Source organism: Rhipicephalus microplus, chromosome 8 (assembly GCF_043290135.1).
Source record: "Rhipicephalus microplus isolate Deutch F79 chromosome 8, USDA_Rmic, whole genome shotgun sequence".
Lineage (NCBI taxonomy): Eukaryota > Metazoa > Arthropoda > Arachnida > Ixodida > Ixodidae > Rhipicephalus > Rhipicephalus microplus.
Window position 1 is genome coordinate 116,883,334 of NC_134707.1, and position 144,179 is coordinate 117,027,512.

The following is a 144,179-nucleotide window of genomic DNA, read 5'->3' on the forward strand; positions in this document are numbered from 1 at the left end:
CAGGTTGAGCATGGGCAAGCTTGAAGGCGAGACTAGAACGGTCTTGCGAAGGATCTTGCCACGACAGGAAAGCCTCATCGAATGCCAGTGATCCCGGGCCGATCACGAGCTATGAATGCGCGACCCTTCTTGTATTGGCACCTGCCGCTATGCGCTCTGTAGTGCGGCGACTTACCTCATCCGCACCGGTTGCTGACGGCCAAAACATGGGTCACCGCGCTTTTTTTTTGTCGTCTGCTCGCGCGACACTGAGAGAAAAGCAACAATGTTTACGTGTGCATACACTCTAGACGATTAGAATGAATAAAAGCCTCATTTTGAATAAACTTAAAAGTATAAAGACGATCATTTGCTACCGTCTGCTCGAGCCGAGTTGCGACAGAAACGTGCAGAATGGTGCAGTTTGTACACCAGCGAAACGAGCTTTCTTGGTGCAAATTAACCATCACGACCGTAGTGTGCTGCGTGCCTTTCTGCGAATCAAGGCAAGGGAAGACTACTGATGTGTCTTTTCATGAGTTTCCAGTGACCGAGGTCTGTGAAATATGGATCAAGGTAATTTCTGTTTTGTAAAAGAATATGTGTCTCTAAATAAGTAAGTTGCTGGGCTGATTGGTGGTGCATGACAGACTGAAACGCATATTTGCGCAAAAAAAATAATAAACCGACAACCTCAAGAAAGTAAACGACGACGCGCTATACTTACAACTGTTTATTAGCATAAAAAAGGAAAGATGACAAGAGTGCAGATACGGAAACCATGTCACTACATGTGGTTATGCAACTAGGTTTTGAAACACACCCATTGTGTGAAGAATTAGTGTTGAATAAGTAATATTAAGTGCTATTTTGTTTCAAAACAATTGTGGAGTGTCTTTCATTGATTATTCATGTACATGCTATCTACATTTGTCATTTGAGACGAAGGTATTTATGCGCAAAATTATCTGTATTTGGTTGTTTTCTATGCGCACAGGATGCCACGGACACTGTCAAATGTCATAGTCCTTGCACTTTCTTGCCCAGGCAGTAAATGCAAGCCAGCTGAGTTTACTCCAACGGCTACAAGTCTACCATTGTATAAACATATAGCTGGTATCATGAGTTAAATAAACATTTAGTTGCCAGCGCTTCTTAGAACTGTCTCCATCGTCATTCTTTCTTGTTTTGCACGCTGATACATGTGTTTGCACACGATTTGCGATACTATTTGATAAATAATGCACTAAAACGTCAACTAAAATGCAAAAGAAGATTCTCAAAATCACACAAAATAAACTGATTCAAGATAGCCGCCACATTTACTCAATGCGTGATGAAACTCTTCTCTAACCGGCGGCAACCCATACATTTCCATGCATCAACCGGTGCTCAGGTATATGGATGGATGGATGGATGTGGCTGTACCCTCTCGATCAGGTGGCGGCTAACGCCACCTAGCCGTAATACTTGGTGAACTAACCATTAGTTTTATCTTTTTTCTTTAAATAGTCAAGTTGAGGATTCGTACTTTGCTGTGGAGGGTTTCATTTTCACTCGTGCCTTGACTTTAGCCACTAATCAGATAACCTCCTTTTAGTTAAGTCTACCCGCTTAAAGTCTATTTTGCCCTCCCTGTCCCTAAACCCCAGTGCTTTGAAAAACTCTGCATCATCATCCTGAACTATAAGGTGAAGCCTTTTACAGAACATTATCAAGTGTTCGGCAGTTTCTTCCTCCTCTCCACACGCACTGCATACTGTGTCTACTCCTTCGTATTTGGCCCGATATGTCTTGGTTCGCAATACTCCCGTCCTGGCCTCAAACAGTAGAGAACTACCCCGAGTATTATCATAGATCCTTTTCTTGGCAATTTCCTGCTTAAAAGTTCGATAGATCTCTAGTGCGGACTTCTTAATTATTCCAATTCTCCACATTTCAGTCTCTGTTTCCTTCACTTTCTTCATAACTGACAGTTCTTTTTGGTTTGTCCACCTGCTGTTTTCTAAGTATTTACCAGTGAATTTCCTGGTACGCTTTCTCTATTTTGTATTGACATTCTTCATGTACAAGTAGCTGAAAACCTTCCCAGCCCAACGCTCCTCCCCCATTTCTCTCAATCTCTTATCAAATTTTATATTGCTGCTAGCTTCCCTGCTCTCAAATGATGTCCATCCCATATCACCTTGTACTCCATGATTTGGTGTATTCCCGTGAGCGCCTAAAGCAAGCCTATCTATGCCACGTTGCTTAATTTCTAACTTTGCTGGAACTTCTGATCTCATGCACAAGACCGCATTGCAGAACGTCAGCCTAGAAACCATGATCCCTTTCCATATTCCTCTCAAAACATTATACCTATTGTATTTCCATAGTGCGCTATTTTCATCACTGCTGCATTCCTGTTACCTTTTGTCGTCACGTATATTTTGTGTTCTCTTGGATACTCGGTCCCATTGCTTATACATACGCCCAGATATTTGTATTTATCTGTTATCTCTAGCGTGACTTCCTGTATTCTAAGCTCACTACCTTTGTTATCATTGAAAATCGTGACTGCTGATTTTTCCTTACTGAATCTAAAATCTAACCTATCTCCCTCATTACCGCAGATGTCCATTATTCTCTGCAAATCTTCCTTGTTGTCGGCCATTAGCACTATATCATTTGCGTGCATTATTGCTGGTAGTGCATGATCAATGAGTTTTCCTTGTTTGACTAAAGAGAGGCTGAAGCCCAGTCCACTTCCCTCTAATTTGGCCTCTAATCCTTGTAGGTACATCATGAATAATAAGGGTGACATGGGACACCCCTGCCTAAGCCCCCGTTTTACCTCTGCAGGCTCGGATACCTGTTTTTTCCACTTTATAACTACCTTGTTACCTTTATGGATATCCTTTAAAAGATTATTGACTACATGTTCCACGCCTAGTGTGTCCAGTATTCCCGACAATTTCTTGTAATCACGCTATTGTACGCTTCCTTGATATGCAAAAATGCTAGCCACAGGGGCCTCTGCTTCTTTTCTGATACTTCGATGCACTGCGTCAGTGAGAACAGATTGTCTTCCGACCTTGCAGTTCCCCCAGCACCCCCTCATCTTCTATCCATGCCTGCAGTCTTTCCTTTATAATCTGCATCGCCAGCCTGTTGAGCACTGATGTCACTGTTATAGGACGGTAGTTGTTTATGTCAGCTTTGTCCCCCTTTTCTTTATAGATCATGCTCATCCCGCTATGTTTCCATCCATCGGGAACTTCACCATCGATTATTAGTTTGCTCACTGCCTCTCTCAAAGCCTGCTTAGACTTCGGGCCTAATGTCTTTATCGGCATAGTTGGAATGCCATCTGGGCCTGTTGATTTACTACTAGGAACCCTTTTCTCAGTCCTTTTCCACTCTCGTTGTGAAAATGGAGCCTTGCACTACTTGATTCAACCTTGTCTATTGTGGTCAATAAAGCACTCCTTTGTTGAAGTTTTTCTGTCACCCTTGTTCTCATATATTCAATAGCTTCGTCCCCTTCTAGCCTAGCACATTGAGCTGTAGTTATAAACCACTGTTCTAGGCTAGTCTAAATTCTTAGGGAGTTTAGATGGTTCCGAAATTTCGCAGCTGCCTTTCTATCTTTTTTATGTACTTCTGCCAGCCACTGAGCTCCCTTTCTTCTTATCTTTTCATTGATCAGAAGGGATGCATCCCTTCTGCAGCTTAGAAAGGTTTCCCATTTCTTTTTAAAAAGATCTGTCGGTTCACCCCGCTGCTTATCATGTCTGTGCTCCCTAGAGGCTTCCTGACGTTTAGCTATGGTTCTCTTAACATCCTCATCCCACCAACTTTTGGGTTTGTGTCTTGTTTTCCGGGGTGACTTGTCACGCGTCTTAGCAAGCTCTAGCTCAAACAGTCTAATTAGATTCCCGTATGTCAACACTGTTTTATTATCCTCAGTGATTACTTTCTCAATTTGTTTAGTAGCTATTTCTATTTGCCTTTCTAAATAAGAAATTCCCTGTAGTTGCTAATCTTGTCTCCTACCACTTTTTCTGCTCTTTCAAAACTTAGCTTGATACGTTTGTGATCACTACCCAGACCCGGCAGGCACAGGAAATCTAGGAGGCGTTGGTAGTACTGAAAGCCACGTGCTCCTGTGTTCACTTTCAAAAAGATTACAACTGTATGTACATAGCCGTAGTCATGGTGGCCGGAAGTAGTATCTTCCCCTCATGCTTTGCGGGTAGCCGAAGCTACAGCGGCTGGAATATGATTATAGTACAGTGGCTAGAATAGGGATGATGAGCGGCAAGCAGCGCCTACGGAGCGCACAGAAGCCTCTGAGGAGGAGCCGCGTGGGTGCGCACGCTTTCGTTTATACGTTGTTTGCACGTTTCCGACAGGTTGATCGGGCGCGTTCGTCCTCGTTTTTTTTCATTCCGCGGCAGTCTCACACCAATGCTTCTGTATGCACTCTCATGGCGCAAAATTAAGTCATTGCTTCGTCGCGGGGTGCACTACAGGCTAGAAGTCAGGTTGTTTGGCGTTAGTAAGAACAAAGCTCTGCGCAGTGGCGGACAGCGATCCCGCGCGCTGACAAGCCGCTTCAAGAAAACATGGTTGTGTGCAAGCTGCACTTCGACGAGGGGTATGTACATCTCCCGGCGCTTCGAGCTCACTGTGAACGGCGAAATGGTTTGCATAGAAAGGGGTAGGCCCATAGGCGTGCTTGTCGTTCAGGGGGGGGGGGCGAAGGTTCATTGCAGTGCGCCCCCTCCCTATTAATTCAGTGTATGAGGCAGATTTTGCGCCCCCCCCCCCCTTTTAGATGACTTAAAGAGTGCCCCGCTACCGAGTCAATGTATAGAGCAGATTTAGCGTCCCCCTCACAGGTGACTAGGGTGGGCGCTCACTCCCTTTGCCCCCTTGTGCGGGCACCTATTGGTAGTCTTTTCGGTGAAGCTCTTCGTATTTGTAGACGCCCTTGAAATCCCTTTTTCAAAGTGGTTTTGCTACAACGAGCTTCACATTGACAGCTTGAAAGAGCCTGTTTTCTGATTAAAAAAACAAAACAAAGATGTCACACTGGCCTGCGCACAACATGGTTCGAGCCTCACCGATCAAGTGAACACGTTTTTTTCTGCTCACCCATTTGCGTCTTTACACAAAGGCACTCTACAAGGAGCGAGCATCTTCCCGTGACAAGAAGTACCTGAAGCCCAGACGCGTCATCTGCTCTAAGTCCAAAGGAAACAATGTTCTATGGGGTGCTTGTAAAATATAAAACATTTTTTTCTTGGGGATAAAAAAAAGACGCGCGACCAATGATCAAGTATGCATTGTTGTAAATAGATAATGAGTCACTTCTCGGAAATGCCTGGGATGACCAGTGTGCAGAAAATAAAAGGTTTTCATTAAGATACCACTCGGGATTCTCGTCCATGAAATGATGGTTCGCCGTAGAAGGGGTTGCAAACAGTGGCTCACAACCTAGTCCATTGTTTTACTCTTCCACCATTTCACATCAATAAAATGTTTCAGTGCCATAACGCACTCATTTTCGGCACCCTGTCGACATTTCAGTTCAGTCGCGCACCCACGTAGGCATCCAGTAATTCCAGAAGCTTATTAGCATATTTTCTCGGTCGCAATTTCAAACCATGCACGAGCAACAAAATATATTTTATATGTTTCGCGTTGCCCGCGCGCGTGGTAGATTCCCGTCTCATGCATGCGCAGCGCATCGCCAGCTTGGGTGACGTGCAAACGGTGTGCCTGCGCCGTCTGGAGGTTTCCTCCCAAGGCGTTACGCGCTAGCGGGCACGTTCATCACACTTCCCTATTCTAGCCACTGTAATTCTAGCCAGTGTACCAAAGCTACAGTGAACTAGAAGAAGGCAGTGGGCTTACTCCGCCGCTCCTCTGACGCAGTTGGTGTCGTAGAGGAGAGGTGGCGCCACAAGCATCTTCAATAGAAGCTTCGCCTGCAGAAGCTGCTCGCCGCTGGGCGCTCGTACAAGTTACGATGCGCGCTTCTTAGATATGTATAATAAACTTGCTTGTATTGACTTCCCTTTGACTGTACTGAGAGCGTATGGTGCTCTTGGGTCGCCATTATTTCCTTTTTTTTGCGATAGAATTGCCGAAAGTCAGTTCGATGGCAGCAGATATGTTTGCTCCTTTCTAGTGCGCACAGTTAATGCTTTTTTATTCTTGAGGGCGGGCGAGCTTTAAATCTTTGCACATTTTACAAGCGCTACATTTTTTCAGGCCACGTCGTATTTTCCCCGATATAGCACCTCGCCTAGCCCAAAAGGACAGTGTACAACTTAAAATATACGGTTTCATACAGTGACCAGCCGTGTACTTCGATCTAGGTGCACGTTAAAGAAACCCAGATGGTCGAAATTTCCAGAATTTTCCACTACGCTGTCTCTCATAATCATGTCGTGGTTTTGGGACGTTAAACCCCAATTATTATTATTATTACAGTGACCAGATATACGGTTACATGCTGCGTATACCTAACCTAAAATGCCCTGCCTTCCACCAGATAATTAGAAAACAGTGCACGTTCGCTTTCTAGTCGAGCTTTAACATGCAGGCGTGCTGGCAGAGTTTGTACCTTTGCTATGATGAAATGAAATGGTAGCTGAAGTATCGTTTGTTCTAATTCGATTGTTGCACATGGCACAGTAGTTTTCTCGGGGTGTTAATAACTATATTGTGACGGGGCGAGGTCTAGATAGCGTCCACCGAGAATCGGCAGCCGAACAAGATGTCTGCGTTGCCTCTCGCGCAAGCGCGTAACACACAGGCGTCTTCTTCATCTTCGCAAAGTGCCACGCTTGCTCCTGTCGATGATGCACCGTAACATCATTCCCCTGCGGCGGAAGCGCCGTCACGGCGCATAGTACGGCGGCGACGAACGAGGAGGGTGATACGGTTTGGGTCTGGCAACGTGTACAACGTCTGTTTGGAGTGAGGGGGTCGAAGAGGCATTGTTTAGGGGTGCGATGTCGTAGTTCACGTCACTAAGTTGTCGTAACACTTTGTAGGGGCAATGGTAGTGTGATATTAGCTTTTCTGATAAGCCGACTTGGCGGTTTGGTGTCAAGAGAAATACCAGAGATCCCGGCGAGAAGTGCACGCTTTGGTGGCGACTGTCATAGCGGTCTTTTTGGTGCGCTTGCGACAAGTGCAGCCGATCACGGGCAAGCTGACGGGCTGCATGGGCTCGAGAAACGACATCGCTGGCGTACTCAGTAGACAAGGGGGCAGCCGAAGGAACAAGCGTGTCAAATGGCAATGCTGGATGTCGGCTAAATAGCAAATAAAACGGCGAATACCTAGCTGTGTCGTGCCGTGAAGAATTGTACGCGAACGTGACAAAGAGCAGTGCTTTGTCCCAGTCACGGTGATCTGGCGAAACGTACATTGACAGCATCTGCGTCAGCGTTCGGTTCAGACGCTCGGTCAATCCATTTGTCTGTGGATGGTAAGCGGTGGTAAGCTTGTGCTCAGTGGAGCAGGCGCGGAGAATGTCATCCACAACACGTGAAAGAAAGTACCTTCCTCGATCAGTAAGCAGCTGCCGCGGAGCGCCGTGATGAATAATGACTTCATACAAGAGAAAGTCAGCGACATCAGTAGAACAGCTTGTCGGCAGTGCTTTAGTGATGACAAAGCGTGTGGCGTAGTCTGTGGCGACTGCAACCCATTTATTTCCGGAAGTGGACGTAGGAAACGGGCCCAACAGGTCAAGGCCAACACGGAAGAATGGTTCCATCAGTATGTCAATGGGCTGTAGCAGGCCAGACGGTAGCACAGAGGGGTGCTTGCGGCGTTGGCGGCGGTCGCAAGCAGTGACGTAGCGAACCACAGAGCGATACAGTCCGGGCCAGAAAAAGCGACGTCGCACACGATCGTTTAGGTACGAGAGACGCCTAGGTGACCGGGTGTAGGTACGTCATGTAGTTGTTCGAAAACGCTGTTATGCAGGTGATGGGGAAGCACAAGTAGTAATTCCGGGCCATCAGCGATGAAGCTGCGACGGTACAGAATGTTGTCGTGCAGTTCGAACAGGCGAACGGAAGGGTCTGTTGGAGCAGAGGTCAGACGCTCGATGATGGATAGTAACGATGGGTCACGTCGTTGTTCGGTGGAGATATCAGCCAAAGCGTGGATGGAGAGAACGCAGGGGTCTGAATCAAGGTTTGTCAAGTCGGGCGTTTCAACCGGATAACGTGACAGTCTACGTCTGTGTGCAGGCGTCCCGACTTGTAGTGTACCACGAACGAGTATTCTTGCTGACGGAGCGCCCAGCGACCGAGACGTCCAGATGGGTCCTTTAGCGATGACAGCCAGCAAAGAGCGTGATGTTCCGTAACAACGGAAAAAGTTCGGCCATACAGGTAAGGCCTGCATTTCGCCACGGCCCACACTAAACCTAGACATTCACGCTCAGTGATGGAGTACTTCCGCTTGGCAGGTGAAAGAAGACGACTGGCGTAAGCAATCACGCAGTCCTTCCCGTGCGGTCGTTGGCCAAGGAACGCTTCAATTCCATGGCCACTGGCATCGGTCCGAAGCTCTGTAGGGGATGCAGGGTCAAAATTGGCCAGTATTGGTGGCGTAGTCAGCAGATAAGAGCCGAAAAGGCGTCCGCTTGATCTATGCCCCACGCGAAGGGAACGTCCTTCTTTAAGAGATCAGTAAGCGGTCGCGCGGTGTCGGCGAACTGCGGACAAATCGACGAAAATAGGAAGATAGCCCTACAAAACTTCGGACGTCCTTGGTTGAGCGTGGTTCAGTAAATTGTTGTACTGCTCGCACCTTTTCGGGATCTGGTTGAACACCATCGGCACTGACAAGGTGGCCGAGTATGGTGATTTGGCGACGTCCGAAATGGCATTTTGCAGAATTGAGCTGGAGAGCAGCTCTTCGAAAAACATCCAGAACGGCTGACAGACGTGTTATATGGCTGCCAAAGGTAGGTGAAAAGACGATGACATCGTCCAAGTAACATAAGCAGATGGACCACTTATATCCTCGGAGAAGGTAGTTCATCATGCGCTCGAAAGTTGCCGGCACATTACACAGTCCAAGCGGCATGACTTTGAACTGGTAGAGGCCATCGGGCGTAACGAAAGCGGTTTTTTCACGATTCATGGGGTCGACAGAAATTTGCCAATAGCCGGACCGAAGGTCAATAGACAAAAAGTATATGGCCCCATAGAGTCAATCGAGGGCGTCATCAAACCAAAGGTAGGTGAAAAAACGATGACATCATCCAAGTAACATAAGCAGATGGACCACTTATATCCTCAGAGAAGGTAGTTCATCATGCGCTCGAAAGTTACCGGCACATTACACAGTCCAAACGGCATGACTTTGAACTGTTAAAGGCCGTCGGGCGTAACAAAAGCGGTTTTTTCACGATCTATGGGGTCGACGGAAATTTGTCAATAGCCGGACCGAAGGTCAATAGACAAAAAGTATTGGGCCCCATGGAGGCAATCGAGGGCGTCATCAATCCGAGGCAAAGGGTAGACATCTTTGTGGGTCACTTTGTTCAAATGGCGATAGTCCACACAAAAGCGCCAGCTGCCATCCTTCTTCTCAACGAGCACGACTGGAGAGGCCCAGGGGCTGGATGATGGTTCTATTAATTTGTCCACTTCATTCTGAATTACTTGGCGTTCCTTTTGAGATACGCAATATGGACGCCGCCGTATAGAACTGGCATCACCAGTGTTGATCTGGTGAGTCACTGCAGTTGTTTGGCTGAGAGGGCGGTGGTCAAAGTCGAAAACGTCTCTACATGATGCTAGCAGACTACGGAGGCTGGCAGCTTGCGCTGGAGTGAGGTCGGGAGCAATCATCTCGTTAATGTAATGTGCAAGCAGAGTGTAATTGCGGCCAAGACAGGGGGATGTAGGATCGGTGTCCAAACCATTAACGTTGCAGCTGTCAAGTGGAGATAGGGTGGCCAAAGACATGTCTTGCGGAATAGCTTGGGTCAAGAGACTCACGTTGAGTAGTGGTATAACCACTGTATTATTAGCGACGGCGACAACAGGGTGAGCAAGGGCGACGTCTCGGGCCATCAGTACGTCGACTATAGGAGTGAAAGGTAGTCACCATCGGGCACATGACGTGAGCACGACAAAAAGACATATGTAGCAGCTTGCGGAGGCAAGCGAACGTGGTGACGAGAGCATAAACGGGGAGAATAGTCAGCTGGAAAATCGGCAAACTGTGGCAGTTCCAGCTGAAGAACACCAGTGGCACAATCAATGAGCGCAGAATGACGTGACAGGAAGTCCAAACCAAGTATTAGGTCATGAGGACACATTTCAATGACGGCAAACTGAACTAATGTAGGATGACCAGCAATGGAAACACGGGCCGTGCACATCCCTTGAACGTCAGGGGTCCTCCCATCAGCGACACGAAGTGTGCGGGAAGCGGCAAGCGTGAGCACTTTATGGAGGCGTCGGCGAAGGTTCGCGCTCATTACAGAAATGTGCGCTCCAGTATCTAAAAGGGCAGAAATAGCCACACCGTCAACGTCAACGTCTAACAAACTTTGTCTCGTCGGAAGCGTCAAGAGAGGTTTCGTGGAGGGAGTCGAAAATGCAGCGTCACCTCCGGGCGCTGCACCGTTCAGTTTTCCGGGTAGGCAGGAGCGGGGTTGAATGGGGACGACGGCCTGCGAATCTGCGGTGAGCGAGATGACTGGCGACGTCCTGGAGGCGAACGCGACTGACGACCATGCGGTGACGGGGACCGGCTGTTGAACCTTCTGTAGTTGTTGGGTGGAGAAGGCTGCGCGGCCGATGCGAAGCGGGTGTTGTGCTGTCGGTAGTGAGGTTGAGATGAAGTCCGAGGTGGCGATGACCAGCGGTAATTGCAGTAACGGACGACATGACCGATACAGTGGCAATGAAAATAGATTGGTCGATTGTCGACGGGTTCTCCACGCAGCAGGGTCGCGAGATCGGGCCGTCAACTGCTGCTCGTAATAGGACGAGGGTGGACGCCATGGAGCTCGCTGCGGGCTGGGAAAAGCGCACACCAAGGGAATACCTATGCTGGCGAGTTCTTGGCGGACGATGGCATGAACCATGTTAGCAGTGAGTGGGGTCGTGTCACTTGCAGCGGTGTGAGCCGGAGCAGAGAATGGCTTCAAGTTCACGTCGTACAATTCGGGTCACCTAATCAGATGAATCTAGAGGTGGCGGCTGTGTTCTTGCACGGTCTTCGCAAGACGACGTTGCAGCCGTATTCGGAAGGCGGGTAAACACGCTGTTAATCCGCCGGCTCTTCGCTTGCTCAAAGTGCCGACATTCTTTTATAATGGCGTCCACTGTAGAAAAATTTTTGCAGATGAGGAGGTTGAATGCGTCATCCGCAATCCCCTTAAGAATATGTCCAACCTTGCCAGCCTCCGGCATCTCGGCTTTGGCTTTGCGACACAACGATAACACATCTTCTATATAGGAGACGTAAGACTCGGTCGAGGTCTGCGCCCGAGACGCGAGCATTTTGTTCGCGGCCATTTTTCTTCCAATCGGCTTTCCGAACAGGTCCAACATTTTCTCCCTGCACACTTACCAACTCCCAAGTTCTGTTTCATGGTTCTCATACCACAATTTGGCGGTTCCCCTTAGATAGAATAACAGATTCGTCAGCATAAGAGTCGGGCCCCATCGGTATCGAGTACTCACACGTTCGTACTCTGCCAGCCAATCTTCAAAGTCAACTTCATCTGGGTCGCCGGAACCGCTGAACGTGCCAGGATCCCGCGGGGGTTCGAGCACGAAGGTTGTGGTCGCAGAAGGAGATGTAGCTACCGCATCATCTCCGGCCGCAGGAACACCAGGAGCAGATGCCGACGCCGTACTTTCCGTCATCGTTGTGGAATGACCCTTCAAACGACGGCCGCTGCGAAGTTCCGTTGCGAGGCGGTTACCCAGCACCTCTCCCAAATGTGACGGGGCGAGGTCTAGATAGCGTCCACCAAGAATCGGCAGCCGAACAAGATGTCTGCGTTGCCTCTCGCGCAAGCGCGTAACACACAGGCGTCTTCTTCATCTTCGCAAAGTGCCACGCTTGCTCCTGTTGATGATGCACCGTAACAATATTTACGCAAATATGTTAGGCCTGTGTACAAGCTTCTGTTCCTGATATTGTAACGGATATAACAACCTCACAACCGGGACGTCCTATTTACAAGGTTTAATAAGGGCGAACTTGTGCCCAAAGCCAAAAGAACTACACAGTAGCTGGGAGAAAGCAGCGAACGCTCGTCGTCCTCTTCTTCGCTTCTTTTCCGCTGCTCGGTAGCAGCTCGTGCACAGGCTGGGCCGGCTCGTGCCTTCCGGCGGGCTTCATGAGTCGTAGCGATGCCGTCAGCGTTCCTCTTTTAACAACGTCCGCGTTGTACTGCGCCTTAACAATTCCTCGTGGCATTATCCCCCCTCTCAAGCGGCATCGCCCCGATGCTTGCGATGAGGCTGTTTTTTTTTTGTGTGTGCAAGTTTGTAAAAATGAGGTTGCAGTACGTCAAGGTATTGGGGTGGCTAGGTTTGGAATCGGTCGTAGTACGGTTTTATCCGTACAATGTGTACACGCTCCGTGGGATTGCGTCGCCTCGAATGCAGGTGGCCTGCAGGCTTGACTTCGTAGACGAGGTCATTGTGTCGCTGTACGATCTCGTAGGGGCCAAAATACCGGGAAATGAGTTTTTCGGAGAGGCCTCGTCGTCGTACTGGAGTCCATATCCACACTTTGTCGCCAACGTCATATCGCGTGTCAAGTCTTCCTCGGTTGTAGCGGTCGGCATCGATGCGGTGTTGGTGGCGTATTCGGTATCTTGCTAACTGGCGGGCTTCTTCCGCTCTTTGTAGAAAGTCGTCAAGATCGGGGGGGTAGTCATCTTGGTCTATTGGTAACATAGCATCCAGTGTTGTGGTAACAGCACGACCGTAAACTAGTTCAAATGGGGTGATTTTGGTGGTCTCTTGCACAGCCGTATTGTAGGCGAAAGTGACGTATGGTAAAATTTCGTCCCACTTTTTGTGCTCGACATCTACATACATGGATATCATGTCCGCTAAAGTTCTGTTAAGGCGTTCGGTCAGGCCATTGCATTGAGGATGATATGCAGTGGTTTTCCTATGAACAGTGTGAGTCATGTTGAGCAGGCACTTCAAAAGTTGCGCCGTGAAAGCCGTTCCGCGATCGGTGATTACAACCGTTGGAGCGCCATGTCGCAGGACTATTTTGTGTACGAAGAATTGGGCCACTTCTGCTGCCGTTCCTCGTTCCAAAGAGTCTGTTTCGGCGTATCTAGTTAAATAATCAGTGGCCACAACGATCCATTTCTTGCCGAGTAAAGATGTCGGGAAGGGTCCAAGGAGGTCCATTCCAACTTGGCGGAAAGGCGCTTTCGGTGGATCTATAGGTTGTAGAAGGCCCGCTGGTTTAGAACGTGGTGTTTTTCGTCTTTGGCACTCGCGGCATGTTTTGACGTAGTGTTGCACTGAAGCTAGTAGCTTGGGCCAATAATAATGGAGACTGATCCTTGCAAGCGTTCGCGTCACACCCAAATGTCCAGATGTGGGCTCATCGTGACACGCTCGAAGTATTTCTTGTCGCATAGTTGCTGGAACGACAAGCAGGAACTTTTCGCGGTTGGGCTTGAAGTTTCTCTTGTAGAGAACGTTTCCTCGGAGGCAGAACAATGCGAGGCTTCGAGAAAATATACGGGGTACTTGTACGTCAATTCCTTGCAGGTGTTCGATAAGCGGGAGTAATTCTTTGTCTGTACGTTGGAGTTCGGCTATTTGAGTGGTCTCGACAATTCCTACGAACGGAAAGTCGTCTTCTTCTGATAGTGGTGTGTCTGTAGGAGCCCGTGACAAACAGTCGGCATCGGTATGTTTTTTGCCAGATCGGTATACCACTGTTATATCGTATTCTTGCAGTCTGAGGCTCCACCTTGCTAGTCGTCCAGATGGTTCCTTTATGTTCGCCAGCCAGCAAAGCGCATGGTGATCGCTGACTGCCTTGAATGGTCTACCATATAGGTACGGCCGAAATTTACTGATGGCCCAGACGACGGCAAGGCATTCTTTTTCCGTGGCCGAATAGTTTGTCTCTGCTTTTGTTAGAGTCCGACTGGCATAAGCTATCACTTTTTCTTCACCTTTCTGCCACTGTATTAGAACGCATCCAAGGCCGATGTTACTGGCATCTGTGTGTATTTCCGTGTCGGCTGTCTCATCAAAGTGAGAAAGAATCGGGGGGTTTTCTAACCTCTTTCTCAATTCGTTGAAGGCGCTTTGTTGCTCGTTTTGCCACTGGAAAGGCACATCTTCTCTCGTAAGTCTCGTTAAGGGTTCTGCGATCTTTGAAAAATTTCTCACAAATCGTCTATAGTACGCACATAGACCTAGAAATCTCCGTACTGACTTTTTGTCTGTTGGCACCGGAAACCTTGCGACGGCGGCCGTCTTATCAGGATCAGGGCGAACACCTTGGGCGCTGACGACATGCCCAAGAAAACGAAGCTCTTCGAAAGCTAATCGGCACTTCTCTGGCTTGATTGTCAAATCTGCCGAACGGATTGCCTCTAACACTGACCGAAGGCGCTTGATGTGCTCCTCAAATGTAGCCGCGAAGATGACCACGTCGTCTAGGTACACTAGGCAACACTGCCACTTCAATCCGGAAAGCACAGTGTCCATCATGCGTTGGAACGTTGCCGGCGCACAACAGAGACCAAACGGGAGAGCCTTAAATTCGTAAAGTCCGTCCGGGGTAACAAAAGCAGTCTTTTCGCGATCACGTTCATCAACCTCGATCTGCCAGTATCCACTTTTCAGATCTAGTGATGAGAAGAACTTGGCACACCGAAGTCGATCTAACGTGTCGTCGATGCGTGGAAGGGGATATACATCCCGTTTAGTCACAGCATTCAGTTTCCTGTAGTCGACACAAAACCGTAGCGTGTTATCCTTCTTCTTGACAAGCACCACGGGAGATGACCACGGGCTGTTAGAAGGCTGGATAACATCATCTTCAAGCATTTCTCGTACCTGCTTCTTGATGACTTCCCTTTCCTTAGGGGAAACACGATACGGGTGCTGGCATACCGGCCTGGTTGTCTCGTCCGTTATGATCCTGTGTTTTGTAATGCTCGTGCGCCGTACCTTTGAACTGTTGGAGAAACAGCTGCCAAATTCCCGCACGAGGTCGTATAGCTGTTGACGTTGAATCTCTGAAAGATTAGGATTTACGTATATTGTGTCGCAGGCATCAGATGGAAGTTTCACATTCGGTGACGTCGTTTCAAGACTGCATATTTCTGTCACTTCACAGAACTCATGAAGAAACGCTATTGCCGTCCCTTTTGCGATGTGCTGGAATTCGTTACCGAAATTCGTCAAGAGGATGTCTGTGCACCCGTTTCGCAGCTGGATAATCCCTCGTGCCACACAAACGCCTCTTTTCAAGAAAACATCCACGTTGCTCTCCGCCACACCCTCGTAGTCGCTGAATGCATCATTATGCACGAGAACCATTATACTGCTCCGTGGCGGTACAGTCACATCATCGTCGACGACGCGCAGTGGAGTGGTACATCGTTCATCTGATCGTGCTACCTTTAAAGCTTGCTCCGTCGAAAAGGACACGCTCGACCTCTGTAAATTGATAATCGCACCGTTAGCTTGTAGGAAATCCATTCCCAGTATCACTTCCCTCGAGCACACAGGCAGGACGACAAAGTCACCGACGTAAGTGAAGCCCCGTATCATGACCCTTGCGGTACATCGGCCGGAAGGGGTTATGAGGTGACCACCTGCAGTACGTACTTGAGGTCCACCCCATTCGGTCAGAACTTTCTTGAGTCGCTTCGCTAATTCGTAACTTATCACAGAATAATCCGCACCAGTATCGATCAAAGCATTGAGCTCTAGTCCGTCAATCACCAACGGCAAGTCTGAAGTAATTTTCTCTGTACTGCACTCCTTTACCTGGAAACAGTCGTCGTTATCAGGCTCGTACCGCAGTGGAGGATCTTCATATCCCAAGTCGCCAGCGGCCTCGCCTCCACAGGTCGCCCTCTTCAGTTTCCCGGATTTGGGCTAGGCGAACGCTGCCTAGACGTGCTTGGGAAGGGACGTGGGCTAGACGAGCGGTAGCGCATAGGGGATGGTGAGCGTGGTTGACGACGACGAGGCGGGTCAAATTCCCGACGTGAGCATAGGTATTCTTCAATCTCGGAAGGTCTTTCGCCGTTTCGCGGACACGGTGCATTGATGGCGAATCCCCTAAGACCAGCTTGACGATATCGGCAGAATCGGTACAGGTGGCCAGCCTCTCCACAGTGAAAACACAAGGGCCTACGTGTGGCATCTCGCCACACATCACTCTTCCGTGGCATCATCTCTCTCGCACGAGGTGGAGTGCGTGTTGCCTCTACGATTTCAGGCGGGCTGCGCATTGTCTGCACATAAGTACTTGGTGTCTCGATCGGCGAACAGTGCAGAGTAGGTCGCCTGAGCACCTCGGAGTACGTTACCGCCCGTCGTGTCGCCGGCACATCACTCCGCGGCTCCCGCATGGCCTGTCGAATTTCGTCTCGGACAACTTCAGCAAGAGACAGCTCGGGGGTGACATCAGGTGACTGCAGTTTCCTTAATTCTTCCCTGACAACAGACCGGACGAGCTCGCGCAATGTGTCAAGATTATCCACGACGCCTGCTGAGTAGACTCCTGCGGATGCACCGGCTACGTCGCGGTTGTACTGTCGGGCTCTCTGCTGAAGCGTCGTTTCGATGGTTGTTGCTTCCGACCGAAACTCAGCAACAGTACGGGGCGGATTGCGGATGAGTCCCGCGAACAATTCTTGCTTTACCCCGTGCATGAGGTGGCGCACTTTCTTGTCTTCCGTCATGCCAGGATCAGCTCGCTTGAAAAGGCGGGACATGTCTTCGATGTACATCGCGACAGTTTCGTTCGTTCGTTGAATCCGTGTGCGGAGAGCTGCTTCCGCCTTTTCCCGGCGATCACTGTTGGCGAACGTACTCAGTAGCTGCCGCCGAAACTCTTGCCACGACGTCAGAGATGCCTCGTGGTTTTCGTACCACACTCGTGCAGAGTCTTCCAACGCAATGTAGACGTTACGCAGCTTGCCTTCCTCGTTCCACTGATTTAGATTTCCCACTCTCTCGAAATGCTCTAACCAGTCTTCGGCGTCCTCGTATGGGTCACCATGAAACACCTTTGGGATGACCGGTTGGCTTACGATGAGTTGTGCCGGCGTAACTTGGCTCGTCATGGTGGTGGCGGCGCTTGTCTCCGTCACCGATGCCCTTGATACAGAAGGGAGTGGCCCAAATTCTGGCAACTCTCCTCGGATACGGCGGCTGACTCGTTGGTGCACCGGTGTAAGCTCCACTGGTTGCGGCTGGTCAGTGCTTGGACTTCGCTCTTGCGTGGGGCTCGGAATCATGTACCCAGCACCTCCACCAGAAAATGTAACGGATATAACAACCTCACAACCGGGACGTCCTATTTACAAGGTTTAATAAGGGCGAACTTGTGCCCAAAGCCAAAAGAACTACACAGTAGCTGGGAGAAAGCAGCGAACGCTCGTCGTCCTCTTCTTCGCTTCTTTTCCGCTGCTCGGTAGCAGCTCGTGCACAGGCTGGGCCGGCTCGTGCCTTCCGGCGGGCTTCATGAGTCGTAGCGATGCCGTCAGCGTTCCTCTTTTAACAACGTCCGCGTTGTACTGCGCCTTAACAATTCCTCGTGGCAATATGAAGCTCTTATTTTCGAAACTGAAGCACAACATTCAACCACTGATGTACACACACTTTATTCACTTTGTGCGCAACGGCTCAGCTTCAGCTGCTTGACCCTCTGCCGCTTTCCTCCTTTGTCACTGTTCAGTCTTTTCACATAAAGATAAAGACGTGTAACAACGTAAAAACTAATTACTTTCGCTGTGAGAGTAGCTGCATACACACTTAACCAATTTCGATAGAAAGTCTGTGCTGAAGAACTGCCAGCATGTATATAATGCTGTCAGAGTGCAGCTCGCTCTGGCAGAAACAATCTGTGAAGATATCTTCGAGCTTTTTCACAAAGCAGTACAGCTGACTAGAGGGATGGATAAGGCCTCCTCGGTGACAATAGTTTGTTAGCCAAGCAGGCTGAAAATTTTCACCCCGTGAGGTCACGGTGAGCAGCTTGATGCAATCTTGGCATTTTGTTTTAGCATTGACAACGCATTTCCGTGCAACATAGTCCAAAATATGGTAAATGAGCCTGCAGTCTCTTCTGATCATGTGCTGGTTATGGTCATTTGAAGCCTGTGGGCCAGCATTATGCTGATGTATCATGATTTTTTTTTCTTTTCAGCTGCAGTGGTAGCAGCAGTTTGACTGCCCTCCTCTCTATTAGTTGATAGACAACTGTTTCTGCAAAAACTGCTGTTGTGCAAGAGCTGGTTAGCACTATTAGCTGCCACGTTCACCCAAAGTTCTATTGATGGCGTTGCGAGCGCCGCCACCCGGGTGAAAAGAAAAACACGTACTGGCGACGTTTGTTGAGGGTAGCTGAAGCTACAAAGTTTGGAATAGGATTCTAGCCACTGTACCGAAACTTAGGTACAGCGAACTAAAAAAACTCAGTGCAATGAGCGGAGGGCCCCAGGGGCGCCGCCTTGTTTTGCGTATCACAGTGAATGGAACCCGAAATGGTGGCGCTGTCGTCGACCACTCTTGAAAGCTACCGGTGCGGGCGTGCACGGCTACTGCATTTCGTTCTGGCTTTTCGTTCTGCGTGGTTGCGTTTCTTGCCTGTACTTATGTGAGCGTGGCCACATGCGTCAAAGTGCAAAGCAACTTCTCAATCACCGCTATGCTACAGGCTGCAGCACAGGATACGCGCGAACTAACAGCGCGAAAAAGCTGTCGATACTCAAGGTGCCTGCAGACCCGGAACGGAGATCCACGTGGGAAAGAAACCTACAGAGGGCCTACAAGCCGCAAACCGCAGACTGCGCGGTATGTGAGCTGCATTTTGAGCAGCGCTTCAATGTCAGGGACTACGTACACCGCATAAATGGTGAGAAAGTTCGCATTCCACGTGGGACGCCTGCGCTCACTCCGGACGAACTCCCCACAATTTTGCCGAGTCTGCCAGCTTACCTGAGCAAACAACCCATTCGCAAGAGGAATGGGCGAAAAAGTAAGTGCAATGACGAAGTCCGACAACAAAAAAAGGCACGTGGGGAGGTTGCAGAGGTGACAGGCGCTGACGAACCTACGAACAGCAATGAAGTCTGCGCGGCCGCGACTGTCGCTGCTGTTATGGAACTCAAAACGCCTGGAAAGCGCTGGACGCTACATTAACTTCACGACGCAGACGGAGTATGTTTTACTCCATGTTCCCTCGACACGCGGTGGCAAAATTGATGCGACCGAGAAGTTCTTCACGAGAATGAAGTCACTGATTGCTGTGATGACAGCAAGGTACACAGCCGAGGCTCTCAGACCTGACTCGGCAGGTGAGAAAAACATTAAGGAAGTGCTCAGTTTCCTGGACGCCTGGGAGCGCCATGCATATAAAAAGAAGTTTCTCATCGAGTATAGTGCAGAGAACTTAAGAGTAACTTTAACAAGTACTCTAGAGCTCGTTCGCGTTTTGCGTGAGCAAGTTGGGCTTCGGTACTTGTTGACATCCAGGCTGAGTCAAGATAAAGTAGAAAACTTATCCGGAATGGTGAGACTTTTATCCGGCTGCAACTCTCACCCGACGCCACAACATTCTCCTCACTGTCTCTCTTTTTATAATTTTGCACGCAGTGTTGCAGGCGAGGATGCAGTAGGCGATGTCATCAGTTCTCATCTTGACGTTGGGGACAGGCAAAAAAACCCAAAGCAGCAGCTGATCGACAAAATGAAGCTTTGCACGAAAAAGCAAGTGAGAACTTCATATTTACACGTCATATTATACACTGTAGTAGGCAGCTGCAGCGGTGGCGCTGTGTACTAGAATACTTTCCAGTGGCACGACTGCGCCTTGCCAGCTGACGCGCGTGGTGACAGCTGCAGCGGCGGCCCTGCCATCGTCCACTCTTGAAAGGTCGCCCCGGCTCTCCTCTGTAGTGTACGTAGCACACGAGAACGTGACGCGTGTTCGGTTATGCAATGCCGCTGTTTTAACGTAATCAAGGCTGGGTTCACAAGTATTTTCCGGTTACTTTATAACCGCATTGGTGAGTTTAGGCTGCTCGCATGATTTCGGGCCTCTTAGCAATAAAAGCTAGTAGCAGACGAAAGCCAGTCGATGCACTTCAACTTTTTCTTTTTTTGCCCGTAATGAGCCATTCCACGCAATGTGGCTATTTTGCGAGTACTAAATTTTGCCAAACAGTTGTTATTCGTGAAACCAAATATCCATATGATATTCGTTATTATGAAAAACACGTCGTATGCATTACAAACTATCAAAAATCAGACACGAAAGCAGACAATGCGCAAATGAAAAAAGTTAACTCCAAAGCGCTCTTAATGACCCACACGATTTTATTGCACGTGTTTTTCATTTGCACAAAAATTATTCTTGAAGCTTCAACGCACAAAGCAAGCAGTGTAGAATCACAGCTAAGTTAGTCTGCATAGCTTGAGGTGTTAAGCTGCCTTTCTCTTTGGCCGCACAGACTTCATTGCTGTTCGTAGGTTCGTCAGCGTCTGTCACCTCTGCAACCTCCCCACGTGCGTTTTTGCGTTGCGGGACTTCGTCATTGCACTTACTTTTTCGCTCATTCCTCTTGCGAGTGGGCTGTTTGCTCAGGTAAGCTGGCAGACTCGGCAAAATTGTGGGGAGTTCGTCCGGAGTGAGCGCAGGCGTCCCACGTGGAATGCGAACTTTCTCACCATTTATGCGGTGTACGTAGTCCCTGACATTGAAGCGCTGCTGAAAATGCAGCTCACATACCGCGCAGTGTGCGGTTTGCGGCTTGTAGGCCCTCTGTAGGTTTCTTTTCCACGTGGATCTCCGTTCCGGGTCTGCAGGCACCTTGAATATCGACAGCTTCTTCGCGCTGTTAGTTCGCGCGTATCCTGTGCTGCAGCCTGTAGCATAACAGTGATTGAGACGTTGCTTTGCACTTTGACGAATGTGGCCACGTTCACATAAGCACAGGCACGAAACGCAACCACCCAGAACGAAAAGCCAGAATGAAATGCAGTACCTGTGCACGCCCACACCGGTAGCTTTCAAGAGTGGTCGACGACAGCGCCACCACTTCGGGTTCCATTCACTGTGACACGCGAAGCAAGGCGGCGCCCCCTCCGCTCATTGCACGGAGTTCTTTTAGTTCACTGTACTGTAGCGTAAGCTAGAGTGTGTTAGAAGCTCTGAGTGGGACGAGCAGCTGGCTCTGGGCGTGCATTGCAGCGAAGCGCAGTTATTGACAGTTGGCGTGGCGGCGCTGTGGTCGCAGTGGATTGGTGGTGTTCGCGCGTGTTGCATGTGTTCCAAGCAGCTCCAAGTGTGTTCTCTCGTCGAATTCTGTTATTAGCCGCGTTGGCACGTAATGTGTGCGAAAGCGCTCCTGCTATGTGTCTCTGTGTGCTACTGTGCTGTTGTGGGAGCCTCGCATGTTCAAATCAGTGAGTGCCGACGACTTCGGCATGCCTAAAGCTAGGCTTCACCATTGCTACGCGCCAGGATGCCACACAGGCTATGCCGGCGTCAAAGCAGAAAGGTAGCTGTCGCTTTTTAGCGTTCCAAAGGATGAAAATAGGAGAAATGTCTGGGAAAGAAACCTCCATCGCAGCGACAAAGCTCTCGAGGAAAACTGAGCAGTGTGCGAGCTTCACTTCGAGGACCGCTACACGCTGCGTGACTACGTCCACATCATTGACGGCAAAGAAATGAGGATTGCCCGTGGTGTGCCTGCGCTGACGCTAGACGCAGTGCCTACAATCTTGCCCAAGGCTCCAAAATATTTGAGCTCGAAACTGCCTCTTAAATGTGCCCCTCGTAAACGAAAAGTGCCTACAGTGCCGGGACCCCAGAATGGCAAGAAAGCCTGCACGAACACGCCTGTCGACGAGGACTTTGAAAGTCAGGAAGACGTGCACGACGTGTCGACAGCATTGGTCAATACAGAAAACTTGCGCGAACTGAAGACTCCGTCTAAATATTGGTCGGTACACCAGTTCCCTGGCTATGAAGGCTTAGTTTATACATTGTCGAAGATGGATACGTGCTCGTCCACTGTCACTTCAGAGAGGGCAGTCCCTTTTCTTATGAGCTTGATTGAGCAGGCTTGCTACAAAAAATTTCTAATTGGAAAGGTAGTCGCTGAAGGACTTGCAAAAACTTTACTGCAGGCAGAGGAAGCCCTTCTTCAAACATCAACATTTCTGAAATGTCCAGGTGCACTCAGCACTTCGTCCATTACCAAAGAGGATCTAACGACGAAGCTTCTGGGTCAAACAACTGTGTTAGATGGCTTATTCTACAACAAGAAGTGTGCAGGAATGACGGCTGCTGAAGGTAAACTTGGAATAAAAGTAGCATGCAAAGTGGTCTTTTTTTAAATGCATCAGCTGTTGCAGGCTTCCCAAAATGTGAATGCTTCTTGTATCCTAATAGATATTATTTTTTTCTGTGCAAATAATGATAGAAATGTATTTGTGTTCTCCTATGTGTACAGCCTCGTGACATGCTCAGAAATATGTAAATCAGAGTGATCTCTGCAACACGTACATGCTAACGTAGCTTTTACTGCATACGTATGTAGTCTGATGGCTATCCGTCACCCTAATGAGGCTCATTTGTGAAGGAAGAGCACTATTTAATTAATCGAATGCATCTGGGATACTACATGTCTTGTTGTTATAAAGCTTGCATGCAACTTGCTGCTCAAGTCTAGGTTTGGCTGCATTGCATATGGATTGATGTCCTGCTTTGTAATGACAATAACCTCATACATAAAAATCTGGATGGTCTAGATACGCATAGTGACAAGGGTTTTTTCGCCACTTTTCTAGGGTTGTCCACAAACGAAGTGAGAATAATTTGTAACACGTTGCTTTTATGTTGTTCAGGAGCACCATGCCTACCATGTCGCTACCTACGCAAGTCCCTGCTCACACGAATATCTCGTCTGAGGAATCATCGTCACAAAAGGGCCATCAAGGTAGCGCAAAAGCTCATTTGCGCATTACAGAGGCAAAGACGCTTGTGTCGGATATTGTTAAGCTTAAATGGCCAGATAGAAAGAATGAATGTTCAAAATGCCAAAATAAAAATGGAAATGCTAGAAGAGAAAATAGCCATGCTACCAGAAAAGCAGCCAGAGAGTGTGCGTCACTACATTGCAGCCTCAAAACGCAAGAGTACCAGAGGCATGCAGTTTACGAAACAATGGATGCTTGAATGCATACTAATGAAGATGAAGAGCCCCAAGCTTTATAGGCATATTAGGAAACAAAATATCCTTGTACTTCCCAGCAACAGTACACTGAAGAAGTACACAGCAGCATACAAGACAGGCTTTGGTTTCTGCAAAATAAATGTTGGATACCTTAAAAGTAAAAACAAGCTCAATGGACACCTCAAACGTCATGGTGGACTTCTCATTGACGAGATTAAGTTGTCGGAACACTTGTCTGTTGAAAAAACTGGTAAGCTGCGCGGCTTTGTGGATTTGGGGTCATTCACGCCTGCCAAGAGTGCTAGCCTTCCATGCGACCATGGAATGGTCGTAATGTTTGTACCGTTTGCCAGAAAGTTTGCCCAAATCCTGGGAGTTTTTGCCGCAAATAGAATTGTGAAAGGGGAACTTCTGTGCAAAATTCTTGTTGAGGCGACAATTCTGGCAGTGCAAGCGGGACTCTTTGTACACTTCGTGACATGTGATGGGGCCACATGGAACAGGAAGATGTGGACCCTAATGGTCATTCAAGGATCTGCCAGCAAGATAACATGTAAAGTCAAGCACCGTGTTGATTCAAAGAGGAAACTTCATTTCCCTTCGGATTTTCCACATCTGATCAAGTGCCTTCGTAATTCCCTGCTGAAGGACGGCTTCAACACACATGATGGACGGATAAGGCTCTTTTATCCTTTTGTGAAGTTGACCTTAAGTTTGGGAAGAGGCTCACCATAGCTTTGTTTATAAATGCAGGTCTCTACATACTTGGTCAAAGAAGCCTTCAATCATGACAAAGATAACGTGACGCTAAAGGCAATGCCACGGTTGACCGCTAGTCATTTGGATCCAAATGGATTTGAAAAAATGCGAGTCTCCCTTGCATTTCAGCTCTTTGGAGACCATGTGTTGCGTTGTCTATACCACTACAAAGGCACTATAGAGTCAAGTTATGGGAAAGGAGCCATAGATGCGTTAGAAGCAATCTTCAGGTATTTCTGTTGATTCAGTCACAAATATTACAGCCTACTCAACTGCTAGGCTGCTACTGTTTGCTTTGTTTTCGCTAATCTACATACTGATGATAATCTTATGCTGCTTTATGTGATTTATTTGTTTCAGAATGATGAATGAACTGATTAAGGTCATGACGTCTCGTTTCAAATCCGAAGCACTGTGTCCCAACTCAAAAGGAGCTGCTGCATTGTCAAACTTTTTCAAGTACATCACAAACTGGGAGCAGCACGCTGTCAACGGTGTTGGATTTATCAGCAAATCAACAGCTGTTGGCTTCCGGGTGACGCTGTCTAGCATACTGTCATTACTGCAGTATGTCACGAAGGGGCTTCAGTACCAGTACCTGATGACTGCAAAGCTAAGCCAATATCCGGTGGAAAACTTGTTCGAGATTGTGCGGCAGTCATCAGGCTGCAATGATCATCTGACACCAGAGCAGTTCCTGATTACGGTCAATTGCCTCAGTTTTTATAGTTCGGCAAGACCAGTGTGTGGTAGCAGTGTGGAGCAAGTGGTGTTGACTGCACTTCTGGACACTGGAGATGTACAGCTACAACAAGCAAGCTTGCAAGAAACAATTGAAAAGCAGATGGCACTAGGTGACCTCGGCAGTTTGTACGATGCTGCCTGCCAGGAGCCGACTTTCCCCATTGAGCATCACAGCCTCGTGCAAAGAAACAGCAACTCTCGTCTGGTTTACCACATGGCAGGCTATGTTGCCAAGAAGTGTGTGGAGATGACTGGGTGTGATACGTTCCGCGCCCTCCTGCTTGTTCCTGCGTCAGAAGGCACAGCGGATACACAGTCTGCGTTTACAAGTTTTTTCGACAAAGGTGGATTGCTCTATCCATCAAAAGAGCTGTTTGAATTCGTCAACTACCTAGAGGGCGCTTTCACGGGCTGCTTTAGCATGAACCGCCAGCATGCCGACAGCATTTTGGACGTGCTGTCATTTGTGATGGGCAAGGACAAAATTATTCGCTGCGCTGCACATGAAGCCGAAATGAAAGCAAAGATTGTGCGCTTCTTTATTGTCACTCGTTTGCACTTTCTAATAAAGGGTGTAAACAGGGCAAAAGAAGAAAGACGTAAAATGGCGCAGCTTTTGAAAGCGCGCAGGTGCACGTGACATCACAGGATTAGTCATAGCGTCAATTTGTGAGTAGCATAACATTTCGATGTTGTGAATAAACAGATTGAGCTGCAGTTGCTTGTTCTGTCCACACGATAGGTCGAGAAGCTTGTAGACTTGGCCCAGAGCCAATCTATAGTAAAGTAGGACCTTCTGCTGCAAATCTTGACCCTTACTCATTTTCTCCTATTGATGCAAGTTAAGCGATCTTAGAAACCCTTGTTTTCAGCCTTCAATTCTGTCTTAGCACTTCTCTCAGGTATTCATTCTCGCTCCGCGCTCGTTCCTACCTTGGTAGCCTAACCATAGCATTTATTATAACATTTAAGCTCCACATAATTTTTTTCAAACTCTGGTTAAAAGCAATAAATTCATATAAGTGTTAGCACTGGTAGTTTTTTTCTGTGTAGTGCACTCTCGGCATATCTAAGTAATTTCGCGAGCGGTCGCTGTATGCTCAAAATATTGTAATTGCGATAATGAAAGAGGATACTGAAGCATTAAAGCATATTTGAGGGGTGTACAGAAGTGCAAAAAAGACGTCAACGGCAGCGATCACTCTCGGGCGTTCAGAGTGGCTGATGACGGCCGCTGCAAATTTTTATTGAAAAAGTTGTAGAGCATTGGTACTGTCTTCACTTCTGAACTGCAATGGCCGCCACGGCTCTTCGGTGATCCGTTTCCTAGAGAAATGTGACCCAATCAGTCGGTTGGTATCATTGACGCATCGCTGTCCGTGTTCTAAAGAAAACACAGAAAATACACTGCGCACATTTGTTGGAAAGCCTTGTAAGACACTTCGAATTTATTCTTTCTTGTTTTCTTCTATACTCGGGTCGGTATGTAGATCCTGTAAATAGTAAAACACACGGCAAAATGCGACAACGTGCGACCGATGCGCGTTGGCACGCTTGATCGTGACCAATCCACCTCACCCGCAGCGCCCCCTATTCAATCAACGACCACCGCCTCAGCAAGAACGCTCCGTTCGTCCCACTCAGACCATTCTAGTACACTCTGTGTAAGCTGTGGGAGAACAGGGTTGCTCGGAGGTGAATACCACGTATATTTAGAGACGGCCTGACTAAACTGCACCTACGCGCGTTTCTTTCCTTTCGTAAGAAGCGAGCACACAGGTGCAGTCTAGCCCGGCCATGATTTGAGGGTCAGAGTTGCAAGTTGAGCTGCCCAGTCACAGTACCCCAATCTGTGAGGTAATATAGAGTCATTATATTAACTATATGTCCCAGCTAAGGGACCTATGTACCCGGGAGCATGACTGAGATTTTCACGCACAACGAAACGCCTTCTCTGTTACCTCCGTTAAGGATGGCTGCATTGTCGGAATTAGCGATGTTGTCGAGTAGTTTTCTGTATCGCAGCTACCAAGACAGCCATCGCGGCAGTGTTTTGGTCAACAACACCATCGCTACACGCCACGTTGTCCGTTTGACCAACTCAGCCTGCACTTGCATCTTCGTTTTGGCAGTAGCCGCCGTGCTTTAGTGTCGCGGCTGCACTTCCTGAACCGGTGCTGCGCGCCCGCAGCACCGCTGAAACACTTTTCAGATCTAGTGCAGGCAGTGCAAGCCAAACCCAAGAGACCCATTGTAGCAGTGTCGAGGGTTACCATCCTCGCAAGCACTAGCATGAATATCAGACTACCGCTTCTGGTGTTGCTGATACCCATGCTGCTGTTGGTATCACTATGCAACTGTAAACAATTTAAGTAAAACATCTGCGACAGCTCAACATGTATCTGCGCGTATCTCTAGCGTCATTTCGCAACGTTTCCCTCAATGCATCTTATCTCCGCATGCTTCTCATAAGATAAACGTACGTCCGCGTGTACCTGGGAACATGAGCGTGCGCCCGGGAGTTGGAAGGTCAGGGAGTCTGCCCCGAACATTGACGTAATAGGTATTGAAGGGAATGCTTCTTGCAGTGAGAACAGTAAGCATGGAGGCGATCCGGGTCGCTACTCTGCGAGAGAAAACATGCAAGTTTCTATGACCATATGCAACCTTATTTATTGCAATAACGTATTAAAATATGTTCAGTTGTATATACTTTTGAAGTATCTTTAGTTAGAATTGTGTTACGTGAAAATTTTGCTCAAGAACTGCAGATGGTGTCGAACTGCAATTTCAAATTTCGAGCACTCCGCACACATTTCGAATGCGGTGTTATCTGGTGGCCTGATTTCAAATACGACCGTAGTTCTTCCATTGGGACCATCACGCATACTACTCCATTTAGCACACCATGGCTTCACGCAAGCATTTCACACGCGCAGTTCGAGAATTCGCAGCTTGTGCTTGCCGGTTTCACGCACATGCCGACTTGTCATGTGCGTTCTGGGACCTTTCACCGCAACTCAGCATTAACAACGCTTCAGCTTTTGTAAGCGTTTTGTCATTGTTTCGTGAAGGCAAGCTTGTCTTTCACTTGAAGGCTTAGTTGTGCTGCGCTGCAAAGCTGCTGTGCCATGTGCTTTTTTCCTCGCTGCCGTTGCTACCTTTAACCCAGCAGTTATGCCAGTGGCTCTTTTCTTCTCAACAACCACTGGGTACCATGCTCATGTGAAGCTGAGTCATCGCACCTGTTTAGTGCAGGTTTCGAAGCTCTGCCGTGTACAGCACGGTCGTGTTGCCGGTAAGGCAAGTCGACCTCATGTTTATTCCTAATCGCATTTCTTCGTAGTGCTAGCACCGGTGAAGCCAGTAAACACGGTAACGGGATGGCAGGGCAGGAAGTCTCAGTGGTTAATGTGGCGAAACCACTCCGTCTTTTGCTGTGCTGTTACCTCGGCGGTTTTGTGGCATTGACCTTTCAGTGCCTGTCATAGAAAAACGAAACCTACCAAGGCAATATTCCCATCACCAGGTTTCTTTTTTGATAACTTGTTACAACTTACAACCAAATACGGCAGGGGCGTAGCCAGAAAATTTTTTCGGGGGTTGGGGGCAGAGGCATCAGTTTTTCTTTGTGAAATTAGCATCGACAGTAGTCTGAGGAGACTCTGTACATGTATGTGAGTCGTGAGACTACCCCCTCTCTTCCTCATTTGTATGTGCTTTTGAAAAGAGTATGGAAAAGACCAGTAAACTGCAGTAAATTACCAGTACAGTGGCCGTTTGGAGCAGTCGCCTCCCGTCGCACCACTGAGTGGACTAGTTTTCAAGAACCCATAATTGCGACCAACTGCCTGATCGGCAAAGACATCGTTAATCATTCATCTCTGTTAAGTGTAGATGGCATAGTCCTTGTCAGGGTGAAGAGCGTTTCACAAATCGAGGACGGCTCTGCCTACAACGTGAAATGAGAGTGACTGCATGCCTTATTTTTCAGGCAGACTTTTTAGCAGCCATGGTTGACATTACAGTTGCACTGTGACTTGATATCAATGAAGTACTTCAATCGCAGAGGTTTCATGATGCAATCTGCGGTGGCAAGGCAATCATTTTGAAAAATTTTCACGAGGTCTCAATCTGGAATGCACCTTGGACAAGACTATAGCTACTCACATAAAAACAGCTTGTTCGCTGTGTATATGCGCTAGAAAACTTAAATACGCGCAAAAACGTGTAATGCCCTTTTCTTCTTTTTCGTTTTCGCATCTTTCGTGACTCTGCTTCCTGAAACAATTGCGTTGCACAGGGTGTCTTCCGTTGTTTTCAAGCGTGCAGCCGTCATTTCCCTCTACGTCAAGAGATTTCTAACTGTACAGAATATTCCACTGTGCAGCATTGATATGCCATGCATACACTTTTCTAACAAGTACGTGCATTCATGTTTGCAGAACTTACGGCAGGAACAGGAGCAGCATCGTACCACAAAAAATGTCGTGTGAACCTTTCTCTAGTGATGAAGGAATGGACTCCGGTTTTGGTCAGAGCATAGCACACCTTTATATATTTCTCAGAGCGCGTGAACACTGAGAACTGCCAGCGCATGCAACACGATTTTACTTACGCTATACTAGGCACTATTCCTGCCTGGCGGTTGTTTGTTTCGGACATTCTTATGCGAGTCGCTGGAATTTCGCTGCTTTTATTGACTCCTTCACATTCGTTCACGTTTGTCGAATGGGATCACAATGCAACAGAAACTACCGGCCTTCTATAGGGGCGCAATCACAAATGCAAGACGTTTGCACGCAGATTAAGATACTGGGTGAGCGCGACTTCACTGGCACCTGAAGGGAAGCGGAGGAAATGTATACCCGCGAGTCTTTCCGCCAGGGGAGAAATGAGCCTTAGTGTTTCAGGTGGAACTTCAGTAGCCAACAAGTATCGTCGGTAATGTTCTCGTTCCTTGCATTCATTGTCACTGCTGGAACTTTGGTGAGCTTCTTGCTTTCTAGCAATGCGAAGTCACCCCCTTGAAATACGCTGCCTACACATATTGCAGGGTATTCCTGCTCTGTTTCAATCAGCAGCCCTTTATGAGACTCGATGGCCGCGCTAAAGTGCAGTAAGCTAACGTTTGATAATTATTTCTTAAAAGGCAACGCTGCACACTCGATGACTGACGGAAAAGCTGCAGCAACCGAAGAAGCGGTTCCCAGCTGTAGTTATGTACTGCGTGAATATGACTCATGCGCCGAAAGAATCACTTAAAACCTATCGGATCATGATGAATGATTTGAAACCGCAGTTCCTCACAACGACATAGGTATTTACCTGTTTAACGGGTCAACATGGCTGTAGTTGCAGCATGACGAGACTAGAAAAAGTTTGCTAATGATGACATGCAAACCTTGTGCTGACTATACGTTTTTAACGGTTAGTAAGCGAAAACTGAAGTACCAACCTCCCTGTCAAGAAATGTTTTCCTGGCTGCTGGTGTATTGCAACTATCAGGAGGGATCAAGATGTTTGCTCTTTCGAAAATAAAGTTGAGGTAAGGGGACTCTTGGTGCAAGCTCTGTCTTCTCTCCGTGGACATGTTGCCAGAACGCGCTCGCAAATTTCAGAAGCCACGAGTGTGACGACCACAAGACCACTGCTCTGTACGAAATTTTCTAGAAGCACTCAGAGGAGAGTCAATCGTTAAAAAGTGGAGTCATTAGTTCAAGCACAAAATAGACAGCTACTGAAAATCTGTGTTTTGGAGAATTAAATCTCCTAAAAAAAATATGTTTCAGTTTCCATTAGTTCCCCACATGTCTCCCTATTATTCAGTGTAGAGGAAAGAAAAGAAATGGCTAACAACGTTTTGCAACTGTAACATTATTTTTAATTGTATATGAACACATGGTAAGAATGCAACCACTAGAAACGCTTCTTGCAAGCTCTGAAACACGCTTAGGCAATCACAGGTTATGAGAATTTTAGAGTGATTAAAAAGCATCATTATGTCAATAATGTTTAATCCAGGTCTGCCTGCCAGTCTGCACAACCTGCAAATAAAACTCTGGCTTGAAGTGTATTGGAAGTCCCCTTTTGAAATTTGCGCTGTTCTTGTGAGATCTGACTATTTTTGTGGCATATGTGTTTTTCAATGTTTGTGTTTTTGAGCTGTTTATTTGTGGTAAATTAGAGTATTTTTCAATATGAGTGTTTGTTGTGATCAGTTGTTTACCTACAGTTCTCCCATATTAGTTGTGTTAATGTTATTAGTGTCCTGTATGTTTAAAGTTTAGCATTGGATATTCTTGACACTTCAGTACATCCAGTGATGATGTGTGAACCTGTTTGCATTTTATTCCTTTCGGTGTTCCAAGAAGAGCTGAGTGGTGGCTCCTGTTAAGAGGAGCTTCGTATATATAAAGCTAAGAATGATGTGCTCCCGTGCTTCCTAGATTTGTTCTGGCAGCGTTACTAATATTCTGTGCACTGTAGCTAGCTTTCTACTTGGTGGTATGCTTGTCAATTCACCATGACTCTTCGTAAGGCAGTGGTACAAATGTATGTTACTTTTTCACCGCTTTTAACAACAGCAAATAAAATTGGCTGGAATGGGCACCGTTTCTATCAGTCGTGCAGTTTACCAAGAACTATAATGAGACTATTTCAAGTTATCACTTCGCTGCGAGATGTAGCGCTAACAGCAACTTGGATTTTGCTTTGCTCATGCCTTCATCATTTCTCACTATCTCTTGCAGTGGCCTAAATAAGTGCCTTTAAAAGGTCACTTCAATATGTCTTTATAGTGATCCATTTCACACAATTAATGATGAGGAATCCCGGCTGCGGCGGCTGCATTTTCGATGAAGACAAAATTTCTGTAAGCCCGTGTGCTCAGATTTGTGTGCACGTTAAAAAACCCCAGGTGGCCGAAACTTTTGGAGCCCTCCGCTATGGCGTCTCTCATAATCATATGATGGTTTTGGTACGTTGTATTCCACATATCAATCAAACAAGCAACCATTTATTGATGAGAGCCTAGCGCACCTTTTCAAGTACAGATTTTACCTGCTCTCATTATTCAGTTTCCTCATCAATCCCTTTTGGGACTTGATTTTGATTATGGTGGTATTCCTAATTGGGGAGGTATCACACTTGTACAGTTGGACATGAGCGGCATATTCATTTTTAGTAAAGTGGAAGATTGATTTGCATAAGCAGCATCAATTCTAGTTCGCTTTAGGAGCACCTAAGTACTGTAGTCTGCAAATCGGGTAAGCTAATGTATGCCTGTCGCCTACATGTAGATTCAGCGTAAATGCTCAGTAGCTATTTCTGTAGAAGATGCCAAGTTCTCCAGTGCATTGAAAGAATAAGTAAACAGCACCATTAAAATTATGACTATGTTATTACTGAAATTTTTTCATACCGCCTGTAAACATTGGAACACATATGTACCACTTTTTATGCTATATTTTTAAGATAGTGGTACATAGATGTACCATGCTTTTCTTGGAACCTATTCTGCTGTATTTCTTGAAAATGGTGTGAAGTACTTTCCCAAGTGATCATAAATGCTTTTTTGCAGATACTAAGCAAAAACTCTTATTTCAAAAGTGTCTCACAGAGCTTTAGGAGGTAAAAAATATTTCTAGAATGGTCAATCTTTACAAAGCTATACCGAACGAAGTTGCTTTAATCATCAAAGACAAGCCATCCTTTTTACAGCTTTTAATTAATTGATCAGATATAGATTATGTTTAATTATGAGCGCCTACTCGTGAAAGTGTTAAGTTTATCAAGATGCAGAAACAGTGGGCAGCTTTGGATTTATTTTCACAATGAATGCATTGTACTGCATTTGAATCTACATTCTAGATTAGAATTTTTACGCCTCCTCCCTCCGTGTAAAGGTTGCAGTGGAATTTTTTTGTCCATGAGAGAACATGGAACTCTGAAAAGTCAGTGATGGGAAGGACCATGTCTTGTGTATCAACAAATTACAATCTCACAGTACCGAAAACACCAACCTTAGCACGAAAAGATGCTTAAAAAGCAAGAAAGCGTGCAAAAAGAAAAGGTGGGTGGTGATGGAATATACTTGGAGATACGAAGTTTATATTCGGTGACTGTTTTATATGGCCATCATTCTTTTGCCAGGGACAGAGTGATCACTTATGCTTTAAAAACATCTCCCATAATTGGAACAGCTAATGAAGCATTCATTACAAATTACAAAGCCTGAAGATCAGGAGGTTGCCGTTGAGTTGCACGCCACTTGGCTAAATGCTTTAGTCTTGTTGTTCCAGCAGTTCAGATAGCAGACTTGAATACCTTGCACCATTTTTAAGCAACTGTCAAAACTCTGAAAGTACTGCGCTGCTCTAGGAAGTCGGGTTCCACGTCCCATTGCATAGTGAAGCCCGGAGTGGGTAATAGAAACTGGCCTTTGCATTTGCCATGCCCCAAGTGAAAGGCTTCGCTAAGTTGCAGACTAAAATGGAACTTTGAAACGCTAACGTAAGTAGCAACTTCAGAAATGAGCTCAATCTCAACTCGATAAACCCTGTATTTTCATCATTTTAATTAGGTTCTATTCAAAAGCATACCTTAAGCACAACTTAGGCTAATCCTAATATCTGTTTACGTTTTCTTGTATTTTTGTGTGTGCGTGCCTCTATGTGTGTTGTGATCATTGACACGTCGCCATAGATCTTTGTTAAAGTTTTTTAGTAGACTAAATGCAGTAATTGCTGTGAGGTACCTTGCAAATGACATCTGTATAGCTCCTTCAAAAGGTTTCATTGTCTTTTACATTTTGATCAGTGCATTTGATAAAGTCTAGAGGTGAAGCAGAAAAAGAAGTATAATGGGTGTTATTGAGTCAGTTCTGTTTACAGAAATATATATGCCTGCTTAATGCCGCCATTGATATTTCCAGTTTTTCAGTGGTCTTTGTGCAGGATGTTCTGCCCTGTTGATGGGACCTTGAAAATCACATTATAAATAATGTAGTGCTCTAACTGATTCGCTCCAAATGGGAATTCAGTTTCATGCAATTTAATAAGGAATTGGCTGACTAAATGAAGAACCTCAATCCAAACAAAGTACAAATGAATGAATACAGCATGCTCTAACTTGACATGCTCTTCTAAAGTGCATTTCATGTAGCAGTGCTTTTAAAGCTGATAGTGATTTCTCTTTTAGTTCATTGTTTCTCATACATTGTTATTTTTCCACCATCAGGTGCAAGTTGGCAAACCTAATGGGAATCTGATGCGACTGTTGGATGGAAAAGATTTAGTGCATTTCTTGTTTTCATTGCATCATTCTCTCGGCCTTCTTTCGGTAGTGTCTGCATTTTATGTAGAGCGTGATTTTAATGATCTGTTTTTTTTTGAGCTCACATGTCTGTGCCTTTCATAGAGGTAACTGCTTCGAACTTGCTCTAAAATGGTGCTGAGAAAATGAAGACGAATAACTGTGTGACCAATTTTGAAGTCTGAAAGAAATTGAAAAGCATGTGTTCTAGCATGCTTTTCTAACATTCTAGCTTGTTAATATACTTTACTGACTCTTGACTTATTTATGCAACATGAAGTGGCATATATCTCGCTTTTAGATCATTTAGCTTTCTTCAATTTTACATTCAGGCTATATGGGTCATATGTAAAAGTTACCGAGATTATATACAATATGTAGCTCATACCACACGCTTTCGATAAGCAAACTAATCATTTGTTTCTTGTAATTTATGTTGATTTGAGGGTGTGAAGCATCTCTCCTAATCAATATTAAGATTTATGCAACACGTTGGTGGCTCTTTGAGTTCTAGGAGTTGTATGGCATATTTTGCTGTCTGCTCCTAAAACACCGCTAGCTGCTCGAGACTGGCACGTTTCCTGCTACGAAAACACTCGTGGCTGCTCCGAAGTGGTAATTTTTCTGATTCAAATGTTGCTCCCAAAAGTACAAAAGTGCAATGTCACTTCCATCACTGCAAACGTCTTGAGTACAGAATCTGTCATATAAGCTCCGACAAAGATAAGCAAAAACGGCAGTGTACAGGTACGCGTGAATAATTGTTCTCCTACAGGGTCGGTAAACCTCAGGAATAATATTGATGCACTGTCCCATCTGTTTCATGTGCACTGGAAACGGGAGCAGTAGGTGTTTCGGCTATGGAGTGGGTCACACTGGCATTCCAAGGAGGGCATGTTCACCTTGGTTACGATTGATTAAGGTTCCTGGGTATTGGCTGCGACCTCTCGCGGTAGTCATAGGTGGTCCAACAGTGGTTCCTGCCCTGGAGGCCGGTTGGCCATGATTCCCGGGACAGCACGCCACCGCTTGGGCAAGGCGCAGCACACATACACCTGCTGAAGCTGTGGTTTGCCTGATCTTCTAGTCCCATTACCTTGATGGCAAGCAAGTCACTGGTAACACCTTCTAAAGAACCTACAGGCTTTGACTATTACATTCATGTCTCGAGGAGTCTCATGGTCACTGGTCGAACTTTGAAGCCCCCCGTCATCTAGTGTAGGCTTGTTCTAGCTCGCATGTTTGCTTTTAAATCACGAAGGTTCAAGGCCTGTCTGTGGAGTTTGTCACGCATTTGCCATTCTAAGCAGGTATTTCGTGCACATTTCTTGTTTTGGTTAAGAATGCCATGCATATTAAAAATGGGTTCACCTGGTGTCACATGTGAAGCTATGCACTAATGACTGCACCCACAAAGCTGACCTTCTACGTTTTAAAGTGCATATGGCCCACTCTAAGTTTAAATAAGCGTTTATTTTCTTGCTTCACCACCCTTCCTTCTGGCACTAATTCCTCTTAGCCACTCATTTCTTGGTAAACACATGAACGATGTCAGTGCAAAGTATGAAACATATCAGGATTTTATGTTTTTCGGCTTTCTACTATTAATTATCTCCACTATTTAGTTGAAAATGTACAAAACGATCTGAACTCAGTTGCGCACAAACGGCAAAGCGACTGCATGGTTAAAGCGAGTCAGAGACAACTTACAACCAACATCTCGAATTTCGATCAAATGAAAGCTTATTTCATCATGATGTCACATGAACCGACCTCTGGCATCATGGATTGTGCCGTAGAGACTGGAAAGGCCAAAACAAAACTCAATTGCCCTTTGTATTTTCGGAGGTCGTTTAGGGTCGAATAAAGTGTGAAAAATGCTGATGCAGCCTTAAACTTTGATGCATCTAGCTGGTGCTTCACATACCGTCAAAGTAATACCTTCAGACTATTACCCTCAAAAAGAGATACCTTCGGAGTATTGCACCAGGAACCGCGAACTATCTAAAATACTGACTGAAGATCAGGGGAAGATGGAAGCTTGAAGAGATGAAACTTTTGTGAGTGCAAGGTGAAGCTTGAGGTGATGTTCAACAAGTGGACTTTTAATCTTGCTGCAGCCATGAAAAAGACAAGTCTAATTGTTGAAAGGCTGGCTCCACAAGCACCAATTTTTCACGAATTGGTTCTCTAAAGTATTTACAGTGTATGGAACAGAATTTAGGTAGTGAGTGTTTTTTTACGTGCAGTTTCTCAATGCACTTATTCATTCTGGTTCGGGGATTTTACTGGAAACGACAAAACTAGTGAATTCAAGGGACCCCTGACGCCAAATTTAGAAGTTCAAGAGTCTTCTGTTGTTTGATTGTCCAGCATGCGTGGGCACTTCTGGCCAATTGCGAGGGACAAATTTTTCAAAATGTTTTCATTTGGTTGCAAAGTAAACTGTAGGACCCATCCAAGTTTTCAGCCCGTCGTGACATTGGTACTGGTATTACGGAGACCTTTCACATTCCCGTGGGCGTTCCATGAGTAAAGCGACTATTTTCAGTGTCTGAGAACATTTTCAAACTCGCACAGTACTCTGATGGGCACTTGACGGGTACTATTGTTCATAAACCCTAACATTGTGTGGTCATAGCATGGCACGTTGGTCAAAGCAAGTATGACCGCGAACTTGAACAGAAAGCGTTATAAACTCTCTTGCTCTTTTGTGCCTGGTAGAAAGGTCTGAGGTAAACCCAAAACGCCAAGCTTTTCTTTTTTTTATGAAAGTAAGCTCTTGCTATTGATGAATAAATTACCTTCTGCCCCTCCTCTAATGTTATTTTCAAATAGCAGTGTGAAGGTAATAAAAACCCTTAACTTTTTGTAGGCTCCTAAATGTGCTTAATGTTGGTCAATGCACTTCTGTTCAGCCAGTTTTGAGCAGTTGCGATTTGAATTGTTTTGTGTGAATAATCAAAAGTTTGTTGTTATAATCATGTAATTTGCAGAGTAATCTAACATGGTACAGTTGTAGAACATTTTGACATCAATTATATATTTGAATGTATTAAAAGGAACAAAAACACCTCTTCTACCACATGTAACCACTTGGTTTCATTGAATCTCAGGGCTGCTGCGCCAAGAAACGTCTTTTCCAAGGAAATCCGTACTGCTGCAAAGCCACGCTTCAGCACTTAAGTCATTCTTTTTTTAGCGTCTTGAATTTGATAAGTACTATAAGAAATTTTTATGCCTTATGTATTTTTCCGTGTACAGTTTGCATCGTGGTACTGTAAAAATCCTGCCGCCATTTGAATTCACTTTAAAATTTTTTGACATTAATTGCTATTAACTTTGAACATTTAGAGCCATAATTGATCGAGCCTGCTTTCAAAACAGAGTATTAACGAGGATTCGTCGACAGGATCTGAAGCCAGAAGTTCTGGAATATGAATCTTACTGATGAAACGGCTGCTTTTTCGTCCTCTATATATTCATTTCAATTTTCAATTTAAAAAATTTGGCAGAGATCTATGCTTTCTTCGGCCTAATATTCTATTGGATTATTTTGTAGTGCCTGATGAAGAAACGGGGGCTAAATTCCCCTTCTTTTGTTCTTGTTGTACTGGCACTTTCGATTTTCTTTCTGACATGCCCCACCTAACTTATTGTTTGCTAGAAAACATTAGAGGAATAGCTGTATCAGTGACATCCTGACTTAAGCATTGCCATCAGTAACATTTTTGAGCAGGCAGTAAATTGAAGCGGCTGCAGCTGATCGCATTTTTTATAATCTTCTTGTCCAAACAGTTGAATATGCCTTATGATATATGTTTAGGAAAATATGTTTTTGCTAATGTGTGAGCACAAACCTGGGCTGTCACATCTGAATCGGAAATGTTACATGTGTTCCCAAGAAAACCTTGTCTTGAGCAACTTTTCATAATTGTTTTGGCTGTATTGTAGAAAAGTTGTGTGTGGCCGAAATCCTTTGTTTTCTTAGTGTTCAGAAGCTGAGCACTGTGTCCCCATTTTCAAGAACACAAGCAGCTTCATACGTTAATGCAGGTGCCCTTAGGGGTATCCATTATTGCCATTTCTTCTTTTGCTTTAGCTCTTGATTTTACAATAATTTGAAAATATAGTAATAATTCAGTCTTGAATTTACTGTCTATCTTATGATTGCTATCTTCTTTGAGAGATCGTTGGAAACTTGTTTGATGTTTGTTCATTTAAAATTTTCTTTCAGCGCCCTTGAAAACTTTTTTCAGCATGGCCAGGAAATGCTGCCGATGGTAGTCGTGGCTCTTGCGAACGTATGAGACACGTTACGTGACTAGGTAGGGAATTTACAAATAAACATTGAAGTCACTTAGGAAATGCTCGCTCTTCCTGTGGAATAGGATGCCACATATTAAAAGCCACTGCTTCACATATTCAAAAGACCGGCCGTTGGCTAATTTGAACATCATTGATGGCGTAGTTATGATGGCCTTTTCAGTGTGCTTTATTTACCTCCACCTCGACAAGCTGCAGTGCAGAAAAGTGAGCGATGTGCACTGTTTGTTGAAGGAAAACAAAACAAAAAAGTGATCGATGTGACATACAGTCACAGCCTCTTGCTCTTTTGTCATTCACACCTTGCCCCTTCTTCCATCTACTGTGTAGCTTCAGTGCGCTTGCTCAGACGAAAAGATACAGAAAGGGCTTAGACTGTGCAACTAACTACATTAACTCGTTCAGTACATGACGGATAATAACGATATTTTTCTGCGGTTCAGTTGCGAAGCAATAAACTCCAATAGTGAAGGCATTTGATGATTACTTGCAAAAGCGTTGCACGACAGGCTAAAGTATCCTGCTGTAACATGTGTTGATAATCAGGTAAAAATATACGTGTTTTGATGACCCAAATGTGTAATTTAAAACATGTAATGATGACTCAAAAAGGAAATGAAGATTGTATTCTTAGTAAACGGGAGGATATAATGTTGTTCCTCGACTCACTGACATGTGTGGGTGTGCTTTTTTACCCCGCTACATTTGTAAGCAGGGTTGCCAGGTTTGGCTATTTTTTGAGGCCGGTGGCAGCAGAAGAAATTTTTTGGCAACCTTCAGGCTACCTTTGTGTTGCCTCGATTTAAACGGGACCTTTCAGTATCTTGAAGCGTCACAGCAGCTAGCTTTCATTGATGCAGTAACCACGGCAATCAAGCTGTCTGTTCAGCTCCCAAAACTAAATTCGGGGCTTACACTGTACAGAAAAGAAGACTTTCGAATGCGTGGGTGAGCCTCGGGAGAAAACAGCGACAATGCTGGGTGGGGCCTTGTTTTGCAGACAACTTATTGCTGTATGCAACTTCAAACTTTAATTGTCCACCACGGTGGTGTACCAGCTACAGAGCTATATTAAATTGCACATTAGGTTCCAGCCGGCATAATCGCATGACAATGCGTGTTAAAAAACACCAGATAGTGCAGAAGTTTCAGAGCCCTGTGCTACAGTGTGCCTTTTAAACATATTGTGGCTTAGGAACGTGAAATTTAGGTGTTGTTATAATTTTCAAATTGTAACTGGAAGTAAATGGCACAGTCGAAAGCACTTTGCATTAGGGAATTCTTGTAGTTCTCTACATTTCAGGTAGGATAATCAATGAATTGCCTGTGTTACTTTTTAGAACTAGGCATGGACTCCAGCTCAGAAATATTTCCTACACGAACTGGGTCATCGTGTGAGCAACGTCTGTGAATGGACTACACTTTATGCTACTGTTGTTTAGAGCACACTCGAGCAGTGGTATTTTTTTTGATATCGAGAGATAGGTAGTGAATTCAAAAAAGTTGAGCAGTACGTGCGAAGGGAGTCTAAGTTCTGCAGTAGCAGAAGAAACATTGTCATCAGGCACAAGATAATTATTAAAAGGAAATATTCATGCTTGAATATCACATATTATGATTTCGAAAGAGTTTTTTTGTAGTTGTGTACATATCCATCGTGATGCTGTTCAATTTAGTCATTTAGATAAAAAAAGACGCAGGTGTTTTTTTACGTACACATGGCTGCTTTTGGCTACTATTTAGCTAGTATTTCTAATTTTACGGCTATTTTCTGCCTTTTTAATCTGGCAACCCTCTTTCTAACTCCCCCATTGCTTTCTCCGAGGTGGGATATTGATTATTCATAATATTGTAACATCTTTGCCCCCCTCTGATATATTTCCTTTATATTTGTATCACTTGTTTCCGTTCACCTATTCTGGGTTGGTGAACTATTTTGAGTGTTGTTTAGGCATGTATTTTTCTCTTACATGGCACAACTTTTTATGCGCGAGGTTAATGTGGTAGACTGCATGATAAACATTTCTTAATCAGTTATTTCATCGCGGGAGTGTCGAGTGTTCTTTTGAAGAAAGAATTTATCTGCTTCTTTTTCCCCTCGTACTGTTTCTGTCCTCGCTACTTTGTATTCCTGCTGTTTTTTTTGTATTATCAAGAGTTTGGCGACGTCTTCACATACAAAAGGTTCAACATACAAAAGGTTCAACAGCAAAAAGAAAGTGACTGTCTCATAATGCTGAAAATTTATTAGTTCTATATATCTCACCTAGAGCAGATCTCACACACTTTCTTCCACAGTTGCCCTCTCCCCTTCTTTCATTAATTGCTGGAGATGCTATAAAGCATATACACGGTGGCACTAAATAAATCACTCATACCTTGAGGAAGATGAGTCCACTTGTGAAAATATTGCCCGATGGTCTGCTTGTGTGAGTACCACGAGTGGAAGAGTATGAAAAGACCTGCTTGAGCTGCTACTTGGCTCGTCTACTGAATGAGCCTATCAAAGCAAGGTTGTCGTTAGAAACGTGACAAGATTTGCTCGAACACCAATCTCTTCCTTATGGATTTTTTCGTCACTCCTTTTCTATGGTATTTTGAGATATGGAAGTGCCAACGAAGTTGTATGTGAAGTGAGAAGTTGTATTAAGCTGCCATTTTTACTGCCATTTTCTTTTGACATGCTCAGTTCAGTGAGGAATGCTTTTGAATGCTGGCGCAATATTTTATTTTTGACGACTCTTTGATACTGTTTTTCCTGAAAGAGTTATGTCGTTGCCGGTATATGGAAAATCGTGCAGTAAAGCCAGAATATTCGCCTCGTTTAGATGTTGCAATGTTACTTTTTATTATGGGGTGTGTTACTACTCCTTTTCCGGTTCCGTTACTGCTGGCACCATTAGGACATTTTTTAGTGGGGTTTAAAATATGATCAGTTCTATGTCGAGTTTATAGTTCGCTCTCTTTGGGACTGTGTGCATGTCTTTTCACTTTTATACTATATACTAATTGGTTTGAAGTGTTTTACTTACAGTCTTTTTGCATACATAGAATATCAGTGCTTCTTTACTCCAGTTAAGCAAGTAAAAAATTTGTTTCAAACCAGGTGCAGCATGCCCAGTGCACTAAACAAGACACTAGGTTTTGGGAAAATGCATTGGTAATTCTTTCTTGGTATTGTGATCCGACAAAAGCTCTGGGGTGACTTTTTAATGCTCATTTATGCTGTAATCTTGAGAAGTTTTCATCCGTATATTTGATTTACGCTCTATTCATGGTGATCAGTGAGTTCTTCATATTCTAAATTAGGTCATGTATTGCTTTCCTAGTGTTGCCACTAGGCAGACTTTCCACCGAATTGCCTTTCATAGTAATTGAAGCTGCATAAGCTAGCAGATATGCCACACTGCCAGTGAACAGCTATAGAACGAGTGTGAATGGGGGATTTTCATTGTATAAACGAGGATTTCATTGTCAAAGATGCCTTGTGATAAACTTCACTGTAGATTTTAAAAAATCGTGCTCTAGTGATGCGAGAAAGTTTAAATAAATACATTCACTAACTGGTGCCTTAATGATGTGAGTAATGTTAAATAAATATTTCAACAAACAAAAGTAAATGTGCCTTACCATACGTATGAACCCAAACCTAGCTGTTCATTACCTCATAGTCATTAAAGTGTTATAGGCCCATTAAATTGCCATGAAGTTTTGTTCACCAAACATATAAAATATGAGAACGTACGTGAATATTGCTTCTGTAGCTTAGTGTTGTCGACCAATTTTTGCAGAATATCTAAGCCAAGGTCAAACTTACCCTAACAAATTTTTTTATCACCCTATGTTTTTTTTACACATAGAATTAGCATCGAGTAACAGCAATAACATACAGATAGCGTATACTCTATTACATTCATGCGTATAGGGTGCCTCAGGGATAGACCCACTTATGACCCTGCGACGATGACATCTGATGACGCCATTATTAGCTGTCACATTTGTGACGTCACAATGATGTCATGATGACATGAAAACTTTTGGCAGTATGTCAGGCCACAATGACAACTGGCATCGCTGTTGTATCGTGCTGATTTTCTACAACAGAAAATGATGTTCCATAAAAAAAATTAACCAAAAACCTTGCAAAATGATGTTTGAGACGTAATTATCTTTCATCTTTTGTGCTGGTGACATTTAAATTAGGACAGTTCCAATTCAGTTCTCTCAAGAAACGTAACTTTTGTATATGTCGTGCAATTCTTCAACATTTCTCACTGGTCAGCGACGAGCAATATGTTGAAACATACCTACATCGCCGCCCTAGAACCCTCTACGGGCCGAAACATTCCTAAAATACATAAGTAGGGTAGTTGCCCTACAGTTGGCAACTCTGCCAGAGCATCTCACAGTTGATCGTAGCTGTTTGTTTGTGGTTTGTGGAAGTGATATGCCTTATGTAGGTTCAGTATTGCTTCCAGCAAACTGCTCTTAGTTGTCATGTAATGTTTAATTAGTTGCGCCACACAATGATTTTAATTTACCAAGTTTTATTGTGAATTAGTTGGTTTGAAAATTGTTTGCAAATAGAAGCCCAGTTTATTTGTAAAAGCAGTGCTCGGTCAAGCTTGAAGAAATGAATTCCATAAGTGTCTTGCAAATATATTTGAGGACTGATTGCTGCCGTTGTCTTTTAGTTTATTGTTTTTAATGCATTGTTTTTATCTTTTTAGGTTCCTGTCACAGAATATGGAGAGAATTTGAGAGAACTGTTAGATTGAGCACAATGCATTTCAAATACTGTGTTATTAGCTGTATTTTACAAGCTTTAGATAATTCTTGAACTCCCATTGCGTTTTCATTGTGATCGTGCTATCAAATATACATTTCCTGGGGATCGTAGGTTTGTTTCAGTAGGTGGTGGTGGTGGTGGTGTTAGTGTTGCAGCAGGCGGGGTTAGCCTGGCCTGCATGGCCGGCAATTGTTCAGCCTGAGCATCTCCTGAATTTGGAAATTGTCACCACGTGTCAGACAGCCCAGTGTCTCGCAGAAAGACCAACAAAATTCGTTGCACATTCCCCCTAGTTGCCGTGGGTCCTTCAGGAAAAATGACGTCATCAACACTCCGGTGCCTATGACAGCCTTTCCGCAAGGTGCGGATCATCGCTGCTCTTTGCACATAAAACTGTGGGCAAAGCCAAATGAAATGTTCAATATCCCCGATGTCACCACAAAAGGCACAGAAGGAGGAAGTGTATCTCCCAGTCTTGAAGCCGGTTCTTATGCGCTACAACAGCGTCGCCTGTTCACGAGAAAGTCCATGAATTACACATGCTTGGAGTGGAAACTTGTAAATCACCTTGAAATGATTGAGTATCACATCTTTGTTGTTCTGGTAAGTCTTGAGAGTTCTTACTTTTCGAACAGATGTACGTGCTTCGCATGCAAGGGCATCAGCCTTGTCATTGTCTTCAATGCCAACGTGGCATGGGATCCACTGGAACATTATATTAAAACTCTTGCCATTTAGGTGTTTAACTATTGCCAGAAATTGTCTGGTGAACTTTTCTTGAGGTAGGCCACGATGCAGTCTTTGTAGCGCCGATTTGGAGTCCGTCAGCACGACAACATCTCGTGCAGAAAAGGATCGCAATTTTCGCAAAGCCGCCGTGATTGCAGCGCTTTCTACCGTTGTGAACGAAACCACGCGATCCAGGCGGCCCGACAATGACACGCCAAGGCAGGGTATACAGAAAGCCGCGGCGCAGCTATCTGTTTGTGGGCACACTAATCCGTCGGTGTACACTTGTAAGTGGCTGCGGTACATGGTGCTCAAGTGGTCAAGCGCAAGAAATTTTGCTTCCGTGGCTGGAATGGTGCGCTTTGCTGGTAGATTGAGTACGCTGAAGTTACACGCAACATCCACAAAAGACCATGACGGGTCTATAGGGCACCGTTTAGGCAGTTTCAAGCCGAAATATTGAAATGTGTTTAGTGCCGCGTTGAAATGTGAGCCCGTTTTCGCTCTTAGCCGCCGGGGAAGCGCCGTGCCTGCGAAGGACTCGCCCAGTCTTGACAGCTGCGTCAATAAGGCCTGATACGCCAAAAGACGGAGCGGAAGAGACTCAGAGACTCGGCTTCATTGGTGAATTTCGTGTTAGAAGCCGCCTCAAGGACTCTCATCGCCAAACGAAGACCCTTTCTGTGCATGCCTCTAGGCATTCGAACTGGCTCGGTTATGGTGATATCGGGGGCAGCTGATAAAAAATGCGGCGTGTTATAAGCGCATCATTCAATTTAAGGATGGACATAGGATCGTTGCCCCAACGAACCCCTGCCATGCGACGAAGAGCGTTGATTCTTTGCACTGATGCAGTGACTGTACCGTCAACCGCACGACGCCATAATAGCTTGTCGTGAATGGTAATTCCCAGGAAACGGACACTTGTTGCACAACAAATTGAGTGGTCTCGAATATTCAGCGACAGATGTCTTGACTTCCGTCGCGTTCCCGGGAAGAGCATGAAGGTCGATTTTTCCGCTGATAAAGATAGACCAAGTGTCAACAACTCACGTTCAATGATTGAAATAGCACTCTGTGCTTTACGGGCCAAATGTTTGTGCAGGTACCCTAAGATCCGAATGCAAATGTCATGGGCTAGATAGATATTTTAACTGCTTTCAGAGCTAAGTGCAGAATGTCAGGAAGGCTGGCCATGGCAGCGTTAAAGAGCAAGGGAGATGGAACACTTCCTTGTGGGACGCCAAGGGAAACGCGTCTCTCTTCGCTCGTTATATTTCCAAGCTTAACACGGACACAACGGTCTCTGAGAAATTCGTGTACGAACCGAAGAGCATTTCCCGACACACTCATGGATTGGAGTCCGTTCATGATGCCTGCCTGAAGCACACAATCATATGCCTTGGCAACGTCCATGAATACAGCGAGTGTCGAGAGTCCGCTGACGTGATGGTGCTCGATGTGGCTTAATAGGTCCAAAACATTGTCCTAGGCACTCAGTCGTGGGCGAAATCCGGGTATACACGATAGCTATCGTCTTCCTTGTCCAAGGTACCAAGTTAGTCTTGTACATATTAATCTTTCCATCAACTTAGATACGCATTATGTAAGAGATACTGGTCGATATGATGCGAAGCTCGCAGGATCCTTTCCGGACTTTGAAGTTTGAAGTTTGAAGTTTATTCATCATCATCATAGTTTAAAACATACATCACTTATCCAGTGGTTGAATGGAAAGTGGTGGTGAAAAGGCAACTGAATGCCTGACAATGCACCGATCCCCGCCCAGACCACAATAATGCACAACACTCAGCATGCGTGTCTAGAGCATAAATACATAGATTCAATACAGTGAAATATACAAAGTGTAGACGTAGTGCATGGAAAAGATAAGAAATAATTACACATCTATAAATGCACTCTTTACACATAAAAGCCCTTTAAAATCCTATAAAAACAAAAACGTAGTTGTGAACAGTTGTGAGGAAGTGAAAAATTTACAGTGCGTTTCAGCAAAGCTACCCGAGTTGCACTTCATTAACACACAAAAAAGACATATCACGTTTGAAGCATGAGTAGATAAGCGTGTATCTTCTTTTTGAAAATTGCTGGGGATTGACTTTCATTCACTATGGTGGTGGCCATGGTATTTGAGTTTAAAAACGAAGGAATAATGTGCGCTAGCTTTTGTCTACCGTAGTTGGTCCGAGTCCTCTCACTGTAATAGGTGGTTCTTCTAAAGTTATACATTGGTAGTTTCCGGGAGTAAGCATCATGAAATTTAACTGCGTTTGATTTGATTTGATCGTAAACGACTGTCGCTACCTTTTAATGAAAGATATTTTCAAACGTTAGGATGCCATGCTTAAGGAAAAGAGGAGCAGAAGGCGTTCGACGCGGAACATTCTCGATTATACGTAGCATTCTTTTTTGCAGTCGGTGAATCCCAATTTTATTTGTTTTTGTTGTCGAGCCCCAGATTAACAGGCAGTATTGTATGCGGGAATAAACTAAAGCGTAGTAAAGTTGCTTTGTCATCCAAAGGGGTACAAAGCACCTAATTTTTCCAATCACACCAATGGACCGTGATACCTGGTTACGTAGTTTATCTATGTGACTAGACCAGTTCAACGTTTCGTGAAAAATGACGCCTAAGAACTTTTGAGTCTGAACTCGCTCAATCGAAACTCCTCTGAATGACAGCTGCGTATTACGGAGAATGGAATGGTTTCGAGGGTGAAAAATATTGTGCTTTGTTTTCTTGATATTTAGTTCTGATTTATTTTCAACCATAGAGACAAATTGTTAAGCCAAAGGTTAGCTTGTTTTTCTATACTAGAGATATCCTGACCGGAAAAAATACATTAGTGTCGTCTGCGTATAATATAATATCTGCTGTTAGAGGTACGTTTACGATATCGTTTATATATATTAGAAATAGAAGTGGCCCAAGTATGGAGCCCTGTGGGACGCCATAATTTATCTTGCCAGTTTCAGACTTTGAGTGTTTCATATCAGTATATTGGAACCGGTTACTAAGGTAACTTCTTATTAAATTAAGAGACGAGCCCCTTATTCCGTATTCGGTAATCTTTTGTAGAAGAATTTCATGCTTAATAGAATCAAACGCTTTCTTAAAGTCAAGAAATATTCCAATTGTGAGGCGTTTTTGTTCAAAATTATCGATTATTTTATCTTTAATAGATAGTAGGGCTTTTTCAGTAAACTTATTCTTCTGAAATCCATACTGATGTTCTGTAATTACTTTTCTTGAGCTACAGAAATTTGCAAATCGTACATATATCACACGTTCTATGATTTTGGAAAATATGGGCAAAACACAAATGGGCCTGTAATTACCCATGTCATTTTCATCACCACCTTTGTGGATAACAGACACTTTAGCTACTTTTAGTTTGTCAGGGAACGTTCCAGTGTTCAAGATAAGATTGCAGATATGGGAAAAAGGTGCGCTAATATTCTCTGAAACTGCTTTCAAGGGTTCAGCCTTTAAACCGTCAAAGCCAGCAGCAGAATTGTTGTTTAAATTCTTTATCAGCAAGGCTACTTCCGATTCATCTGTGGGGGTTAGGAAAATGTATTCCGGGATGCATGCTGTAATATACGATTTATAAGGCTGGACGGCACCAACTGAAGTATCGCAAGCTCCTGATCTCAAGAAATGGTCGTTGAACATATGGGCAAGTTGAGTACCGGAATAAGATCTGCCCTCTATTTGAACCTCAGAAATGGTCTTCGTATTCTTGTGTTGCAAAAGATCGTTGATAGTGTTCCAAATAGCTTTTTGATCATTGAGTATATTCGCAAACTTATTTTCGTAGTAGTTTATTCGGGCCTTTTTAATATCAGACGCTAATTTATTTCTGACCTGCTTAAACTCCATCAAGTACTTTAGGAGTTTAGATTTTATGAATTCAGTGAATAACTTATCTCTTGCTTTCATCCTTTTTAGAAGTGCAGCATCAATCCATGGTTTTCTTGCCTTCTTGGGTTTTTTGTATGCCACGAAAGGAAAGGCTAGATCGTAAAGCTCTGTTATCTTTGTTATAAATATGTCGTAGGCGCTCACAGGGTCAGCGTTATTGTAAACATTATTCCAGCTCTCTCGTGCGATAACGTTTTGGAAAACCTTGATATTTTCTTGGTTAATTTTTCGATAATGCGGGGGATTTACTGGACTTCGTTGTTTTATTGCCCAGGTAAAAAATGCAAAAATTGGAAGGTGATCACTGACTCCGGCTGTCAAAACCCCTGCGCATACCTCATTTGTACAGTTCGTGAAGCATAAATCTAATGCAGTTTCAGTTTTTTTATTTATTTTTTTTTTATTTATTATATCCTCAAAGGTTCCGTATGGAACTTTACATGAGGGGTGGGCGATGAAAGGCGGTATCAAAAGTAAAGGTTAAGATGCAGTTGAGTCTGCTGCTTGTATGGCATTCCTGAAGCGCGCAGAATCCCGGATGACAGCCGCCTCTTCCGGAAGGTCATTCCAGTCTCGGGCGGTGCGCAAAAAGAATGACTGTTGAAATGATGTGGTGTGAGCACGTGGCGGAATTACAGCGTTTGGATGACTTCTGCGATGGCCTCGATGGACTGGTTGGATGAGCTGGTTGTCACGTGTGGCTGAATGAAAGAATTTGTGAAAAAGGCACAAACGTGCAATATGACGACGAAAAGCGAGGGTAGGAAGCTTTAACTGGTTTTTTAGGTTGGAGATGCTGGAGTAACGGGAGTAATCTGAAGCAATGAATCTGGCTGCTCGGTTCTGGACAGATTCCAGAATTTTAATATGATTTGTTTGGTGGGGGTCAAAGACGGCAGATGCATATTCAAGTTTAGGTCTGACAATGGTGATATAAGCGAGTAGTTTAACGGAAGGTGGTGCCATGAAAATGTTGCGGCGTACGTAACCAAGGGCACGGTTAGCGGAGTAAGCTATGTGATCTATGTGGTCACCCCATGATAGGTCGCTCGTAAGATGGACACCTAGATATTTGATTGAGTTAGTAGCAGCTATAGGACAGTTGTTGATGGTGTAAGTAGCCGGCGCGTAGTTTCTGCGACGATGGAAAGAAATGAGCAATGTTTTATTCGTATTCAGAGACATCAGCCAAGTGTTACACCACTGTTGAATGCGTAAGAGGTCATGCTGTAGGGAAGAAACATCGGTAGAGTTATGTATTGGACGGTAAAGGACACAATCGTCGGCAAAAAGACGAATATTAGATTGAACAGAAAGTGGAATGTCGTTAATATATATCAAGAATAGGAGAGGCCCGAGGACGGTACCTTGGGGCACGCCAGACAGAACTGGGGAGAGGTTGGAAGAAAGGTTATTAACATGCACAAATTGTTTGCGGTTTGTTAAGAATGCTTTGATCCAGTTGAAAACATGCTGGTGAAGGCTTAGACGCGAGACTTTTAGTAGGAGACGAGAGTGAGGCACCTTGTCAAATGCTTTTTCGAAATCAAGAAACAGTGTATCAACTGGGATGTTATGATCTATGTGGAGATGGATGTCATGCAGGAATAATGTTAGTTGGGTCTCACAGGAGTGACCTTTACGAAAGCCATGCTGGTTTGGGTGAAAAAAACTTGCAGATGATAAAAAGCTGGCAACATGAGAGAAGATGACATGCTCCATGATCTTAGAACAAACACTAGTGAGCGAGATGGGGCGGTAGTTACCTGCAGATAAACGATCGCCCTTCTTGAAGACCGGAATGACCTTCCCAATTCTCCAGTCCAATGGGACTTCACCTGTATCGAGCGACTGTTGGAAAATGATTGATAGTATGGAACCAGAGATATGCTTAGTATTTTTAAGAATTTTGGCATTGATGCCATCTATACCACATGATGAAGAATTTTTTAATTGATTGATTACATTAACGATTCCCTCTGAGCTGAACTCAATCTTCGGCATTTGCGGAAAAGCAAAATGCGGATATTCAGGAAGTTCTCCGCTAGCTTCGTTAGTAAAAACGGAACAAAATGCAGAGTTCAAGACAGATGGAACGTCACAATCGGCAATAGGGGATCCAGAATTGTCACAAAGAGAAAGTGTAGTTTTATCATCCGGTTTCATTATTTTCCAAAAGCGGCGTGGGTTGTCCCGAAGCATGTTGGGTAGTGTGGTTGAAAAAAAGTTTCTCTTTGCCAATGCCAATAATGCCATGTATTCTTTGGCTGTACTTTTATACTTGTCCCAGGCTAGTTGAGAGTTCGATTGCCTGGCAGAACGAAACTGTCGTTTCTTCTTATTTTTCATACGTTTTATATTGACATTAAACCAGGGAGAACGAGATCTTTCACATATAGTGATTGTTGGAATGTAAAGTTTGATCAAGTCCTGCATCTTGGATTTAAATAAAGCCCAATTAGATTCAGTGGATTGTTGATCGTAAGTTGAGGAAAATTCACTATAAAAGGCTGCTAAGTCGTTGTTCATAGCGACATAGTCGGCTTTGTCGTAAAGAGTCAGTAATTTCTTCGATTTGACGCTTTTTTTTATCATGTTACCGGGAAACGTAGTGTGGATCGCGGTGTGGTCACTGAGACCGCTAATATAAGAAAGAGAAGAAAAGTTATCAGGATGTGACGTAAGCAGAAGGTCAAGAACGTTGCTTGAATGATCGGTTGTGCGCGTAGGAGAAGTGACAAGCTGTGATAGACCAAACGTTAAGCACGTGTGTAAGAATTCATTGGAGACATTATCTGTGTTTTGGCAGGTGGATAGCTTGGACCAGTCAATGAAAGGAAAATTGAAATCGCCAAAAAGCAAGATGGGAGTACTAGGATTAGTAAGCGTTATCTCATGTAATACGTCATGAAAATCAGATGCAAACGAACTTTCAGAATTGGGTGAACGGTAACAGACGCCAATGAGCATATGCGGCGTGGTTGCGTGGCTGCGGACCCACAACATTTCTAAAGGCGTTTGCACGCTTACAAGGGAACATTGCAATTGACGATTAGTGGCTATTAGTACACCGCCACCGCGAGAGCTGTCCCTATCCTTGCGGAAGATATCGAACTCAGGCAGGTTGGGAAAGAGCTCAGGACTTGAGACCAGAGAATTGAGCCAAGTTTCGGTGATTAGTACGACGTTACTAGAAGAGGATGAAATGAGGCTGCTTATGGCGTCACGTTTCGGTATGAGGCTACGAATATTACTGTAAAGAATTGATACATCATGTTTAGAAGGCTTATCTGGGTTGCCGACTTTCTTTGCTAGTTGCTAACGTTTGTACTCGACAACAGTCTGAGTAGGATGATCAAATACGTATGTTTTGTTACCACAGATAAGTTTATCGTAGCGCAGTTTGATGGGCATGTTTTGAGCCTTGCCGAATTCAACCAAGCGTCTACGGGCCAAGCGCGTATGCGGAGGAAAATCTTCACTTATACCGTAGACAGTGCCTTTCAGCTTGCCGCCCCTAGAAAGAATGTGGTCTTTGTCCTTGAAATGGGCAAACTTGACAATTATTGGTCGATTCTTTCTGTCTTTAAAAGCGCCAAGCCTGTGAGCCCTTTCAATGTTGCGTGCTTGAATTGTTATATCAAGATTTTTTTCGCAATGCTGGATGATTAATTCCTCTGAATCGCGCCACGTCTCCGTTTGTTTGTCTGCGAGGCCATAGAACACTAGGTTGCATCGGCGAGATCTACATTCCATATCTTCAACGCGAGCAGTCAGCTGAGATACCTGAACACCGCAGTTGTTCGTGACTGTTTCTATATTTTCAAGCTTGAGATTGATGCTTTGAATTGACTTAAGGTCGGATTCAATCTTGTAGAGTCTGTTATTGATGTCATTAAACTTTTTTTCGTTTTCGGACAGCGTCTCCTTAATGGAAGTTAATTGTTCGATCATAGCTGACTGCCCATTTTGTAACACTTTGAGCATTTCAAGTAAGTCGCCCGACGCTTTGGTAGCGGGGCCGGGATTAGTTTCGACATCACCTGCTAACAAAAGTACTCTCATCAGCATGCATGTACAGTCATATATTATCACGAGTGTTCGCCGTGGGCCCGGCAGCACAAACAATGCACGAGAGCTAGTACGCTTAGCATAGAGGCAATGCTGATTCGTTACCTGCGTTACGAAGAAACGAAGCCAGTTAGGGCGATGCATCCTTAACGTGCCGCCGGGCCCACTAGTCGCGGCGATGGTTTCACCAGGCTTTATAGACTTTTCCAAGGGGGAGGGTAATATGCTGGTTGCAGATAGCACGTAGTAAGTCCGATCCATGCGCGGGCCGTACCACCAAAGATGAGCCTGCCGCGCAGATGATTCTGCGCAGACTGTTTGTGCAGGCATGCAGCCATCACGGCCATCCTCGTGGAAACTGTAGTCACTGTTGAGCGTATCTGCAGGTCCGGGGTGCGGAACGCCGGCATCCTGTAGAACACCGACGGGCTGCCTCTCGATCCGAACCGGGAAAGGCTGCCAGGAAAGCACGACGAGCTGCGTTACGAAGAAACGAAGCCAGTTAGGGCGATGCATCCTTAACGTGCCGCCGGGCCCACTAGTCGCGGCGATGGTTTCACCAGGCTTTATAGACTTTTCCAAGGGGGAGGGTAATATGCTGGTTGCAGATAGCACGTAGTAAGTCCGATCCATGCGCGGGCCGTACCACCAAAGATGAGCCTGCCGCGCAGATGATTCTGCGCAGACTGTTTGTGCAGGCATGCAGCCATCACGGCCATCCTCGTGGAAACTGTAGTCACTGTTGAGCGTATCTGCAGGTCCGGGGTGCGGAACGCCGGCATCCTGTAGAACACCGACGGGCTGCCTCTCGATCCGAACCGGGAAAGGCTGCCAGGAAAGCACGACGAGCTGCGTTACGAAGAAACGAAGCCAGTTAGGGCGATGCATCCTTAACGTGCCGCCGGGCCCACAGTTAATTGTGTAATCCTGGTGGCTACATAAATTGTATTTTCATAACCAAAAGAAAGCATTTGGTCAAGAAAAATTTGCTTGTTGCAACTTGAGGACAGCATATCTATGTTAAAATCTCCGGTAATAATTGCCCGTGCGCCACTTTTTTCACAGTACTCAAGCATTTCATATATGAAATCTAGGAAATTAGTCATAGCGCCTGAAGGGGGCCTATATAAAGCAGCTACTAAAAGGCTTTGACATTTTACCATGACAGATTCAAAATGCGTCGATATTACAGTGTATTCTTCGACAATATTGTATTTCACGCTCTCGTGAACATAAATCGACACACCACCCCCGCGTTTATTTTCCCTACAGATTGATGCACAACTGTAGTTCGTAAACTGTATGTTATCACGGTTATCAATAGACCACGTTTCGGTAAAAGCTAAGAAGTCAAACCGGTGATTCAAGTTGTTCTAAAGGAGGTCAACATTTATTTTATTCTTTTTATTTTAAAGGCTTTGTGCATTAAGATGAATAAGTGATAACTGTTTTTTGTGCAGTGAAGCAACTTTTTGGAAGGCCTCGGCGTCATAGTAGTTGGTTGCCATGTTTGCGAAAAAAAGCAGTCATCTCTTGTAGTCAGCTATCTTTCACTTCATCGTATTTTTTCAAGGTCTTGCGCAGTTGCGATTCTAATCAACCTATCATTCGGGCTTCGGCGTACGAAAAGTTTGCCGTTCTTGTGCCATGCAAAATTGTAACTGTTTTCAAGTGCTTTAGTTTTCATTTGCCAGAAGAGGTTCTTGTTGTATGCCGTTAGGTTTTCACTGAAGAATATAGCTGACTTTGCTTTCTTCAGTTCCCCTTTCTTTTCAAGCCATTTTTCTTTCGTTTTGCGAGATGCAAATCGAAGTATCACAGTATTGGGCTTGTCTCGAGTTCTTTCGTTTCTTGACGGTACTCTGTGGGCGGCTTCGATGTCAGACTCAGAAAGTTGTGGAAGCTTTAGATCAGTTGCCAGTTGGTTGAGCTTCGCCAATAGGTTTTCGTTTTCGTGATAAGTTAACCCATTCACTTCGAGGTTGAGACGCCTGCTGTACTGGTCTAACTCGTTCAACTCCTGCTGAAGTTTTTCCACATCTTTTTGTTTATCTTGTGCTTCAAGCCTCATAACCCGCTTTCTGAGATCTGACATTTCTGCCGATCGTTTTGCCATCTGTGCAAGAACTTCATCGTACTTACTGGACATAACTTCCATCGATTCTTCAATTTTATCGACACTTATTTTTATTTCCAACAAGGCGTCGACCTTTACTTTGATGCCCAGTAGTTCAGTAAGCTTGTGATGAATTTCCGCCAGCTCTGAGGCAAACTTCTTTTCCACTGCTCCGTTCTGCACTTCCGCGGTCTGTGCAACACGCGTCGGCGCTTTGCATCATGTCCAAGATTTTTTGGCAGCCGCAGATTTCTTTTTGTAGGCGTTGTCAGTAACCGCCGAACATGAGCCAATATGATAACTACATTTGCATTCTGAACACAGAAGCCATGACTCAGATTCATGAATCTTGCCTTCGCACGAAGGACATATGCCACTCATTATACCTAGCACACATACACTTCAAAGTTCGCTCACAAAGTGCACCCAGCAGCAGCAGGAAGTGGAACAGAACAGAAAAGGCCTTCAAGAGGCCATGAGAACAGACTAACCTGCAATGTTCGAAAAACGTGTTTAGCCGCTCAGTCGCCGATCTGACAGCTCCGCTGCTGCTGATGAGGGCGTGTGCGGCAGTCCAAAGGGGGCGATGTCCTTTTGTAGGCCGTCACGATGGGTGTACCACACGTGATGATCCACGTGGTCTCCGCTTGATCTAATAGCTCCCTTGTCCGTTCCAACGTTCGTCGTGGCAAGCGCTGGTTTAAGGCCACGGTTCCTGCAATGTTCGAAAAACGTGTTTAGCCGCTCAGTCGCCGATCTGACAGCTCCGCTGCTGCTGCTGAGTGCGTGTGCCTCAGCAGCAGGCTGAGTGCGTGTGCCTCAGCAGCAGACTTTAGGACTGGCACACCCCATGCTGTCTTCCAAACAAATGGGATCTCTGCCGTGCTCCAGACATGATTAAATATGTCCAAAAGGGCCTTTTTTCGCTTATATGGCAGATTTGTCAGCATCTGATTGCTGATCGAATCAGGACCCACGGAACAGCGTCTTCTTAATTTTGCCAAGTGCCATATCTAGATCTCGAATGGTGAATGGCGTATCCATCGTGTGAAAAGACTGGGGTGAAAGAGGAATCGCCGCTCGTTCTGATCTGCCAGTGGTGTACACGTCTGCAAAATCCTCTGCAAGGGTTTGCAAATCTATCTCTTTTGTCAAAGCGAGTGCTTCGAATGGCCTGTGTGAGTGGATCTTCCCAGAAAGACTATTTATTACTGCCCATATCCTTGTCAAGGGCGTGAACGTTGGTAGACTCTCACAGAAAGTGGCCCATTAATTTCGTCTAGTTTTTTGTATGACGACGAATCGCAGTGTTTATCCTGTTATATGTGGTTTTCGCAGACGGATTTCCTTTTGTTCTCATTAGTTTCCGCTCCGCTCGTCTACGTGCTGCGCAGAGGTTCTTCAATTTCAAATCAGGAGCCGGGAAATGGTTGGGCAGTTTCAGCAACGAAGTTTCCGCTCGCTCGCTTTGCAACATATCTGCGAACAGCCCACCAGTGTATTTGTCCAACGCTTCTCTGTAGGTGTCCCATCATGTTACATTGCTGAATTGTCGACCAGCAGTTCGAAATCCCAAGATAATGGTGAAGATGGGGAAATGGTCGTTGCCTATCCTGTCGATGTACCAGAAGGTCTGAGGAGTGAAGTACAAGGCCTATTGCACTCCATGAATGTGATGGCCTGAAAAATGTAGGTTTGCCATTGTTCGCCACACATAAGTCGGCAGCATCCGCAGCTGCTAGAAGTTCCTTGCCTCGGAAATATACAATCTTATCTCCCCAAAGTGGATGGTGCGCGTTAAAATCACCACAGATTATTTGAGGAGCGGGAAATCGAGTGTAAAGGTCCTTTAGGAAAGTCTCCGAGGAGACCTTTTTGTCGTGGGCTTATGTACACCGATACCACACTAATATTTCGGTTTTCCAGGCACACTTGCACAGCAGCGACTTTCAGTGAGTTGGAACAGAGGTCTTGCACTGGTAAGGCGACGTGAGGTATTTCCCGCTTTATGCATATCAATGCGCTTCCATTTGCGAACGACGTTATGCTGTTGTTGCCGTATCGGGTGTACCCTGGGAGCATCCTTGCATCCGGTAGACCGGCTTCGGAGAGGGCTAGAATTGGTATTGGGATATCGCGCAGGAAAAGGTTGAGTTCGCTCAGACGTTTTAAAAGACTGGCGCAGTTCATTGCATTATTAAGGGCCCTTTTGAAGGACGAAATAGACCAGAAGGGCGAGACATTGCCATTACTCTACTGTGTGTATGTGGAAGCGGAGCAAAGTAACACTGACTCTACAGCCAGGACTGCTTCCAACATGTCCTTTGTTGAACTCGTAGTCATCTTAGCGACGTGTGAACGCATTGCGGTGAACAGAGCGCGAATAACGTGCTCGAGGTTTTCTTGCTGTTTGCTTCCAGATGGTATTTGAGGTGGCTCAGTGCATCAGCGTAGGTGCGCTTGGCGGACTCTTTCGTGATGCATTTCTCACCAGCGTTGAGCACTCGCGTTGACTCAGTACCAGCTCTTGTCGGATTTAGGTGTGGAAAATTTCCTGCGTGCTCGTTTTCCTAACCGCCATGTTGTGGGCCGCCGGGCGTCTTCTTTGTGAGCGATGGTTCTTTCACAGTTTTCGGGCCGAAGGCAAACGTCTTATTTCTTCGCTGCGCAGCTGTTCGTGCTGGACATCGGCCGTACCTAGCTGGGTGGTCGCCGCCACAGTTTGCACACACAAGTTTTTCTTTACTTGTACATGTCTTGAAGTCATGAGGCCCCCCGCAGCGCTTACATCTTTGTTGCCCACGACAGTGCTTAGAAACATGTCCAAAACGCTGATATTTAAAACAGCGTGGTGGCGTTTCCACGTAGTCTACAAGCTCGTGTCTGGTGAAGCCAAGGTTGATCTTCTCTGGACATCCCGAAATGGGAGCGAATGTGAGAACCACGGAGTCAGTGCGCCGTGATTCGCACTCAGAGAATGAGGTTTGGACCCGTCGTATGATTCTTCTTGCGTGGTATACACCCTGAGGTCTCAGGTAGGTTGACAGCTCTTCGTCCGAGTACCATCTTGGGACTCCTTTTATAATGCATGTATTTTTCATGTAGCTGTGCGGTACACGGGCAGATATGGCAAGGCCGCAGATAGTGTTGGTCTCTAGAAGCATATTAGCTTGGTGTTCTGTCTCTATATCCAAGAGCAGGGCTCCCTGTGCTGTGAAATGGCTCTTAACTGGGGCTCCACCGAGAATCGTTTCAATTTCCGAGTATAGGTCAATAGGATTCACTTGCCTCAAGTTAGCTCCTTCGGATGTTGGATCAATTAACACAGGAATGCCCACCGCCCTGTCTTTGCGATGTCGCACAAGGCGGAAACCATCCTCGTCCATGTCTAGATCTGGGAGGTTCGCCCCGTTGTGGTCCCCGACGACAGTTGATTCGTCCTCTGATTCAACGCTGTGTGTTCGCTTGCAGTCAGGTATGCTTGCGCAAACAAGCTGGTGCTTCTGGCCTGATGTAACACCTTGGGAGGTCATGGCGGCGTTCTCACTGATGCTTGTTTCGTTTCTTCTAGCACCTTACGGCGTGGCGGGCTGCGCAGCACCAGTCAGTTGTCGATACGGCAGGTACCTTTTCCAGTCGTCCGACGTCTTGAGCAGTTCTCAGTCGTAAGATAAACAAAAATAATTGATAATTGCAGACAGAGCTACTTAGCCAAGCAGCAAAAGCTTCGTTGTCTTTCACCTTCTCTTGTTTCAGTAGTCTCTGCATTATATATATAGTGTCATGTGATCATTTTTTTTCGATTAAGCTCGCATGGTGGTACTTTTCGTAGGATCTACTATTTTCACCTGGATGTTCAAGCTAGTTTGGTGTGTTTTTTTTTTGTCGTAGGCACGCTTAGTGTGGTGTAAATACTGACACTTGCATGTTCTAAAGTATTAATATATCAGCTGATTAAAAAAGACAAATTTAAGCTACAGTGTTTCTTTATGGTTCTGTGCCTTTACTTTTTAATTTTGCCTTTAGTTTGCTTACTTTCTTATTGATTGGTGCCTTTATTTCATGGAGCCTCTGTTCTTTTCAGCCTCATTGCTTGATTACATTTATACGGTACATTAAGTGGTTAATGCTATTTTTGTAGATAGAACATGCATTTGGGTACTATGTTACATTTATTTGAGCATGCTTAGGTGAGTAAATATCTCATACATGAAGACATTCTAGTATACAAATCAAGCAGAGACGTGACATAGAGTACATATATAGTAAATATAGCTAATAGTATAATGTAACTTGAAATTTTGAGAGAATATGTGCCGAGATATGAAATTAGTTTAGTTACTGATTTGATTTGGCTCCTGAGATCATAGGTTAAGTATGCTAAGATGGTATTACTGAAAATCACCCTACAACACTTATTTTGGCATGGTCAGTAAACACTGCCAATCAGTAGCTCTACCTCTTGAGAACATGAGATTCAGAGATTATAGTGCGACATGTGAGATGGAATTTACAATTCATAAAGTCTTCACTCTGACGTTAATTTTTATTTAACTTGAGGGTCCCTGTAACCCTCACACCGCTTTATGACCCTGCCTTCCATTTCACATTTCTTGCTGTGCTATGTTGTCTATGGTTATGCTGTGTATTCCCCTCTCACACCTTTCTCTCCGTCTAACCCTCATATCACTTCCTAACCCTGACTTCCATTTCACATTTCTTGCTGTGGTACACTGTCAAGGGTTGTGCTGTAGATTACCCTCTCACCCGTTTTGTACCCTTGCAGCACTCCGCCTCCCCTTCAGTTTCCTTTCCGATTTCAGTGCTGTAATACTATACTACGATTGACTATGCTATGCTCGAAGGTGCTTAGCACATACCCTCTTTCTGTTGAGCTGGTCGCACAAACTGGCATAATGAAAAGCTTAAATAGCTTTGCTGTTTAAATTGGTGCTAAGTTCACCGGTCTCATTTTCTTTGTGCAGGACTGGGGTTGTCCACTCATCTAGCAAGCAAAAGAGGTCTGAAGTCACATTATCGACACTGCCACCGCTGTGACTTTTGTGACTATGAGACTGATATCTTGTCTCATATGCATAGGCACACGAGTGTTCACACAGGCGAGCGGTCATTTCGGTGTCACTTGTGTCCGCAGAGGTTTTTACAGAAAAGCGATTCGGTACGTCACCTGTGCATCCACAAAGGCGAGAGGCCACAGAAGTGCCACCTCTGCCCTCAGAGCTTCTCAGACAAATCTCATTTGGTACGTCACTTCCGCATTCACAAAGGCTAGCGACCACACAAGTGCCAACTGTGTGCCAGGAACTTCTCTCGAAAGTACACAATGAAAGAGCATCTGTACACTCGCACAAGCGATCGACCGTCTAAGGGACCGTTATGTTCCTACACGTTCGTGTCGAAAAGCAACCTCAACAGGCATTTGCGCAGGCGTCATTACAAGTGAACGCTTATGTGGAATTCTCGGTGACTCCTCTATTCGGCTACATCTGACTGGGTGCTTTAGAGCACTTTGACAGGGATAAATATTTTATAAAAACCGTAGCCATAACACTATATGACATCACAGGACTAAATCCTGACAATGGCAGCCGTATTTCGAGGGGGGAGGGGCCTCAATGGAGTATCGTCAGTGTACTTAAATCATGCCATATATAAAACTCTAGGCGGCAAAGTGTAATCCGAGTTCTTCATTAAGGTTTTCTTGCTTACATGAAGTTTTTGTCAAATAGCTCATAAAGGCATTTGTTCACCTGACACATTGCTTCTATCATTGAAGAAAAGTACATATGTTCCAATCAGTTGAGCACTACACTATTTTATTGAGGAAGAAACTCTCTTGAGAGGTAAATAAATTAGGAATGCTTGCTTCATGCTTCAGGTTTTTTGTATCACTTGCAGCTGTTCACATTTGGCCTAGTTTTGTTAACGTACATTTGTATTGTCTTGCGTCGCACTTAGTGACACTTTTTTGCCCGCATGAGGTGGAGGTTTGTAACGGCTGGCTCCCGTGAAATGTAGGACTTGCGTTTAAGAATCTTATCTTTGCAGTGTTGGCTGATCTATAGCTTGAGATTTTATTAGTTCAGTTGAGTCTCCTTGCAAGCTGCCCATGTCAGCAACACAGTTTTTGTATCTACAGATGTCCGTAAGTTTTTTACAGTTACGAAACATTTTATTTGGCAGCCTTTGACGAATGTACAAGTAAAGACCAGTTAAAGAAGCGTGTAGGAGATTTCAAAAGCTGTTGGGACTTGAAGGCTGCGAGCTTCCTCTTCGTTCCCGTCTTGAACATTCAGCAAGATAATTACTGCGGAATCCCAATGGCACTCATTGTATTCATTTGTCAGCATTAACGTAATGCATTTTTCAAGCCAAGTCTCGTACAAGTCATCAAAAGTCCATGAATACACGTGAATTGAATTTTTTTGACTGCTTGTGATCGTAGTGTTCTTTTTCTGATGTGCCTTTCTTACTTCTCGTGCACCAATTTCAGCGAGAACTCTGTTATTGCTGTTCGGTACACGTCAAAAGAGCCCTCTAACATTTCTCCGACCGCTGTGCTCTGTTTGAGGACTACGTCGATATAAATACAGAACAGGTAAGTACATATAAGAATAGCAACAATAGGACTACATAGTTGCATGTTATTGAGCAACATAAACTTAGCGTACAAGAGCACAAAAGACTGTCCTGTATTCTCTCGCCCACTAAAATTTATGGCACTTTTGATGACAGAGCTAGAATTATCTGATCTAATTACTTTTGTGGCATATGCATTTTTGAATGTTTTTATCTTCAAGCTGTTGAATCATGCCAAATTGCAGTATTTTTTAATATGAGTGTTTGTTCATTTATCAGTTGCCCTAGTAAAAATTATTTGTGTACATGCTATTAGTGTCCTGTATGTTGAAGGTTTTGCATCGGTAATTCTTGATACTTCAATGCTTCCAGTGATCATGTGTGAACCCATTTGCATTTTATTGCGTTCAGTACGCTAAGACAAGCTGCGTGGTGGCGCTTGTGCCCTCATTTATTGAGACAATTGAATAAAACAGTTATGAGAACCGTCAAATATATATATATAAATAAATATATATACATATATATATATATATATATATATATATATATATATATATATATATATATATATATATATATATATATATATATATATATATATATATATATATATATATATATATATATTGTGAGCAATATTTATGCGTTCTATCTCTTTATTTGTATATACTCATCTTCACCACTTCAGTTTAGGTTGTGGGGCACATACTCGAGACAATAAAGAAGAGTTTTGAGGGTTCTGAACGCCACTTAAAATCAGGCAAAATTTATCTGACCCTGCACTGACGGCTTCTCCAGAGTACAAACACTTGTTATTTCCCTGGCGCAGTGAACTGACTAAATCAAGGATGATGGAAGTTGTCATCACGAAATTTCGTTGCCGCGTTACCTCCCTCAATTTTTACTTGCATAGATCAGGCATATTGAATTCCCCTTTGTGCATTTACTGTAATCAAGAGGAAACGATCAGTCATTTTTTATTACATTGTCGCCGTTTCGATTTATTCAGGCAAAGCATACTAGCACCACCTCTTCAAAGACTGGGCTTGCAACTATCACAGCCTGATCTTCTTTCATTTGGAGCCTCTACACTGGGTTTCAGCCACAGGGATGTTTTATTCGCCGTTCAAGAATACATCACTGCGACTAAACGATTTTCTTGCTAAATTGCTGTCTCAAAATTTTTCTTATTTTTTTTCTGCAAACTTGATATTGGTATTTCAAATCAAAATTAAGTTACAAAAAAAATTGTAGGAATGACACAATGCTGAAAGTTTAGGGCAAATTCACCTTAAAATCGGCCAATCCCCTTCTTTGGGTACGAGCCATTTCTACAGGGAAACAACAACAACAACGACATCTTACAAGTGGTGGAGAGTGCTGCCCGGTTCCTGCGTCCCCTAGCGCTCTCAGACACCCCCAGCGTCTGCTTGAACACATCCCTGGAGCTCCGTTCAGGCCGCCACTTAAACGACCTGGGTTCGGTAATGTCGCAAGCCGACCAACTCAGTGCGCCAGCTTCGCCACCACTGCCACTGCCAAGAAACCCTTCTCACCTGGTCACCAGCCCTCAAAAGATCCTCCGCTGTTCGCAGGGCTTCCGGGTGAAGACATGGAAGACTGGCTTGAGTAGTGCCATCAACAACTAGGATAAGCCTGGAAAACTCACCCACATTGCATTCTACTTGAAAAATGTCCCAAAAACGTGGTTTTTCAACCACACTGCAGATTTTCCGACATAGCCCGCCTTTACACATCAGCTCCGCCAGATTTTTGCCTAACCGTCGGATATCGTCAAGAAGAGGCTTGGTGCACGTGTTCAACACCCCGGCAAGTCTTCTACTTCTTACATTGAAGATATTCTCACCCTCTGCCGCCGCATCGACAACTATATGGCGGAAAAGGACCGTGTGCGCCACCTGCTAAAAAGCATTGTGACTGTCGCTTTTAATGCGTCTGTGGTGCAGAATCCCCAGACCGTAGCCGATGTTGTCACTACCTGTCAGCGCCTTGAGGAGCTTCAGACCACTCTGGTGCAACCTGATATGTCTGATCTGAGCTCGAGTGATGACACTCTATCCGCACTATAATCGGCGAGGAAATTCATGCACAGGCTTCACCTCGCCATCTTGATATTCGAACGACGCCACCTGCTACTAGACTACGCGACGTCGTGAGAGAGGAACTGGCCTCGATGACTCACACACCAGTTCCCAGCTCACATCCCAGGCCTATACGAAGTTAGAATCACGTTGCTGCAACAACACCTGCGCTTGTAAGACGGCGTCCAGGACTCTCAAGACTCTTCTTTATTGTCTCGAGTATGTGCCCCACAACCTAAACTGGAGTGGTGAGGATGAGTATGTACAGATCAAAAGATGGGACCCATAAATAATGCTCACAATATATATATTGTGAAGAAGATGTGTGCCTGCAGCGAGCAGCATCGCCAACGCTCGGCTCGCTCGGCTCGTGCTTCGGTCCGTTGCTGTGCCGATCGCTGGACGCTTCTTCACGCTGTCTCGTCGCTGCCTTAACGGCCAATAAACCTCTTCACATTTGGTGGAAGGTGCTATTAATCCCCGTTACTACACCCTGGAGCTGCGAAGCCGCACGCTACCACCTGTCATGACTGCCAACGCCACTACATTGACGCCTTCGCTCCAGTTCAACAGCCCTGGCCATCCTACGCTACGGCAGCCGAAGGTCTTCAGCGGTGCGGATGGGACCGACGTCGAAGACTGGCTCGAGCACTACGAACTGGTGAGCGCCAACAATAAGTGGGATGAAGCCGACAAGCTGGGCCACGTGATATTTTATCTCACTGGCGTCGCCTAATTGTGGTTTAATAACCACAAACACAACATCCCCACATGGAACGTCTTCAAGACGGCGTGTGCAGAAGTGTTCGGTCGGCCGGCTGTCCGCAAGCAGAGGGCAGAACAGCGCTTGCGCATCCGCTCTCAGCAGACTGGCGAGACCTTTACCAGTTATATTGAGGACGTCGTCGACCATTGTCGACGTGTGAATGACACCATGCCCGAATTTGACAAGGTCAAAAACATCCTGAAGGGCATCGACGACGGTGCATTTCAAATGCTCTTGGCAAGGAATCCAAGCACAGTTTCTGAAGTCGTCAGCTTGTGTCAGAGCTACGACGAGTTGAAAAAGCAACGCACTCTGACTAGGCAGCTTCAGCCTGGTGGTGAGTCACTGTCCAGTTTCGACTCCATGACCGACAATTCACCATTGCTTCAGCAAGTCCGAGCCTTCGTCCGCGAGGAAGTCGCCCGCCAACTTTCCCTAGTGCCCTTTACTCACGAGACCACCACCCGTCTACCTGCCCCGCTTCGCACTGTTATATCGGAAGGGGTTGCACAAGCTGTTCCTCTTGCGCACTACGAGCCACCTCTATCTAGCCGTGGTCACTGCCCGGGTGTTGCACAGCCGGTAGGCGCTCCTGTCACCTATCCGCCAGCCGTTCAGCCTGTTGCCGCGCCCCTAACCTATGCAACGCAGCCTCTGGCTCCTCCTGTCGCCTTTTCGCAAGAGATGCAGCCCGTAGCCGCGCCGCTCACATATGCAGACGCTGTACGTAGGCTCCCGCAACCACCCTACACCATGCGCTCACAGCCCGCACACCCGGCTGCTTATACTGCACCTTGGGCGGCAGCACCAGTCGCCAATCCCTGGAGGACGCCCGATAACCGACCGATTTGCTACGCTTGCTTCACTCCCGGACACGTTGCTCGCTACTGCCGCCGTCGCCCTCAGACGTTCGGCAACTATGCCCGCTCGTCGCATCCCGGCAGCCAACCCTTCGTCCAATACGGGCCGGTCTCGCCACCTCGCTATTCGCCTACTGACCACCTTGACTTCCAGCCGCAACGCGCACCCTCTCCTCGTCGGCGATCGCCCTCCCCCATGCGTCGCCGGCCCGGACCCTCCGACCAGGAAAACTAAGCAACGCAGTTCAAGAGGCAAGAACTGCGCCGTTTTCGAACTCTTAAGCCCTCGCTCCTCTCCTGCTAACGTGGTCGCAGTAACTGTTGAAGGTTATTGTACTTTCGCCCTTGTGGACACTGGCGCCGCTGTTTCTGTTATTGCCGCTAATCTCTGCCGTTTATTACGCAAAGTAACGACACCGCTTTCGGGACTGTCGCTTCACACCGCAAGCGCACAGCAAGTAACGCCTCTCGCAGCCTACACTGCAAGAGTCTCCATCGAAGGTATTCTTTACATCGTGGAGTTTATTGTTCTTCCTGTCTGTTCGCATGACGTCATCCTCGGGTGGGACTTCCTATCCCGCCATAATGCCGTCATAGACTGCGCACGCGCCGAAGTTGAGTTTTCACCCTTGTGTGATGTCCCAGCACTGGACGCTCCTCATCAGCCGCCGAAGTTGCTCGTTCATGAAGATACCGATATTCCGCCTGGAAATTGCGCCCTTGTTCCCGTTTCATGCAACGCCTACACTGACGCTACAGTTTTTTTTATGCCTTCCGATATCTTCAAATGTCGTCGAGCTTTGCCGCTGCCTTTCGCAACAATTGACCTTGCCGCCGGAAGAAGCAACATGTTCGTAAGCAATCCGCTTTCCACACCTGTCACATTGCTTGCGGGGGAATGTCTCGGCCGCGTGCAGGATCTCGACCCTTCGTTTTTGTTTGATGTCCCGGACGACTACTGCGACCACCCAAAATCACTGTCGGCCCTCGAGGAGTCGTTCAAAGATACGTTTTCCAGCGCCATCGCCGACACCCTCACTCCCACCGAACATGCCGACCTGCTGGATCTTCTGCATGAGTTCAGGAGTTCGTTCGATGTGTCGCAACCTCAACTGGGCCGCACATCACAAGTCAAACATCACGTTGACACCGGACTACACCAGCCACTGCGTCAAAGACCATACCGTGTCTCCACTGAAGAGCGCCGCGTCATCAACGATCAAGTCGAAGATATGCTTCGTAGAGACGTCATTCGACCATCTCACAGTCCCTGGGCGTCTCCCGTCGTCCTGGTGCGTAAGAAAGACGGATCTATCCGATTTTGCGTGGACTATCGTCGTTTGATTAAGATAACCCGCAAGGACGTCTATCCTTTGCCGCGCATTGATGACGCCATTGACACCCTTCACGGAGCGGAATTTTTCTCGTCGTTAGATTTGCGGTCTGGCTACTGGCAGGTCCCAATGGCAGAAGCCGATCGCCAAAAAACTGCATTTATTACACCTGACGGACTATATGAATTTAACGTCATGCCCTTTGGGCTTTGTAACGCGCCTGCCACGTTTGAACGTCTTATGGATAATACGCTACGTGGCCTCAAATGGAATATGTGCCTCTGTTACTTCGACGATGTCGTGGTTTTCTCCCACGACTTTCCTACGCACCTCCTTCGCCTCAGGCACGTTTTGAGTTGTCTGACCAACGCTGGTCTGCAGCTTAACCTGAAAAAATGCCGCTTCGCTGCACGCGAGCTCATCATTTTAGGCCACATCGTGTCCTTACACAGCGTATTACCAGACCCAGCAAAACTTCGAGCAGTCGCAGAATTTCCCAAGCCGACGACCATGAAAGAACTTCGCAGTTTTGTAGGCCTATGCTCCTATTTCCGGCGCTTTGTTCGCAATTTTGCATCTATCATATCACCGTTAACCCAGCTTCTTCGCGGTGACGTGAACCTCACCTCCTGGTCCCCTGCGTGTGACGTTGCCTTCACTACTCTGCGCTGTCTGCTCACTTCCCCACCTATTCTTCGCCACTTCGACCCGACGGCTCCTACCGAAGTGCACACCGACGCCAGCGGCGTCGGGCTAGGCGCGGTCCTCGCTCAACGAAAGCCCGGCTATTCAGAATACTTTGTAGCCTACGCTAGCCGCACTCTGACGAAAGCCGAAACTAATTACAGCGGGACAGAAAAAGAGTGTTTGGCTCTGGTGTGGGCGCTTGGAAAGTTCCGGCCGTACTTATACGGCCGCCCGTTCGATCTAGTAACTGATCACCACGCGCTTTGCTGGCTCTCCGCGTTGAAAGACCCTTCTGGCCGCCTTGCGCGATGGGCACTTCGCATCCAGGAGTACGACATTCGCGTCGTATACCGCTGCGGACGCAAACACTCTGACGCTGGTGCCCTGTCCCGCTCACCTTTACCACCAGATCAGACGTGCGGAAACACTTGCCTCCAGACCTTGTCATCGTTAAATCTCGACTCGATCGCCACCGAACAACGTCGTGACCCGTGGATCACCTCTCTTATCGAATATTTATCTGGCACGCCCCACCTTCCAGTATCTCGATCCCTCCGACGTCAAGCTTTCCATTTCGCCATCCGCGATCAACTTCTTCATCGACGCAACTACGCTCCCGATGGCCGCCGGTGGTTGCTGGTCATTCCACGCACTTTACGATCGCAAGTATGCGCCTCCCTTCATGACGATCCGCAATGTGGCCACGCCGGAGTGTTCAAAACATATGAACGCCTTCGCCATCGCTATTACTGGCGCGGCATGTACAATTTTGCACGTAAATTTGTGCAGTGCTGTCCTGACTGCCAGCGACGTAAATCAACACTTCCACGTGCGACTGGCGCATTGCAGCCGCTTCCATGCCCTGTTAAGCCATTTGATCGCGTTGGCGTTGACCTCTACGGTCCCCTTCCATTGACACCAGATGGTAATCGGTGGATTATAGTGGCAGTTGACCACCTGACACGCTACGCCGAAACAGCCGCTTTGCCGAGCGCTACAGCTCAGGATGTCGCCTCTTTCATTTTGCAACGCTTTATCCTTCGACATGGTGCACCTCGAGAGCTCCTTAGTGACAGAGGCCGCGCTTTCCTTTCCGAGGTCGTCGAAACTCTGCTTTCGGAATGCCACGTCATTCATCGGAAAACGACAGCATACCACCCGCAGACTAACGGACTAACGGAACGGTTCAACCGCACGCTAGGTGATATGCTCTCAATGTACGTGGCATCTGATCATAGCAACTGGGACCGTGTTCTCCCATACGTCACGTTCGCATATAACACCGCAATACAAACCACCACGGGATTCTCACCTTTCTTTCTTCTTTACGGACGTGAGCCTTCCCATACAATTGATACCCTACTTCCTTACCGTCCTGATGCTTCCAGGTGTCCACCTATCTCCGATGCTGCTAGACAAGCCGAAGAGTGCCGCCAGCTCGCCCGTGCGTTCACCTCGGAAGAGCAACAACGCCAGAAAGAAACCCGTAGCACCTCTCTTCCGGATCCCAGCTATCCCCCAGGGTCTCTTGTGTGGCTTGCCATCCCATACCAAACACCGAGACTCTCCTCGAAACTTGTCCCCCGGTACGAGGGGCCTTACACCGTTTTGGAGAAAACCTCTCCGGTTAATTTCCTAATTGAACCAGTTTCCCGATCGGACGACATGCGCCGGCGTGCACGTGACATCGTCCATGTTTCCCGACTGAAACCGTACCATGAGCCTTTGCCTGAAACTTCTTAAGTCGCCAGGATGGCTCCTTTTGCAGCGGGGGCTATTGTGAAGAAGAAGATGTGCCTGCAGCGAGCAGCATCGCCAACGCCCGGCTCGCTCGGCTCGTGCTTCGGTCCGTTGCTGTGCCGATCGCTGGACGCTTCTTCACGCTGTCTCGTCGCTGTCTTAACAGCTAATAAACCTCCTCACAATATATATATATATATATATATATATATATATATATATATATATATATATATATATATATATATATATTGTGATGACGAACCGAAACTGGCACTCTGGCACAGACGCGCATGCTAGATGAGTGAGGAAGAAGAGGCAGAATAAGAACAGCTTGAGGCAAGCCGTTTGGAGCAACGCAGGCAGCTTTGGGGCACCCTCCTGCAGCTATCAGACCAGCTCGACGGCGTTGCCTCAGTGATATCAGCATTCTCACAAGCCGCCCCACCATCGCCGTCTACCTACGAACTGCCGGAGCTCGACGGGTTCCGGAACGACGCCGACAGCTGAGTGGCAACCGTCAACGTGCTAGCAATGCGCGCGGCCTGGACAGAGAATCAGAAATGGTATGCGGCCATAGACCGTCTTCGGGAAAGTGCAGCAGCGTGGCACCGGTATGAAGGTTGGAGGCAGCAGTCATGGGCGGAGTGGAGCTTGAAGCTCATAGCTGCTTTCAGTCTGATTCCCTGTGCCCCCTGCCCATGCAACTTGACCTTCTTCAGGACGGAACTGGGGAAAAGCCTGACCTAAGGGATGCGATTCGAGCCCCTAACATCCTGTCATCTCTTGGTGACCAAGATGCAGGGAACAATCGCGATCGTGTAACTTTGCCTTGCACAGGCATTTCTGCTGTCGTATTTATAGCTCCTGGGTAGCACCGGCCAGACGGTGCAGCTGTGTCCAGCAGGATCCTGATGGCAAGCTTTGCACAACGCTCCGCAAGAGGCCCCAACACAGGTCGTCCGGTCGACTTAGAGGCACCGGCCCCCATCCCACTGGACATTCTACCACCTAATGACACAGGTCTTTTTGCTGAGTATAATAACATCCCATCTGACAAGACGGAAGAGGATATGCGTGCGACGCATGCACTGCCTGAATCGGTAGAGTCTTCGATTTTCGGAACGGCTTCCGTCGAGGATCTCCCGCCAGTACGCAGCATGGCTTCAAGAAAAGCTGACTTTATAGCGTCCGGGAGCTCCATACCGGCGATGCTGCGCAAGTCACGGACTACGCAAGTCACGGTGCAGCAGCCACACCACAGATCAGGACGAGCAATTCACCCCAAGTTAGTGCGGATGTTTAATCACACCGAAAAACATCCCTCCATCCGTCGAAAATTGCGCAGCCGGCTGCGTTAGATGCTACTTGTTTCGCTGCCGGAACCACCATTTCCTTCCTGTTTTCTAAAATGTGGTGGGACGAAGGAAAGCGTTCTGTGATCAACCTGTGACAATGTCGATCCAGTCGGGGCCGCCCGTCAGAACCATCTCCAAGAAAAGCACACCTGCGCGGGAAACTTCTACCACGAGAATGCCTGCTCCGTCCACCAAAAGAAAATCGAAGTTGAACTGCTTTCTCTGAAAAGTCGCAGCGTGGTCGAGGCTGTAGACTGCACGCGACAGTCTATGTCGTCCCGCGGAGTCATCATCAACAAAGGGACCAACCAGGACCCAGTTCCCACCAAGACATAGCAAACGACCCAGATGGCATAGCCAGTGTCAGCCACCGGAGCCAATTTCGACAAACTTCCAGCTTAGTCGGGGCTGACCAAGACGACGCAGCCGACCCCGCCAACCCGAAGCAATGTCAACTGTTGCAGCTAGCCTCGCCCATATGAACATTGTCGTGTGGCCCATCGACAATGCTTGCAGCCATGACCAAGTATAATGACGAAGACCGAAACTGGCGCTCTGGCAGGGACGCGCGTGTTAGGTGAGCGAGGAAAAAGAGGCAGAAAAGAATGGCTGGCCCAGGATTGGGTGTTGTCTCTTTTCTCTTCATTATAATATATATATATATATATATATATATATATATATATATATATATATATATATGAAATAGATGATCAGAGTTTCTTCCGGCTACCGTAATAAAAGTCATAAACTTCGAGAAAAGTGCAGTATAGGAAACAAAACAATAAAATATTTATTTATACCTTACAGATTCGGCTGGTGGACCAGCCTTCTTCGAAGGATGTAAGAGAAATTGTACAGAGGGTGACCCTCTGCTACGGGAGCTTGTACCATTTCACTTACATCAACCGAAGAAGGCTGGTCCACTTGCCGAAACTGTTAAGATTAAATAAATATTTTATTGTTTTGTTTCCTATACTGCACTATTCTCGAAGTTTAAAACTAATATATATATATTGTTATGGCGTTTATTAGCCGGCACACAGCGAGTCTACACAATGGCGACAGTAACGGCCAAAACACGGGGTCTCCGCGCGAGCGGCGTTCTCTTTGGGCAGACCCACTAGAAAGCACATTAGAGTTCGACCCACTTCAGTGTTCGGCGGCTTCTGTACAATTACCCCGGGGTCGAAGAGGGAGCCGCCTGGCGACCTAACAGCTTGTCACTACGAGCGGGTCATAGTAAGCCTTCAGACGCTCCACGTTGACTATGTCGCGCCCGCGGCGGCGCATGTCCGAAGATTGTTCAATTGGCTCGATAAGATAGTTGACCGGAGATGTGCGCTCGATCACACGGTAGGGACCTTCATATTTCGGGAGTAGTTTGGAAGAATGGCCAGCTACAGAGGTCGGGATTGAGAGCCATACAAGGGAACCAGGGAAGAAGGTGGGCTCAGAAGTGGCGGAGCCATCACGAATACTCTTCTGCCGCTCTTGCTCATGCGTCGTAAAAGTCTTGGCAAGCTCGCGACACTCTTCAGCAAGCCTGGCGGTCTCGGAAATAGGTGTACACTCAGATGGGTCCGGCGTGTACGGGAGTATCGTGTCGATGGTGTGTGACGGGTGCCTTCCGTACAGCAAAAAGAAAGGTGAAAAACCAGTCGTGCTCTGAGGGGCGGTGTTGTAGGCGTAAGTGACGAAGGGCAGTATGGTATCCCAATTCGTGTGGTTGGCGGCGACGTACATCGACAGCATGTCGCCGAGGGTGCGGTTAAAGCGTTCGGTCAGACCATTCGTCTGCGGGTGGTAAGCAGTAGTTTTGCGGTGGACAGAATGGCACTCAGTGAGACTGGCATCGACGACTTCTGACAAGAAGACACGGCCTCGATCGCTGAGAAGCTCCTGGGGTGGACCGTGGCGCAATATAAATCGATGTAGTAGGAAGGACGCAACATCACGCGCAGTAGCCGCAGGGAGAGCGGCGGTTTCGGCGTATCGCGTTAAATGATCTACGGCGACGATGGCCCAGCGGTTGCCAGTGGATGTCAGAGGAAGTGGTCCGTACAAATCGATACCTATGCGCCCAAACGGACGGTCAGGGCAAGGTAGCGGTTGCAGACCGGCTGGTGACATGTGTGCGGACGGTTTGCGGCGTTGGCAAGCGAGACAGGAGCGAACGAACTGCTGGATGTAGCGGTACATCCCGCGCCAGAAGTAGCGTTGTCTAATGCGATGGTAGGTTTTGAATACCCCAGAGTGCGCGCACTGTAGATCAGAATGGAAGGATTCACATATCTCCGACCGCAGACTGTGGGGTATCACGAGTAGCCACTGCCGGCCATCGGCGTCGTAATTGCGTCGGTGTAGGATGCCGTCACGAATGGCGAAATGGTGAGCTCGACGACGCAAGGCACGCGTGGATGGCGTTGCGGACGGATCAGAGAGCAAGTCGATCAGTTGGGCGATCCAATTATCCTTTCGCTGTTCGGTAGCGATGATGTCAACATCAATGGCAGAAACAACAACCGAGGATACTGAGCAGAGCACGTTAGCTTCAGGCAGAGGGGAGCGCGAGAGGGCGTCGGAGTCAGCATGCTGGCGTCCGTTGCGGTAGAGGACGCGGATGTCGTAGTCTTGTAAGCGAAGAGCCCAACGGGCGAGGCGGCCTCAGGGATCCTTCAATGATGACAGCCAGCATAGTGCATGATGGTCAGTGACGACATCGAATGGGCGACCATACAAATAAGGTCGAAACTTTGTAAGAGCCCAGACGATCGCCAGGCACTCTTTTTCCGTGACGTTGTAGTTTGTCTCGGCTCTTGTGAGCGTACGGCTTGCATATGCCACAACATAATCAGGGAACCCGGGTTTGCGCTGCGCCAGGACAGCGCCGAGGCCCACACCACTGGCGTCCGTGTGCACTTCTGTTGGGGCCGTAGGGTCATAGTGGCGGAGAATGGGAGGAGACGTCAACAAGTGGCGGAGCTTCAGGAACGCGTTGTCGCACTCTGACGACCACGAATTGAGGGGCCCGTTACTTCCGAGGAGCTTCGTCAGCGGTGATATAATCGTGGCGAAGTTTCGTATAAAGTGTCGGAAGTATGAGCACAGGCCCACGAAACTACGCAGTTCTTTGACGGACGCAGGTTTTGGGAATTCGGCCACGGCCCGAAGCTTGGCTGGGTCAGGAAGAATGCCATCCTTGGACACGACGTACCCTAGGATGGTGAGTTGGCGTGCTGCAAAGCGGCACTTCTTCAGATTTAGTTGCAAGCCGGCATTGCTCACACGTGCGAAAACTTCTTTTAGACGTTGGAGATGGGTGGAGAAATCTGGAGCGAAGACAACAACGTCATCGAGGTAACACAAGCACGTGTGCCATTTCAAGTTGCGCAGTACGGTGTCCATCATGCGCTCAAATGTCGCAGGTGCATTACACAGACCAAACGGCATGACGTTGAATTCGTACAAGCCGTCGGGTGTGATGAAGGCAGTCTTCGGTCGAGCGTCATCAGCCAGGGGTACTTGCCAGTACCCCGAGCGCAGATCGAGAGAAGAAAAAAATTGGGCTCCGTGAAGGCTGTCAATTGCGTCGTCGATGCGCGGCAGTGGGTAGACATCCTTGCGAGTGATCTTATTGAGCCGTCTGTAGTCCACACAGAACCGCACAGAACCAACTTTCTTCGCAACAAGAACAACAGGAGACGCCCATGGACTGTCCGAGGGCCGAATGACGTCGCGTCGGAGCATATCGTCAACCTGCTCGTTAATTTGCCGGCGTTCAGCAGGCGACACGCGGTATGGACGTTGCTTTAATGGTGGATGGGCACCAGTGTCAATACGATGCGTAACAGTGGACGCGCGACCGAGAGAACTTCGCCCGACATCGAAAGAAGAACGGTATTCTTGCAACAGGTCTAGAAGCTGGGAACGCTGCACTGACGTAAGGTTGTCATCAATGAATGGGCCAAATACATCAGGAGATGATGGGTCAGAAGTAGAAACAGCACTGATGGTACGTGAATCGGGACAACGCGAGTCTTCGGGTACGTCCAGGACTTGTGCGTCGTCGACTGCTTCCACTCTGCCGAGACATTCCCCTTAAACCAAGGTAACAGTGTACGGGGATGGGTTGGTCACAAAAATAGCGGCGTTGCCTTGGGTGACTTGCACGGTCGCGAAAGGTACTAGCAACCCTTTCCTCCTGGAAGCACGATAGGATGGCGAAACAAGTGCAATTGTGTCGGAGAGACCGGTGCAGTAGACCGATACGCCCATCGTCGAGCTTGGAGGCGCTATAGTATCGTCTTTCACAAGAATCTTGTTCAGTGTCGAGGGACCGTCTTCTGGCGTCAAATGCGAGAAGGGCGAGAGTTCAATTTCGGCGGCGGCACAATGAATGACGGCCTGGTTGCGGGAGAGAAAATCCCATCCCAAGATGACGTCATGAGAGCATGCAGGAATGATGATGAATTGGGCGACATGCAGAACGTCCTGAACGACAACGCGAGCTGTGCAGCCTGCTGTAGGATTAATACGATGTGAGCTAGCGGTACGAAGGGACAGTCCAGAAATCGGCGTCGTCACTTTTCGAAGCAAGCGGCAAAGGTTTTCGCTCATAACTGATACCGCAGCTCCAGTGTCAATAAGAGCAGATGCATAAACACCGTCCACAAGCACGTCAATGATATTAGATGGGCGGCTCTTAGGGCTTTCACAATGCGATAGCGTCGCAGTCCTTGCCTCTGGGACTGCGACGACTAGTTTTCCCGCTCATGAGCAGAAGAACTTGGCCGCATGGGGGACAGAGACCGACGCCGTGGAGACGGCGACCTTCGAGCAGACGGACCTGGGCGAGACGACAGTGGCACAGACGGCAGTTCCTCGTTATACGAACGGCTAAGGTGGCCAGCAACTGGAGAAGTGGGAGCCGGCTGTAGTCGAGAGCAATAACGGGCTACGTGACCAGCGTAACCGCAAGCAAAGCAGATGGGCCGGTTGTCGGGTGTGCGCCATCGGTTTGCCGGGGTGGGTCTCGCCCGGAACGTTGTCTGGAAAGGCTGCATGGTGGGCTGAAAATGAGGCTGAGGGGTTGCGCCAACATATGCAGCCGGCATACCCACTGCAAAGGACGGAGGTCGTGCGGCAGCTTCGGCGTAAGTCACTGGTGCAGGCGCTTGAACGACTGGAGGCGGCCTTGCGACCACTTGGGCGTAACTTGGGGGTGCAGGGGCCGGAAGTTGTTGTGGGTGGTACGCAGGCATGACCTCCGCTATTTCCTGCTCAATCGCTCGGCGGATGGGTGGAAGAATGGTAGTGGCCGATTGTTGAGCAGCCGGTGGGTGGGCAAAGGGCAGGAGAGAGAACTGCCGCGCGATTTCCTCACGTATGAAGGACTTGAGATCTGCCAGCAGTGCCACCTGACCACAGCTCGCTTCCAAGCCTGCAAGCCCTGCATCTCGTGGTGTGGAGCGACGGGTCACGAACGCTGCCGGCGGAGCTCCTCGTAGCTCTGGCACAGCGTGATGACCTCAGCTACTGTGCCTGAATTTTTGGCAAGCAGCATCGTGAAGGCATCATCGTCAATGCCCTTCATGACGTTCCGGATCTTGTCTGATTCGGACATGCTGTCGTTCGATTTCTTGCACAAGTCCAGGACATCTTCAATGTAACTGGTGAATGACTCACCGGCCTGCTGAGCGCGTTCGCGTAAGCGCTGCTCCGCTTGCAGCTTGCGAACGGCAGGGCGGCCAAAAACGTTGGTGATAGCAGTCTTGAAACCGGACCAGGTTGCAAACTCAGACGCGTGGTTGGTGTACCACAAACTTGCAACGCCCGCAAGGTAGAACACCAAGTTTGTCAACTTGCCGTCCTCGTCCCATTTGTTGGGGACGCTCACGCGCTCGTAAATGGCGAGCCAGTCCTCCACGTCAGTGCCATCGGCGCCCGTGAAGATGGGTGGATCGCGGATCCTGGGGACACCGGGACATGGGGGTGGCATGGGAGGAGGCGTTTGCTGAGAGGCGTCGTGGGACATGGTAGATTGCAGCGTACGTGAGCGTAGTTCCAAGGGCATCGAAGGGGATCGTAGCACTCTCCACCAATTTGTTATGGCGTTTATTAGCCGGCACACAGCGAGTCTACACAATGGCGACAGTAACGGCCAAAACACGGGGTCTCCGCGCGAGCGGCGTTCTCTTTGGGCAGACCCACTAGAAAGCACATAAGAGTTCGACCCACTTCAGTGTTCGGCGGCTTCTGTACAATATATATATATATATAAATACATATATATATATATATATATATATATATATATATATATATATATATATATATATATATATATATATATATATATATATATATATATATTCTTTGCCTTAATCTTTGCCCTAATCTTTCGTAGGACAGTGGTACGAATGTGTGTTACTTTTTCATTGTGTATAACACCCGTAAATAAACATAGCCGGAATGGGTACCACTTCTATTAGTCGTGCAGTTTACCGTGAAATAGTATCAGACTATTTCAAGTTATCGCTTCACTGCGAAATGTAGCACTAACAGCAAATTGGATTTCGCTCATGTCTTCATCACTGCTCACTATCTGCTGTATTGGCCTAAATGAGCACCTTGAAAACATCACGGAAATATCTCTTTAAAGAGAATCAATTTACCCACATATTGATGAAAGCCTTGAAAACCACTTGCAGCACAGATTTTTCTGCTCTCAGTATTGAGTTTCCTTTGTCAATCCCTTTTTGTACTCTATCTTAGTTATGGTGTTATTCCTGATTGGCTGACTACCATATTTGTAGACTTCGACATGGGCAACATTTACAATTTTATTGCAGTGGAAGGTTTATTTGCATAAGCAGCATCAATAATAGTTTGCTTTAGGAGCAGCGAAGTACTGTAGTCAGAAATCGCATTAGCTGATGTATATGTCTGTCGCTTTCATGTGTGTTCGGCCTAAATGCTTAGTAGCTACTTCTGTAAAAGATGCCAAGTTTTCCAGTGCATTGAATGCTTAAGTAAACAGTCCCATTAAAGTTATAAACATTGTTCTTTTTAAAGTTCTTTTTTTCTTTTTACACCACCTAAAAACGTCGGAGCACATATGTACCACTTTCATGCCACATGATAAAAAGAGTGGTGTACAGGTGTACCATTGTTTTCTTGGTGCCTATTGTGCCGGTTTTCTTAAAAGTAGTGTTAAGTATTTTTTCAGTTATCAGAAATGCTTTTTTACATATACTAAGCGAAAACTTTCATTTCAAAAGTGGTGTCTCGCAGAGGGTTAAAGGGTAATATTTGTCGAATGATCAATACGGACAAACTTTTACCAAAAAAACTGGCTTGCATCAGAAAACACAAATGAGCTTTTTTTGTGCCTTTTCTTTAATTGATGAAATATAAAATGTAATTATGAGAGCTCGTTCTTAAAAGTGATGAGTTTATCATGATGCAGAAACTGTGGGCAGCTTTGGATTCATTTGTTCAATGAAGCCCTTTACTACACTCGAATCTACATTCTAGATAAGAATTTTTACTCCTCATGCCTCTGTGAAAAGGTTGCTGTCGAACTTTTGGTTCCATAAGAGAACATATAACCCTTAATGGTTTGTGAAGGGAAAGACCATTTCTTTCGTATCAGCAAATTACAATCTCGCCATACCGAAAACACCAACCTGGCCACGAAAAGATGCTTGATAAGCAAGACAGAGTGCAAAATGAAAATGTGGGTGGTGATGGAATCCACTGCGAGATGCGCAGTTTATAAACATTGAGAACAATCGACAATGTCCTCTGAGTCCACCAGATACTTGTCATACGAAGTAGAAAGAAATTTTATTGCTCAATGTTGCCAACAAATTTTGTGTTTCTTGAATACACCAGATTTGAATGGGTCTGAACTCCTTTTGTAGATTGTTTATTTGATAAGGGATCGCTTACCATGCTTTAAATACTGACACTTACACATACTTTGATTACAGGAATGAGGTATTGTTAACAGTATTGAATGAAGTGGTTTACCGAATGAAGTTCTTTTACACTTCGAAGCATTTACTTTTTAAATTTTATGTTATGTTATCTTGTTGATGTTTCTTTTTTCTGGTTTTATCAAATGGATCCTCTGTTTCAGTGAGCATTGCTTACATGGCACTGGTGGATTGAAGAAATTTTTTATTGTGCTTTTACTTTTAAACATTACCACGCTTTTGGATTTCCTAGTATTTTCAGTTGAGCTTGTTTATGTAAAGAAATGTGGCCCATAATAAACGGACAGTGAACTGAAACAATACATTCTGGCTTGGTGAATACACACTAAAAATTGCAATATTCTTAATTTCACTGCTCTAAGTTCTTTATAGATAAGGAAATCTATTTAAAAATTCCACATTTACATATGTCGCTGAAAACTCCTAAGGTAATGTCATGGATTTCAAGATATTCTTTCACATTTTGTCCACATCAGCACTAAAATTTTATGACATTTGACAATTCAAGTGTCTGGCTCACTCATAAAACAGTCTGCTTCACGTTTACACAAGTATAAAGAAAGTAACAGTGAGTGCCCCAATGGTCTAATAGTTACGTCACTCCACTTCTGACTGAAGGTCGGTGGGTGGAATCCCAGCCAACGCGCCCGCATTTTCAATGGGGATGAAGATATTGTGGCCCGTGCAGTTTGATTTAGGCTTGCAGTGGAGAACTTCAGGTGGTTGAAATTTCCAGAGCTCTATTGTACCTCACAATCGTGTGGCTTGGGGACGTTAAACTCCAGACATTCAGGAACTGCATAGGCCTTTCTAGACAGTGCCAAAATCTGTGATGTCACGGCAGCTGGTGAGGGAGTTTTTTTAAGGTGGTTGTCCACCTGCGTTCTCTTTTTGCGTGTTATGTTGCTTGCTGTCATCATGCAGCCAGAATGGTGGTTTTGGTATCGATTTTCACTGCACTGTCTCATCAAGATTGTTTAGTGAGAAACCAGGCAAATCACGGCACGAAATATATATTTTATAATTTTGTGCAACTGTCAATTATAGCACACAGAGTTGTAGGAATCTGCAGTCTTGATAGGAAATTTGCTAGATTCCATGCGGCTGTTTAGGCCATAGTTGAGATATGATGCTACTGATAATAAGCAGACAGTGTCTAGTTATGGCCGCTTATACTTGAAGATGACTTTATTGTGTTGAAACCATCGTGGGTAACGCCTGATTTCTCTTCACCACCTGAGGCCCTTGCAACGCAAACACACCTAAACACTACAGGACCATTAAAAAATAGCTCTCTCTCTCTCGCACACACACACACATACACACAAACAAAAAAAAGACTAGAAGAACGTGAAGACTCAGCGCTACAGTCGCAATACAAAGTTTATTGGAAGGGGACCTGAACTCACAAACGTAATATTGTCAATGTCAAGTGAGGCCAGCTTCAGAAAAGAATGTTGGGATAGGCATTAAGGCATGAAACTTGCATTCACTAATGCTAAGGTTCTGTAAATTAAATTTAACGCGAATAAAATTGGTAGAAAAAATTGTGGTGCATGCACAGAGATTAGTTGTTATTGCGGTGTAAATTAATACCCAACTATTGAACTCATATTTACGAACGATTGAATGACCCAAACAAATTTCCTGCAGTAGTGATTTTTTCGTGTTGAATATTCCCCAAAATGTACAGAAGATTGAAAACTCTTGCTGAAGCACACTACGTCCACCGTCTCATGAAACACTGAAGTGGCTTCCCAAAAGGACTTCACAAAAATATTTCCTGAAGCAGGGAAGGGACAATAGGCAACAAACATGCTTATTTCACCATTGGCTCAGCATATGCGCTCCTTTCCTTGCCAGTTGTGCACAGCAATAGCAATTCACATCTCAAGATGATGTACCCACTTTGGAAGGTGTTTAATAGAAGCATTAATGTTTTGACAGGCAAAGCGTGAGCAGTGACTAGCATGACACACTACGACTATCATGAGTGTCCTAGTGCTATTCTTAAACATTGCTACTGAAAGTGTTTTTTTTTCCCGCTGGCTTATTGCCTCGACCAAACAGAGGTGTTCTTTCTCTGTGATGCACACTTTCACTGTTTCATACGGCCATCACTATTTTGCCCGAAAAAGAGTGATAACTTCTACTTTGAAAACATCTCTAATATTTGGAACAAATAATAAAGCATGCCTTACAAATTACAGAGCCTGAAGCCCAGGAGGTTGCTGCTGAGTTGCACGCAACTTAGCTAAATGCTTTCGTTTTGTTGTTTATGCAGTTTCAAAAACCGACGTGAACTTCTTGCACCAATTCTTGGCAACTGCCGAAAATTTTAAAGTACTGCTGTGCTCTAGGTCGGGTTGCACGTCCCATTGCATATTGAAGCCAGGAGTGGGTAATGAAAACTGGCCTTTGCATTTGCCATGCCCCCCAAAAAAGCCTTCGGTATCTTGCAGACTAAAATGCAGCAATAAAGCACTATTGTAGGTGGCGATTTAAGAAATAAGCTTAATCTTAATTCGATAAACCTCATGTTTTAATCATTTTATTTATATTCTATACCAAACCATACCCTGCAGACTTATCATACGCAGCTAAGCTGAATCTCTGTTTACGTTCTTTTCTAGTATTTTTGTGTGTGTGTGCCTGTGTGTGTGTTGTGATCATCGACACAATGTCATAAATTTTTGTTCAAATTTTTGAGTAGACTAAATGCATTTATTGCTGTGATGTACCTTGCAAAATGTACTTTAGTTAGCTCCTTTCAAAACGTGGCATTGTCTTTTACATTTTGATCAGTACATTTGATAAAGTCTAGAGGTGAAGTGAAAAAAGAAGTATAATGGGTTGTATTTAGTCAGTTCTGTTGAATTTTCCAGTTTCTTAGTGGTTTTTTCACAGGACGTTCTGTCATGTTCATGTGACCTTCCTGAAAATCACTGTGTAACAATCTGCTTCATGTAATGGTCTTTCTAGTTTGCTGCAAGTGGGAATTTCGTTTTACACAATTTTATAAGTAATTGGCTTATGAAATGATGAACCTCTATCAAAAGGTAATTTAGATGCAAGTATACAGCATGCTCTAACTTGACATGCACATCTAGAGTGCATTTCACGTAGCAGTGCTCTTAAAGCTGATAGTCATTTCTCTTTTAGTTCATCGTTTCTCACACATTGTTATTTTTCCTCCTTCAGGTGCAAGTTGGCAAGCCTAATGGGAATGTGATGCCACTGTTGGATGGAAATTTCATTTCATTACATTTTATTACCTTAAAGGTCCCCAGGGGGACATTACATAAGGGGTGGGGTTACAAAAAACGTACAAAAAAAAGCCATGAATTAGTTTGAAAAATGGCTTGTGACGCTATGCATAAATGTTGACTGACAGGTGATTGCTGCAATATGGTGGGGGAGGTCATTCCAGTCTTTTGCTGCACGAAGAAAAAATGAGGCAGCAAAAGTAACGGTGCGGGAACGTTGACGGGCAACTTGAAAGACATGGCCAATGCGATATGACCTGCGAAATGGGGGGGGGGGGAAATGTAAGGTTCGATTGCAAGTGGACTGTGAAAAAGTTTATGAAACAAGCAAAGGGTGGCAATGCGGCGGCGGGAAGATAGAGGGGACAGGCCAATTTCTTCTTTTAAAGATGACACGCTAATGTGATAGGCATATGAGGAATGAATGAATCTGGTAGCATGGGTTTGAAGTGATTCCAGTGCAGCAATGAGATACGCGTGTTGTGGGCTCCAAATCGACGATGCATATTCAAGCTTGCTTCTTACGAGGGACTGATATGCTAATAATTTTACATGGCGGGGTGTGTTGCGCAGATGACGTTTTAGGAAGCCGAGAGTACGATTAGCAGTTGCGATGATAGTCCGGATGTGCTCAGCCCAAGTTAGGTCACTGCACAAAGTTAGGCCAAGGTATTTGTAGGATTGCACAAGTTGAACAGGAGTGTTAAAGATTACTTAGGAAGTGGTGAGCGGGTTATGGCGACGCTGAAACGACACAAGTTTACATTTGTTAGGATTAAGTTCCATTTGCCACCGTTCACACCAACGCTGCACTTGGTTAATGTCACTTTGGAGGCTAATTTGATCAGATACATTCGTTACTGTGTGGTACAAAACGCAGTCATCAGCAAACATGCGTATGCTACAAGTTAAGTTCGTTAGTAGGTCATTAATATATATAAGAAATAACAAGGGGCCAAGGACGGAACCCTGAGGGACACCTGATGTAACTGGAATAAAGTTGGAGAGCTGATCATTTACAAGGACAGATTGGGAACGGTTATGTAAGAATTCTTGGATCCAGATTAAGGCAGCGGGATGTAAGTTTAAGTGGCAGAGTTTCAGTAACAGGCGTTTGTGAGGTACCTTATCAAATGCTTTGGTGAAATCTAGAAATATGGCGTCGGTTTGAAGGTTATTATCGAGATTGGAATGAAGGTCATGAACAAAAAGTGCTAGTTGAGTTTCGCATGAAACCCCTTTCCGGAAGCCATGTTGTGCAGGATGAAAAAAATTAACCTTGTCAAGAAAACTGATAATGTGAGTGAATATGACGTGTTCCATGATTTTGCAAGGCACTGAATTTAATGAGATGGGACGATAATTTAGAGGCGAATTTTCGTTACCAGCTTTGAAGACTGGAATGACCTTCCCTTTTTTCCAATCGTCGGGCAGTTGGCCTGTGACAAGTGACTGCGAAAACAATAAACATAAATATTCGGCACAGACATCTACAGTGTTTTTGAGGAACTTGGAGTTAATATTGTTTACACCCGCGGAGGACGACAGCTTCAGGTTGTTAATTATAGATATTATACCAGACACGAAAAATGTGATGGGTGGCATCAAGAGTTCGATAGTGGAAGTAGGCATGTAAAATGAAATGTCTGTTTCTTTTGTGAACACTGATCCAAATGCGCTATTAAAGATGTTTGCACAATCAACGTCACTTACAGGTCTGCCGGCATCGTTGGTGAAGTTAGTAGACTGCGTGGGGTGAGGGTTGATTATTTCAAAAAACTTGCGTGGATCACTTTTTAGAATGGTCGGCAAGTTATAGTTATAGAAAGAGTGTTTTGCTTCGCATATCTTTCCTTGGTAGTCATGTTCGGCTACATAGTATTTTTCCCATGCGCATTGGCTTCCCTTCTGTTTGGCTGAACGAAAGAGGCGTTTCTTTTTGTTTTCTAGGCGTTTTAATGTTTTGGTGAACCAAGGCTTTTGAGTGTCGGTCTGGAAATTGAATGTGGGTATATGTTTTTTCACAAGATTATCCACTTTTTCCGCAAATACTTTCCAGCTATCTTGCACTGATCTATTTTGGAAAAATGATTCGAAAGATGGAAAGAAAGAGCGGAGTTCATCAATGATAGCTGTGTAATTTCCTTTGTCATAAAGACGTATAGTTTTTTTTACTTTTCTGACGAGACACCGGTTTGAACGTAAACTCAGCATGAATTACCTTGTGATCGCTGATTTCTGGAAGATATGTAATGGACGAATAGCTGTCAGGGTGATTTGTTAGTATTAGGTCAAGGGTATTGGCGCACGTTTGAGTTACGCGAGTTGGTTCAGTTACAAGTTGGTTTAAGTTAAAGTTGAGGCACACATCAAGAAAGTCATGCGCTTCGGGTTCTCCTGACGTCAAAGTAACTTGGTTTACCCAGTCAATGAGAGGATGATTGAAATCCCCAAAAAGAAGAATGCGGGCGTTAGGGTATGCAGTAGTTAAATCATTTAACGTGTCGTTAAGCTTACTAGCAAAATCGGGAGTGCTGTGGGGAGGTCTATAACAGGCACCAATTAAAACAGTTTCAGGAGTGGCATGGCAAAGAAGCCATATAATTTCAAGGTCAGTCTGAATGTTAAGCGCATTACAAGAAATATTTTTGCTGATTGCAATAGCCACGCCCCCGCCTCGCCTGTCTATACGGTCCTTGCGAGACACTGTAAAATTTGGAAGGTCTGTAAGAACTTCATGGTCGCTAATGTCACTGTATAGCCATGTTTCTGATAAAACTAGTATGTTGCTGCTCGACGAGGAAACAAGATTAGAAATGACGTCTCGCTTTGGAAGAAAACTGCGTATATTAGTAAAAATAACTGATAGCGAAAGTAGTGGGCGGGGGGTGGATCTGGGGCCATGACGCGCGTTTGGATTGCGAGGAACTAGCTATAGTAATTCTTTAACGGTTTGTGACGATTCCTCAAATATGTAGCGTTTCTTGCCCATGCGTAGTGTTTTGAAGGTCAACATAATTGGACATGACTGGGACCTAGCGAAAGCGATAAGATGCCTGCGAGCAGTTCGAACTGTTGCGGAAAAGTCTTCGCCAAGTTTTATTATTTAGTTTGAACTGGATTTTTTGTTTTTGTTGCATCATTCTCTCTACCTTCTTTCATTGGTGTCTGCATTTTACATAAAGTGTGATTTCATTCATCTGTTTATTGAGCTCACATCTTTGTGCGTTATATAGAATGTATTATACTCACATGGATGTTCAAGCTAGTTTTTTGAATATTCATGTGCCTTGTATTAAGTTAAGTAATCATATTTCTTTTATTTGAAATAACGAATATTACGTAGTAAGGTTTCTTGATAGTTGTGTTTTAATTTACTTTTGTAATTTTGTGATCTGTTCATTGCTTCATTTTGTATTTTTGTTGTCATCATACAAATCTCAAGGTTCATTAAGCATCATGGCTTATATAGAAATTATGCATTCAAGCCATTTTTATACTTTTCTTACCAATCAATGAAAAATTACATGAAATTGTGTTTTTTGTATATATATGAATATGACTATGCCTATAAATGTCACATGCATTAGGATATTGAAGCTTACAAGAGAGAAAAAGATGTCATGCAGTATTGTGGAAATCTACAATCGGGATATAAAATAGGCTCAACTTTATTTGGTTACTGAGGTAACACCGTAGTTGAACTTTCGCTGGTAATATTGAGAAGTGGGCTCACTGACTATTCTTAACAATCTGTTTTATGGTCAAACCACACTTAATATCTTCTCGGCTTCTCTGTCTGTTGGTTGTCATTTATTATCTTGCCTAACAAAAAACAAGACATTTCTAGTTCATGCACGTAGATAAAAGTTGTGCGTCACTGCAACGGAGCGGTGACATACAAGCAGCATGTCACCTGCACTACGTAGCATCATAACTCATGATACAACTGTTTCCCCTTTCTGTGTGGTTAAAAAATGATGGCCAGTGTGAAGGAATTCGAATAGTGTTTCACCTGAAAAACATGATTTTTTAAAGTTTTCAAAGTGGCTATATCACAGGCAAGAACCCCGCCAGCAGTGCAAGTGCGCAAATTGCTGGAGCAACCATAATTTGGAGGTCCGCATACATTTCGGGTTCCGTAAGTGGTCCTATATTATATTCTTTATATTCTCAGATAAAATGGGTAAGGCATGATGCGCTGACATTGTTAGAAACATGCGACATTCTTTGTTGCAGTTTAGCACTGTTTTTTTATCACCTAGCGTGCATTTCAGCTGATCACGAGACCACTTTTTCTTTTCTTTATTATTAAAGAAAGCATTCTGAGAAAGCATATTGTCACGTGATCACAGAAGACAACAACGCCTGTTCACAGGAGCAGCACTGGACGTCGAGCTGAACCGAACGTTAGAGCACGAGCACACACCAACCGTTCTCTTCTTCTTTCACACCAAGGCACATACTCGCATTGGCATGGCTAAACCTCGTTCCATGCCTGTGGCATTACCCCCCCTTCGAAAAAAAGAACAACCGCGATTACCAATGCCGATTAAAAGTTAAAGTAGTCGCGTACACGCACAAAGACGCGTGAAGAAGCAGTGTCAGGTGGCTCGGGGGTAGTGTGGCTTCATCCGTGACACATGAACAATGTCGGGCTGCTGGGAACATCGAGATCGCTGAGCTGTGTCTTCAAGCAGAATTTCGTAGTTGACATCTGTGAGGCGCCGTAGTACTCTATAGGGACCGAAGTAGCGGTGAAGTAACTTTTCCGAGTGGCCCCTTTTGCGAACGGGGATCCACAGCCAGACCAGATCACCGGGTTGGTAAATGACATGGCGATGACGGGAGTTGTACCTCTGCGAGTCGATTCGTTGTTGTTTTCGGATCCACTTGAGTGCAAGCTGGCGGGCCGCGTCGGCGAGCCGGAGAAAGTCGTTCGCATCAGTAGTAATATCGGTCGTGTCAGGCAACAGCATGGCATCAAGCATCGTAATAGCTTCTCGGCCGTGAAGCAACCGGAATGAAGTGAAACCCGTAGTCTCTTGAACCGCAGTGTTGTAAGCGAACGTTACGTATGGCAAAATTGCATCCCAGTTCTTGTGATTGCGGTCGACGTACATAGATAGCATGTCAGCGAGCGTCTTGTTTAATCTCTCCGCCAGACCGTTGGTTTGTGGATGGTATGCGGTTGTTTTGCGATGAGCTGTTCCACTAAGTCTCGTGACGTCTTGCATCAATTGGGCTGTAAAGGCTGTTCCACGGTCAGTGATAAGAACTGTTGGCGCTCCATGGCGGAGGGCGATGTTGTTGATAAAAAAATACGCAACCTCATTGGCGGTGCCTCGTTGTAGGGTTTCGTTTCGCAGTACCTCGTTAAATAGTCAGTAGCGACTACGATCCAGCGGTTGCCATCATGTGACTTCGGGAAGGGCCCAAGCAAGTCCATGCCGATTCGTTGAAACGGTTGTGACGGGGGTGCAACAGGCTCTAATAAACCAGCAGGGCGCACAGGTGGGGCTTTACGGCGCTGGCAATGATTGCATGTTTTAACGTAATGCTTGACATCCTGGGTGAGCTTTGGCCAGTAGTAGCGAGTCCGAATCCGGGCAAGGGTACGTGCAAATCCTAGGTGGCCGGAGGAAGGCTCGTCGTGGCCGGCAGATAAAATGTCAGCACGTAGCCCTGGTGGAACGACGAGGAGGTACTCAGTCGCATAAGGTTCGAAGTTCTTTTTGTAGACGATGTCGTTGCGGAGACAAAATGACTCTGAACGTGCAAATGCTGATGGTGGACTCGAGCTGCGACCTTGAAGGTATTTGATAAGTTGTTGGATCTCTGAATCATTCCACTGTTGTTGGGCCAAGTCGGATTCACTGACTGCACAAAGAAAATGGCCATCGGTATCATCGTCCCTCGATGTCGTCGTGAGGGGTGCGTGCGAAAGGCAATCAGCATCAGTGTGCCTGCGGCCCGACTTGTAGACGACTGTAACCTCAAATTCTTGAAGGCGTAAGCTCCACCTCGCGAGGCGCCCTGAAGGGTCCTTGAGATTGGCTAGCCAACAGAGGGCATGATGGTCCGTAACTACTCTGAATGGAGGGCCATACAGATGGGTCGGACGAATGGACGGCCATACAGATACGGTCGGAACTTTGTGTCGCCCAAATAACAGCAAGACATTCCTTCTCCGTGGTCGAGTAGTTAGTTTCCGCAGATGACAAAATGCGGCTAGCGTAAGCGATGGGACGTTCAGCGCCGTCTTGCCACTGGACGAGTACTGCACCAAGACCGATGTTGCTTGCGTCAGTGTGAAGTTCGGTGGTGGCATCTTCATCAAAGTGCCCTAGTAAGGGTTCACTCTGAAGGCACTGCTGAAGCTGGGAAAAAGCGGCTCTTTGCTCTGGACCCCACACAAAAGGAGTATCCTCCTTCGTTAAACGGGTAAGGGGTTCAGCGATGTTGGCAAAGCTCTGGACAAAGCGCATGTAAAAGGCGCAGAGACCCAAAAACCGGCGCAAATCCCGTTTGCTCAAAGGTGGAGGAAATGCAGCAACAGCCATGGTCTTTTCTGGGTCTGGTCTAATGCCATCGTGACTGATAAGGTGGCCGAGGAACTTTAGTTCTTCGTAGCCGAAATGACATTTCTCCGGTTTTAGAGATAGGCCTGCGGATCGAATAGCGATGAAGACGGACTGAAGTCGTTGTAAATGTTGCTCAAATGTTTTGGAAAAAACAACGACGTCGTCTAAATACACAAGGCAGGATTCCCACTTCAGACCGGACAGGACGGTGTCCATCATCCTTTGGAACGTTGCCGGTGCAGAGCACAATCCAAATGGTAACACTTTGAATTCGTAGAGGCCATCGGGAGTTATGAATTCTGTTTTTTCCCTGTCACGTTCATCGACCTCGATCTGCCAGTAGCCGCTGCGTAAATCCATTGAGGAAAAATATCGGGCATGTCGAAGTCGATCCAGTGAATCATCTATGCGTGGGAGAGGGTAGACGTCTCTCTTCGTCACTTTGTTGAGCTTCCGGTAATCGACGCAAAATCAAAGAGTGCCGTCTTTCTTTTTAACAAGTACGACGGGTGACGCCCATGGACTGTTCGAGGGTTGGATGACGTCGTCGTCGAGCATCTGTTTCACTTGAAAACGTATTGCCTCTTGTTCTTTTTGCGACACGCGGTAGGCGTGCTGTCGTACAGGCCGTTCGGTAGGGTCCGTTATAATGCGGTGCTTCACGATTGGGGTCTGCTTGATTTTGGAGGTGGACGCAAAGCAATCACTATACGTACGGAAAGTCATGCGTATCTGCTGTTGCTGCGCACAGGATAGCTGGCAATTCACGTCAACCGTACTGGCTATATCAGTGTTACCTTCGGCAGCAGTGGCAATCGGAGCGATAGTGGAACATTCTGCGTCATCGATTGCTTCAAAGTTCGCGATTGCTGTTCGCTTTGCTAAGTGTTGGTACTGGCCGCCGAAATTCGTGATCAGAAGCTGAGTCCTCCGATGTTTCAGTTTGACGATAGCACGCGCGACACAAATCTGCCGAGCCAAGAGCACCGAGAGGTTAGTTTCCGCGATGCCACTACTCTTGTTGTCACAGTCGCTCTCCACCGTTACCAACATACTGGCTCGCGGCGGCAGTGCGATGGTGTCGTCAGCAATTCGCAGTGTTGTGGTCGGCACAACTGCATCCTTTCGTAGGGCTGTATGGTCGTTAGATAACGTTATGAGCAGGTCGCGAAGGTTAATAATGGCTCCATGCTCGCGGAGAAAATCCATTCTGAGATTCAGGTTTTGGGAGCATTCGCGCAATACAACGAAGGAAACAATGTACGTCGACTCACGAATTCGGAGGCGGGCAGTGCACATTCCTAGCGGTGTCAATAGGTGACCTCTCGCAGTCCGGAGGTTGGTTCCATGTCCCCAAGGTGTCGTTACCTTTCTTAGCTGTGCAGCGAGGTCAGCGCTTATAACAGAATAATCGGCACCCGTATCTACCAGAGCGCTCAGCGGGTGGTTGTCGAGAAGAACAGAGATACGAGCAGAGACCTGTTTGTCGTCGATGGCACACGTCGGTGAAAGAATGTCGTCGGATGTCGGCAGGCAAATCGGGGGAGGGTCTTGTAACGGTCGATCAACAGCGGCCTCACCCCCAGAGGTCGCTGTTCTTAGTTTCCCCGGCGCGGGCTTGTGGATCTAGGTGATCTTCCTGCAAGGACGTCCGCAAAGGTTGATCGTTGGCCAGGTGACGTGGACGCCGTGGAGATGGTGAGCGGGATTGGCGACGCGGAAGGTTTGAGGATCGTTGGCTTGCCAAGTATTCGGCGATAGCACGGGGCCGCTCACCATCTCTGGGTCGACGAGCATCCGGACGAAAGCCGGGAAGACCCATGTGCCTGTAGGCGCACTCACGGTAGATGTGACCTGGTTCACCACAGTGATAACATAGAGGCCGGTTGTCGCGAGCACGCCATACACTGGATTTCCGTGTAAGGGGTGGGTTGCCGTACTGCGGTGGTCCCGAGTAGAACGACGGTGCCGTCTGCAGGGTGGACGGAAGGGACGGATAGCCAACAGCCGGTGCAGGAGTACGCAGTGCTTCCGCGTACGTTAATAGCGGAGCTTCGGCTGGACGCGGGGCCATCATGGGTTGGACTTCGGCTGCACGCAGAGTCGTCATGGGGTGCACCAGCTGCCGGACCTCTTCGCGAACGACATCCGTTAAAGCAGCAACATGGGGTGGAGAAGACACCACGTGCAGCTTTTGCAGCTCCTCGCGCACAATACTGCGCACGAGCTCCGTCAGGTCTTTTACAGTCGTGACGTCAGGTGTTTGTAGGGCCGACGACACTGACGAAAGACTGCCAGGACGTTCATACTGGTACGAACGCTGCCTTAGCATTCTCTCCATTGTCGTGGCTTCGCGAAGGAAATCCTCTACAGTGCCGGGAGGGTTCCGCACTAGTCCCGCGAACAGCTGCTCCTTCACTCCCCGCATTAGGAGGCGCACCTTCTTTTCTTCCGTCATTGAGGAGTCGGCTCGCCTGAACAGCCGCGTCATGTCCTCAACGAACATGGCAACACTCTCGTTCGGACGCTGGTTTGGGGAACTGAGGAGCCGTTCCGCTTGCTCCTTTCGGTCAGAGCTTCGGAAAGTATTTCGCAACTGGTTGCAAAACTCTGGCCAAGTTGTCATAGTGGCTTCATGGTTTTCGAACCAAGTGCGCGCAGAGTCCTCGAGATAAAAGTAGACGTACCGAAGCTTTCGCTGCTCGTTCCACTCGTTGACGCTGCCGCAACGGTTGTAGTCGTCGAGCCAGTCGTCGACGTCCTCGTAAGGGTCACCGTGGAATGGCTTCGGAGTACGCGGGACGTTGAAGAACCATGGAGGAGGCAGCATTGATGTTTCTTGGGTTTGCGTTCCCGCACTAGCCATAGTACTGCCGAGTTGAGGAAATGGTCCGAATTCAGGAGGTAGGCCTAGTTGTGCCTGCTACGCCATAGGTCAGCTGGTTCTTCCATGTCGCGGCTAGTGTCGGGACCTTGCTGCTGATTGCAGTGCATACAACACTACCCAGCACCTCCACCAGAAAATGTCACGTGATCACAGAAGACAACAACGCCTGTTCACAGGAGCAGCACTGGACGTCAAGCTGAACCGAACGTTAGAGCACGAGCACATACCAATCGTTCTCTTCTTCTTTCACACCATGACACATACTCGCATTGGCATGGCTAAACCTCGTTCCATGCCTGTGGCAATATCCTCTGGCATACAGACGATGAACTGTATAAATTTCCACTTTGTAATCAGGCATTTTCGTAGAAAATTGATCTCAGAAGGCACATGTGCGACCATTAACCCTTTCACCGCTCATTTTTTTTCGAAAATTTTTGGTCTAAAGTGTCAATTTTTTGTTGCTGATTTCGAATCTGATAGTTTTAAACAGTAGCTTGTCGATGTTAGAAAGATATTTGCACCACATACTTGGTCAAATTCACGAAATAAAGTTTATTTATGAAATATTCTTAGGAACCGGCTATGTGATGCTACAAAATTAAAAACCCTGTAAACAAAACAGTCCCAGACTCCATATTTTTCATTCATTTCTGTAGAATTAACACCAATGGAGAAGTTCACTCCGGAAGCTTCGAGACTGTGTGCAAAATTTTGGAACATGAAATAATGCAACGTGGCTTGCTACAGGCTATGTAGCAGAAGCGAGTTTCCTTCCTCAGCTTCTTCCCGTTTTTTCCTCTTTTTCGTCAGCAAATGAAACATTTTCCTGTTAGCGCTGCTTTGACTTCGTTTGACGGGATGTAATAAGGAAAGTGCCGTTCCTTGAGACGTGAGAATGCGATTTCAGTGTTTGACAAACCTTTGTAACTCTGCTCGTACTGAACGGTTTCTTAAAATCTTTGCCACGTTGATTTTGTGAGGCAACACGCTTTTTCCGTGATTTAATTTCATGGTTACTCATAAAAGTGTTTAAGGGCCTCTTTAACGTGAGTCGGAGACACCGAAGTTCTAGAAGAGCTTGTTGCACATAATGTTCCGATCTGCGTGTGCCATTTTAAATTCGCTGTGAGTATTACCCCAATGTAGAGAGAAGGAGAGATATAATACGTTTCGGTGAAAGACAGAGAGGATAAGCAAAATATTTTTGATTTGATACTCTGCGCTGGGTAAGAAGAAATTCACGTGAATAGATCAGGTGGAAAAAAGGAGGGTATTGCCACAGTCGTTCGCGAGTGCGGTTGACCGCAGAAACTTCAGCGGCGCCTTTATCGCTTTCTTGGTGGAAAAGCGTGTTGCAGTTTTGGAAGAGCTTGTTGCCGATTGTTTCTATGTGCGTGTGTCATCTTAAATTTGCTGTGAAAGTAACCATTGTACTTGAAACTACTTTAGATTTACACCGTTATAAGTACATGTAAAATAATTAAAAGGCTGCGTCCTAATCTAAAAGGTCGTGACTAGACTTTTTGATGTTTGCCATGTTTCACTCCTGTTACAAAACGAGAAAGAAAAAAAAATTCCCTTGAGCACTTCCTGATCTTTATTATAAGATAACGCAGTCGTCTGCATACATTCTAAGTTGAACTTGAGTATCAATCAACAATAATTTCTTCTCCGTCCTTTATATAAACAATAACCAAGAACCAGACCAACCACCGAGTGTTATTGAGGCCCCTTCTTGATGTTATGTGCACACCGGATGACTCCACGTGACTAAGCGTGACAAATTTTGAGTTCAACAGAAAGTAATCTGCTATTTATCTAAGCAACTTGTTGACACAAAAAATTATGAAAAGCTGAAAGTTTGGCACAGCGAATGATGTCAAAGAACTTCGAATAGTCCATAAATATGTCATCAACCTGTTTTTGGTCGTTGAGGGAAGCAGCGATGTCGTGCGTAAATTGAAGCAAATGTGTAGCAGTGGAATTGCCAGCACGGGAACCGCGCTGTGGTCATGAAAGTATATTGTGTGCATTTAGGCATTCTGCAATGTATGTGTTGATTGATATGTGGGGTTTAACGTCCCAAAACCACTATATGATTATGAGTGACGCCGTAGTGGAGGGCTCCGGAAACTTCGACCACCTGGGGTTCTTTAACGTGCACCCAAATCTGAGTACACGGGCCTACAACATTTCCGCCTCCATCGGAAACGCAGCCGCCGCAGCCGGGATACGAACCCGCGACCTGCGGGTCAGCAGCCGAGTACTCTAAAGCCACTAGACCAGTGTAGTGGGGCGATGGAGGCATAGACGATGAAGGATTATTATTTCTCTAGAACCTAGATAGTTTACTTTTAGGGGCGAAGCTCTTTAAGGCGTGGGCTGTGCGTTTTCGGTTTGTAACCACCCCTTGTTTAGTTTTCGAAGTCTTCACTAGATGGCGGTACCGTCCCCTATCAGTAGGCACTTTTTGTTTAGTTTTTGCAGTTTTCACTAGATGGCTGTACACGTATTTGATGATGAAAACATGCAAGATGTTATAAACCAAACGGCGGTACTGGTAGTAGGATGAAAGATGCGAGATGTTATAAAATAGGAAGGAGGTAACATACGGTGCGAGTCATTGGTGGAAAGCAAGTGTTCACTAGATGGCGGTACCGTCCCCTGTATGTAGCCACCTTTCATTTAATTTTCGCAGTGTTCACTAGATGGCTGTACTTGTAGTTGACAATGAAAAGATGCAAGATGTTATGAACTAGACGGCGGTTCTTGTAGTTGATGATGAAAGATACGAGATGTTATAAAATAGGAATGATGTCACATATGGCGCGTCTCATTGGTGGAAGGTAATCGTTCTATTTAGTGCGGTGACGTACGCTAGGGGGGCGTTGTAATTAAACCGAGCGGACAAAATGTACGGAGGATTCATAGTTTACCAGGTTTACCTCCGGAGCTTCGCCTACTCATCATCATTCACTTCGTGAATATGGCGGCACTTTTTTTATTAGTGTAGCGAAGGCGCTGTTAAAGTAGTAGTTTTTAGCCTCTTTCAAACTTAGTTTTTAGTACATTAGGTCGACAAGCATGGATTATGTATTACATTTTTCTCATGTATAGCATTTTTGAGGCACATACTTTGATAGACATTCCCAGACAATGTTACAAAACTTAAGAAAGATGGCAAAATTTGCTACAGCACTCAAATTGTTCAAACGATGAGGTGTAATTGTCGAGTACGGAAGAGTAATAAGGTTTGAGAAAGTCAATTGTTTAGATCTGAGGTGTTTGCGGATCACACGCTAAGTTTAAACCTCTTTATTGTCACATATCCCTTCGACAACAGAACTTACGAACTTGCACTTGAAAACACCGTTGCATGGGACAGATGAGGTGGTGGTAAAGTGCACGTGCATGAGACTGAAATTTCTAAGTGGTTGGTTCACCTACAGCTTTGATCAATGAAATTAAATGTATCAGGATCATTTAATTATTCACTAGACCAAACTTACAAGCCACCTGTGCTTTGATGCAAGTGTACTGAGCCAGGTCAATTTAGCGAGAAAAACAAAAACGTGTGCCTCTCTTTTAAGCTCACAGAGTACCGAGCATGTATTAATATGAATAAACTAACGTTGGGTACCCTGCTTTATTGTGCTTTTCGCAGACGTGTCGGCCAAAGCATTGAAACTGGCTGTACTTACTGTGCTTTGTGCTTTTTTTTATTTTCGTGATTCTTTGCGTGTACCCGCGAATAACGTTCGGCAAAGAATAAAATTTCACTGCTTTCGTGTTTTCTTGCTCGTCACCCTTCCATTTTGTGCAATGGCTGCACACATATACGGCACAATCAAACGTGATAACACATGGTGGGTGCAAAAAACGGCTCAACTTCAGTATCACGCAGACGCACACACGTGTACAGTCACAGCCTTTTTGACAATGAACATGGCAGCGCGTGGCTGGCTGGATGGATGTATATGGCTGAACCCTTTAGATCCGGCGGTGGCTTGTGCCACCAAGCCGTAATACTTAATGAACCAAAAACTAGATTTATTTTTTCCCTTAAATAGGGAGGCTGAGGATTCGTACTTTGCAGTAAATGGTTTATTTTCACTCGTGCCTTGACTTTAGCCACAAATCAGATAACCTCCTTCTAGTTAATTCTACACGCATAAGGTCTATTTTGCCCTTACTGTCCCTAAACCCGAGTGCTTTGAAGAACTCTGCGCCATCATTCTGAACTATAGGCTGAAGCCCTTTACAGAACATTTATCAAGTGTTCGGCCGTTTCTTCCTCCACTCCACATGGGGTGCATACCGTGTCTACCCAATCGTATTTGGCCCGATATGTCTTGGTTCGCAATACTCCCGTCCTGGCCTCAAACAGTAGAAAACTACCCCGAGTATTATCAGAGATCCTTTGCTTGGCAATTTCCTGCTTAAAAGTTCGATCGATCTCTAGTGCGGACTTGTTAATCCTGCCAATTCTACACATGTCGGTCTCAGCTTCCTTCACCTTCTTTTACCAGATAGTTCATTTTGGTTTGGCCACCTGCTGTTTTCTAAGTATTTAACAGTCAATTTTCTGGTTCGCTTCCCCAATTTTGTATCGAAATCTTCATGTACAAGTAGATGAATACCTTCCTAGCCCAATGCTTCTCCCCAATTTCTCTCAATCCCTTCTCAAATTTTATCTTGATGCTAGCTTCCCTGCCCTCAAATGATGTCCATCCCATACCACCTCGTACTCCCTGATTTGGTGTATTCCCGTGAGCTCCTAAGGCAAGCCTACCTATTCCACGTTGCTTAATTTCTAATCTTGCTTGAACTTCTGATCTCATGCACAAGACCGCATTGCCGAACGTCAAACCAGGAACTATGACCCCTTTCCATATTCCTCTCACAACATCATACCTATTGTAATTCCACAGTGCCCTGTTTTTCATTACCGCTGCATTCCTGTTACGTTTAGACGACACGTATATTTCGTGTTGCCTTAGGTTCTCGGCCCCGTTGCTTATCCATACGCCCAAATATTTGTAATTATCTTTTATCTCCAGCGTGACCTCCTGTATTCTAAGCTCACTACGTTCATTGTCATTAAAAATCATGACTGCTGATTTTTCCTTACTGAATCCTAAATCTAAGCTATCATCCTCATTACCGCAGATGACCACCAATCTCTGCAAATCTTCCTTGTTGTCGGCCTGCTGGTAGTGCCTGTTCAATGGTTTTTCCTTGTTTAACGAAAGAGAGGTTGAAGCCCAGCCCACTTCCCTCTAATTTCGCCTCTAATTCTTCTAGGTACAACATGAATAATAAAGGTCACAGGGGACACCCCTGCCTTAGCCCCCGTTTTACCTCTGCAGGCTTGGATACCTGTTTTTCCCACTTTTTATTTACCTTAACATTTTTAGATATCCTTTAGAGATTAGTGACTACAACTTCCACGCCTTGTGTGTCCAGTATTCCCCGCAGTTTGATATCCGAAAATGCTAGCTACAGGGGCCTGTGTTCCTTTTCTGCTATTTGGATGCACTGCGTCAGTAAGAAAAGATTGTTTTCCAGCCTCCTGTGATTCCGAAACCCATTCTGCAGTTCCCCCAGCACCTCTTAATCCTCTATTTATGCCTGCAGTCTTTCCTTTATAATCTGCATCGCCAGCCTGTAGACCACTGATGTCACTGTTATAAGACGGTAGTTGATTATGTCAGCTTTGTCCCCTTTCCTTTATAGATCATGCTCATCCTGCTAAGTTTGCATCCATCGGGGATTTCATCATCGATTATTATTTTGCTCACTGCCTCTCTCAAAGTCTGCTTAGCTTTCGGACCCAATGTCTTTATCAACATATTTGGAATGCCATCTGGGCCTGTTGATGTACTACTATAGGAACGCTCTTTTCAGCACTTTCCCACTCTCGTTGTGAAAATGAAGCCACTGCACCACTTGATTCAACCTTGTCTATTGTGGTGCATAAAGCACTTCTTTGTTGTAATTTTTCTGTCACCATTGTTCTCATGTATTCAATAGCTTGTCCCCTCCTAGCCTAGCACCTTGAGCTGTAGGTATAAACCTCTGCTCTAGGCTCATCTCATACCTTAGGTAGTTTATATGGCTCCAAAATTTCGCAGCTGACCTTTTATCTTTTTTATGTACTTCTGCCAGCCACTGGGCACCCTTTCTTTTAATCTTTTCATTCATCATAAGGGATGCATCCCTTCTACAGCTTAGAAAGATTTCCCATTTTCTTTCAACATCATCTGTCGGTTCACCCCGATGCTTAGCATGTCTGTGTTCCCTAGAGGCTTCCTGACATTTTGCTATGGCTCTCTTAATTTCCTCATCGCACCAACTTTTGGGTTTGTGTCTTCTTTTCTGGGGTGACTTGTCACGTGACTTAGCATGCTCTAGCTCAAACAGTCTTATTAAATTCGTGTATGTCCACACTGTTTTATTATCCTGAGTTATTACTTTCTCAGTTTGTTTAGTGGCTATTTCTATTTGCTTATATGAATAAAAATTTTCCTGTATTTGCTAATCTTGTCTCCTTCCCACTTTCCCTGCTCTTCAAAAACTTAGCTTGATAGGTTTGTGATTACTACCCAAACTTCTGGAGCCACCTTCATTTATGTGCATTCCCCTGAGCTTATCATACAACCTATAGGACATCAGCGCGTAATCTATCGTCGACTGCAGCCTTCCTACCTCCCATGTTATTTGCCTTTCACACTTCTTGGTACTGTTGCAAATGATCAAATCAAGCCTTTCACACATATCCATGATCATTTTGCCTGTCGGATTGGTATACCCAACTATATCTTCTTTATGTGCATTCATATCTCCTAGTATAATAATCTCGCACTTTCCTCTTAACTCCTGATTGTCCTTTGATATACACTCGACTATTGCCTGGTTTTCCTCTCTAGCCTTTGCTCCCGTCCACAAGTATACACGAAACCAAGGAGTATCATTTGCCCTGCCACTTTCCCTTTTAGCCATAAATGTCCCTTGCACTCCTGCTTGACCCTTTTGCCAGTGTGTACTTTTATTAATGAATGCCCCAATACCACCACCCCTTCTGCTGCCTTCTGTTCGATTACAATATTCCCACGCATAGTCCGCATAGTTAGTAGGTTGTTCCATGTCCCTGAGATGTGTTTCTACGAAACCGTATACCATCGGCCTCTCCTCCCTTAGCTGTTCTTCTATCTCTTCCCACTTAAGCCTGTTCCTACCACCCTAGCTGTTAATATACCCTACGTCTGAATTGGCTCAGTGCTCGTGGCTACGTATATTTCTGGCCCGGACTCTACCTATCTTAGATACTGGTGCCCCTTTGGAATCGTATGTGTCCATACCACCTGTCAAAGAGTCTCCCTGTTTTTTTCTTCGTTACTAGCTATCCTGCACCCCGAAGGACACTCTTGCCCTACAAAAAAGCTACTGCGCGTCCTGAAAGTCGCCAACCCACCTCATGACTTAGCCGCCCATTGAAGTGAATTCTGTCTCGTCGAAAACCACCCACCTATGCACCTCTGATGCTTTCGTAGGGAGCCTACTTGAACGGCCGTTTTTAGGGTGATGTCAGCCTTTGACCCACTACATGCCGCCAACGCACCGCCGCCCGCCAAAACACAATGTTGCCAGACAGCAACGCCGCGCTGTCGCCCCATCTTGGTGCCCGCACTGCGTCTACGCCCGGTTGCGTTTAGTTCTCAATAATACGGCGTCGAACGTTGCGGTAGCGTGTTAAACGCTGCCGGTGAAGCCTTAGAATGCCTGGATGCTGCGTACCGCTCTGCACTAACCACAACAGAAAGGGGGTGCGAATGTTCCGCTTCCCAGAGAGCCCTGGCCGACGACAACTACGGCTGGCTCAAGTGAAGCGAGACGGCTGAGGGCCCACCAGTGCGTCTCGTATTTGCTCTGTGAGTACTGCGTATTTCGTTCACTGTTTTTTCCTGCGGCACACGTATATGTGTTTCGCAGTGTTCGCGAATGAGTAGATAACCGAAGTTGTCGTTGCTGCGTCCACGCATTGCGAGTAGGAAGCCCACAAACGGGACGCGTCCGCGCATTCGTACGGAGACGCGCTCGCTAGTCTGAGCTGTTGCCACGCTTGCGTTCGTGTCAGCGTAACCTCAGTATTATGTCGCAAGTGTTTGTGTGTGGGCTGCGAATTTCTTCGTGCGCTCACTTTGAGAACTGGGTCGCTTACACGACCCTGAGAACAGCCGTTGTCAAAAGCCCAGGTGTTGTGTGTTGTTACAAGGGCTGGGCACCAACGCCGTCCGTAGGTATACATGCTCGGTCGCCTCCCTACATTAATGCTGAATAGTCCAGCTGAATTAAATTCTAGCACAAATTTAGGAGCTCTCTGACTTCATGATGACGTCACAAGGTCGGCTCCTTTTCGTGTCGCCGTACTTCGCGTAGCTGGAGGGAGCGGCGGCTGGCTTCAAAATGGCGGCGCACAGAAAACTATGCTGAATTTGGTGGAAGCTGGCAACAGCGTGCCCCGTTTCCCGCTGGTTTTGGCTGAGTTTCTTGAAGGCACTGACTAAGATGTCTCCACCCTAAAAACGGCCGTTCATGTAGGCTGCCTATGCTTTCGGACCTCCCAGCGCCGTTAAGCGGCGGCAGCGAGAAGTATCGCTCATGCGCAGGGCGGTCGGGGGGCAAAATTCTGCCGTCGCGCGTAGAGTTACTAAATATGCTACCTTTTAGCATATACAGTAACTTTCGTCGCGCGCATTGCGTCAGGATACCTAGCTCGTGTCGTCTGCTGCACGCGCACAGCAGTAGAAAAGCCGTGTGCCTCAAAGTGGCAACAATGTATAGCTTCCAATTACGTTCCACTCGATATGCAAGTAAACTTTAAAATGTGGTATTTTTGCCAGCGTCTTTTGGGTCATTGTTGATATAAAATGCGAGGCATTTCTTAGCGAACGTCGGTGATTATGAGCGTAATTATTTATCTTTCTCACCGCTTATGTTTTGGAGGCTCTCCTGGTCACCTCATTTATTTGGCATCAACAAAAAATAGCATGAGAGGGTAAGATGGTTTGACGAATACGACTTGCTTGTCAAGACATGAATGATGCCACAATCCCGTCGTGTACGTTGTCAAACACTTCCCGCCAGACAGTGGCACATACCCATGGGCCGGTATGTGCCGCTGGTATGCGGGTATGTGACACAGGTGATTGACACTTGGTATCTTCTCAGGAACGGCGAGAACACACATGGGCAATATTCAGGCGTGAGTGTTAAGAATTACTCGACGTCAGTAGCGTCGACCCGACGAGTCCCAGCTGGAGTCAAACCCAAGCATTCTGGGTGCCGATGAAGCATTTTATCGCAGAGTTATGCCACGTCTCAGAACCACTTTTCAAATAGACACTAAACTTCGTGAAACGTTAAAAGTGGTTTCAGTGCAGCCTACCCAAATTTATAAACTTTAAATATGTACTATTTTGATAAAGCCGTCACGTGGGGTAAACGTCACAGATGTGGTAAGTTAATTGCCATACACTGAAGTTGATTTATGTAGCAGTGTCCAGGGCGAGCATCTTCGCAAACATCAGCGCTTCATATTGCCACAGAGATTGCTTCTACTAATTATTTTACAAAGAGGACCAATGGGACGCCATGTGAGCGTCTACAGTGTCTCGCAACTAACGAGACGCTATGTGAGCGTCTACAGTGCCTCGCAACCAACGAGACACTATGTGGGCGCCTGCAGTGCCTCGCAACCAACGCGATGCTATGTGGGCTTGTAATGTGCCTCGCGCCTGCCCACGCATCTTGGGCAGAGGAGCACATGCCTCTGGTGTAAGAGCACGAGCCGGGAAGACTGATGGAGTAGTTGTTCAGAAAGGGACACGTAGGCGGAACGCTATTAGCAGACTCTTCTTTGTGACATAGCTACTTTTCTGGGCACAAGTTCGCCCTCAATAAATCATTGTGTGTTCCCCCTATTGTATTGCGTGACATTCTGGTGGAGGTGCGGGGTATGATTGGAAGTCCCCTTGGCGCAAGAGAAAGAAGCCCTGACCCACAGCGATTGGAGCCTGGCGAACTTACTCCAGTACACCAGCGTTCAAGTCGCCGCCTCGGAGGTAAGTCACCTGAATTCGGACCACTCCTCACTACGCAAGCAACACGGGCAGTGGTAACCGCCAATCTCAGAGAAATAGCCAATTCAGCTTCAACATCTGAACTCATCGTGTCTCGCTCGTGCTCACCTGAACTCTTCCACGGTGACACGCACGAAGATGTGGAAGACTGGCTCGAGCATTTCGAGCGGGTCGCAAGGACCGATGCCTTGGATGAGGCGAGGAAATTGGGCCGCTTGTACTTTGCGTTGGAGGATGGAGCGAGAATATGGTTTGAGAACCACGAAGGGGCAATAGCGACGTGGGAAGACTTTCGGCAGCAGTTGTTTGCTGCGTATACCAGCACGGATCGCCGAGAAAGGGCAGAAAATTTCCTTCAATCAAGAAACCAACGCACGAACGAGAGTGTCAGCATGTATATCGAGAACATGTCTCGCCTCTTCAAACGAGCCGATCCAAACATGACCGAAGAAAAAAAAAGTGCGCCATTTGATGCGTGGAGTCAAACAGGACCTATTTGCAGGCCTGGTTCGCAATCCTCCTCGTACCGTTGCTGAATTCCGCACAGAAGCCACGACCGTAGAAAGAGCACTGCAGCAGCGTGCCCGTCACTACAATCGGGATGCCGGTAGTGAGCCCGTGGGCGTCTTTTTGGCAAAGCGAGACAGCAGCAACGAGACGCTGAGGGAGCTGCTGCGTACCATCGTCACAGAGTAGCTTCGTAAGCTTCTCCAACCGCAAGTCATGCTGACAGTTTCATCCCTCACATCCGTCATCCGTGATGAAGTTCGGCAAGCCATTCTTCAGCCGGAACCAGAAGTGCAACCTCTTCGACTTCAACAACCACTGCAGGAGCGCCATGTATCCACGTACGCAGGCTCTTTACGCAAACCTGCCGTCCACAATGCCTCGTTCGCGACTCCTGGTGCCCGCCAGTCAGCTTCGACCAGCCCACCTTTTCTTGGAGAGCAGATACCACGGAAAAGTGATGTGTGGCGCACACCTGACAGGACACCACTCTGTTTTCACTGCGGAGAAGCTTGACATCTTTACCGACACTGTCCATACCGAAGAGTCGGTCTGCGTGGGTTTTCTGTGTATGCTCCATGCCGCGTAATGGTGAAAGGGCTATAGAAGTAGAGGAGTACCTTTCAAAGCACGGATCTCCAGCCGCTAGCTTCCAGCACCAGCCAAGGTCACCAGCACGAAATCGTTATCGACCGCCAAGACCGCGACGTTCAAACTCACCACCAAATTCACGAAACCATCGGTCAACGAGCCCGCGTCATGAAAACTGAAGCCAGCGACCTGGGGAGGAGAGGCTGCTGATGTCCGACAGAGCAAAGATCCATCGTCAAGGCCCCATCGAAGCAGTGACAAGCAGAAAATGACGACGAATATAAGTAAAGAAAAAATTTCTTCAGACTTGCGTGTTACTATGAACGAGCGGGAATTGAACGTATTGGTTGATACTGGTGCCGATTATTTAGTCGTAAGCTATGAAATCGCAAATGATTTGAAGAAAGTTTTGACGCCTTGCAGTGGACCAAAAAATGGCAGCATATCCACGGAGTCACTGATGGAGAGTGGGGCGAAGAATTCGTCCGTCCATTCGTTCTTGCTTCCGTCCATCCATGTGTCCGTCAGTGTGACCGTCCATGCGTCCATCAGCCCGTCCGTGCGTGCGTCTGTTCGTGCGTCCGTCCCTGCGTTCGTCCATGCAGCCGCCCCTGCGTCCGTTCATGCGTCCATCCATGCATCTGTCTATGTGTCCATTCGTTCATCTATTCAACACTCCAAGCACCACCGTCTCGCATCTTTTCATCATATATTCCCCATATAGAAGCACCGCTATCTAGCGGACATTCCAAGGACTAAGCGAGAGGTGGCACACGCACACTTTCTTACGGCTTGCGCTTTGGGTCCACTTCCCACCTTTAACCACCTCGAGTTCACGGTATATACTAGTTCACTGTATTCATGGTACTGCGGCCGATTACTCGCTAAACCTTTCGAAAACCAAGGAGGTTACGCCCAGCGAGTATGACCTAGCAAACTTTTTCAGTCAGATAGTGCTCAATGTACATGCCAATGGCTGCTAATGGGAAATGAGAGGCGGAGAATTCGGCTTTTACTTTCTTATGGCTTGCGCTTCGTATCTACTTCCCATTTTAACCACCTCGAGTTCATTCATGGTATATACAAGTTTATTGTATTCATGGCACTGCGGCTCAACGCTCGCTAAACCTTTCTAAATCTAAGGAGGTTACACCCAGCGAGTATAACGTAGCAACCCTTTCTTGTCAGATAGTGCTCAATGTACATGCCAATGGCTGCTAATGGTGATCGCAGCCTGCGCGTTAACTAAAAGCCGAATGCTCCTGTCTCTCATTCCCCATTAGCAGCCATTGACATGTACATTGAGCACTATTTTTATTGTTCAACAACGCACAGAAGAAGTCTCTCACCGGCACCACCTTGGAGGTAAAAATGTTATACTTGTTACAGACTACGAAGGACGAACGGGTGCCGCTATAAGGTGCTTCGCCCCTAAAATACGCAAGGCTGAGAGCCATCTGATAACACCGCTGGGAAGATGCACCACCAGGATCGGCATTCAGGGTGCCACTTATGTCGCTGATTTCCTAGTTCTGCCAGAATGCTCGAGAGACGTAATAATCAGAATGAATTTTCTGCTAGATAACGGCGCCATAATAAACCTGCAGAATTCTAGTATTTCTTTTTCGACAAAGCTAGCCATAGACGAGGAGACGGGAAGCTCTGCGTTGCGTGTTGTCATCGGCGACGTAACCGTGCCACCACAATGCAGCGTCCTCGTTGGCGTAAGGATCGACGCATTCGTCGACTCTGAAGGAATAGCGGATGGCAATAACGAGCTGCTGCTAAAGAAAGGTATTTGCATAGCTCGAGGTATTATTCGTTGACGGGGTGGGCTTGCCAACGTACTGCTCACTAATTTCGGAAATGAAATTCAACATGTCGCAAAAGACACTGCCATCGCTTTTCTACACAGCTTTACTGAAGTTACCGACTTATGTGCCATTGTCTCAGAGCCGCCTACTTCGAAAACTACGCATGACCTTGGAACATCAGTTTCAATCAGCCGAAGTCTATCGCCAGCCGAGAAGAAAATCTTGGAAGACCTGATAGATGAATTTGCAGAATGTTTTTCCACCTCATCAAAAGTACGTCGCACGCAGATCGTGAAGCACAGGATTATAACAGAGGAAACAACCAGGCCAGTGTATCAACACCCTTACAGAGTTTCGCCGAAAGAACGAGAGGTTTTAAAGAGCCAGGTGCAGGAGATGTTGCAGGATGATGTCATTCAGCCATCTAGCAGTCCGTGGGCATCGCCGGTAGTTCTCGTGAGAAAGAAAGACAACACGTTGAGATTCTGTGTAGACTACCGGAAACTAAACAGCGTAACCAAGCGGCATGTATATCCCTTACCGCGTATTGATGACACAATGAATCGGCTACGGCACGCCAGATATTTCTCTTCGCTCGACTTAAAAAGCGGATATTGGCAAATCGAAGTGCATGAAAGAGACCGTGAAAAGACCGCTTTCGTAACCCCGGATGGCTTGTACGAGTTTAAAGCACTGCCTTTCGGCCTCTGTTGTGCGCCAGCGACATTCCAGCGCACGATGGACAGTATCTTCACGGGGCTGAAGTGGCAGTCATGCCTTGTCTATTCGGACGATGCTGTGGTATTTTCTGCGACGTTTGACCAACACGTATAGAGACTGCGGTCAGTGCTTGAAGATATCCAGTCAGCCGGCTTGACAATCAAACCAGAAAAGTGCCAGTTTGGCTCCGACAAGCCTCGTTTTATGGGACAGGTAATCAGCGCGGAAAGTGTTCGCCTTGATCTTGACAAGACTGTGGCGGTCGCAGGATTCCGAAAGCCCAGAGACAAGAAAAAGGTGCGTCGATTTTCGGGCTTATGCACTTACTACAGACGATTTGTGGAACATTTCTCGAAAATCGCCGAACCTCTAAACAAACTCACAAAAGACAAATAATCATTCGCTTGGGGTGCAGAACAAGAAACAGCTTTCAACGAATTAGCGCAACGTTTGCAAAGCCAACCGATCCTTGCCCGTTTCGACGAGACACTGACACGGAACTTCATACATACGCAAGCAATATTGGTCTCGGCGCAGTACTCGTACAATGGCAAAAAGGACAAGAAAAAGTGATATCTTACCCCTGCCGAACCCTCTCAAAAGCCGAAAAAGCTATTCCGCGACAGAAAAAGAGTGTTTGGCAGTGGTATGGGCAATCAGAAAGTTCAGACCATACCTCTACGGAAGGCCGTCTTGTGCCGTCAGCGACCACCACTCACTTTACTGGCTGGCGAACTTAAAAGACCCGTCGGGACGTCTTGCCGGATGGAGCCTCCGACTGCAAAAATACGACATTACTGTTGCATACCGGTCTGGGCGAAAACACAATGATGCCGATATCTTATCACGCTCGCCACTTGACTCTACTCCTTCAGAAGAAGACGACTCGACACTTCCCTGTGTGATGGAAGCCTCAGATATTGCGGAGCATCAACGAGCTGACGCAGAACTGCTCCCATTGATCGAACACCTCGAAGGGCGGGCCGGCCAGGTCCCACGTGTATTTAAGAGAACACTATCTTCATTCTGTCTCCGTGAAAATGTGCTATACAAAAGGAACTTCAGGCATAACAGAGAAGTTCTTACTCGTCATTTAGTTAGCAATCAAACCCAAAATCCTAGAAGCTTGTCATGATGAACCATTGTCTGGTCACTTGGGCGACAGCCGGACAATTGCCAGAATTCATCAGAAGTAGTGCTGGCCCAAGCTACTGGCGTCCTTGCAGCAATATGTGAAGACATGTCGCAAATGTCGAAAGTGCAGAAGACCACCACTGAAGACGGCCGGCCTGCTCCAGCCCATAGAACCACCTGCTACACCATTTGAACAAGTTGGAATGGATCTTCTTGGACCCTTCCTAATGTCATCATCGGGCAAGAGGTGGATCGTAGTCGCCACCGACTACTTAATGCGGTATGCTGAAACCGGCTGCCTTGAACGAGGAACGGCAGCTGAAGTAGCCAAGTTTTTCGTGCACAGCAAAGTTCTTCGACATGGCGCCCCAAAGATAGTAATCACCATCGAAGGAGCAGCCTTCACGTCAGAGTTGATGCAATGTTTGATAATAATGACGAATACCAGCCATAGGAAAAGCACTACGTACCATCCCCAAACAAATAGGTTAACGGAACGCCTAAATCGCACGATCGCTGACATGCTGTCAATGTACGTGGACTTGGACCATAAAACGTGGGATGAAATCTTGCCTTACACAACGTTCGCCTATAATACGGCCCTCCAAGAGACCACCCGCGTCACCCCATTTCAGCTTGTCTATGGTCGCATAATCAATTCAACTCTCGACGCCATGCTCCCAGTCGACAATGACCACTACGAGCCATCTGACATTTACGAATTTCTGCAAAAAGCTGAAGAAGCACGCCAGTTGGCAAGGCACGAATACGTAAACAACAGTTCAAGGATGCGGACTACTACAACCTGCGCCGCAGGGGAGTCAAGTACCAGCCAGGTGATCAAGTATGAGTGTGGACACCAATACGACGCCGCGGCCTGTCAGAAAAGCTCCTTCGATGGTACTTCTGTCCATACAAGGTTCTTCGCCGGCCAAGTGAACTAACTTATAAAGTAATCCCTGACAGACAAGAGCGCTCGAAACGGCAAAACCATGCGGAGGTCGTACACGTTGTCCGCATGAAGCCATACCACGAAAGAGAATGAAACATCTACCCCCTCGAATTCACGAATCGAGACGATGCGCATTTCGGATGGGGAGTGATGCCACATAGATTGCTCCTACTAATTATTTTACAAAGAGGACCAACGGGACGCTATGTGAGCGTCTATAGTACCTCGCAACTAACGAGACGCTATGTGAGCGTCTACAGTGCCTCGCAACCAACAAGACGCTATGTTAGCGTCTGCAGTGCCTCGTAACCAACGAGACGCAATGTGGGCGTCTACTGTGCCCCGCGCCTGCTCACGCATCTTGGGCAGAGCAGCACATGCCTCTGGTGTACGAGCATGAGCCGGGAAGACTGACGGAGTAGTTGTTCAGGAAGGGACACGTAGGCGGAACACTTTTAGCAGACTCTTCTTTGTGACATAGCTACTTTTCTGGGCACAGTTCGCCCTGAAAAAATCATTGTGTGTGTTCCCCCTCTTGTATTAAGTGACATTCTGGTGGAGGTGCGGGGTATGATTGGAAGTCACCTTGGCGCAAGAGAAAGAAGCCCTGACCCCCAGCGATTGGAGCCTGGCGAACTTACTTCAGTACACCAGCGTTCAAGTCGGCGCCTCCAAGGTGAGTCACCTGAATTCGGATCACTCCTCACTACTCCAGCAACACGGGCAGCGGTAACCGCCAATCTCAGAGAAATAGCCAATTCAGCTTCAACATCTGAACTCATCGTGTCTCGCTCGTGCTCACCTGAACTCTTCCACGGTGACACGCACGAAGATGTGGAAGACTGGCTGGAGCATTTCGAGCGGGTCGCAAGGACCGATGCCTTGGATGAGGCGAGGAAATTGGGCCGCTTGTACTTTGCGTTGGAGGATGGAGCGAGAATATGGTTTGAGAACCACGAAGGGGCAATAGCGACGTGGGAAGACTTTCGGCAGCAGTTTTTTGCTGCGTATGCCAGCACGGATCGCCGAGAAAGGGCAGAAAATTTCCTTCAATCAAGAAACCAACGCACGAACGAGAGTGTCAGCATGTATATCGAGAACATGTCTCGCCTCTTCAAACGAGCCGATCCAAACATGACCGAAGAAAAAAAAAGTGCGCCATTTGATGCGTGGAGTCAAACAGGACCTATTTGCAGGCCTGGTTCGCAATCCTCCTCGTACCGTTGCTGAATTCCGCACATAAGCCACGACCGTAGAAAGAGCACTGCAGCAGCGTGCCCGTCACTACAATCGGGATGCCGGTAGTGAGCCTGTGGGCGTCTTTTTGGCAAAGCGAGACAGCAGCAACGAGACGCTGAGGGAGCTGCTGCGTACCATCGTCACAGAGTAGCTTCGTAAGCTTCTCCAACCGCAAGTAATGCCGACAGTTTCATCCCTCACATCCGTCATCCGTGATGAAGTTCGGCAAGCCATTCTTCAGCCGGAACCAGAAGTGCAACCTCTTCGACTTCAACAACCACTGCAGGAGCGCCATGTATCCACGTACGCAGGCTCTTTACGCAAACCTGCCGTCCACAATGCCTCGTTCGTGACTCCTGGTGCCCGCCAGTCATCTTCGACCAGCCCACCTTTTCTTGGAGAGCAGATACCACGGAAAAGCCATGTGTGGCGCACACCTGACAAGACACCACTCTGTTTTCACTGCGGAGAAGCTTGACATCTTTACCGACACTTTCCATACCGAAGAGTCGGTCTGCGTGGGTTTTCTGTGTATGCTCCATGCCCGCGTAATGGTGAAAGGCCTATAGAAGTAGAGGAGTACCTTTCAAAGCACGGATCTCCAGCCGCTAGCTTCCAGCACCAGCCAAGGTCACCAGCACCAAATCGTTATCGACCGCCAAGTCCGCGACGTTCAAATTCACCACCAAATTCACGAAACCATCGGTCAACGAGCCCACGACAGGAAAACTGAAGCCAGCGACCTGGGGAGGAGAACCTGCTGATGTCCGACAGAGCAAAGATCCATCGTCAAGGCCCCAGCGAAGCAGTGACGAGCAGAAAATGACGACGAATATAAGTAAAGAAAAAATTTCTTCAGACTTGCGTGTTACTACGAACGAGCGAGAATTGAACGTATTGGTTGATACTTGTGCCGATTATTTAGTCGTAAGCTATGAAATCGCAAATGATTTGAAGAAAGTTTTGACGCCTTGCAGTGGACCAAAAAAATGGCAGCATATCCACGGAGTCAATGATGGAGAGTGGGGCGAAGAATTCGTCCGTCCATTCGTTCTTGCTTCCGTCCATTCATGTGTCCGTCAGTGTGACCGTCCATGCGTCCATCAGCCCGTCCGTGCGTGCGTCTGTTCGTGCGTCCGTCCCTGCGTTCGTCCATGCAGCCGCCCCTGCGTCCGTTCATGTGTCCATCCATGCATCTGTCTATGTGTCCATTCGTTCATCTATTCAACACTCCAAGTACCACCGCCTCGAATCTTTTCATCATATATTCCCCATATAGAACCACCGCTATCTAGCGGACATTCCAAGGACTAAGCGAGAGGTGGCACACGCACACTTTCTTACGGCTTGCGCTTTGGGTCCACTTCCCACCTTTAACCACCTCGAGTTCACGGTATACACTAGTTCACTGTATTCATGGTACTGCGGCCGATTACTCGCTAAACCTTTCGAAAACCAAGGAGGTTACGCCCAGCGAGTATGACCTAGCAAACTTTTTCAGTCAAATAGTGCTCAATGTACATGCCAATGGCTGCTAATGGGAAATGAGAGGCGGAGAATTCGGCTTTTACTTTCTTACGGCTTGCGCTTCGTATCTACTTCCCATTTTAACCACCTCGAGTTCATTCATGGTATATACAAGTTCATTGTATTCATGGCACTGCGGCTCAACGCTCGCTAAACCTTTCTAATTCTAAGGAGGTTACACCCAGCGAGTATAACGTAGCAACCCTTTCTTGTCAGATAGTGCTCAATGTATATGCCAATGGCTGCTAATGGTGATCGCAGCCTGCGCGTTAACTAAAAGCCGAATGCTCCTGTCTCTCATTCCCCATTAGCAGCCATTGACATGTACATTGAGCACTATTTTTTATTGTTCAACAACGCACAGAAGAAGTCTCTCACCGGCACCACCTTGGAGGTAAAAATGTTATACTTGTTACAGACTACGAAGGACGAACGGGTGCCGCTATAAGGAGCTTCGCCCCTAAAATACGCAAGGCTGAGAGCCATCTGATAACACCGCTGGGAAGATGCACCACCAGGATCGGCATTCAAGGTGCCACTTATGTCGCTGATTTCCTAGTTCTGCCAGAATGCTCGAGAGACGTAATAATCAGAATGAATTTTCTGCTAGATAACGGCGCCATAATAAACCTGCAGAATTCTAGTATTTCTTTTTCGACAAAGCTGGCCATAGACGAGGAGACGGGAAGCTCTGCGTTGCGTGTTGTCAACGGCGACGTAACCGTGCCACCACAATGCAGCGTTCGTTGGCGTAAGGATTGACGCATTCGTCGACTCTGAAGGAATAGCGGATGGCAATAACGAGCTGCTGCTAAAGAAAGGTATTTGCATAGCTCGAGGTATTATTCGCTGACGGGGTGGGCTTGCCAACGTACTGCTCACTAATTTCGGAAATGAAATTCAACATGTCGCAAAAGACACTGCCATCGCTTTTCTACACAGCTTTACTGAAGTTACCGACTTATGTGCCATTGTCTCAGAGCCGCCTACTTCGGAAACTACGCATGACCTTGGAACATCAGTTTCAATCAGCCGAAGTCTATCGCCAGCCGAGAGGAAAATCTTGGAAGACCTGATAGATGAATTTGCAGAATGTTTTTCCACCTCATCAAACGTACGTCGCACGCAGATCGTGAAGCACAGGATTATAACAGAGGAAACAACCAGGCCAGTGTATCAACACCCTTACAGAGTTTCGCCGAAAGAACGAGAGGTTTTAAAGAGCCAGGTGCAGGAGATGTTGCAGGATGATGTCATTCAGCCATCTAGCAGTCCGTGGGCATCGCCGGTAGTTCTCGTGAGAAAGACAACACGTTGAGATTCTGTGTAGACTACCGGAAACTAAACAGCGTAACCAAGCGGCATGTATATCCCTTACCGCGTATTGATGACACAATGGATCGGCTACGGCACGCCAGATATTTCTCTTCGCTCGACTTAAAAAGCGGATATTGGCAAATCGAACTGCATGAAAGAGACCGTGAAAAGACCGCTTTCGTAACCCCGGATGGCTTGTACGAGTTTAAAACACTGCCTTTCGGCCTCTGTTGTGCGCCAGCGACATTCCAGCGCACGATGGACAGTATCTTCACGGGGCTGAAGTGGCAGTCATGCCTTGTCTATTTGGACGATGCTGTGGTATTTTCTGCGACGTTTGACCAACACGTATAGAGACTGCGGTCAGTGCTTGAAGATATCCAGTCAGCCGGCTTGACAATCAAACCAGAAAAGTGCCAGTTTGGCTCCGACAAGCCTCGTTTTATGGGACACGTAATCAGCGTGGAAAGTGTTGGCCCTGATCTTGACAAGACTGTGGCGGTCGCAGGATTCCGAAAGCCCAGAGACAAGAAAAAGGTGCGTCGATTTTCGGGCTTATGCACTTAATACAGACGATTTGTGGAACATTTCTCGAAAATCGCCGAACCTCTAAACAAACTCACAAAAGACAAAGAATCATTCGCTTGGGGTGCAGAACAAGAAACAGCTTTCAACGAATTAGCGCAACGTTTGCAAAGCCTGCCGATCCTTGCCCGTTTCGACGAGACACTGACACGGAACTTCATACATACGCAAGCAATATTGGTCTCGGCGCAGTACTCGTACAATGGCAAAAAGGACAAGAAAAAGTGATAGCTTACCCCTGCCGAACCCTCTCAAAAGCCGAAAAAACTATTCCGCGACAGAAAAAGAGTGTTTGGCAGTGGTATGGGCAATCAGAAAGTTCAGACCATGCCTCTACGGAAGGCCGTCTTGTGCCGTCAGCGACCACCACTCACTTTACTGGCTGGCGAACTTAAAAGACCCGTCGGGACGTCTTGCCGGATGGAGCCTCCGACTGCAAGAATACGACATTACTGTTGCATACCGGTCTGGGCGAAAACACAATGATGCCGATATCTTATCACGCTCGCCACTTGACTCTACTCCTTCCGAAGAAGACGACTCGACACTTCCCTGTGTGATGGAAGCCTCAGAAATTGCGGAGCATCAACGAGCTGACGCAGAACTGCTCCCATTGATCGAACACCTCGAAGGGCGGGCCGGCCAGGTCCCACGTGTATTTAAGAGAACATTATCTTCATTCTGTCTCCGTGAAAATGTGCTATACAAAAGGAACTTATGCATAACAAAGAGAAGTTCTTACTCGTCATTTAGTTAGCAATCAAACCCAAAATCCTAGAAGCTTGTCATGATGAACCATCGTCTGGTCACTTGGGCGACAGCCGGACAATTGCCAGAATTCATCAGAAGTAGTACTGGCCCAAGCTACTGGCGTCCTTGCAGCAATATGTGAAGACATGTCGCAAATGTCGAAAGCGAAAAAGACCACCACTGAAGACGGCCGGCCTGCTCCAGCCCATCGAACCACCTGCTACACCATTTGAACAAGTTGGAATGGATCTTCTTGGACCCTTCCTAATGTCATCATCGGGCAAGAGGTGGATCGTAGTCGCCACCGACTACTTAATGCGGTATGCTGAAACCGGCTGCCTTGAACGAGGAACGGCAGCTGAAGTAGCCAAGTTTTTCGTGCACAGCAAAGTTCTTCGACATGGCGCCCCAAAGATAGTAATCACCGTCGAAGGAGCAGCCTTCACGTCAGAGTTGATGCAATGTTTGATAATAATGACGAATACCAGCCATAGGAGAAGCACTGCGTACCATCCCCAAACAAATAGGTTAACGGAACGCCTAAATCGCACGATCGCTGACATGCTGTCAATGTACGTGGACTTGGACCATAAAACGTGGGATGAAATCTTGCCTTACACAACGTTCGCCTATAATACGGCCCTCCAAGAGACCACCCACGTCACCCCATTTCAGCTTGTCTATGGTCGCATAATCAATTCAACTCTCGACGCCATGCTCCCAGTCGACAATGACCACTACGAGCCATCTGACATTGACAAATTTCTGCAGAAAGCTGAAGAAGCACGCCAGTTGGCAAGGCACGAATACGTAAACAACAGTTCAAGGATGCGGACTACTACAACCTGCGCCGCAGGGGAGTCAAGTACCAGCCAGGTGATCAAGTATGAATGTGGACACCAATACGACGCCGCGGCCTGTCAGAAAAGCTTCTTCGATGGTACTTTGGTCCATACAAGGTTCTTCGCCGGCCAAGTGAACTAACTTATAAAGTAATCCCTGACAGACAAGAGCGCTCGAAACGGCAAAACCATGCGGAGGTCGTCCACGTTGTCCGCATGAAGCCATACCACGAAAGAGAATGAAACATCTACCCCCTCGAATTCACGAATCGAGACGATGCGCATTTCGGATGGGGAGTGATGCCACAGAGATTGCTCCTACTAATTATTTTACAAAGAGGACCAACGGGACGCTATGTGAGCGTCTATAGTACCTCTCAACTAACGAGACGCTATGTGAGCGTCTACAGTGCCTCGCAACCAACCAGACGCTATGTTAGCGTCTGCAGTGCCTCGTAACCAACGAGACGCAATGTGGGCGTCTACTGTGCCCCGCGCCTGCTCACGCATCTTGGGCAGAGCAGCACATGCCTCTGGTGTACGAGCATGAGCCGGGAAGACTGACGGAGTAGTTGTTCAGAAAGGGACACGAAGGCGGAACGCTTTTAGCAGACTCTTTTTTGGGACATAGCTACTTTTCTGGGCACAAATTCGCCCTCAATATTTCATTGTGTGTGTTCCCCCTCTTGTAGTACGTGACAATATCAGCTTCTGGTGTCGCTAATACGTATGCTCCAGTTCGCATCGTTGCGCAAGTGCAAACAACTGGTTATATAAACATCTGCAACTCTTCAACTTATGTCTGTGTGTGCGACATTTGTACACTAATTTAGCGCGATTTCACGACGTGTCGCTCAATAAAAATAATTCCAAACACGGTCACCTTTCTTCTGCATGCTTCGCATAACGTTATTTCGCAATGCAGGTTCAGCGTTATTTTGCAATGCAGGTTCAGCTGGCATTCCTCGTGCCCTTCTTATCAAGTGCATCCTTGGGCGTGATATGCGCTCCTTCATTACCCTCGACGCTGGAACATCTAGGCGTCGGCGCGTCTGACGTGGTGATCTTTTCGCCTCGTGATTTCGCGCCCATGCCTACCCTGCCTATTCTTGATGAACTCGTCTTCAAGCAACCCCCCGGATCGACAGCAGCATCAACTTCAACCAAGTGTTTAAGAAGCCAGCGCAGCCCAAACCAATTCAGTGGACACGGGATCGGTGCTTCTGTACAAGCACTGAATCGCTTCCCTTTTGCAATGCAGGTGTGTGCAAACGTTTCTTTATATGCAAAGAAAAATAACAACCTCTGCTTAATACTGGTCCCGTGTCCACGGGTGTTGTGTGAAGTGTTTTGTGAATGTTTTTTCATACCTTTTTTGCTGCTACGCGCTGGCGATGTTGAGAGCAACCCCGGGCCCCCTACCAAGCATTCGGACACGCTCGGTGACATAGCATCCTTACCCGCAGATCCCGCGGAACAGATGAGGGTCATTTTCCAAATGCTCAAAGATGTTCACACCCGCTCACTGGAAAGTTCGAAGGTACAGACCGAATCAGCAGCTGATGTTAAAGCAATTAAATCTGGACAGAAATCCATCGAAACCAAGATCACTGCTATTCAGAACCGGCTTGAAGTACTGGAGGAAAATTATAAAAAACTAGAAGAACTTACCCAGGAAGTTAGTAGCATCCATACTCAGACAGATCAGCTTTCCGCTCAGGTATGCTCATTGCAAACACGCGTGCAGGATCACGATGACAGACTGCGACGCAACAACCTCATTTTCTACGGCATCCCAGATTCTGAAGAAACCTGGGCAATGACAGAGGAAAAAGTTATTTCCACTCTCAATTGCCACCTTTCTTCTCCCCTTTCCTCTGATGCCATTGAACGCGCGCATCGCTTGGGTACCTTCAGCCAGGGCAAATGTCGCCCAATCATAGTTAAATGCCTATCCTATAAAACAAAAGATGCGTTACTTGCGACACATATACACCTAAAGAAACATAACATCACTGTAGCAGAGGATTTTTCACCCGCTACACGTGCAGCTCGGAAAAAACTACTTGATTTTGCCAAGAGTCAACCAGGCCCCGTCAAGCATAAACTCAGCTACAACAAGCTGCTTCTGAACCAAAAATGCTACATGTACGACCCAAATAGTGATGCAATCATCAACATTCCAAATCGTAGTACACGAACCATTGCCCCGCCTGCAACTTCCAAGCCCTAGGAAAGCGCGAGGGGCAGTGGTCATGTGACTGTAGCTTCCATATCGGTCCTGTTTACTAATATCAGAAGTGTTCTTAACAAGTATAACTCTCTATCATCAGCGATCGACACATGCTCCGCTAAAATTATCGCGTTAACTGAAACTTGGCTCTGCGGGCAAGTGTGCGACTCCGAGATATTTTTAAACGCTCATCGGTTCTCGCTTTTTCGTCGCGACCGTGGCACACAGAGAGGCGGTGGCGTACTTCTGGCTATTTCCAGCGATATCCCATCATCATCTGTACACGTTCATACTAATCTAGAAATGATATGGGCTGTGGTAACGCTTAGTCACCAGAATGTAGTCATCGGGGTATGCTACCGCCCACCCTCACCCTCGCCTACATTCAGTAGCGAACTTCAAGATGCCATAAACGTTGTTAGTACGCGTTTCCCTACATCGCCGTTGCTCTTGCTGGGTGATTTCAATTTTCCCAACATAACCTGGAATTCCCATTCCCCTTTAATATTTCCGCTTTCGTGCCAAGCTCGCGAATTTTTAGACGTTTGCTCGGTATTTTCCTTACAGCAAATGTGTACACAAGCAACCAGAATAGTAGCTCACGCTGCAAACACATTAGACTTAATTCTAACAAACAGTTCCGATATAATATCGCCCATAACGTACCTTCCGGGTCTTAGCGATCATTTGCTTCTACATTTTTCCATTAACTTAGCCCACCCGAAAACAAAGAAAAAGAAGAAAATCATTCGTGACTATAACAGAGGTGACTTTGAGGCAATCAACAATAACCTTTCTACCTTCACTGATCTTTTTCTTGACGGTTTTGACGATCGCAGTGTACAAACTAATTGGAATATGTTTTCAGATAAAATAATTCAACTCACTGAACAGTACATCCCACACCGCAGTGTAACCAACAACTCAAATGCACCCTGGTACAACAGCCATATCCGGCGTTTGTCAAACAGGAAAAAGCGTTTCTTTCGCGCCGCAAAACTTTCGCCTTCTAATGAACGTTGGGCTTTATATGCAACAGCGTCTACGTTGTACATTCAAGCCCTTCGAGATGCAAAAAAACATTTTCATTCCCATGTACTACCTTCCATGTTAACCACAAATGTTAAGAAATTCTGGCGAACTTTTAATCCCTCAACCGATGACGCTATCACACTGACCGATTCCTCTGGCGACCCCATTTCATCTGATATTTGTGCCTCAGTTTTTAACCGTACATTTGCTGAGAACTTTTCTGCCCATTCTGCTGTTAATAACCCCACAACAAACAGCCATACCTTTGAAAGTATGCCACCTATACTAATCAGTACACTTGGTGTTCTTGAGCTCATTGGTGGACTTAGCCTTCATTCAGCTCCCGGCTGTGATAATATTAGTAACAAGTTCTTGAAAAACACTTCGGCCTACGCTGCGTTAATCTTAACAAAACTTTTTCAACAGTCTCTTGATCAGTCCATTCTTCCAAATGAGTGGAAAATTGGGAAGGTCATTCCAATTCACAAGTCTGGAAGCAAGACATCTCCACTTAACTATCGCCCCATTTCCTTAACCAGCACATGTTGTAAAATGTTTGAGCATATTATTTTCACTAACCTTGTCGGTTTTCTAGAATCCAACTCTTTTTTCTGTTCAGCACAACACGGTTTTAGAAAACATTACTCATGTGAAACTCAGCTAATAACCTTTACTCATGCGCTACATCAAGTACTAGATCGATCATCGATCATTGACTGCATATTTTTAGATTTTTCTAAGGCATTCGACAAGGTTTGTCATAAATTGCTACTGCTTAAACTAAACACGCTTAATATTGGTATTAATTTACTGAAATGGATTGAGTGCTTCCTTTTAAACCGCTCACAATTTGTTTCTTTTAATGGCTTTAACTCAGAGTTTACAGATGTCTATTCGGGAGTTCCTCAAGGTTCAGTCCTTGGGCCTTTATTATTCCTAATTTATATTAATGATCTTCCTTCCGTTGTTAACTCTAATATTCTCCTATTCGCGGATGACTGTGTTGTTTTTAGAGAGATAACGAACTCTAATGATGTTGCCTCACTTCAGTCTGATCTTGGCGCAATCGCAGACTGGTGCAGTGAATGGCTAATGCAACTAAATATTAATAAATGTAAAGTCATGCGTGTTTCCAGAAAATCTTCCCGTCCACCACCATACCACATTGATAACATTCATTTAGAATCAGTAACTTCATATAAATACCTCGGTGTTTACATTACTGCAAACCTAAACTGGTCTGCTCATATCGAGCACTTAATTAACAAAGCTAACCGCATGTTAGGCTATCTTCGTCGAAATTTTTATCACGTTCCTTCCTCCTTGAAACTCCTGCTCTATAAAACACTAATCCGATCGAAATTAGAGTATGCCACATCGGTGTGGGATCCCACCCATATCAACTTAATTACTGCTCTAGAGATGGTCCAGAACAACTCTGTACGTTTCATTCGCGCTAATTACAGTCGCACCGCCAGCATAACTTCTATGAAATCAGACCTTTCCCTCCCATCATTATCACTGCGCAGAAAAGTGTCACGCATTGCCTTGTTTCATAAAATGTATCATCATCCTGATCTGCGCGATCGACTCATCCCTCAACCATCTTATGTATCCCATCGCACTGATCATCGTCACAAAGTTGGATTCGCTTCATGTAATACTGAGTACTTTCATCAATCATTTCTACCACGAACCTCTCGCGATTGGAATGGCCTTCCCGCTGACATTGTAAACATTAACAACTGTAAACATTTTCGCAATTCTGTAGCTAATATTGTATACTCAGGCTCTTTCTAACTTATAGTGCGTCTCTATTGTACTTGCATATTTTGTTCCTTTTATTTTGTTACCTTTTTGTGCTTTTACCACTCCCCCTCTGTAATGCCTCTGGCCCTGAGGGGTATAATAAAATGAAATGAAATGAAATTTCCCAGGTATATGGCATATGTCGTTTTTTTTTTTTAGTGGGCGCTTTTTCCAATGCACATCTCATGTTCTAGCATGCCTGGCGCTGGTGCACATTGAAAAAGTATTGAACGAGCGTATGGCAAATCGCTAGATCTCGATACTCTTCTAGCAAGCATGAGAATTTGTGAAAATATGCGGGAATATACATGAAATCACCTATGTGTGAAACATTGTTTTTGTGGCGACTGCGGTCAACAAAAGGTTCACCAAGAGGGGAAAAAATCCTAACTTTGGGTCAGTATTTTTTATACCTTCCAGAATGGCACCAGTGCTTTTTGTTTTCAAAGGGGGACACGGCAAATTACAAGTGTAACATTAGGTGAAACTATATATTCCAGAATACTGACAGAACTTAAATAAACGCATCACGATTTCGTCAAACAAACACCAACTAACAGTTAGGGTGTTTGCGTTCCTTCACTTACTTGTTGTACTGCAAAAACGATGGAAAAAGAAAAAAAGCTGACGAAAACCAAGTGACACAGCCGGCACAAAAGACAAGGCATTTGAACTGAAAGTCCCCAAATTTTTGTTGCGATCATAATAGGAACAGCAGGAAGGCCGAAAATCAGCTAGCAGACGACAAGCGAACGCTGCAATGACGTGTTGCGCACGTATTGAATTTACCCCGCTTGCGCATGCGCTCAGATACTGTGACGTGTGTTCTAACAGCGCTAGTAGTACTGAAAACGACGCGCTCTTGTGTTCACACTCAAAAATATTGCGACTGTATGAACATGGCCGTAGTCATAGCGGCGTGAAGTAGTGCCTTTCCTTCATGCTGTGCGGATAGTCGAAGCGTACGCTGTGGGAGCACGGGGTTGCTCGGAGGTGAATACCCCCTATATTCAAACACGGCCGGGCTATACTGCACCTGCGTGCGCTTATTTCCTTTCGTAAGAAGCGGGCACGCAGGTGCTGTCTAGACCAGCCGTGATTTGAGGTTCATAGTTTCAAATCAAGCGGCGCAGCCCGCCATGGCTTCACCAGCGCCTCCTCTGGCTTCACTGCACCCCAATCCATAGAGTTATTAACTCTATGCCCCCATCTAAGGGACCTATGTAGCCGGGAACATGACTGAGATTTTCACGCACAACGAAACGCCTTCTCTGATACCTCCGTTAAGGATCGCTGCGTTGTCGGAATCAGCGATGCTGTCGAGTAGTTTTTTTGTACGGCAGCTATCAAGACAGCCATCGCGACAATGTTTTGGTAAACAACACCATCGATACACGCCACGTTGTCTGTTTGACCGTCTCGGCCTGCGCTTGCATCTTAGTTTTGGCAGCAGCCGCCGCACTTTAGTGTCGCGGCTGCACTTTCTGAGCCGGTGCTGTGCGCCCACAGCACCGCTGAAACACTTTTCAGATCAAGTGCAGGCAGTGCAAGCCAAATCAAAGATACGCATTGTAGCAGTGTCGAGGGGTACCATCCTCGCAAGCACTAGCATGAATAACAGACTACCGCTTCTGGTGTTGCTGATACACATGCTGCTGTTGGCATCACTATGCAGCTGTAAACAAATTAGGTAAAACAACTGCGACCGCTCCACATGTATCTGCGCGTATCTAGCGTCATTTCGTAACGTTTCGCTCAATGTATCTTATCTCCGCATGCTTATCATAAGATAAACGTACGTGCACGTGTACCTGGGAACATTGGTGTGCGCCCGGGGGTGGGCAGGGCAGGGGGGTCACAAAATGAGCCCCAAAAATTGACGTTATAGGGGTCGAAGGGAATGCTTCTTGCATCAGAACAGTAAGAATGGAGGCGATCTGGGTCGCGATTCTGCGACAGAAAACATGCAAGCTTATATGACCCTATGCAACCTAGTTTATTGCAATAACGTAATAAAATATGTTCAGTTGTACATAATGTTGAAGTATTTCTAGTTACAATTGTGTTACGCAAACATTTTGCTCAAGAACTGCAGATAGAGTCAAACTGCAATTTAAAATTTCGCGCATGCGCACACTTTTCGGTTGTGGCGCTGTCTGGTGGAATGATTGCAAAAGCGGCCACGGTTTTTTCATTGGGACCATTACACACATCACTCCATCAACGCCTCCTAGATTTCTTGTGCCTGCCGGATGAGCGTGAAACACCAGTCATCTTTGACAGCGCTGCCTACGTAGGAATAAGAGTCTTTGTACTCGGCCTTTGATATCGGCAATTTTAACGTTTCGTACTATATTCAGAGGATGCTTTGTAATAAAAAAGTCTTGCTGAATGACAGCGTCAAATATGTAGGGTAATTTTAATTACGTTTACGCCTTTTAAAAACTTTATACGTTATTTTCGTTGCATATAAGCTCCGAAAACGTAAAAACTTATTTGAAGACACCCCTACTTGAGTGTCGCCACCACCGTAGTTCCGACGACCGCCGCTTCCCAAGTGACCACCGATAATCCAGCAGGCATAGGAAATGTAGGAGGTGCTGACTCCATTTATTACATTTATTACACCTCAGCTTCAGGCACGCATTTCACGCGCGCTCTTCAAGAGTTCGCAGCCTGTGCTTGCCCGTTTTACGCGCGTGCCGAGTTGTCATGTGCGTTCTGGGACCTTTCACCGCAACTCAGGATTAACTACGCTTCAGCTTTTGTAAGTGTTTTGTCGTTGTTTCGTGAATCCAAGCTTTCCTTCCATCCGAAGGCTTAGTTGTGCTGCGCTGCGAAGCTGCTGTGCCACGTGTGTTTTTCGTTGCTGCGTTTAACCGAGCGTAGCGATTTGTTTCACGTGTATACAAGTCGAGCGCGTCGCGTAGACTTATCGTTGTGTATGTGTGGTGCCGAGAGTCGTAGGGGTCCATCAGTTCATTCTTATGCTATGCAGTGAGTGATGCAAATATGTCACTTTTTTCGCGCGAAGTTTCTTGCCTTTCGCCGCTCTATTAGAAATATTTTTCTCTTCACGTTTTCACCCGCTATTCGACGTTATTAAACTAGCCGTATACGTAATTACCAGTACGCATACCTGACTCTTGACTGAGAACCACCACTATAGCTATTTACCAAAGTTTTCATTACTACTCCAAAACGCCAACGAAATAGGATACGGCCTTAATGGCAGCGCGAGTTTATTCTTTAGCAGCTAGAAACTTGAGTGAGTGAACAAACTTTGTTTAACCAGCGGATTGAGGCATGGGCCCTAAGCCGCGCCAGTGGCGGTTGAGAGACCCTGTCTCTCAGCCGCCTCCCGTGCTCGCTGGATGGCCCATATTTGATCTGCCCGATCTGAGCTGATCAGCGTGGCTCTCCACCGCGCTCCAAGCTGTTCTGGGGAGACTGCATTGGCGTCCTGTATCGGTGTGCATTCCCATAAAATATGCTCTAGGGTGGCGTGACTCAATCTACATAGCTTACACGAGTCATCTGGGTATAGTTCGAGGGTGATGCGATTTAGGTGCTCCGGGTTGGGAAATGTTCTAGCTTGAAGTCGCCTCCAGTCAACCTCCTGAGACCTGTCTAATGTGGAGCTAGGTGATGAAAATCTGCGCCTTGACATTTGGTAAAATTGGAGAAACTTTTCGTGTTTACTTTTCATGCACTCCAACCGCCCGCGACGTAATTGCTCAACTTTACAATCACGTAGAAGTAGCCGAATTACATAGAAGTAGCCGCAAAACAGGCGCGCGCCACTTGTCAGTTCACAGAAAACGTCAAAGTAGTAGTGCGACTGCTCGAAATCGGCAAACCTCCGGCACTTTGAATCTGACGATGTCGAAATTGAGCGAGGCAGGAAGAAGTTGGGTGAGGATAAACGCGTGATAAGGAGGGCACTGAGCCGGACTAAGCTCGCAAAATTAGAAGTTCGAAACCATGCCGTCTTTTATTTTATAAAAGAAATTTGGACTTTGAAACAGTTAAATGGCCAGGCGAGCTACGAGTCATGTGAAATTGAGAGCTGCTAGTTTTTCAGGTGGTACTGTGCAGTGCCAAGAAAATGCAACAGAACCGTCTACTTAAAAATAGCCCAGCAGCCTAGCTTGCAAATGACAAAATTTGGTTTGAATGAAGATACCGGACAATTCCTAATTGTATGTTTACATAAAACGCGTTATAAAGGAATCGTTATAGAGAAGGGGTCTGGGGTGCGGCCTCATTGGCGACCACCCGCCGGTAATGCACTTCCTCACTAGAGCAAGATTGGCCACCTTTGAGAAGTGGCTCGTTTCTGAAAGTACCAATCAACCCTTCGCCCTCAGTCTCCAGCGAATGCGGAGCAACTGTCCAAGACGGCAGTCAGGCCTGCTATGTCGCAGAGGGTGCTAAGAACTTCTGGGTCTGGACAGGCCGCCATTCGAATTCGAACTTGGCTATGTTCAACGCTAGAACGCTCTCTAAGGAGGCTAGTCTAGCTGTGCTACAGGGTGTTCTCACTTGTAGTCGTCCTCAAGGACCGCCACCGTTGTTTCTGTATGCCGCCATCTTGGGTGTCTCGGCGTTTCGATGCACGTATACAATAGCTCGAACACACGGTGGAGCTATGTGTTTTTCTCTCTTTTTTGTGCAACTGGTGCCTGCGAAGGATTTATTGTGGGTTAGATAAAACTTTGTAATTGCGCTACCTGGAGAACGTGCGTCTGTGTGGCGGTGAAGACCCACTCGAATGTTAAAAAGCTGAACTGTGGCGTAATCTTGAATTGCTGTCGCAGGTCGAATTTACCATCATAATGGACTACCTTCTTGACGCGACAATTTTTGTGTCACGCGAGAAACTAAAAGCTTACAAATGCATGCAGTATCAGAAGTAATTTTATGAGTGGATGGGTGCAGCAGTTGGGCATGAATGTTCTCCTGGACAGCACGACAGTGGTAGCCTGAAATGTAAACAGACTTACTTTGTCCACTTGTAATCACGTCTATGGTGACGTGTGGGCACTGTGTCAATACTGTAAACATGGTAATGGGATTACATGGCAGGAAAGGGATCACAGCCGTTGCTGCAGTGGCGCTTTTCCTTTCAATAACCACTGGGTACCATGCTCATGTGTAGCTGAGTCATCGCACCTGATTAGGGCAGGTGTCGAAGCTCTGCCGTATACAGCACAGTCGCTGTTGTCGGTAAAGAAAGTCGACTTCCTGTTTATTGCTCACTGCATTTTTTCTGTAGTGCTAACACCGGCGAAACCAGTAAAGACGGTAATGGGATGGCAGGGCAGGAATTCTCGATGGTTAATGCGGCGAAACCACTCCGTCTTTTGCTGTGCTGTTACCTCTGCGGTTTTGTGGCATTGACCTTTCAGCACCAATCATAGAAAAAATAAAATTACGAAAGCAATCGTCTGATAACAAGACTAATTTTTTGAGAACTTGTTACAACTTATATTCAAATACGGCAGGGGCGTAGCCAGAAATTTTTTTCGTTTTCGGGAGTAGGGGGGTTCTCACCGCCCCGTCGAGGGGGGGGGGTCAAAGGCATCAGCTTTTTTAAGTGGCGTGAGCATCGGCAGTAGTTTGAGCAGACTCTGTACATGTATGTCAAAGTCATGAGACTCCCCCCTTCTCTCCTCATGCGTATGTGCTTGTGAAAAGGATATGGAAAAGAGCAGAAAACTACAGCAAATGACCTGTACAGTGGCCATTTGGAGCAATGGGCTTCTGTTGCACCACTGATTGGACTAGTTTTCGAGGAATGCATCATTGAGACGTACATCCTGATTGGAGAAGACATTGTTAATCATTAATCTCTGTTAAGCGTAGATGGCGTAGTCCTTGTCAGGGGGAAGCGTGTTTCACAAATCGAGGACGGCTCTGCTTACAACATGCATTGAGAGTGACTGCAAGCATACGGGAAGGATTTTTATGTATAGCTCCATACGTGAAGCAGCCCTGATGCAGTGGTAGGTTTTAGTCAGCATGTTTCTTAGTTTACTGATGGCATCCACGCATGCTTGCGATATGCAACAAGCAATATTTTTGTAAGTTATGCTGCACATTGGCAACACCAATTCAAATGCCTTATTTTTCAGGCAGACTTTCTAGCAGCCATGGTTGACATTACAGTTGCACAGTGACTTGATATCAATGAAGTACCTTAATCTCAGAGGTTTTATGATGCACTCTGCGAGAGCAAGGCAATCATTCCTGAGAAATGTTTACGAGGTCTCACTCTAAAATACACCTGGGACAAGACAATATCTACTCGCATAGAAACAAATTGTTCGCTGCGTATATGCGCTAGAAAACCTAAATATGCGCAAAAACTTGTAATGTCCTTATCTTCTTTTTCGTTTTCGCAGCTTTTGTGGCTCTGCTTTCTGAAACAACAGCAATGTGACAGGGCGGGCGTCTTCCGTTGTTTGCTAGTGTGCAGCCATCATTTCGCTTTACGTCAACAGATTCATAACTGTACAGAATAATTCACTGTGCAGAATTGATATGCCATGCATACACTTATCAAAATAGTACATGCATTCATGTTTGCAGCACTCACGCCAGGGCGAACACGAGCAGCCTTGTACCACACAAAATCTCAAGTGATTCGTTCTCTAGTGATGAAGGAATCGACTTAGGTCGTGTTCAGAGCATAGCACATCATAATCAATTTCTCAGAACGCGTGAACTCTGAGAACTGCCAGCCTTGCAACATGGCTTCGCTTACGCTATACTAAGCACCATTCATGCCTGGCGGTTTTCTGTTTTGGGCACTCTCTTGTGAGTCACTGGAATTTCACAGCTGTCATCAACTCCTTCACATTTGTCCACGTTTGTCGAATGGGATCACAACGCAATTGAAACTACTAGCCTTCTATAAGGGCGCAATCATAAATACAAAACGTTTGCACGGAGATTAAGATACTGGGCAAGCGCGACTTCACTGGCACCTGAAGAGAATCAGAGGAAATGTATACCCGCGAGTCCTTGCACTAGGCGAGAAATGAACCTTAGTGTTTAAGGTGTAACTTCACTAGCCAACATGTATCGTCGGTAATGTTCTCGTTTCTCGCAATCAGTGTCACTGCCCGACCATTGGTGAGCGTGTTGCTTCCTAGCAATGCGAAGACACCCCGTTGAAATACGCTGCCTACACTTATTGCTGGGTATTCATGTTCTGTGTCAATCAGCACCCCTCTATGAGACTCGATGGCCGCGCCAAAACGTGGTAAGCTAAAGTAGAATAATTATTTCTCGAAAGGCGACGCTGCACTCTCACCTATTCACGGAAAAGCTACAGCAGCCGAAGAAATGGTTCCCAGCGGTCGGTATTTACTGCCTGAAAACGGCTCTTGTGCCGAAAGAAAAACCCATCGAATCATGATGCGTGCACTGAAACCACGACTCCTCACAACGACATTGGTCTTTACCTGTTTAACGGGTCAAGACGCCAGGAGTTGCAGCACGACGAGACTAGACCGCGTTTGCTGGTGACGGCATGCAAATTAGTGCTAACTATACCTTTTTCTCTGTTATTAAGCGCAAACCGAAGTTCCAACCTCACTGTTAAGAAATCTTTTCCTGGCTGCTGGTGTATTACAATTATCAGAAGGGATGAAGACGTGTGCTCTTTGGAAAATAAAGTTGAGGTGAGGGGACTCATGGTGGAAGCTCAGTCTTCTTTCCGTAGACACATTGCAAGAACGCGTTAGCAAATTTCGGAAGCCATGAATGCGACGACCACAAAACCGCTGGTTTGTACGAAATTTTCTAGAAGAACTCAAAGGTGAGTCAATCATTACAAAAGTGGAGTCGTCAGTGCAAGCACAAAATGAAATAAACAGAAAAAAGGACGGCATATGGACGGAGTGATGATGATTGGTGGGGCGAAGCGTTTGTCGGTTCGTCCGTGCTTTTGTCCGCCCACTTGTTCTTGCTTCCGTTCATCCGTGCGTCCGTCCGTGTGTCCGACCATCTGTGTGACCCTTGGTGCATCCATCTGTCCGTGCGTCCCTCCATGCATTAGTCCGTACGTCCGTTCTTCCGTCTGCCTGTCCGTCGTCTCTTTGTACGTCTCCGTGCGTCTGTTTGGCAGCCATCCCTCTATCTGTCTGTCCGTCCATGCGTCCACCCCCTGTCTGTGCATCCTTCAGTCTGTCCGTCTATCTGCATGTCCGTCCGTCTATCTAGTGAACAGTCCAAGTACAGCCATCTCACATCTTTTCATCATGTAATCTTCATATACAAGTGCCGCCATCCAGCGGACATTCTAAAGACTGGTCTTTCGGGTATGTGCCACCAGTGGCTACATACACCATCGGAGGAAAGACAGACCCACACATTAAGGAGCTTCGCCCTTGAAAATCTGATCTCTATCATAGACACTGTGTTCTTCTGTGGGTGACAAGGTGATTATGAAAGACAATATTGAGAACCACAATATGATTATGAGAGACGCCGTGGTGTGGTGCTCCGAAACTTTCACCACTTTGTGTCACCTAAATCAAAGTGCACGGTCCCGAGGATTTTCACCTATATGAAAAATTCGACAAGAGTTCGATCCCGTGACCTGCGCGTCAGCAATGGACCACGATAATCACTAGACCACCGTGGCGGGTAGTAAAAAAAGACGGCTCGGTAAAATAACTATGCGCTACTTTTGGTGCAGCTGTAAAGATGCAAGTTCAACTGATTGAAATATATTGCTGAAAATCACTTTCACATTGTGGCAGAGCGATTCCGTTTTCTCCCGTTGCCTACTCCTTGCTTTTCGGTGGAACCTTTCAGTTGCAGACTTGGTTCACGGATACAAAAGGTGTGAACGGCAATGCAAGAACCCGAATTTGCATGTAACAATTCTTGTAAATGTTGGTTAACATACGTGGCTTAGAATATGACATGAAATGTGCAGGATAATCTTCGTGTCAATAGAAAAAGATAATCAACAGTAATCCTGTGTGTCATGTGTTTTCTGCGTGGAACATTGCTTGCACAGAACGTATTTTATTTCTTCTAAAAATTATGGTTACTATGTATAATATTCTCAAGTTTACATGAATACATGTCCACTCATGTTTCTTCACTCTGTGCATTTCTTGTTGTGGGTTTTGTCGCTAGCTACAGAAATCGCTTGGTGTGCCCTCCTAGTCATTTCAATGTAAAGGGATTAATAGATGAAGGGAACCAACACAAATATTTTTAATTCATCAGATATTTTTTCAGCCTAATCTTCCTTAGTCTTACACTTTTTGCCACGCTGCTAAACAATAAAACTTGTGGTCACTACAACTGCTCACACTACATTTCTCAATATGCTGCTTTTCAATTATCACCATCTTTTTATGTATCAGCTTAATTACATGATCAGTATTTTAGTGGGCCTTTCTAAGGTTGTGACTTGTGTGCACGTTTGTCTGTGTTGCACCTTCTCACTAGACAATACTTCGGGGTGCCTTTAGCAGTTGGGGCTGAGTACAGATATGTATTGATATAATGCGCACTCTCATACAAGGGAAGCTTCCTGGATGAGTCTTAGCCTTGCCGCAGTGGTCTAGTGATTAACGTACTCGGCTGCTGACCCGCAGGTTGCGGTATCGCATCCCGGCTGAAATTTCGATGGAGACGAAAATGCTGTAGGCCTGTGTGCTCAGGTGCATGTTAAAGAACCCCAGGTGATCTAAATTTCCGAAGCCCTCTAGTATGGCGTCTCTCATAATCATATGGACGTTAAATCGCACATATAACTCAATCAATGTACTTTTCAGAGTGGCAAAAACTATCTTTTTGAGACATATAAAAAATAGTCACTTTCACGCTGTAACGAAAGAGTTAAAGGGGAAAATTTAAGAAGTTTATACCGATGCACTATGTTAAGCGGCACAAATGATGATGTACTGGTTGAAATAAAATCCGGACAGCTGCTGACTTGCAACTGTGTGTTTAAACAATATGATTGGAGAATGTATACAGTGGCACATAAAACATAGAAAAAAAGCGGAGAATTTGGTGCACACTACTAACGGTCATTTTTTCTCCCATAATCCCAATACACCATCAGTATATGCTGATTCCCCATCAGAGAGCGTAACCAGAGGCTGGCTGATGTATATCTTGTTTTGTACAATCTGTGCTGCCTCAACAACTGTGTTTGTGTTTACACAGTGCAGTGATAGAAGTGCTGCTCTAAATTTCTAAAAAAAGAGTGCTGCTGCGAATTGTGGTTTTTCTGATTAACTGCTGCAACTGTGGGACCAACTTTCACGCCCTAAAGAAACTGAAAAGCATGTGTCTACTGTGATTGTAGCCTGAAAATATACTTTGCTGGTTCTCATCTCAATAAAGCAAGATGAACTGGCATATCGCGCTTTTAGATCATTAAACTATCTTCAATTTTACATGCAGGCTGTTTAGGTGATATGTAAAAAACGCCCGAAAACGTATATTCAATATATAGCTCGTACTACAGGCATTTGATAAGCAACCTAATTATTTGGTACTGGTTATTTATCTGGATTTGAGGTTACGATATATCTTTCATAAAAAATAATATTATTTATGGAACACATTGGCGACGCTTTGAGTTCTAGGAACTGTCTTGCATATTTTGCTATCTGCTCCTAAAACACCTCAGACTGCTCCAGACTAGCACTTTTCCTGCTACAAGATTACTCGTGGCTGTTCCAATGTCGCCCTTTTTCTCGTCCAAAGGCTGCTCCGAACAGTGAAAATTTTCTTCCATCACTGCACTCGTCTTGTGTACAAACTTTGTGTCATATAAGCTCTGGCCAACATTTGAAATGACGACAGTGTACAGGTACACGTGAATAATTTTTCTTTTGTAGAGTTGGTGAACCTCGGGGCTAATATTATTTCACTATCCCATCTGTCTCATGTGCACTGGATACGGGAGCAGTAGGTGTTTCGGCCATGGAGTGTGTGACACTGGCATTCCAAGAAGGGCCTGTTGACTTTGGCGACAATTGATCAAGGTTTTGGGAATTGGCTGCGACTTCTCGTGGTAGTCCTCAGTAGTCCAACAATGGTTCTTCCTCTGGGGGCTGGTTGGCCACGTTTCCCGGGACAGCACGCCGCCGCTTGGGAAGGCGCAGAACACATACACCTGCTGAAGCTGTGGTTCGGCCTGACCTTCTAGTTCAATTGCCTGGACGATAAGCAAGTCACGTGCAACATCTTCAAAAGAACCTAGAGACCCTGACTATGACATGGTTGCTTACAGGTGCCTCATGGTCACTGGCCCTGGGCACAAGCCGACCCACTTCGAACTTTGAGGCCCCTGTCAAGTAATGTGAGCATGTTCCAGCTGGCACATCTGTTTTTCAATCACAAAGACTCAAGGCCTCTCTGGAGTGTACCTCACACGTGTGTAATTCCAAGGAGGCATTTTGTGCTCCTTTCTAGTGTTTGTTAAGATGCCGCTTTATTTTTATTGACTAGTCGTCACTGCATAATAAACATGGATGCGCGAAACTATGCACTATGGACGGCACCCACAAAGCTGACCTTCTACATCTTAAAGTGCATCTGAACCACTCCAAGTTTGAAGAAGTGTTCTTTTTTCTTACTTCGCTACGTTTCTTAATGGCACTACATTCTTCTAGCCACTGGTTTCTTTATAAACAACTGAACGTTTTGAGTGCCAAGTGTGGATTATATTAGGATTTCAAGTTTTCTTTGCTTTATACTGTTAATCTGCTCCACCTTGTTAGCCGAAAATACACAAAACGAACTGAACTCAGTTGAAGAATGGTGAAGTGACTGCATGGTAGAAATGGGGTCAGAGACAACTCACTAGCAACATCTCGTATATGGATCAAGCGAAAGTTTATTTCATTATGATGTCACAGGAACACACTTCTGGCATCACGAATTCTGCCGGAGAGACTGGAAATGCCAGAACAGAACAACACTCTTTGTGTTTTTGAAGTCACTTGAGGTCAATTGAAGTGGGGAAATGCTGACGCAACCATAAACTTGGATGCATCTAGCTGGTGATCTACAGTGGTGTGTGCAAGATACCTTTAGAGTACTACACCGGGAATGGGGAACTCACTGCGCCGCCGCAGTGGTCTAGTGGCTACGGTACTCGGCTGCTGACCCGCAGGTCGCGGGTTCGTATCCCGGGGTCGGCGGCTGCATTTCCGATGGAGGCGGAAACGTTGTAGGCCCGTCTGCTCAGATTTAGGTGCACCTTAAAGAACCCCACGTGGTCAAAATTTCCGGAGCCCTCTACCACGGCGTCTATCATAATCATATGGTGGTTTCGGGACATTAAACCCCTCATATCAATCAATCAATGGTGAACTCTCTAAAGTACTGGCTGAAGTTCAGGGGAAGATAGAAGCTCGGCGAGATGACAAATTTGTGATTGTGAGGTGCGGCTAGAGGCGACAGTTCAACAAGTGTGCTTTTAGTCTTGCTGCAGCATTAAAAAAGACAAGTCTGATTGTTGAAACGCTGGCTCCAGAAGTGTTCATGAATTTCTCATCTAAAGTACAGACTGTGTGTGAAACAGAATTTAGGATGAAAATTCTTTTATTTTTTACATGCAGTTTCTAATTGCACTTATTCATTCTGGCTGGGCAATCGGACTGGAGAGGACAAAATTACCACCTTTAAGGGACCCCTGGCACGAAATTCTAAAACTCAAGATGCTTGTGTCGTTTGGTAGTCCGGAATCTGTGCCAACTTCTGGCCAATTGTGAGGGACGATCATGGCCTTTACAATGTCCTAATTGAGTTTTAAAGTAAGCTTTAGTGCTCGTCCGAGTTTTCAGCACCTCGTGACATTGGCACTAGTATGGTGGAGACCTTTCACATTTTTGTGTGATGGGCCATGAGTGAAACGAGTATTGTCGACATTTGAGAAGATTTGCAGACTAGCACAGTACTCTGACCGGCACTTGGCGAATACCATTGTTCACAAACCTTCTCACTGTGTTGTCAAAGCATGGCACGTTGGTCAAAGCAAGCATGACCCCGAGCTTGAACAGGAGGTGTTATAATCTCTGTTACTCTTTGTTGCCCTGAAGAAACGTTCGAGGTGCACGGACAACGCCGAGTTTTTTTTTTCAATGAAAGGAAGCTTTTACTGTTCATGGCTACATTAGTTGAGGCCCCTTTTCTAATTTCAGTTTTCCAATACCAGTGTGAGGGCAATAAAAACACTTAAAGTTTTGTAGGCTCCTAATTGTGCTTAAAATTGGTTTATGCACCCCTGTTCAGCTAGTTATGAGCATTTGCCATTTGAATTGTTCTGTGTGAATGATCAAGAATTTGTTGCAATCATGTTATTCGTAGAGTAATCAAACATGGTACAGTTCTAAAATTTGTTTCAACATCAATTTTAAATTTGAATGTGTAAAAAGGAACAAATAGACCTCTTTTACCACATGTAACCTGCCTTCACCTTGGTTTCATTGGATCTCAGTGCTGCTGTGGCATGAAACGACTACTCAAAGGAAATCCGTACTGCTGCAAAGTAAGGCCTCTGCACTTAAGTTATTCTTCTTTCTTTTTTAGTGTCTTGAATTTATAAGTGCTTTAAGAAAATTCTATACCTAATGTAGTTTTCTTTTGCAGTTTGCATCTTAGTACTGTACAAGTCCTGCCGGCATTTGAATTCACTTTAAAATTTTTTGACAATAAGTGCCATTGACTTTGAACCTATAGGGCCATAGTTGCACCAGCCTGCTTTCGAAAGAGATTATTGATTGATTTGTGGGGTTTAACGTCCCAAAACCACCTTATGAATATGAGAGACGCCGTAGTGGAAGCCTCCGCAAATTTAGACCACCTGCGGTTCTTTAACGTGCACCCAAATCTGAGTACACAGGCCAACAACATTTCCGCCTCTCTCGGACATGCAGCTGCCACAGCCGGGATTCGATCCTGTGACCTGCGGGTCAGCAGCAGAGTACCTTAACCACTAGACCACCGTGGCGAGGCAAAAACAGAGTATTAACAAGGATTTTAGTTTGTGGTAGTTGGAGGGGTGGCGGGTCAGAGTGCGTGGTTTCTTTGTAATAGTGTGTGTGCATGCATGCAGTGCACAGCTGCAGTAATACTATTTTGTGAGGAGCGTAGCAATGGGTGAAAAATCACCCTCTTCATCAAAAGGATCTGAAGCCACAAGTTTTGGAATATGACTCTTAATAATGGCGAGGCTGCTTTTTTGTCCGCTATTATTCACTTCAATTTTCAATTCACTTCAATGTCGATAAATAAAAATTGAGGAAATCGATGATTTATTAGACCTAATTGTCTGCTTGATTAATTTGTAGGGCCTGATGAAAAATAGGGGCTAAATTCCCCTTTTTACGTTCTTTTTGTAATGGCACTTCCGACTTTTTTTGTGGCTTGCCGCTGCTAAACTATTGTTTGCTAGAAAAGATAAGAGGAGTAGGTGTATCAGTGACATCTTGACTTAAGCATTACCACCAGTACAACATTTTTCAGCAGGAAGTAAAACGAAGGGGCTGCATTTGATCACATTCCATTATAATCTTTTTGTTCAAACAGTTGAATATGCCTTTGGTATATGTTTAAGAAAATGTGTTTGCGCTGATGTGTGAGCACAAATCTGAGCAGCCGCATTCGAATTGAAAATGTCACATGTGTGCACAAGAAAATCTTGTCATGTGCAACTTTGCATAAGCGTTTTGTGGTCTATTATACAAACGTTGTGTTTGGCTAAATTCGTTTAGTGTTCAGAAGCTGAGTTATTCATTATGCCATTTTTTCTTTTGCTTTGCCCATTGATTTTACAACTTTGAAATATGCTATAAGTTCACTCTTCTTTTCTAGTCTGTTTTATAATGCTATTGCCTATAAGAACTCTTTAGAAACTTGCGTATGTTTGTTCATTTATAATTTTCTCACAGCGTCCTTGGAACATTTTTTGAGCGTGGTCAGGAAATGCTGCCGATGGTAGTCGAGGCTCTTGCAAACGTGTCAGACATGTGACGTGACTAGGTAGGGAATTTACAAATAAACTTTATTGTCACCTAGGAATCACTCGCTTTTCTCTTGACAAAAGAAGCCACGTATTGAAAGGCATAGCTTTACATACCCAAATGACACGGTCGTTGGCCTATTTGAACATCCTGGTGTGCGTAGATGTAATGGTCTTTGGAATATGTCATAATCTACCTAAACCTCGACATTGTGTCGTTCAGGAAAGTGGGTGACGTGCAGTGTTCGTTGAAGGAAAACAAAGCAAAAAAAGTCACAGCTTTGCCGGAAAGGCGAAGCAGTGAACGCGATAGCAAAAGGTTGAGAGGGCGTGCGCAGAACGAAAAGGAGATTGAAACAAATGACTGTCAAACCTCAATAAATCGAACACAGATATATCGAATTATTGCCTATATCGAACGGTTCCTATATCACGCAGGAAATTGCATGCATTATTGATGTTTTATTTCGAACAAAGTTTGACATATCGTGGATATATCGAACTCAGCCACCCCAAACCGCCCGCGCTCCATTTACAGGCGGCGAGCTTTCCCGCAACTCTCGAAAGTAGCGGTAGAGCGGTGGGCGTTTACGAATGCTACACACATCGATGGCGCCGAGACCGCCACTTTAACGTAGCGGCGTAGGCGCGCCGCAGCCTTGCGGTAGAGGTTCTTGAATGAGGAAAGTGAAGAGAAAAGCGTGGAGCTGTTATTTTCTTTCAATACGAAGGCACCGACCCGGCTTCGCGCGGGGGAACAGAGAGTGGGAGGTAAAAATTGAGGAGGAAAGTATAGGAGGGAAAGGACGCAGACGACTGCCTCGGACGCGGCCCGCACTGCTGCCGGGAAAGAGAAAGCAGTCAGGCCAGCCGGCATGGGCGCGCCATGTGCGCGCTTTACACCCGGACTCACGCCGCAGCCTTGCAGCTTGCAGTCGTTGCAGTCTCTATGGTGTCAACGGCACACTGCGCACTTGTTGCAAGTTCCTCCCCCGTAGCATCGGCAGGCATCGGTCGTTGTGCTCGCAGTGTTCGTGCGTTCGGAGTTGGGCCTGCGACAGGCCATACTCCGAACGGCGGAGCTCACGGCGGAGCTCACGGATGTGGAGATTGTCGCCGAAGCTACTGCTGAGCAGCCAAATAAAAACTCTGACGAGGTGGATTTCGCAAGCGCTGATGGTGCCCCGCTCCCGACATCAGCTGAGGTCGTAGCTGCCTTATGCGCCGCCGCTGCAGCGAAATTGAAGGCACCGGCCTATCATTTATGGATCGCCTGGTCTATATTGAGGACGCAGTCATCAAACACGCCATGGCCAACAAAAAGCAGGCTACTCTTTTTCAATATTTTAAACCAACACAATAAATACTATGTTTCAATTTTCAAGTGAGTATTTACTGCACCACGCTTGAACGGTTCGTTGGTCGTTTTCGGATTTTTTTGTGATTTTTTTATATTGAATTCTAGATATTCCATTTCTTTGTACGCTGCAGGTTAGTCCCTATTCTTATGGCAAATGTTACCGTAGCGATGACCACTTTTTTTTTCTGCTGCCGTGCCCACTGTGTGTTCTCAATTTACATTTCGATGTGTGCACTTTTGCTAAGAACTTGTTGATTTGCGGAGACGTTGAATCAAACCCTGGCCCCGGCGAGAAGGAAATGTTGGCTAAACTTCTTTCTGGTCAAACTGCTACGACAGCATCTATCAATGAAATTATGAGTAAGCAAACGAAACTTGAGGCAGATATCACGTCAGTTACAGAGCGTTTAAATGGTCTTGAAGTTCAGCTGTCTGCAATAAATGCTTTGAAAACAGATATGTGTGCACTAAAGGATACTGTAGTGAGACTAGAAAAAAACGTGTCGTATCTTTTGGGAAAGGTTGACGATTTAGAAAATAGGAGTAGAAAAAATAACTTGGTTCTGTACGGTATCGATGAAGACCCGTCTGAAACACCCGAAAAACTTGTCGAGAAGAAAAAAACGAATGTTTTCGAAGAGAAGCTTAAACTCTCGGTGAGCAGTATCGAAAGGTGCCACAGACTTGGCAAAAAGAACGAGAAAGCTCGCCCGGTTATAATTAAGCTCCTAGATTATCGTGACAAGGTAGAGATTTTGAAGTCGTGTCCAAAATTAAAAGGAACACCGTTTTCGGTCTCGGAAGATTTTTCTAAGTGCGGGAAATTCGAAAAAAGCTCTGGTAGAGTTCTGCAGAAGAAAGAGAAGCTGGTAGTAAGGTTAAAATGATTTTTGATAAGCTAAGCATTGACAAGAAAATATACAGATTGGATGAAAAAAAAGGCAAGCGTTACAAAGTTTCCGGAAAGTCCGAATGACTTCATAACAAAACGAAATCGCCTTTCATTATCTTAAACGTAAATTGCCGCAGCATTGTCAACAAATCAGTCCAGCTTGAGGGTCTCATACTGTCGCACGATGCCGATGTAGCCGTACTTACTGAAACGTGGTTAAGCAGTGAAATTTTTGATAGCGAATTTGTCCCAAAAGGCTATAACATGTTCCGCAAGGACCGCGACCGAAGAGGAGGAGGAGTTGCGATACTTTTCAAGAACTCATTACATCCGCAACAATTGCCTGATATATTAGAAGTTGAGGGCATATTTTGCAAAGTCTATATAGGCAAAGTTATTTATGTTAGAGGTGCGGTTTATCGTCCCCCGAACTCTTCTGATAGTGTTCTGCATAAGCTTAGAACCTACTTGCGGCAAAATATAAAGTCACATGACAAACTCATCTTGTCAGGAGATTTTAACTTGCCTAATATTGACTGGGAAAATTTTTCTTCTCATTCTACTAGCAATGCTAATCACGAAATGCTAGATATTGTTTTTTCGTTCTATTTACTGCAGGTTGTTAAAGAATGCACTAGAGAACTAAATGGTTCAAAATCTATCTTGGACTTATTCTTTTTGAGTGGCTCAATCCAAAACACGGCAATATGTGAAGTCATCAGTGGTATTTTGGATCACAGGGCAGTTTTGCTAACTTTTTTAGATGTGTGTGTTGATCGCTGCTGTACAAAAATTTCCTTTCCGAATTTTTCCCGAGCTGACGATGAATACATTCTGGATATCTTTGATTTTCATTACGATGATTTTAAACACGCGGGTAGCAGTGTGAATGATCTGTGGCTTACTTTTGAAGATATTGTCTTTGAATGCGTGGAGCGTTTCATACCGAAGATTGTTAAAAAAACTGAATGCCGGAACCCCTGGATTACAAGAGAAACGCTACATTTACAGCGAAATTTTAAACGAATAAAAAACAAAAGAGCGAAATCTCATGATTAAGCTGCTTATACACCGCTGATATCTAACCTGTCGGGCGAACTAAAACTGCAAATTGCGCGCGACAAGAAAAGATACCACGAAACATCGCTTCGAAATTTTAACAAAACATCACCCGAGAAATTTTGGAGGCTGATCACGCCAACATCTCGCTCGATTGACTCATTCACGATAAGCGGCCAAAGAACATGCAATGAAGAAATAGTTTGTTCCGCCTTCAACAACCACTTCAAGTCTGTTTTTACTTGTGATAACGGCATCCTTCCTGATTTTTTAATATCGCTCCCACCTATTCCAGACTTAGTCATTTCCGAGAATGGCATTTTAAACTTACTGCTGAATCTGGGGCCGGATTCACAAAACTCACTTACGAAAACATTTTTGCGCAAGAGAAATTTTGTTGCGTAAGTCGATTCACGAAACGAAAAAACGTCGTAAGAGGCCATCGTTGTCACATCGGCCGCTGCAAATAAAGCGCGCTGTGACTGCCCGGGAACATGTCAGCGATGGTGACGCAGTTGCTATATTTGCTTACGTCATCGAAAAGTGCTCGTAAGTGGATTCACGAAGCGAAATTGTGCGTAAAAACAGCATGGCTGAGAGAAAATCCTAAGAGTGGTCCGGACCACTCTTAGAAACAATGTGGCTACTTAGAACCTGCTGCCGCGGTGGTATACTTTGGTGCCCTGGCTGGTTTTGAGTTAATTCACGCTCATTAAGGGCTGCCCGATGACTGCTGGTGCGTTTTGATTTCTTTCGGCGCTTTGAGCTTCGCGTGTTGTTTTCATTGTACGCAGTGGATGGTGTTGACAACCACCATCGTCCAATAAGCTCGAAGTCGCAGTAATTGAAGAATTCTATTGGGTGTCAATGGCATAAAACTACGCATGTAAAGATTTGTGGTTGGATGAAAACCAATGTGATACGTGAATGGTCGGTGCATTCGAACGCCGCATGGCATAGGATCAACCTTATTTGTTATGTTGTTGTGTTGCGCCCCATCTCATCCAATTAAAAGTGCGACTCGAGATCCTTGCCTCATAGGTGGAAATTACCACCAAAGAGGTTAATGGGCGCACATTCTTTGCACGCTATTGGAAATAAAAATGAGAGGAAGTTTTCAGTGAGTGGTTCATAAAGTTTGTGCTTTAGTGTATATTCATTGGCTCTAACTGTCCAATGGTTGCGATCTCTGAAATACAGCTGTCGATACACTTTGGGACGATCTGGAACAAAGCGTACTTTGTACACCAAAGCGTATTAGGGGTGCGCGTGATTACGCATGGAACTACAAACAAATCATGCATCTTCAGCTTCACTGTTCAGACACTGATATGGACCATGATATTATGGCAAGCAATTGGAATGAAATGACCCTAGTAACTTTGTATGACACCGAAAATATGCAAACCCTCACGATTCTGGAGCACCCCTTGGCTGAATTCATCCCTGCGTCAATTACCAGCCATTTAACTTGGCGCACGAACATCATTCAAAGGTAGAGCGAGCCACTGACATGTATTTTGTGCGACGCAGCGACCACTTGACCTGAGAATAATAGCGTTGCGAAGGCGAATCCCCTGTCGCATGCTCTGATCGAAGCAGACGACAAACGCGAGCAGACGACGGCTTGACCGACAGGCACAGCTTGTGATTGGTTGTGAAGCAATACCCTCTACATCAGCTCACTCCGTGACGTTACCAAAACAATTCTTTCATCTGGCACGCCTGTCCTGTTCGTCATATCACCCCCCTCGCACATAAGAGAAATTTTTTTCACGCCGTGAAAATAGTGCAAGTACTTTCTAAGAGCTCTCTTATGTGCTGCGCAGTTGTCGAAAACAACATGGCGTCGTAAACAGCATATCGGTCGGTGCGACTTTCAGCAAACGCTTCTCGCACGAGTTACTTCAGCGTTTGGCCGGATGTGTTGTGATTACAGCAGCTCTTTCGGTGCGTGCAAGCAGTGCGGAAAGCTGTGGCAGTGCAATGGTGTACGGTGAAGCGCAGCGAGGCCTGTGCGTTGGTGTGGTTATCAAGTGGGGATCGGCGTCGATGTATCGACGGCAACTAGCGCTCGAAAAGCCTGCAATGTGTGTTTGTGTGCCGGTAACAGTTCGTTCGCTTGACTTTCCAGTCTCTCAGTTGGGTGCTGTGCGACATTTCGGATTGACAGCGTTTTGACACGTTACTTGAGTGACCCCAAGTACGTACGGAAACGTATGAACTACGCGCTCGGTTCTTGCTTCGCCACTAGTTAGCCCGTACGCTTCTATTTACTTGAGAGCAATGTACTGTTCGGGAGTGAAACGATGTTCGTTGTGAACAGTGGTGCTGTGTTGACGTTCCAAGACTTGTGAACAAGCTGTGCTCGTGTGACCGAAAATTGAAAGACAGCGTTGATAACTGTTTTGCCCTGCGAAGTTGTGGTGGGGCAGCTTGGCGCTTTTGTTTGTTAAGTCGTCACTTCTCCTTTTTGTGATAACCATAGTCCTAGCGCTTTGATGTGATCAACCAAAACTGCGAGATGCTACATTCTGTTGTGGATCGTGTTACTTTGGAAGCGCGCCTAGACTGTTCCTCGGTAACGACTTGAGAGTTCTATGTGGCAGCGAGAGCCCGTGAACGTCAAGCTTCCCTCCGGCCCCCAGACCTAGCGCTTTTATGTGATCAACCAAAGCTGCGAGATGCTACATTCTGTTGTGGATCGTGTTACCTTGGAAGCGCGCCTAGACTGTTCTTCAGTAACAACTTGAGAGTTCTATGTGGCAGCGAGAGCCCGTGAACGTCAAGCTTCCCTCCGGCCCCCAGAAAAAGCAAAGATTTCACCGGTGCCTTGCTTTGGATGAAGTTGTAGGCCAATATCGCCTAACTACAGGTTTCCGAGTTCGTCTGGCCATCGTTTTGCACGGCACTAGAGCCTTGACAACAGCCGGTCATGGCCAGTTCTTACACTTTATCAATGGACGTGCACGCCTGGCCAGCCCTTCATTGCTGTCAATGGCAGCTTCTAGTCTGCAGATGCCCTTTGCCTGTTCGCCGTACTTGGTTCCTCATGACACTGACGGCTACTAAATGCTGCCATCGGTGAGTTCACCTTGCAGAACTAAATTTCACCGGTAATATAATTCACGCAGTTCTATAACGTGTGCAAGTTTTTAAGCCCATCAGATGTAATGTTTTTCTATGGTAAGTTGAAGCATGAAAAATTTACTACTACTGTTATTTACATACATATATTATGGAGCAAATACATAAAAAGTTTTTTGTGATTTGATACAAGTGAGCTCTTGTTTGAATATGAGGTTGGGCCTGTCGATTGACCACGATTGATAGTTGGAAAGTTAATGTGAATTTATTTTTCAGGAGCCAGGTTGCACTTAAAAATTTATGTTATTTTGTAAAATTAGTTCTATAGACGATTACCACTGTGGTAGTGCTATACTTCAGTAGGACAAATATATTGCGGTACGTAACTTTTACATGAGGCTTCAGTTTATTTCAAAGTGATTATAGCAGATTTTGGTCACTTTAACGAATTGATAGCTTCCTCAAATAAGTATTAGAAGTGAGTGCTTTTAATGATTGTTTTTAAATATCTCGTTTTTGGCTCTTCACAGATCGCAGAGATTGGTTTGTTAAGGTCCTGTGATGCATCTGTTGCACATTCTGGCACATCAATCCTCATCATTACTTGGAGCACCTGTACAAAAATAGGAAGGACACGTTCTCTTTAACTATGCAAGCCTATGTCACTGCTGGGACTGTTATCCTTCAGCGGATGTGGCGTGGAAGCATGCATGGCATCCTCATCTGGAAGGACTGCGATCTGCTTGGGAGCTTCGAGGGCACAAAACTGCCTAACGGCTGGCTGCAAGGTTAGTTTTTCTTTAATGCATACGATTACGTGAACACCACTTACTGCGGACAAATTGAAAACCCAAGCATGGTTGCTTTCAGTGGATACCTGTAATATTCTTACACATAATTCTTATTCAACATTTATAGAACTAAATTGCAAGATAATTGAGAATGTTGAAAGCTGAAAGCCTGCAGCTTATGAATGAAACTCCAATAATCTGAGACTCAAAAGCTTGTGCTTTGAAACGAGCACAAATACTTTGATTCCTTATTGAGCTCTCGAGCTTGTGACTCCCTCAGTGGATCAAGTTCTCTGGAAGGAAATAGCAAGTGGGTGAAAGTTGCCTGGCTGTTCACAACTTGCAAGGAGAAAGACCTATTGAAGAAGCCTCAGATGACATAGGGCCAGTAACTGCATCTTTTACCTAATGTAGCCTTTTCTCTCTCAGTGCTGTTGCTTGTGTTTCAGCCGAACATGTTCACCACGATTGCATAGTGATATATATTTTTCTACAAATTGTACCTGGCCTAAGTATGCATTGTTGATCTCTAAAGGTGACGTTCAGTGTGTTTCAAAGCCATGGCTTCTCATTTCTCTGTCTGTGGCTAGCCTATTTCAGCAGCAGAGCGATGGAGCTAGCACACATGCAATCCAAGTCATGGAGCGCTTCTTTGGTGTTCTGTGCAGGACGCAGCATATCCATCCGGCAAGACACTGGTATCAACAATAATGGTGAGTGTTGGTGGCACCTGTAGGAGCCCGTTGTGTTTGTTGCGTATGATTATTTCCCCTGATGAAGTGCATTTTTGAAAGGTTTTCTTCATTTATAATAATAGATGTCAGCAACAAGCACACTCATAATCCACGAGTTCTTTGTGTCTTCTAGACTGCCCATTTGCTCCTATACGCAGTACGGTGAGCTGGCTGTGTTAGACAGCCTTAAAGTTATGAACATTGGCTATTGTGTTGTAATGAAGTCTAACTTGTGTTTCTTAGTGAACTTATTTGTGGTCTGCTTCTCGCACCTAGTGTAAAGTCAAAATAGAAGAAACTTTATTGGCTTTTTATGTCTGGCAGAAGTTTCATGCCTTCATCTATAACATTGTAGTTTTGCTCTTGTATCATAATAAATATATTTTCAGTCTTCACTGTTTGTGTGTGCATGTGTTGAGGCTTGTCATTGGCTTTTGAAAATAGAATATTTGTAAATATGAGCACATATTTGACAACTATACACTCTTGCATGTAGCATGGTTGTAATGATGATCTGTATTTTTCTCTAAGTTCCAGCAGTAAAAAGAGGTTCGGTGCTCCACGGTCATGTACAGTGTATGAAGAACAGAGCACAGAAGACCAACAAGAATAAAGGGACTGCCAGTGGCTGTTCTCCTGCTCAAAGTTTACAACAGCAGAAAGAGCACATTGTGATGTCAGGAGCAGCTGCTGCTTAACTTCTTAGCAGTGCATAATTCAGCAGTTCATTTGCTTGCATTCGAAATTATTTAAATTTTGCATGGAAGATACCAAACTATGACACTAATTTAAAGGCTGCTGTAGTGTTAGTGGGCAAATATTTTTGAGCTGAAGTTTTTAACATGTGTGTTAAGTGCCTGCGTGCCTCTACATTTACATGCCAGAAATCACAGCATCCATGGTCGCCAATGATAACTGTGTTTGAATTCTTTGTAGTACAAGAAGTAAAGCCATGGATGCAGTAATCATGTACTTAGTCGATGTAATCCTTCAGTGTACACTCATTTGTATAGCACCAATGATGCCATGAGTGTATAAGCTCTGGGAAGTGAATCTATGTGCATTATTTTATTTGGAAGGAAGAGGATCATCACTACTCCTAGTATATCTTAACAGTAGATTTTAGTGCTTTGGTATTATCCCACTGCCTGTCCGTCCTTCAACAGTCTACTTATCGACTGTGTAAGTGTAACCTTTTAAATGTATGCCTTGCTCGGATAGGTTTGTTCATAATGTAATGCAAGTGACTTATCATCTATGCAGCTCTACTCAGACTAGAAATAAAAGTATTTATTTTTATATGTAGCTATAGCATGCATTCACTTGTGTTTTTCTAGGTGCCTGTACAATTGTTTAGCCCTACAAAAGTGCTGGTATACTCTAATTTTGAATCGGGCATCTTAAAATAGTTTGTTAGAGGAAGTAAGAATGTGTTTACAAGCAATATTACTATCCTCAGCTGAACTGTGAAAACTCTGTGGAAATTTATTTACATTTCTTGAACTTTGTGAAGGCATGTGTTGTGTTCTTTTATTGTGGTCCCTGTTTCATGCAAATGACACATAATTACTTTGCAGTGGCATAGTATTAGTTGTTATTTTACACATATGTGCTGAGAAACATCGCAGTTGAGGCCAGCAGCAAGACATACATGCAGTGCACTGGAGCATCACCTCACATAGTGTACAGTATTTGCCCACCAGTCAACTCAATATTTTTCAAGCAGACTAATAGACAGCTGTATGGGAACTGTGTTGATGTGCAAACTTTGAAGTCTTCTTGAGGAGTGTTTTTCATCATTTTTGTCCAAGTGAAGTAGCTACCCAAGGCCTCAGCTGGTGGGAATGTGGTGGTTTCATCTCTCCAAAAGCACTCTTACCAGCTGCCTCAATGTTAGCATGGGGTGAATTCACGAACTGGAAAAATAATTGGTCTTTGTTTTCTTGGCCGAAAGAGTCACTTTCACCGTTGAGCCACCACGATGCGCCAGAATAGAAACTTTTCGCTAAATAAAGTTGATTCTACTTTTGAGAAGTGTTTTGGGGAAACGAAATGGCACCTATAGCTGTCAATATAAACATTGTTTGCACCAAGGAGCTTAGTAGCTCATAATTGTATTATTCATGTATTGTCTAGAATTTACTGGCGTTGTGCCAACTTTCAGCCCTGGTGTCCTAACATGTTTTGTTAGTGGGTTGTGAATGAGCCAAGGTATGTAAATAAACAGAGCGATATTGCAGACGTGTACAAAATATTGATGCACAGCCCTTTTCTTTAGCATGACATTGTCAAGGGCTTTATTCTTGTGTTTTTTATAAAAACTGCTTGTCACTGGGCAGCAGTGGAAAACTATGCATCAAGCTTTTGCGAGATGGTTCGAGAAACACCGTGTTCAGACATAACTGTGCCGGTGGATTTCTCTCGTAAGTTACTTTCTGTAGTATATTCAAAATGAGTGTATTAGAATTGTTCTTTTATAGCCGCTCATTTTAAAATTTACACCTGAGTTTATGTATGTATGTATGGGTGTACATATGTATATGTGTGTGTGCGTATATGTAAGTATGTATGTATGTATGTATCTTTTAAATGAGAATCCGTTTATTGGTGAGTAAGTTTGGTAATAATTTGGCTGAATTTGTTTCTAGTTATTTTTCTTTTGAGTCATTATACATTTCAATTTGTTTTGTACTGCATAAAAATAAATGTAAGCTTACACAGAATATGAGTGTTTGAAGAAGTTGTTTCATTTACCAACCTACAGTCATGGGCAAGAAATTGGGTAAAATGGAACGAACCTGCGAAGATTAGTTTAGAGCATAGCTACTCTACATGGCATATCTCATACACATTGCGTTGGTTCATAATGTCGATTTCAACCTTTCAATTTTAGTCAGAATAAACAAGCTATCACCCGTGGTTGTATATGTGTGTGATATTTATGCATACTGTGATTCTGGTTCGCAATTACAATTAAGGTCACAAACCTAGTCAAGCTGAATACACGAATTTTGTCCATGCACCTTTCATCTGCACGGGAACTGTTGTTAATAAAAAATAAACTTCAGTTCAGAAATTTATTCTAGTAACCAAAAGCAGGGTATCTCTTTATCACACAAATCAAATTGACATTGTTCTGTTCCATTCTGGACAATAGGGGACCCTCTCAGCAGAACTCGATTAACTGCTATAGTTCATTTTAACCATTGACAGCGACATTACACTGAAGCGTGCAGTATGACCAATAGCGGGAAAGAAGACACAAACTAATCACTCTGTTTGCGTCATCTCTAACTGTCCGTGCTCTTTGGTCTTGCTGCATGTATAGATGCCCACCAAATTAGCACGAAAGCATGTCCCTACAAAGGCAGTCAACTTGGCTGCAAGCAGTTAGCTCACTGCATGAGTAGATTTTCTTCAAAACACCGTGAAGACTGATTGCTGGTCGAATATCCAAACACGTGAAAAGTAATATACCAGGTATGATATTGGTATTTCAGCACTGGACACTTTTGCGATAAGAGAGGTTGGAGGAGAAAATTATGAACCCTGAATTGTTTAATTTTTGAAGGAGCACAGTACAGCGCTTTTGGGTGAAAAGAGGAGTGAAAGAAGCAA

General features: G+C 45.7%; 1 protein-coding gene and 2 long non-coding RNA genes across 3 annotated transcripts; 2 read left to right on the top strand and 1 right to left on the bottom strand.

The window, feature by feature from the left end:
- The first annotated feature begins 24,190 nt into the window (after positions 1 to 24,190).
- On the top strand, positions 24,191 to 70,024 carry LOC142768361 (uncharacterized). The gene is made up of 3 exons (XM_075870331.1): positions 24,191 to 24,432; positions 24,563 to 25,419; positions 69,798 to 70,024. Exons 1-3 carry the CDS (start codon positions 24,191 to 24,193, stop codon positions 70,022 to 70,024), a joined length of 1,326 nt encoding a protein of 441 aa, XP_075726446.1.
- Positions 70,025 to 113,554: 43,530 nt separating this feature from the next.
- LOC142769345 (uncharacterized) lies at positions 113,555 to 116,216 on the bottom strand. The gene is made up of 3 exons (XR_012885785.1): positions 115,672 to 116,216; positions 114,223 to 114,363; positions 113,555 to 114,076 (listed from the first exon to the last, which is right to left on the bottom strand). It is a non-coding gene; the product is annotated as an uncharacterized LOC142769345 (long non-coding RNA).
- A 21,458-nt stretch (positions 116,217 to 137,674) lies between these two features.
- On the top strand, positions 137,675 to 143,399 carry LOC142769346 (uncharacterized). Its single transcript, XR_012885786.1, has 3 exons — positions 137,675 to 139,033; positions 139,567 to 139,824; positions 140,496 to 143,399. It is a non-coding gene; the product is annotated as an uncharacterized LOC142769346 (long non-coding RNA).
- The last annotated feature ends 780 nt before the right edge of the window (positions 143,400 to 144,179 follow it).

Coding starts and splice junctions, on each gene's coding strand:
- LOC142768361 (XM_075870331.1), top strand. CDS start 24,191: ATGCAGGTCTCTACATACTTGGTCAAAGAAGCCTTCAATCATGACAAA. Junction 24,433..24,562: donor GCGTTAGAAGCAATCTTCAG/GTATTTCTGTTG, acceptor TATTTGTTTCAG/AATGATGAATGAACTGATTA. Junction 25,420..69,797: donor CGTGCTGTCATTTGTGATGG/GCAAGGACAAAA, acceptor ATGTCGATCCAG/TCGGGGCCGCCCGTCAGAAC.